Here is a 135,159-nt window from a genome sequence, read left to right as displayed (position 1 = left end):
AGATTGCTGTCATGGCCATGTCAGAAGATCTTCACTGACACCTGTATGCAAAAGGTTTATGTCATGATTATGTACAAAGAGTTAGACCGACACCAGCAAGCAAAAGATTTGTTGTGATTATGTACGAAGAGTTAGTGACACCAGCATGCAAAATATGTATGTCATAATTATGTACAAAGAGTTACACAAAAGATTTGTCATGATTATTTACGAAGAGTACACTGACACAACCATGCAAAGGATTTATTTCATGATGATGTATGAAGAGTTACATCTACACCAGCATGCAAAAGATTTATGTCATGATTATGTACGAAGAGTTACATTTACACCAGCATGCAAAGGATTCCTGACATGACTAGGTACGAAGAGTTACATCTACACCAGCATGCAAAGGATTTATTTCATGATTATGTACGAAGAGTTGCATCTGCACCAGCATGCAAAAGATTCCTGTCATGATTATGTACGAAGAGTTACATCTACACCAGCATGCAAAAGATTTATTTCATGATTATGTACGAAGAGTTACATCTACACCAGCATGCAAAGGATTCATGTCAGGATTATGTACAAAGAGTTACATCTACACCAGCATGCAAAGGATTCATTTCGTGATGATGTATGAAGAGTTACATCTACACCAGCATGCAAAAGATTCCTGTCATGATTATATACGAAGAGTTACATCTACACCAGCATGCAAAGGATTTATGTCATGATTTTTTTATGAAGAGTTACATCTACACCAGCATGCAAAAGATTTATGTCATGATTATGTACGAAGAGTTACACTGACACCAGCATGCACAAGTTTTGTCATGATTATGTACGAAGAGTGACACCAACACCAGCATACAAAACATTGCCGATCATATACATATTACAGACAGCAAACTGACATTTCTATTCAATGCTAAAGCTTCTCAACAGCCTCCATGGCAATCCGAAGCTTTTCTTTTGCATCTGAAATGAAAGAAAGAACAGGTTGCTCTCTTGGTGTAAACTCAGATTAGCTGCTAAATTATAATTTTGTTTAGCTGTTTGTTTCCAATGCACCGCATTAAAAAGAACAGCAATAAAAACCCATTTACATGAGCTTCCCACTTTCTCTCTATGCATGATTATCTCACATGAATTTCACTTGCAAATTTATTTAGCATTAAAATGGATTTGTAACAAAATGTCCAACCTCCTGTCTGAACAATATTGTTCCCCTCTATTATCTGACTTGCAAGCATCAGTATTAAAGTAAATGGGTTCTCGCTGAACACAATATCCAACCTGTGTTGTGATCAATGTTACATCTCCTGTTTATGTAACTTGCTAGTATCAATATAATGGGCTGTGTGGAACACAGTTTCCAACCTGTGACATGACCAAGCTATATTTTTCATATATGTGACTTGCAATAATTTCAAGCATAACAAATAATTCACTTGCCGAATTACAACTTAGCAATTTATGATGATGAATTTTCTTCTCTTTGTGGACACCAAGATGTTTTTCCCTTTTGCCTCTGAAGCATAATTTTACAAAGAGAATCGGTGAGCAAAATGCATATATAATTATAGCTGTTCCTTCCCAATCTCCCTTCTCCCATACAAAAACCAGTGAGCAAAATCCACATATAATTGTAGCTGTTTCCCCCATATCCATTTTCCTCACACAACGGACATGATAAAGTTAAATCCATCAATAAGTAGAAATGACTAGTTGGTGACAGCTGCAAGTTAGAATGGAAAACTTATTACACAAGTCATGGAAGCACAAGGATTGGTTCATATGCACATCCTTGAACATGACTGAAATCTGTCAATAACTGTGAAACAAGTTGCCATATCAGGGTTGTGTCATATACTGCATCTAGCTGCAAGCTAAAATCGGCCATAACTTTATAAAATCATGACACAGGGTGTGGTCAATATGTGCATTGACAATATGTGTTTTAACATGTTCCAAGATTAACAGAAAATTAATAAATACTAAGATCAGTTGTGTTTGCAACATTTTTTTATAGTATTGCATCAATCAACATGTCACAGCGGAGATAAGTAACACAAATCAGTGAAGTAGTTATAATACTGCATCAGTCAACATGCGAGATGGGGATATAACTTAACAACAATTACGGGAATAGTCATTAGTAAAGCTGTAATATTTAAGGTTAGGGTTAGAAGACAATTGTATACACTCATCTATAAATTGAGTCCAACTGCAAACTGCAGACCCACATCAGTTGTCCAATAATGCACCAGCAGATCTGGGTCTGTGCAGCTTGCTAGGAGTAATCAGTACAACAAACAACATAGGCCATGATCTGCAGGTGCATTCTGCCATGAAAGATTTGTGTCTTTATTGTTTGCAGTTTGGCTAAATATATACGACAATTGAGGCGATTTTTTTCTAAAATTAAAATCAGTCTGAATACTGAGTGTCTTCATGTTGACTTCTTCCATAAGTAGAACAATATTATGTTAAGAAAAAATAGAAAGAAAACATGCAAAAGTTTGTTATGCTTGCTCTAATTATTTTTAAAAGCCGTCACTGGCATACAAATCCATGACATATTGTTTACTCTCCATTATGATAAAAAAGGAGAATGGAAATGTACACCAAAATAATAACACAATTTTCATTTCAAATGTGCATGTATTGATTTGAAATATCAATAAAGATAATGATTATTGTAGCACTGGAACTTTAAAAATATTAACATTGATCTTGGTGACCCACTTAAAAACAGCATGGCAACCCAGTTTTGAGAACCAATGACTTATATAATTTTCATCAGGAACCATGGATATCAGATGAGTTGGTATTGGGTAAGGTAATACTTCCAGAAGCCATGGGTCGTCTTCTAACCAATTAGCAAAGAGAAATCACTGATATGCATAAAAATGCTGACTTCCCAGTCAAAAAGATGATGCTAGTACTTTCATGCTGCTAGATATGTAGATAGGCAAGTAGGTAACTAAATGTAGATAGGTAAGTAGGTAACTAAATGTAGATAGGTAAGTAGGTAACTAAATGTAGATAGGTAAGTAGGTAACTAAATGTAGATAGGTAAGTAGGTAACTAAATGTAGATAGGTAAGTAGGTAACTAAATGTAGCAGAAAATGGTACCTCAGAAATAGTTGCTAAAAATTTACCTTCTACTTGTTTTTTATACTCCTTGAATTGTCTCTGAAGCTGATGGGCTTCTTATGGGGTAATGGCCTGAGATTTACGTTTCTCCAACTGTACTCGGTCATTCCGGACTCCAATAGCACTTTCAATGTCATTAAGTACATTATCAATCTTCTGCCAGTAATCCTTGAACTCGGTGTCACTAATGTTGTCATCCACGGAATGACCACTAACTTCATTCCTAAATAATCGGATTCTTTCCACGCTGGCTCCTAGACTAGTGTCCCTTGTTGGTTGATCTACTGGAGGTTTCCCCCATCCTGAAGTTGGATTAGGAACTGAACTTACATTTCGTATCATTGTATATAGCAATGAAGTATCAAGCTGGTCCACAGTTCCTGTAAACCGACACTTGATATCTGGGAAAACAGCATCACGTCTGTTCTTGTTTAGCAATTTCTTGCTGGTCAAGTTGGCTTTATTGGCCAGGATCGCTTGATAGATGTTGGCATAGGTAACTGGTACCTGGCTGATAAGAATCTCCCTCAAAGCATCGGCACAACCAGTTGTCAGTGCATTACAAAGACGAGCATGGTTGATGTGCTCCTGGGTAATAGGTGCATCAGCATCATCTTGACCTTGACCTCCTTGGTCCTGTTCAGAGCCAGATGACTCCATCTGCCCCGCTTCCTGTTGTTGCTTAAGAAAAGAAGTAAATCCATTTCAATTGTAGACAAAGGCAACTGCATCACACCAGGAGTGCTTTTTCACACAGCACACACATTTCTCTGCTGATATAAGTTTAACTTAATGGAAACGTCCATATAAGAAAATCATGATCATGCTATATCCCATGCAAAACTGGACATGAAACTTCTTTACATTACTTTTGCTTTTCAGCTGGAGAATTATATTAAAATTAACTTTGCAGGAGAAACACATAATGGAGGTTATTCATATCTGGATTCGATGAAAGTATATTTGTATACATGCTTGAAGATGGTTACAAGCTATTATTGCCACAATGCACATGTGTTCACATTTCATCAGGAGAGAACATACATCTGCATCCTATTTATTTCTGGACTATACAATTCACTATCATCCTTTATTTCAACAAGCAGCAAGTGTTGTCCAGTAACATGTTACTGTATCAAATATTTATTGCAGAGCTTTATGCATTTTACTCATCTCAGTCAGAACTGAAATACTTGCTTCTGACCACAATTTAAATATATAGATATATACTCTTCAGTTGGTCTGAAACTTTAAAAGAAAGATACTTATTAGAATCTAAAAGACTTCCATTTAGGATAGATTTTTGTGAAGACTAGTTGCTAGTACTTGATGAAAAAAACTAATGATTACCTAGTAATTCACAAGAAACAGATTTAGCCTACTTTTATGCATCATTGACATTTCAACTTCTTCCAATCAGCAACGTACAAATGAGCACAGTGTCTCATACACATGCTTACTGTACAAATGAGCAGTGTCTGGTGAGCATGCTTACTGTGCAAATGAGCAGTGTTTAATGAAGATGCATACTGTACAAATGAGCACAGTGTCTGATGCAGATACTTACTGTACAAATGAGCAGTGTCTAATGCAGATGCATACTGTACAAATGAGCACATTGTCTGATACACATGCTTACTGTACAAATGAGCAGTGTCTAATACAGATGCATACTGTATAAATGAGCACAGTGTCTAATGCACATGCTTACTGTACAAATGAGCAGCGTCTGATGCAAGTGCATACTGTACAAATGAGCACAGTGTCTGATGCACATGCTTACTGTACAAATGAGCAGTGTCTGATGCACATGCTTACTGTACAAATGAGCAGTGCCTGGTGAGCAAATGAGCAGTCTGATGCACATGCTTACTGTACAAATGAGCACACTGTCTGATGCAAAAATGAGTACATCTTGTATGAAATGTATTATCGCAGAATGCCTATTGTACAGTTGTAAAACTTAACAAGACGTCATCTATACGTGTGTATTATTATCACCAATATGTTAAAATTTGTAATTTTCCTTTCAACAGCTGCAGATCAGCATCATCTGCATGGGATGCTTCCTGACAAATTTCTGTAGTCATTTCTGAAATGTCATTTGAAAACTTTTTTTGGTTTTAATATTGTTGACCATATGGTCACAAATAAGAACCATTTGAACCAGTCTGAAACTCCTTTATACTATGAGACTTTCTTTTAAAATTTAGTTAAATTCTGTTGAGAAGATTTTGATAAGAAGTGGTTTTAAGGTTTCTCTATTTTTATTAATATCAGCCATGTATGAAAGCGAATTGCCATCATTTTTACAAAAGTGAAAAACTTTTATGAAAAGGATGCATCAAAATTTTTGGGCAGTTTCTGACAAATTGAAAATAGCAGTTGTTAACTGATGTAATGCTATACCAAAAAAACAAAACTTGGCTTCATGACCAGGGGAGGTCACATGGTCTTATAGCCAGAGGAGGTCACATGACCTTATAGCCAGTGGAGGTCACTTGGCCTTATCGCAAGGGAAGGTCACTTGTGTTATTCATGCCAATAAATTATATTTTTCTCTATAACAAATGTTTGGCTTCATGCTTTTAGACAAAGTAACAAAAGTAGATATAGTAGTGACGAGGCAACAGAAGTCTGGCCCATGAAAACAACCCAAGAAGGCAACCATGGCTGATGCAATGGTATAAGCAAAGTGACTTGACACCTGGGCTGATGCAATGGTAGAAGCAAAGTGTCTTGACACCTGGGCTGATGCAATGGTAGAAGCAAAGTGTTTTGACACCTGGGCTGATGCAATGGTAGAAGCAAAGTGTTTTGACACCTGGGCTGATGCAATGGTATAAGCAAGTGTCTTGACACCTGAGCTGATGCAATGGTAGAAGCAAAGTGTCTCGACACCTGGGCTGATGCAATGATAGAAGCAAAGTGTCTCGACACCTGAGCTGATGCAATGGTATAAGCAAGTGTCTTGACACCTGGGCTGATGCAATGGTAGAAGCAACGTGTCTGGACACCTGGGCTGAATCTGATTATCTGATCATCCTGTATTTAGAGAGACAAAAGTATTTGCATATTATCCCTGTAATACCACTCTACTAAGTATATATATATATATATATATATATATATATATATATATATATATATATATATATATATATATATATATATATAACCTCAAACTGAAAAAGATAACTTTAACATTTTAACAAAATATACTGGTTGTACTTTATTTTTTGACTTACTCATTTCAATCTGAGCTAAACAGCTTCATAGCCCAAACAATTCCAATGCTCATTTCTATGTTAAAGGGCAAGGTATTTGCAACAATCTGATTTACTTCTGTTTTAGGCAGATCTCAAAAAGACATCTTGCTTATACTCAACTGACCTTCAAACCAAAACTTCAAAAACTTCTTTGACTCAATTATGTTGTCATGTAAGTCACAGCATACTTCTGAATTCTCTTTAAGCAGGGACACTGGGATAAGGCTGTTGACGCTTTCACCATTGTATTCAATGCACTGTATAAACTCCTCAAACTGCAGGCTATGACCCAGGTATCCAATGATTTTGTTGAGTACCTTGGCAATAAACTCTCTCACCTCAAAACACAGCTTGGAAGATGGAGTCTTGTCTGTGATCCCCTTTCATGTCACTCTCATGGATATGATGTAGTCAAAAACGTGCAGGGTCAGTTTGTGGTAAAGGTCAAATTGAAAAACACCGCAGCCGCAAAAGATCTGATTCTCAAGTGTTGTCTCTGTCTTCTTTGTTGCTAGTGGCCAGTGAGCAACACAGGCAGCAAGAAGTCGGTGGAAAATTGGTGCTGGAAGAAATTTTCCAGTGAAGACATAGCACATGACTGATGAGCTCTCCATCTGAGGATGAGGTTCTGGGCAGATAACTTCTCTGGGTGGTTCCACATAAAGCATGCATGGGGCGAAGAAGTAATTCACCTCCTGATAAATGAATGGATTAATTAACACTGAGGCTATCTGGCAGTGATATTAATGGAATCTATGTTGGGGTTTGCACCAAGACCAAACAATACAAGTCAAGGGGTTACATTATTTGTCTTCCACAAGGCTCTTCTGAGTGGGGAGTTAAATAATGCAACCCTGCAACGATGATTTTACCTTGTCTATATACAAACACCGACAGATTATTTTCCCACCCAATTTTGGTTAATTAAATTAAAATAATGCTTCATGTTTGCAAAATAGTTGGTAAATTTAAAATATATTAATTAGGTAAAATTATTACCACTCACTTTAACAGCCACCAGGACTCGTCCTCTTTTATCAAAATATGAGTAAATATCTCATTAGAATCTCGCTATATACAGAAAATAGTAAATAAAAAAACAATTATAATTGTTCTGTGTTGGAAGCATTGCACAACACAGTATTGTTTATAAATACCACACATTAATACAAATATGTTAATGAAGGCAATGGGTGACCTGTTGACTCTAAGTACACAAGTTCTACGCATGAGTGAGAAAGTAGAAACTTAAAAACATGTCATCTTATTACTGTATTATCACATTTAATCATTTATGGATATCAAAAGAAAATAACAATAAGTAAAACTATCTTTCATACTGCTGACATTGAAGTTTCATCAGTTCTAATTTGGAAATTGTTCTGTGGTAGGCAACATTATAATGCTGTGCAGTACAATACTGGGTACACAGTCCTAAATAAGTGTGTAATGACAGTGAGGAGATTAGACAGTCCTAAATAAGTGTGTGGTGACTGTGAGGAGATTAGACAGTCCTAAATAAGTGTGCAGTGACTGTGAGGAGATTACACAGTCCTAAATAAGTGTGTAGTGACTGTGAGGAGATTAGACAGTTCTAAATAAGTGTGTAGTGACTGTGAGGAGATTAGACAGTTCTAAATAAGTGTGTAATGACGGTGAGGAGATTAGACAGTCCTAAATAAATTTGTAGTGACAGCGAGGAGATTAGACAGTTCTAAATAAGTCTGTAGTGACTGTGAGGAGATTAGACAGTCCTAAATAAGTGTGTAGTGACTGTGAGGAGATTAGACAGTTCTAAATAAGTGTGTAGTGACTGTGAGGAGATTAGACAGTTCTAAATAAGTGTGTAATGACGGTGAGGAGATTAGACAGTCCTAAATAAGTGTGTAATGACAGCGAGGAGATTAGACAGTTCTAAATAAGTGTGTAATGACAGTGAGGAGATTAGACAGTCCTATAGAAGTGTGTATGACTGTGAGAAGATTTCTAATACAAGATTTTATTGGAAAATATTCGATTTTCTATCCTGGAAATATGACAAGTGTTACAATTACTACTGCAATGATTTGGTACATGGAAAAGTTCTTGTGGAATAGTGTGGACAGATGAATGAACAACTCAGGTTGATAAGTGTAGGAGTTTTTATTTGCAATCACAATGCTATCTGTGATTCAAGTGTGGCAGATTGGAATGTTTGACAAAGTATGAGGAAACTAGTTTGAAGTAAATACATGTCTGGTTGTAGCTGGCTTGGCAGTACACTATGCCTACTGGGTACAACACAGTGTGCAGTGATTGAGGAAGTTTCTAATTCATGACGTTCTTGCAAATTTATATTTTCTGTCCTGGAAATATGACAAGTGTTGCTGTCACTAGTGCAATGATTCATTACATGGAAATGTTCTTATGAAATAGCATGTGGATTGATCAATGAACTACTCTGGTTGCTAAGTACAGGAATTTATATTTGCAATAACATAATTAGGTTTGATTAAAATGGGGCAGATTGTGGTGTTTGAAAAAGTTAGAAGAAACCAGTCTGACATAAACAGTTCTGGTTTTTGCTGGATTTACAGAATCTCTAGAGAGTTTAGATTTTTGCCACCAGGGATGTGTATTACATGTGTCTGGAGCTCCATCAAATACTTTGACGTCGTGTGCATGTGTGTCTCTCTCCCAATGCTCTGTATGGTGAGTTAACAAATTTGCTTATGGGTAAAGTTCTTTATATTATAATAATAATAATAATAATAATAATAATAATAACAAAAATAATAATAATGACCTTATTTAAAGAGGGTAACACAATTAGCTAAAACCTAATCTACCTTGAGGCCCTCATACAAAGGAATTTATTTATTTTATCTACATAGATCATGGTTTCCATGCTTTTCTAAATATAAATTTCCAGGTCTTTTCCAGGATGAAATTAATTTTTTCAAGGTTAACATATGACCATTACTGAATGGAACTAAAGAACATTTTGGATTATAAAACATGCATTTTCCACATCTAAATATGTTTCTCTTTCAAGAATCTCCAAAACATGTCAGAAAAGATGATCATGTACAAAACCACAAAATGAGTCAAACAAAACAAATCTGATGATATTCCTTTAAATTGGCATTTAAAGCCATTTCAATGTACAGAATACAAATTCTAACTTTACTTTGCTGACCTGCATTATGTTTCCACGTGGAAACAAGATTAGCATAAATTATTTATTTCCTTTCAAACCTTTATTCCTAAAGAATTCTAGAGCAATATATGTACATGTTATACAAAGTAAATATTTCCTATCACAGTATGAAAAAACCCCAATAAATGCAAAGTATTAAAATCTTGTAACAACAAAAAGTTTAACCCTGAATTTGTGTGTGCCAATAAAATCTCAAACAAGATTTTTAAACCAACCTAAACTCCTTAGGATTTGGTAAACAAAAATTCCACAATTTAAAGATGTTTACAAAAGGGTTGATTTAAATTTTGAGAAAAGACCTTCAAAAATATATACTGTTGTCTAAACATGGGCTGAATTTTCTGTAAAATCAACTTGTCTTCTTGAAGTTCAATAAACCAGTCCCCAAACCTGTATTGATACATGGGATCTTATCATTTCTTAATATATAATACAAGGGACGACAATTTCCCATTTCTCCTGTGGTCCATTTAAGATCTGAAACCAATGCTTCAAGCTACATATCACTGTGTAATGATTTCGCAACAAAGATCAGCTCAGAGATTCGATATTTTTCTGATCCGGGTTTCCTCCGAATATTCCAACCCCATTTGTCACATTTGGAGATGTAGGATGGAGTGTGGGTTCAGAGTAATTACATGTAAAAAATTTGTAATCAGCCACCATCATAAGATAGCTTACCAGCAGGCATAGCAAATTTATATCGAGTTATATCTGCATGAAATCGATAGGAAAATTTTTTAAATTTATTTTCTCAAAAACGGCAAGTATTATAATCATTATGTCTTTAATCCGCTGATAGACTTCACGAAATTCAGCATAGATGAATCCTGACCCGGTACTCGCCATTTGTGTTAATAGTCACATGACTTCACAAATCTCAAACAACAACATCGGAAGTCCAATAGTCACATGATATCAACAACAAACTCCTTTTCAATGTTGTTGTACAAAATTTCAGTTATATTAAATGAAAGTCTAATACCTTTTTTTTCAAAACCAGAAAACACATGATTCTCAACACTTTTATTTCGAGAACAACTACACAAAACTTGGCCAGTCTGAGAGAGCACATGCTGTATTAGTCACGTGATACAGCAAAACTCCGAGAGTTGGTCTCGGAATAAATATAGAGAATTTTGTGCCCTTTCGTTTTTGTATTTTTATTTCAACGACTTTCATTTAAAAAATTCATTAAACAAATTCTACAATATTTGAAAATGACAGTTGTGAGATTGTGTGTTCTTATGTGACTAGCAATTAAAATCACTAATACCAGCTCAAATGTCATCAACGCATTAGTTTTATCGTCATTCAGCAGATTAAAGACATGACGATTTTAATACTCGCAAATTTCTGAGAAAAAAAATTCATATCGATTTCATGTAGGTATAAATCGAGTTAACAGCGTTTAAGTTTGCTAGCCATTTGCTAAGCGGCTATGATTTAATGCCACCATGCTGGCCTCTTGTGATGCTAGACTTGTTTCATACCTTCCTTAAAAATAAAAATACGGATACCGACGTGTGAAACAAAGTCTACTAGGTGAATCTAATTCACTGGGCATTTGGATTGTGTAAGCACCCAGATGATCCATACTGCAACCTTCTAATAATATGGTATGACTTGGATAAATTTAACTCATGATCAGTTCAGTTACGACTCAATTACGTAATTGTTTTGGGCGTCAAGTTGTGGAACAAAATTACCAGGTTTTTCCCGTCTTTCATCAATATTTGCAAAATTCAAGAACTTTTCACGATCGGGAAAAAGGTTATCGTTTCTCCTGACTTTTTCCTGATTTCCCCTGTAGCGAGGGAACCCTGATATATATGTATATATATATATATATATATATATATATATATATATATATATATATATATATATATATATATATATATATATATATATATATATATATATATATAGTTGTATTTATTTGATTTAATTTAATTGTTTTTTTAAAATTATTCCATTACATGCTGTCGTAATGTAACTTTATTTAATGGATTTGATATTGTCCAGAATAGAGTTCAGTTCTGACTGCTTTTTTGTTTTTGATGTACACAGCTAATAATAGAGACATTGTATCTAATGCTGACCTAGTTGCTGACCTTCATTCAGAAACAGCGGCAGTTCTAGTAAGCAACTTTAAAAAAATGTATTTTCTTTTCCCAGAGTAAGAATCATTGATTTCAGTTAAGGCCATATTGGGATTATATGATGTTAAGCAAGTAATACGCTTATATTTTGTTCTAGAAGAGTCACCATGTGACCCTCATATAGGAATCTATTTTTTGTCTTAAATTAGTGTATAATATTTCTGATTAGAATTTGGGCATTTGGGCTCTAAACCATTGAAACGTAAAGGTGTCTTTTTGTGACCAGTTTGAGCTGAAATTTTATTTTATGAAATACAAGTAATTCTTTTCTCTGGAAATGTATAAGTGCTGATACAGAATTCTTGGACAAAGACATTCATTGAAAACTGAATTTTCTTCTTCTGATTCAACAAGGAACTGTTGATACAACATCACTTTGAAGGCTGCAACAGACGTCATTACCTTCCATTTTGGATTTCATCGAGGTTTGAACTCAGGTTCATTTAGAACATTTCAATAACATGACTTCTATTTCTTTAATCTTTCAGTAATTTTGGATTTGATTCGGAAAGCTAATTTCTTTTTTTTATCTTACCTTGTTTTTCTAGGGAAATAAATTATTTGTTCAATTTTACAAAGCTTATTGTCTTTACTATTTTCTGACATATATATATATATATATATATATATATATATATATATATATATATATATATATATATATATATATATATATATATATATACATATATATATATATATATATATATATATATATATATATATATATATATATATATATATATATATATATATATATATATATATATATATATATTTGTTGTTGTTGTTGTTGTTGTTGTAATTGTTTGATTTTATAACAATTCCATCAGGCACAGCAGATTGTGATTGTTTGATTTTAAACAACTCCGTTAGGCACAGCAGAAGACAATGAGGGTTTTACTTTTAAAAGTAGTTCCTAGCATGTGGACACCATAACTGGGATGACTGGACTGAAACAATCAGATAGAGATAATACAAATATGCAAATCAGTTATATTACTCTGTCACATGGGTGAGAACATTTTTTCATGTCCCAAGACATAGACTAGTATAAGAATATACACATTTTCAATCAAATGATGTACCCTCAAGCAAATGATGCATCCCCAATCAAATGATGTACCCTCAAGCAAATGATATACACTCAAATAAATGATGCTCAACGAAACAAGACTTGCAAGTATAGGTTTTTTGTAATTTTGATGGCACTGATATATTAAATTTAATGGAAGGAAAGAAACTAATTAAATAGTACAGAATATTGATAACAAAGGGCGAGGTGGGGAGAGGAAAAGTACGTATTCATGTTGATCAGGTGTGGGATAATTTAAGCCTAGTTACTTTTGTCAGGTCATTATTAAGAGAAATAAGATAATATGATTAAATAAATAATGTATCGGTGGATGAATTGGATCACCACTCAGAATGAACATTATTTAAAGTATGAAGTCTATACCCAAAATGAACATTATTTAAAGGACAAAGTCCACACGTAAAGTAAACATTATTAAAAGGATGAGGTCCACATTCAAAATGAAAATTAAACAAAACTACGAAATCCACACTCAAAATGAACATTATTCAAAGCATGATATATACACTCAAACTGAACATTAAAGTATGAAGTCCACAAAGTGAACATTATTTAAAATATGAAGTCCACACTCAAAATGAATATTATTTAAAGTATGAAGTCCTCCCTCAAAATAAACATTATTTAAAGTATGAATTCCACACTCAAAGTGATCATTATTTAAAGGACGAAGTTCACACTCAAAATGAACATTATTTAAAGTATGAAGTCTACACTCAAAGCGATCATTATTTAAAGTATGAAGTCTACACTCAAAGTGATCATTATTTAAAGTATGAAGTCTACACTCAAAATAAACATTATCTAAGGTATGAAGTCTACACTAAAAATGATCATTATTTAAAGTATGAAGTCCACAATAAAATGATCATTATTTAAAATATGAAGTCTACACTCAAAATAAACATTATTTAAAGTATGAAGTCTTCACTCAAAATGAACATTATTTAAAGTAACAAGTCCTCACTCAAAATGAACATTATTTAAAGCATGAAGTCATCACTCAAATAAAAAATCATTCAAGTATCAAGTTCACACTCAAAATGAACATTTTTTAAAGTATGAAGTCATCACTCAAAATGAACGTTATTTAAAGTATGAAGTCATCACTCAAAATGAACATAATTTAAAGTATGAAGTCCACAATCAAAATGAACATTATTTAAAGTATGAAGTCCATACTCAAAATCAACATTATTTAAAGTGTGAAGTGAACACTAGAAACGAACATTATTTAGAGTATCAAGTCCACACTGAAAATGATCATTATTTAAAGTTTTGAAGTCCACACTCAAAATGAACATTATCTAAAGTATGAAGTCAACGCTCAAAGCGATCATTATTTAAAGTATGAAGTCATCACTCAAAGTGATCATTATTTAAAGTATGAAGTCCACAATAAAATGATCATTATTTAAAATATGAAGTCTACACTCAAAATGAACATTATTTAAAGTATGAAGTCAACACTCAAAGCGATCATTATTTAAAGTATGAAGTCATCACTCAAAGTGATCATTATTTAAAGTATGATGTCCACAATAAAATGATCATTATTTAAAATATGAAGACTACACTCAAAATGAACATTATTTAAAGTATGAAATCTACACTCAAATTGAACATTATTTAAAGAATCAAGTCCACATTCAAAATGAACATTATTTAAAGTATGAAGTCCATACTCATAATTAACATTATTTAAAGTGTGAAGTCCACACTAAAAATGAACATTATCTAGAGTATCAAGTCCACACTGAAAATGATCATTATTTAAAGTTTGAAGTCCACACTCAAAATGAACATTATTTAAAGTATGAAGTCTACACTCAAAGCGATCATTATTTAAAGTATGAAGTCATCACTCAAAGTGATCATTATTTAAAGTATGAAGTCCACAATAAAATGATCATTATTTAAAATATGAAGTCTAAACTCAAAATGAACATTATTTAAAGTATGAAGTCTACACTCAAAATGAACATTATTTAAAGTATCAAGTCCACACTCAAAATGAAAATTATTTAAAGTATGAAATCATCACTCAAATTAAAAATTATTTAAAGTATCAAAATGAACATTATTTAAAGTATGAAGTCATCACTCAAATGTAAAATTTTTTAAAGTATCAAATCCACACTCAAAATGAACATTATTTAAAGTATGAAGTCCACACTCAAAGTGATCATTATTTAAAGGACAATGTTCACACTCAAAATAAACATTATTTAAAGTAGGAAGTCTACAATCAAAGTGATCATTATTTAAAGCATGAAGTCCACACTCAAAATGAACATTATTTAAAGTATGAAGTCTACACTAAAATGATCATTATTTAAAGTATCAAGTCCACACTCAAAATGAACATTATTCAAAGTTTTGAAGTCTGCACTAAAAATGATCATCATTTAAAGTATGAAGAGCACACTCAAAATGAACATTATTTAAAGTATAAAGTCGACACTCAAAATGAGCATTATTAAAAGGATAAAGTTCACACTTAAATGAACATTATTTTAAGTATGAAGTTTACAAAGTGATCATTATTTAAATAATGAAGTCCACACCCAAAATGAACATTATTTAAAGTATGAAGTCTACAATAAAATGATAATTATTTATAGTATGAAGTCCACACTCAAAATGAACATTATTTAAATATTAAGTCCACACTTAAAATGAACATAATTAAAGGGACAAAGTTCACACTCAAAATGAACATTATATAAGGCATGAAGTCTCCACTTAAAATGAACATTATTTAATGTATGAAGTCTACACTAAAAATGATCATTATCTAAAGTATCAAGTCCAAACTCAAAATGAACATTACTTAAAGCATAAAGTCTTCACTCAGAATGAGTATTATTTAAAGTATGAAGTCTGCACTAAAAATAATCATTATTTAAAGTATCAAGTCCACACTCAAAATGAACATTATTTAAAGTATGAAGTCATCACTCAAAATGAACATTATTTAAAGCATGAAGTCATCACTCAAAATGAACATTATTTAAAGTATGAAGTCCACAATCAAAATGAACATTATTTAAAGTATGAAGTCCACAATCAAAACGAACATTATTTAAAGTATGAAGTCCACACTCAAAATGAACATTATTTAAAGTGTAAAGTCCACAACAAAAATGAACATTATTTAGAGTATCAAGCCCACACTGAAAATGATCATTATTTAAAGTTTGAAGTCCAAACTCAAAATGAACATTATTTAAAGTATGAAGTCTACACTCAAAACGATCATTATTTAAAGTGTGAAGTCATCACTCAAAGTGATCATTATTTAAAGTATGAAGTCCTCAATAAAATGATCATTATTTAAAATATGAAGCCTACACTCAAAATGAACATTATTTAAAGTATCAAGTCCACACTCAAAATGAACATTATTTAAAGTATGAAGACATCACTGAAATATAAAATTATTTAAAGTATGAAGTCATCACTGAAATATAAAATTATTTAGAGCATCAAATCCACACTCAAAATGAACATTATTTAAAGTATGAAGTCCCCACTTAAGGAGATCATTATTTAAAGGACAAAGTTCACACTCAAAATAAACATTATTTAAAGTATGAAGTCTACAATCAAAGTGATCATTATTTAAAACTTGAAGTCCACACTCAAAATGAACATTATTTAAAGTATGAAGTCTACACTAAAAATGATCATGATTTAAAGTATCAAGTCCACACTCAAAATGAATACTATTTAAAGTATGAAGTATACACTAAAAATGATCATTATTTAAAGTATGAAGAGTACACTCAAAATGACCATAATTTAAATTATTAAGTCCACACTCAAAATAAACATTATTTAAAGTATAAAGTCCACACTCAAAATGAACATTATTAAAAGGACAAAGTTCACACTCAAAATAAACATTATTTAAGGTATGAAGTCTACAATCAAAGTGATCATCATTTAAAGCATGAAGTCCACACTCAAAATGAACAGTATTTAAAGTATGAAGTCTACACTAAAATGATCATTATTTAAAGTATGAAGAGCACACTCAAAATGAACATTACTTAAAGTATTACGTCCACACTCAAAATGAACATTATTTAGAATATAAAGTCCACACTCAAAATAAACATTATTAGAAGGACAAAGTTCACACTCAAAATTAACATTATTTAAAGTCTGAAGTCTACAATCAAATTGATCATTATTTAAAGCATGAATTCCACACTCAAATTGAACATTATTTAAAGTATGAAGTCCACACTCAAAATGAACATTATTTAAAGTATTAAGTCCACACTCAAAACGAACATTGTTTAAAGTATAAAGTCCTCACTCCAAATGAACATTATTTAAAGGACAAAGTTCACACTCAAAATGAACAGTATTTAAAGTATCAAGTCCACACTCAAAATAATCATTATTTAAAGTATCAAGTCCACACTCAAAATGATCATTATTTAAAGTATGAAGTCATCACTCAAAATGAACATTATTTAAAGTGTGAAGTCCACACTCAAAATGAACATTATTTAAAGTGTGAAGTCTTGACTCAGAATGAACATTATTTAAAGTATTAAGTCCACAATCAAACTAATCATTATTTAAAGTATGAAGTCTTCACTCAAAATGAATATTATTTAAAGTATGAAGTCCACACTAAAAGTGAACATTATTTAAAGCATGAATTCCACACTGAAAATGAACATTATTTAAAGTATGAAGTCCACACTAAAATGATCATTATTTAAAGCTTGAAGTGCACACTCAAAAGGAAAATTATTTAAAGTATGAAGTCCACACTCAAAATGATCACTATTTAAAGTATCAAGTCCACACTCAAAATGAACATTATTTAAAGTATGAAGTCCACAATCAAAATGAACATTATTTAATGTATGAAATCCACACTCAAAGTGACAACTATTTAAAGTATGAAGTCCACACTCAAAATGAACATTATTTAAAGTATGAAGTCCACAATAAAATGATCATTATTCAATGTATGAAGTCCACACTCAAAGTGAAAATTATTCAAAGTATGATCTATAGTCCAAATTAATATTATTTAAAGTATGATGCATGCAGCTTTAGTCACATGCATGTGCTTTATATACAATGGAACTGCTGCAGTGAGGTTCCCTGCAGACCCGCACACATGTCTGATGGAAAATAGTTTGCATATATCATTCTTATCATGCCACAAACCTGTTTTTGATTTGTTTCATTTCAATATTTTTGCGTGGTGAACCATTCAAGAAGCTGCAATTCTTTCACATTAATAAGCAGTATGTTTTTTGTCTTTTAAATTTCTGTCATTACAAAGACTGTATTAAAATAGTTATGCGACCTTTAGATAGATAGGTTAATAGGTTAGTGCCATTCAAATTTGTCTCGCTTGCTGTTACTGCCACAATTTCACATGTTGATCCTACCGATTTAGTTGCATTGGGAAATAAACAGCAAATGTTCTGTCATAATGTCTGAATGAAATGTGCATTGACATCGCATGGTCTATTAAATGTGTATTGACATCACATGGTGTAGTAAATGTGTATTAACATTACATGGTCTATTAAATGTGTATTGACATCACATGGTCTAGTAAATGTGTATTAACATCACATGGTCTAGTAAATGTGTATTAACATCGCATGGTCTAGTAAATGTGTATTAACATCACATGGTCTAGTAAATGTGTATTAACATCACATGGTCTTGTAAATGTGCATTGACATCACATGGTCTATTAAATGTGTATTAACATCACATGATCTAGTAAATGTGTATTAACATCACATGGTCTAGTAAATGTGTATTGACATCACATTGTCTAGTAAATGTGTATTAACATCACATGGTCTAGTAAATGTGTATTAGCATCACATGATCTATTAAATGTGTATTAACATCATATGGTCTAGTAAATGTGTATTGACATCACATGGCCTAGTAAATGTGTATTAACATCACATGGTCTAGTAAATGTGTATTAACATCACATGGTCTAGTAAATGTGTATTAACATCATATGGTCTAGTAAATGTGTATTAACATCATATGGTCTAGTAAATGTGTATTGACATCACATGGCCTAGTAAATGTGTATTAACATCACATGGTCTAGTAAATGTGTATTAACATCACATGGTCTAGTAAATGTGTATTAACATCACATGGTAAAGTAAATGCACTACTCCATCGTATAATGTGTATTAACATCACATGATATAGTAAATGTGTATAGACATCAGATGGTCTGGTAATTGCACTTATCCATCTTATAATGTGTATTGACATCACATGGTCTAGTAGATGTGTGTGTATTAACATCACATGGTCTACTAAATGTGTATTGACATCACATAGTATAGTAAATGTGTATTGACATCACACGGTCTTGTAAATGCACTGCACCTATCCTATAATGTCACCAGACTAGTTGCCAGACCTATTTATAATGCAGAGATAGGTGTTAAACCATTATGTCTTATAGAAAATAACCCCCAAATAGACATGTATTTCTTGAATATGAATACATCTGCATTCAACATTGGCAAATTAAATATTGACATCCATAAATTTACAGTTGCAAAAGAGAGCAATAAGTGACTGGAAATTTGAATGAACACTATTAATTTCACAACTTTTAATAGGAAGTCATATACTTTGCAAAATATTCATTGTACAATTCTCAATAATTAATATATGATGAAATTTCATTCAATTAGGACATTAGCACCAGTGGAAACATTTAATAAAGATACTAAGCTATGTCAGAATTTAATTTTTGAAATTTGGTTTCAGTGTAATTATTTTAAACATGATATGCCATGTTGTACTTAAATGTTAGTCAACTCTCACAACAAATGACCATTTAAGTTTTGATCTTAAAGTTGCAGAATTGTTCGTTGAATTACTGCAATAATTTTATGTTAACCTGCATTATATTATAACCTTAATTAATATTTTATGTCAAATTAAATAATAGGATGACAATATAAAGGTTAACATGCATGTACGTCTTACATGCCTAAGAGCCAGCCATTCATATATGCGATCAGTGATAGCAAAGGAACCAACCAAATGGTGTATTGTTGTTGTTGTTGTTATTGTAGGGTTTAACGCCATTTTTCAGCACAAGATAGGTTATAAATGGCGGCCAGAATTAATGGTGGAGGAAGAACCCGGAAAACCCTTGAAAGAACCACCGACTCACGAGAAGCTCCAAAAGGTGTATAATAAACTAAGTCTCACAGGTAGTTTACACCATGATGAAGGGAATTTCAGAACCTATAATTCCTGAATAATTACTCATGGACATGCTCAAGGATCAGCTAAAATGATGCTATAACTTGCAATGAAATAAAAGCATGATTACTAATGAAACGAGTTTGTTTAAAAATCAAGTTTCAATCTTCGTATTTCTCTAAGAACTGAATATGTGAACCTTACTGCTAATTGGTAACCATATGGGCTACAACAATTGGCTAAAAATAATTGATGCCTTCACCGTGGTGAGCAAACAAGCGAACATAGAACCAGGAGAAGATCATGTGAGATTGCCATAATGTGACTTGTATCACATACTCAAGAGATGAATGAGTTAGATACGCCATGATGTAGCAACAAGTCAAACCTCATAAGCTTTTATTTCATGAACTAAATGTCCATCTCTGTAAGGAACTGTTAACATCTCTTGGTAGTTATGGTAATCCACCTCAAAATGTTGGAAGCCAAAATATTTGTCAAGCCTTTAAGGGGGTGGGAAAGATGATTCGTACATTTCTTCTCTCTTCAGAAGCAGCCTAACAAAATATTAAAGCCCTAACTGAGCATAATAAAAGTCTATCTTGATCATTCCTAGCACAGAAGTAACTTAGACTAGGGATCTCAAATGGGAATGATACAATATATAGCTGAGTAGCAGATTGCGAGGACTGATGAATCATTATTAATGGAGTCACATAAGGTCTACCAAAATGACCAGCGCTAAGAAGGTCCTTACTTTTCAAGCACTTTTCACATCATACTGAAAGGTGGGAAGGTGTATTTCAACAGATCACCCCCACTTCAGACTGAAAGTAGCCACTGCCCAAGCTCACTAAACGAGGACTTGGGAAATGTCAAACAGGAACTAGCTGTTTAGCCTTGTTCCCCACAAAAATGATTAATCAAATGTCTCCCTCCAAAGTATGAAAAAGAATTTGCTATAGACTATTGATGAGACCATCCCATGCAAACTATCATGCCCCTCCTACACACACTGTCCACCAAAAAACTTTTTTTGTCACGAATGTGGCAAACTCACTAGATAATTCCTTCCAAGGTGACCCATTAAAAGAGCTTCCAAACCTCCTCACACAGAGAAGGGTGTGTCTCCTTGTTTGTTGTATGTAACCACCCAAGTAACTTCCACAACTGCAAGGGGATGGGGGCCAGGCCCATTCAAGGTTACAAATACCCATCAAACATATTTTTATATTCATAGTGGGACTGATAATTAAATTTTGCAGTGCGGCCCAGAATTCCTTGCTATATAACTTGCACCCACTGGCAGGTTGTCTGAGGATACCATCATGTAGTGAATATGTTAACATATCCCTGGAATGACAACAACACTGCCCTCATTTCCAAATTGTTGTTGCGGATGGCAAATTCTTTCCTGGACCAAGAATGCTTAAAAATAAGTCCTAACAGTTCCACACGAAAACTTCAACATGGACTAACAGTTTGACAGGTCTAGTCTGAGGGACTCTAGCTGGGTGTTGTGGATCAACCGATCTTCAAAACATTGGAAGATAGGGATCCCCAGTGATTTTAAGTGATAGCAACTACATGTACCAGTGACCTCAAGACCTCGGTAAAAGCTTTGTCTGAGGAAGCTAGGCTGAACTGCATAAGAAGAAACTGAAAGCCCTCCCAAACCAAGCAAACCCAGAAGTACTCTCTGTGAGGAGAAAAGAATGGACGTGACAATATGCATCCTTAAAGTAATGGAGACCAACTTGTTTCCAGATCTTATGGCATTCCTGACTGAAGCGGTAGTCTCCATCCTGAGAGGTTCCTTCGGCATAAACGTATTCAAAGAGGAAAGGTCGATAATTAGCCAAAATGTCCCTCTTTTTGGTACCAGGAAAATCCAGGTGAATAAGTCCAGAGTCTGGTTACAGTACAACCTATCTACTGTGACATTCAGGAAAAGGGATCGTACCTTTTCGCTTATTTACACCAGATTCAACTGATGAAATCACATAGGAGACTTTCTACTGGAGGAACGTCTTGAAAAGGTGGGATTTAGTACAGATAAGGTTAACAAACCCATACTTCATTACTGTGTGCCCCCTTCGTCAGTCCAGCTATTGAAAAGGAACTCTGAATTTGGGTTGTTGCTTGGACTGGCACTGCATGACTTTGAAGAATGTCGCTGATGAACCATGTTGGTAGTCAGGATCACTGCACTTCTTTGCTGGTATCAGCATGCTGGAACTGGTTACGTTGGCTTGCCAAATCCTAGGAAGTAACAGAGGACATGATTCATTTGGCGAGAGTCTCTGCTTCCAGAAAGCAGCTACCAAAAGGTTCTTACTGTGCTCCAGAAAGGGCTTGGATTCATCTAAGGCAATGGACAAACTCCACAAATACTATGACTGGCCAATGTTTAGAAGAAACAATGCAAGGCATTTGATAACAGAGATTCCTCACTGAGCTGTTTGAAAGAGGAGAATAGGTGGGCATCAGAGACTATGCTAACACAATACCTAATTTTAGTTCTATGGCCTTCAATGGTTTAACTTTAAGGCTGCCTTAGGTCCCCATGGAATATACCAATGTGGGCCTCTCCAGCAAGTGGGCTTTTAAAGGGGACAGGAAAGGGTGTAAATACTGAACACTATAAACACCATTTAGAGCCATTTCAAAGGTCCAAATCTCTTGCAGGGGACCTGAAGGGAGGAGCTACAATCTTTTTGTTGTTGTAGGGTTTAATGCCATATTTCAGCACAAGATATACATGGTGGCCAATATAAATGGTGGAGGAAGAACCAGGTAAAAACCGGAAAGAACCACCGACCCACGAGAATCTATTGGCAAGCTTTTTCACATACCCACATTGGCCAAACCCAAGACTCGAACCCACACAGACAGACGTGAGATGACAATGATCTGTAATGGTGAGCGTTTTAGACCACTCGGCCACTAAGGGCCACCCAGCTGCAATCTTGACTTGTTCTATGTGGTACTTGTGATAATCAGTGAGGACTGGAAGGACATTCTCATCTGTTCTTGCTTCTGGGAGGCAGGGCATGATGACCCAATGTACCTCTGTTGCTAGGGAAACAGGGGAGTAAAGATGACCTCCATCCATGCTCCCTTCTGTAATATGCTAAGGGACTGTCCCTAGTGGCAGACTTGGCAGGTGGGTAAGATCAACTATCAATCATCCTGAGGTGTTGTATGAAAGTCTTTTCCCCTTCCTTTTGACCCCTCTTAATAAGATGGTGATGCCAGTTCACAGCTGCAACAAAGACCATCAACCAAGGGGCAAAGGCCCTGAAATCCATGTCTAGTTGCAAAGGATGGACTAATCACTTCCCTCTGGTGGCTGGTCCTTCATCCTAATGGGATTTAGTGGGATTCGTGATGCCAACTCAATCCTCTTTTCTAACCTGGCATATGTATGCTGATTCTAAATCCTAAGTAGAATTTAACAGAACCCCGGAGAGGTGGTGGAATTACCACAACACATATCCCTTAATCAAGGAGCTCCAATGACTGGTTACTTGTACTCATTCTCCAGTGATCAGTCAGTGACTGGTTACTTGTACTCATACTCCAGTGATCAATCAATGACTGGTTACTTGGAATCATACTCCAGTGATCAGTCAATGACTGGTTACTTGGACTTATACTCCAGTGATCAGTCTAATGACTGGTTACTTGTACTCATACTCCAGAGATCAATCAATGACTGGTTACTTGTACTCATACTCAAGTGAACAGTCAATGACTGGTTACTTGTACTCATACTCCAGTGATCAGTTAATGACTAGTCAGGCACAGGGTAACCACACTTTTCTAAATATAAATTTCCAGGTCTTTTCCGGGTTTTTTCCAGGATGAAATTAATTTTTCAAGGTTAACATATGACCATCACTGAATGAAATTAAAAAACATTGGATTATAAAACATGCATTTTCCAAATCTGAAGATGTTTCGCTTTCAAGATTGTCCAAAACATATATGTCAAAAAAGATTATCATGTACAAACCACAAAATGTGTCAAACGAAGCAAATCTGACTATATTTAAAAGCATTTCAATGTACAGCATACAAATTCTAACTTTACTTTGCTGACCTGTATTATGGTGCTACGTGGAAACAAAATAATGAGCATAAGTTTTTTGTTTAGCAGACGATTTTGTATGTTTGGGAAAACTTCTTGCAAAATTGGAAACTTGGATTGGTTACAGGTTCAAGGTCATGGACTGGGTGTACATGTTGACATTTAGGAATCACATTTTCATGTGCATTTCAAGTCTAAATGTGGGATATTGTTGTACACTTTATGAATATAACTTTCCTTGATTACAGTATGATCATTCTTTCTTGATACAAAATGAATTTTTGAACCAGAATAACAACGTTTACAGAAATGACGTATCGTTGCGCAGAATTACCCGACGAGCAGAATTACCCAACATGGTGGTACATATAACAAAATTGGAATCTGCCACCACCGTAAGATAGCTTACCAGAGGGCCTAGCAAATTTAAATTATGTTATATGAACTTACGCCTGTATGAAATCGATAGGAAAATTATTTATTTTCTCAAAAATGGCAAGCATTATAATTTTTATATCTTTAATCCGCTGACAGACTAGATGAAACTCAGCATAGATGAAACCTGACCCGGTACTCGCCATTTGCATTAATAGTCAAATGACTTCACAAATCTCAAACAACGACATTGGACGTCCAATAGTCAAGTGATATCAACAACAAACTCCTTTTCAATGTTGTTGTACAAAATTTCAATTATATTAAATGAAAGTCTGATACCTTTTGTAAAAAACAGAAGGAACATATCATTCTCAACATTTTTATTTCGAGAACAGCTACAAGAAACTTGGCCAGTCTGATTCATCAAGTAGAGTAGTCTGGTTCCCTGCTTTGTAAGCTCCCTGCATGAGAGAGCACATGTCAACATGGAAGTCACGTGATACAACAAAGCTCAGGAAGTTGTTCTCAGAAATAAATAGAGAATTTTGTGCTCTTTCGTTTTTGTAATTTTATTACAACCAGTATACAACTTTCATTTAATATTTTTTCTACAATATTTGAAAATGACGGTTGTGAGATTATGTGTGCTCGTATAACTAGCAATCGAAATCGCTAGCACCAGCTCAAATTTCATCAACGCATTAGTTTTATCGTCTTTCAGCAGATTAAAGACAAAAAGATTTTAATACTCGCAATTTCGGAGAAAATAAATAATTTCATGACGGTATAACTCGATTTAACAGCGTTTAAGTTTGCTAGCCCATTTGCTAAGTGGACATGCTTTTACGCCACCATGTTGGCCTCTTGTGATGCTAGACAAGATTGCATACCTTCCATACTAAAAAAAAAATACGGATATCGCGCTATCTGTGAAACAAAAAGTCTACTATGAACGAATCAAACCCACTGAGCGTTTGGATTGTCTCAACAAATATATTTATGGCAAGCACCAAAATGATCCATACTGCAACCTCCTAATATTCTGGTTAGAACTCGATACATTTAACTCGTGATCAGTTCACTTACTGCTCAATTATGTAATTGTTTCGGGCATTAAGTTGTGGAGGAATATTCCCGGGTTTTTCCCAACTTTCGTCAATATTTGCAAAAGTCAAGGCAGCATGGGAACCTTGCAGGCAAATCTGATCCATAGAAAGATCCTTACTTATGTCTTATTGACCTATATCATAACTCTCTACCCAAGTGACTCAATTCTCTTGCTGCTCCTTCCTTATGATTGATTATGACTACCTCATGGCGGGAGAGGGTCATGACTCACTCTAACCCAACACTGAGTTTTGGGTCAGTAGAGGGTGTTGTTCCTCTCTTACAGTGTGTGTATGTGAAACTCACTCTCTGCCCTTAAGGACTGAAGTGGTTGATGCTGCTCCCTAACAGGCTGTCTCAACTTGAGCTTTATACGGCTCTAAAATAGACTTTTCCAATCCTATCCCGAGAGCCAATGGTCACAGCAACAGAAAAAAAAAAATAAACATAGGTGTAATACAATTCATTCCAATTTCATAAACAGCTTTCAGAATATCAAGCAGGAATGCAGAAACATCTCTATATCCTCGACTTACTACAAAATGGTGGGAGGATAATTATATATATTCTATGTCTCTTTTCTAGTCATTCGTATGTAAATAAGAAGCATGGTCTGCCATGTTATTGTGTTTCTATTTCATTTGCATGGAAATATACCATGTACAAACAGACAATATTCTTTGCAACTCGGTTGAATTTGTCTCAACTTTACAATGTTTTATCTACCAAGTAAATTTCAAACCCTTTAATTTTCTCAAAGTAGGATAATTGTTTTCTTCCAATTTGAAAAGCTAGATAATGTCTTAGAAGAAGTAATGCAATAATCCATCTCTGAGATGGGCTTACTACTTGACTAAATTACAGACCCCAGATCCTATAATGGAGTGATGTGTATTTGCTAATTATTGGTGCTAGTATGGTCACTAGCACCTGAATATGTTTCCATGTATATTGTACAGTTTATAGAACCTGGTTAAGTTTCCATGTGTATTGTAAAGATCAACATATCTGGATACGTTTTAATCTGTATTGTACAGATCAACATACATGAATATGTTTTCATGTGTATTGCACAGATCAAAAAACCTGAATATGTTTTCATGTGTATTGTACAATAAATGTACCTGAATGTTTTCATGTGTATTGTACGGATAAAAGTACCGGAGTATGTTTTCATGTGTATTGTACAGATCAAAATACCTGAATACGTGTTCATGTGTATTGCACAGATCAAAGAACCTGAATATGTTTTCATGTGTATTGTACAATAAAAGTACTTGAATGTTTTCATGTGTATTGTACAGATCAACATACCTGAATACGTGTTCATGTGTATTGTACAGATAAAAGTACCTCAATATCTTTTCATGTGTATTGCACGGATCAAAGTACCTGAATATGTTTTCATCTGTATTGTACTGATCAAAGTACCCGAGTATGTTTTCCTGTGTATTGTTCAGATCAAAGTACCTGAGTATGTTTTCGTGTGTAATGTACAGATCAAAGTACCTGAATATGTTTTCATGTGTATTGTAAGGACCAAAGTACCTCAGTATGTTTTCATGTGTACTGTATGGATCAAAGTACCTGAATCTGTTTTCATGTATATTGTACAGATCAAAGTACTTGAATATGTTTTCATGTGTATTGTACGGATCAAAGTACCTGAGTATGTTTTCCTGTGTATTGTACAGATCAAAGTACCTGAGTATGTTTTCATGTGTATTGTACAGATAAAAGTACCTCAATATGTTTTTATGTGTATTGTACAGATAAAAGTACCTCAATATGTTTTCATATGCATTGTCAATACATATCGTTTAACGAAAGCTCGTCACAAGGATAACATCATATCATAACTGAGCATTCGATATCCAACTCAACTGGTGTCCTGCTGAAATGCGCTGACACTTGGGTCACTAATTACACAAGTAGAATCTGAGATAACGAGAGAAAAAAACCAATTGACTCTAGGCCCACACCTAAACAATAGTCTTAGAAGTTATGACACAATCTACATCAGGTCTCATAGGACTATCAATGACCTATTTTTCCTATGTCTAGAAGTGTATAAGACTTCTAAAACTAAACATTAACGACCTAACCAGTTAGAAAAGAAATATAGATTTTACAATTATATGATGTTCGATTCCTTTCATGTCTCATCACCCCCGAGGAAGCAGGGGTCTTGATAAAGGACCCTATTCAGGATTGTTCTCTTCATTTGGGCTATATTGTTCTGGCAGTCATTTCCTCGTCCTCGACAGACCTGTGCCAGTCTTAATTGGTTTATCTCTTGCCTTGGGAGTCCATTCTAGGACCTGCCTGGTAATATTGTGTGATGGCTTTCTCAGTATATACCTGATTCATCCCCATCTTATTTTGGAGATTAATTAGTGGATATTCAGCTGGTCCATGGTTTCCCATACATCAGTTTACAGATCCTCTCTGGTCATAGAATGTTGAATGTATAGCATTTAAAAATGGATCAAAATCAACGTCAATATTAGAATTAGTTTTCATTACAAGTCTCATAACGAAGACAATAAACAATGAAAACCGAACTCAGCATTCAACACGGCATTAATATCAAACTTCATACCAAAACTGGATGGCATGCAATAATAATTAAAGAAGTTGTTGTTAGTACCATTTTTAGGAGTCTTTGGTGTGACTCGGCCGGGGTTTTGAACCCATGACCACCTGCATCAGAGGTGGACTCTCTAAATAGGCCACCAGAGCAGTCTAATCCAGTAATGAAACAAGGTGGTTCAGACAATCAGAGGCAATAACTCTACTAAAGAATGTTATGAAACTATCAAGCTCAGATGAATTATAAAACAATTGTGTGAAAACAAAAGCAACAAATTCAATTGCTATATAAAAATGAAAGTTGATGGTTTGCACAATCAGGGACAATTTTAAATCCAATAGTAGGTTGTAATAACAGGGGCAATAGCTCAGCTAAAAGACGGCATGGAACAAACAAACTCAGAAACTAATTTTATATGCAATTACAGCAAGGAAATGAAAGTAGGAATTCCGACAACACCGAACAATACGTTTGCTAAAAAAGGACAGAGTAATCAAAATCAGATTTAAAAAAAAAAATCAAATTGTTATATGAAAATCAAGGTAGATCTGCCAATATGGATACATAGCTCAGCTTTAGGATCACATGAAAAAATCACATGTTTGTACCAAATTTAAAATCAGATTATTGTGCACAAGTGAACACAGGCTTTTTTCTGATAATCAGGGAAAATACCTCAGCTAAAAGATGACATGGAGCAATTAAGCTCATAAACAAAATTATAAATCTAATTACTATGTTGAAATAAATGTAAGTGGTTCTGTCAATCAGGGATAAATGCTAGTGAAATATGACATGATAGAAGAAAGTTCAGAAACAAATTTTAAATCCATTTGTGTGGAAATGAAAGTAGGTAGATCCTTGTGAAAATCTGGGACAATTATTCTGCTAAAGGCTGGCATGGGGCAATTAAGCTCAAAAGCAAATTTTAAATTCAATTATTATATTGAAATGAAAGTAGACGGTTCTGGCTATCAGGGGCAATGATGCAGCTAAAGCATGACATGGAGTAATGCCGCATGCGCCTGCTTAATATAAATATTCACCAAAAATAATACATGAATGAGGTCAAAAAGGTCAATAATTTTGGATAGGTATTATGTAGCACATCATCATATCACACACTTGACCTGACAAGTCTACTGAAATTCTTAGAATAAAATGGTTATGCCGCCAAGCCTCTATTTTATACATGCGTTTGTCACATTCAAAAGCCAATTTTGACAGCATGTGGTGTCATAGTGCAACACAAGCCCTTTCCATGGGTGATAACTTTGAAAAACATTGTCTACTACATAGCTTGATGCAATTCAGAATAGTTGTCATCCAAGCCATTTTTGAGATATTCTACTTGCCTTGAACCTACATGTCTACTGCTATGGGAGGTAGCTCTTCTTCCTAGCCGACTATTTGTATTTAACTATCAATATACTGCAGGCTAACTATGGAAGGTGTATATGCCTGACATCAATGTGAAGAACAACACAAGCCCAAAACACCTAGTTCACAAATATATCCATCTCTTTAATTATTACACAACTAAAGCTCAAAAACTCACATCATACCCTTAAGTTAAGAAATTCGCCAGGGGTCGATTAACCAAATTGGACCTGGCCACCGTTAACATTTTGCACAAAATAATTTCTGTCAAAAGTTTTGTACATATCACATATTTAAAAACTATCTAGCAAAATGGTATGAAGGAAATTATTTTGTATGCTAAAGTAAAAATGTTATTACTCTTTTAGAAAATTGACTGCATTACAGCAAAATGCATTGCATTGTGTATATTTTGTGCTAGGATTGCGTTCTAGAAAGGAATTAAATTTGTGTGCAATGGAATAGGTTTTCTGCCTGTTTTGCCATCATATAGTTAGGAAGATACCAGAATTACTTGATGATGTTCACTGAATGCCAAGAATTGGTTTTACTGTTGTAAATGGTGACTGAGTACGAGACACAATTGTTGTTATTAATGATAAAACTTCCTTATTCGGGAAGCATTTATTTGTTGAAATTTTTCTTTTAAAAAGTGTACCACTCAAGAAAAATGTTGCCAGACATTTACATTTATAATTTACTTTAATAATAATTTTAGCTTGAGACACGCACATCATCATTCCTGACCTTGAATTGTTCTAGTTAAGCTAACATAAACAGCATTGGGGCGGAATACACCAATGTCTAGCTAACTGGGAGAGATGTAAAAGAAACAAACATTATACCATGTTGTGACGTTGATACATTTATATGAATGATCCACTCTTTCGACAAATGACACTCTATGAGAAGAATCACCAATACAATGCGTTGAGGAAATCAAGATTTGTGTACAAACATAACCGGTATAGGAGTAAAAAAAAGAAATAACAGGAAACTGTATGCAAATTTATTTTACCTAAAGGCAGAACAAGTAAAGACCATGCATATGACATAAACTTGACAGTTTAATATATACCATATATGATACATTTTGCATAACCATGATGTCCAACACATTCTACAATTTTTTTACAGATCTTCCATTGATTATTAACTCTACAATTTTCAACAGACAGACGAGGAAAATGTATACATTTCTGATTGTGGCATAGGTATGATAAGTGAACCTTTGGTGTCAACTTTACAGCTGGTGCATGAAGGTGAAAAACAAATTGGTGTACTAAAACTTTCATTGTTTTTCCTCAAAACGTCCGCAAGATGCCACATCCATCACAATTTGCAACACCATTCCATTTATGACATTCACCATTTATAACAGCATGTCTACTTATGATTTATTTAAAGTGCATTTGCTACTCTGGAGTTAAATTACTAAGAAGAATTTGTGATGTCATGTGCTTTTGTGTGTCTACAATGAAATATGAAGAACGTTCATTAAAATAGCAGTACAGAACATGATATCTACATGAAAATCAAGTAAACACATTTTAAATCCCTATTTTCTCTGGTAGCATCTTAGTTAAATGCAAAGTATGCTAACTTGTCCTGATACAAATATGTATAATTTAGAGGTGCACAAAGAAGTTACCACCCTTGTATCATGAATCTCCTATAAAGCTGAGAGTTTTGATATAAAGAAACAAACTGAGGAACTATGATGAGGCTAATGTGTAATAATTAACTGCAAATGCATGAAGAAAAGGAAAATAACAAAAAATATTGTTCACCGCACCAAACATTGTTTAGCATTTTTCCTTAAGGGGGCAGGGACATCGTTTAGGTACAAATTTAGTGTCGCATGCACCTGCCTAATTGAACAATTCATAAAAAATAACACATGAGTGAGGTCAAAAAGGTCCATATTTTTGCATAGCTATTATGTAGTGCAACATCATCATAACACATGCTTGACCTGACAAATCTACATAAGTTCTAAGAATAAAATGGTTATGCACCCCAACCCCTATTTTATACATGCATTTTTCACATCCAAGGGCCATTTTTGAGAGCATGTGGTGCTCACAGTGCAAACGCAAGCCCTTTCCATGCATGCTAATTTTGAAAAACATTGTCTACTAAATAGCTTTATGCAATTCAGAATAGTTTTCATCCAAGCCGTTTTTGATATATTATACTTGCCTTGAACCTACACGTCTACTGCTATGTGAGGCTAGCTCTTCTTCCTAGCCGACTATTTGTATTTCACTATCAACATACTGCAGAGTAACTATGGAAGGTGTACATGCCTGCCATCAATTTCAAGAACAACACAAGCCCGAAACACCTAGTTCAAAAATATATTTGTCTCTTTAATTATTACACAATAATAGCTCAGAAACTCAGACCATACCCTTAAGTTAAGACATTTGCCAGGGACTAGTTTACGAAACTGGACCTGCCACCTGAGTGTCAATAATATTCCTACCCATCCAAAGTCTTGTCACAACCAAGTTGCATACCAAGTTGGGTCAAAATGCAAATATACTGTAATTAAAGGAGTAAATGTGGAAATGAATGCGATATAAATGAATTGATAGAAAGAGAGAAGGAATTAAGACATCAGGAAAGACAAGCCCAAGGTAAACTCCCGCTTGCTCCATGAAACGTTGGGATAACATGTACAAATTGTACATGTACACACAATGTTAGAATGATGATATCATATTACCTAATTTTCTTGCATGGAATGAATGAACAACCTGTTCCACAGAGGTCACTGATATACAGCATTTGTGGTAAAGAAGGGTGTCATTTCAAAATGTGTGCTAAATGCACATCTACTATCTTTACTAGCCATAGTTCTGATATGCTAACCTACGTATACCTTGGAAGATCGATCCAAAATTGTGTACTTCAGGACTGTAAATTTCATTGGATCCAGAACTATCTGCTGCATCCGTTAAAGATCGAGTTCAAATTTGAACACTGTTCAAACACGATCAAGATGACAGGAGCACACTTGTAGAATGGACTCGTACATAAACAATTTTACACTGTTAGTACATGATGGCATGAATACAAATGTATCTCTCAAATGCACATTCACACTAATGCAATGTCAAACTTTCAACTTTTAATGTACAAAGAATCATTTAAAGAAATGTTTCTCCAACAATTTTGGCCGATGTTCGATGTACTGCTATTATACACTATTGGTCAGTTGTCATTGCATACCAAGGGAAGCAACTCGTGAAAACAAACAGATATTGCTAGTACAAAGTACTGCAAAGTAAGTTAACATATCGGAACCTTGGCTAGCAAAGATGTACATCGACAATAATGTCATCAAATAAAAGCACGATTCAAATGTTCTACATTTATAAACATGTATTTTGCATTATAATAGATCCATATATTCAATATATCTGTTAGAGAGATAATTTTATTTTATCGTAATGAAGTGGTTATTTCAAGCTGGAATATTTACACCATACACAGTATCTAATTTCTCATAATGCTATTCGCTCCACACACAATGTTAGAATGATGATATCAATGCAGTCTCATGATCTACAGAGACCTGGATGCAACCTCCTTCAGTTGGATTTGTCTCCAGTGTTTCACGATGTCCAGGACCCTGAGTGAAACCTGCTTAGCTTGCTCATTGTTCAATGGTGTCATAATCCTAGACCTCTTAAAAAGTTGTCTCCTTATTTTGCCACAACGGCCTCACGATTTCCAAGGCCCTGAAAGCACCCTGCTTAGCTTGTTTTTCTCTCCATTGTCACATGATTTCCAGTCATTGATCTGACATATCTCATGGGTCTTTGTTGAATTTGCACAGGTATGGGTATACAGTCTCAACTTCAACATCAGGACGAACATATTCTTTCATGACCCACTTACTAAACTGATTCATGTGCCTGTCTTTTCTGGTTGATTGTCTACCACTAACTGTGGGTTTCAAGGCACTATCTACCCTGTAAACAGATCATTAAAATGAGATGAAAGATATATATATATATATATATATATATATATATATATATAAATATATGTGTGTGTGTATGTGTGTGTGTGTGTATATATATATATATATATATATATATATATATATATTGTAAATCCATCTTAGAATTTGCAGGTTGATCTTTGATTTTATCAGTATAATCTATTATGTAAACTAGTGGCACGAATTTTGGTTAATTCCATGTCGGCGCTGGAATCTCGAAAACCATTATGAACCCTATCTACGATGCACAGCTTTTCAGTCACTGAATACGCCTTTCACTTTATTCCTTTACTCTCCATGGTCACATTTACAGATGATTAAGATACATTACTGAATGATAATATATACTTTAATGATGCTAAGTACATAAAAATGTGACTCCATTTTCGATTGGTCAAATAAAATGAATTTTGATAACGGTAGTGACCACAAGAACGTATTTGTTTTGTACCTCCCTTGCTTGATATGATACAAAAACATTCAAAGTGATAAAACAACACGTCTCTTTTAATTGATTTTGTAATGCAATAAACCCTTCCCCAAGTTGTTGATCAAAACAGAGCCAGCATGTAATTAGGATCTCACAGAAGTACTCAAGGGTTTTGATGTGACGGTCGATTGACTCTTTTCATGTTTTCATAGAACAGAATATGTTGCGATTATAATGTTTACACTGAAACGAAATTAAAGGATCAGACCATGACTTTCACATAGCAAGACATTTAATTGGTGTTTATTTCATTCTGTGTTGACACCTTTTAGCATTTATCAGAAGTTTTCATTGATCAATATTTCACCAGACTGTTTATTTACAGTGCATTGATAGCTATTTATCATTAAAAAAAACTTACATAATATGTGATCTTATTTAGAACTTGCAAATTTTACAATATGGATTCAATCTTTACAGGCATCAATCACCATTTTCGAGGTTTAATTTACCAATTCTTATCGTAATTATTTTACATTCAGCATATTTTAAAGATATTTAAGAGTTATTTTCTTTGGAAAAATATCGGAAGCCACACTGGATACTATGTTATAAGCGGGATCATGAGTTATCCAGGCGTGAGTTATCGAGGGAGTGGTGAGCTTAGTTATTTGTAAATCGAGTGCTGGTGTTGCAAGAGTTCAATGTCGGTTTTGTTAACAGTCAGACTATATGTTTCCATGGGAATTCTTCACATTCGATTTTGCTGTGGGTCAAAATAAATGCATGGGCTTGTTACGTAAATAATTAACTCCTGTTTTATGATCAACCTGTGAAATATTTTAACAGTTGTGTTCAAATATTTATTTAAATTATTCAATTTAATTACTAAGTGTTCACTGACTTTGGTTGAACACATTGTTTTGGAATTATTCCGAACTCATTAAAAGACATTTTGGATTGTATCATTGTCCTGGTCATAATGCTGTTAGACACTGAGACGTAGTCCTGGTCATAATGATATCTGGTACCCTGACTTAGTGGTGGTCCTAATGCTATTGGAAACCATGACCAAGTCCATGTCATAATGCTATTACATATTTCTGACTTGGTCCTGGTTGTAACGATACTCAGCACTCACTGGCTATAATGTTTTTCGACACTTACTAGTAATAATGCTATTTGACACTACTTACTAGTAATAATGCTATTCGACACTACTTATTAGTAATAATGCTATTTGACATTCTCAACTGACATGATGATGGAGCATCCTAAGCTGACTCGTGTGTGGTCACAACATATCCTATTAAACTGTAAAAGACCCAATATATTTTAAATAATGGAGTATAATATAGAAATCATTCAATCCGTACCTAGTCCTCTACTGTATCAATAAGGATTTTATTTAATGTCTTGGAAAGATATACACTTTGAATGACACATACAACAAAAACATTTGTATTAGTAACATAAATGTTTCATCTATTAGAACAATTTCTTCCAGTAAGTTTTTAGATATAAATATTAAATTTCCACTTTAGTGCAGATAATGCAAATACAAGTATGAAACACAAATAAATTACCAATAAAACCATAACTGTATTTAAAAATATCCTAAACTTAATTGTCTGACATAATTTAAGTTTATTTTATGACAACGCAATCCGGAGAGAACTTACTTTAAGGATAAATAACTGCTATGCATCTATGACCACTTGGCATGTCTTTAATTTATATAAAACTATTAGGGGCCCCGAGTGGCCGAGTGGTCTAAAGCGCTCTCCGTTACGGATCACTGCCATCTCACCTTTGTCTGCGTGGGTTCGAGTCTCGGATTCGGCTAATGTGGGTATGTGAGAAAGCCTGCCAGTAGCTTCTCGTGGGTCGGTGGTTCTTTCCGGGGTTTTCCCGGGTTCTTCCTCCACCATTAATACTGGCCGCCATGTATAGCCAATCGCGTGCTGAAAAATGGCGTTAAGCCCTACAACAACAACAACAACAATAAAACTATTATCTATGGATGCATAAGTGGTCCTGTTCATATATTGATCAACTATAGCTTTATGAGAAGGAACCCCAATCATACATATAGTTATTATCTACGGGTTTAGCACAAGGGGCACTGTGCATATATTGAACTATTGGCTATTGTTACTTTGCAAAGGCTGTGCTCAGATCAATAAATTTAGCTATGGATGCATACAAGGAGCCTTACTCATATACTGAGATTGTACTATTAGTACATTCTGAATGGCATTACTCATATATAAAAAAACTACTAGCTATAGATGCATCACGACATTCCCTACTCTTATATAGAGTTATTTTGTATGGATTTATCACACAGGGAACATTCTCATCTAACTGACCATCGGCTATTGTTGCATTTGAAATAGACCAATTCGTATCTAAAGTTATTATCTAAGGCTGAATCACAAAGTGTCCTGCTTATATCTTAGACATTTGCTTAAGGACCATACTAGAAATGGTCCCGTGCATATCAAGAGCTAATAAATTTGGGAACGTCACAAATGGCCCAGTTCACATCCTGAGCTATTAATGATGGGTACATTACAAGGGTTCCAATTCACATCTACAACTGTTAGATACAGGTACATTGCAATGTTCCCTGCTCAATCATAGTGGCATTAGCTAAAAATCATTAAATGCAAGAGTATTTTGCACTGCTTTGTACGGATTTGATTTGTACATGGACTAAATGAGATGAGACGATGCTATGACTGCAATGCAAATGTATTGGACTTCATGAGATGTTCACAACTTAATAATAATTGTTTTGTAAAGTTTGAATCGCATCTTTATCGTTATACATAAGATACAGTAACATTATATTTCCAGTTTTTTTCAGACATATTCACCTGTTGTGTTAAATGATTGGAGAATAAGAACATTAATGCCAATACGCTGCCCTGTATCTTTCAGGTCTCTGAGTGTTGATGTGTCCCATCTTCACTGATTTTCTATCACCAAGATCATAAGATAGTGGCTTCATCTGGATAGAGTCCTTGTATTTTCTGGATACTGCCTCATTGTCTCTAGATAGTTTCTCATCTCTCTTATTAGGCAACAGGGAACAGAGGAAGAAACTGGAATATACAAAAGGAAAGATAGTGTTTGATTTAATGACGTAACTAAGACAACCTATTAGCAAAATGTTCTTGTACGTAAAAGGAAAACAGACATTTCACATTTTTTCTCTAAGATTCGAGATATATCATATTTGATAAAATACTAGTTTGTATTATGTAACTATTGGTCATTAATAAATCTAAGAATTTTTAGACCTGGTACGTTTCGTAAATTTATCTTTCTTGTTGGATCATCCATTTATCTAAGAGTAAAGAAGCGGAAACACCTATAAATAGTCTTACGGTGAATTTGACTTTTGAGATATTTTTTAACCGTTTACAAAGTGTTCTGTCCAACCGTCTTCAACTATCTTGCATAATGAGATTTCCCTTGCATGTAAACATTCAAAGTCGGCCACATGAACTCTGATTTATGCAATATCGAGACATTAAAAGGAAATGCATACAGATTTCAGCTACGGAAACGTTCTGTTGCATACCATTATCCACTTCATCTGTTTATTAGCTCTTCTAAAATATAGCAAGAATATCATTAGAAAAAATATCCTAAAATTCGTGTGCTTCAAGGCGTTACTGATTAAGGTGGGCTTTGTGAACATACATTACATAAAACATTGATTATAGTATGCTCTTCTCATTTCTGTATCATTTATTGAACACAATATGAAGATCTGATGTTAAAGGTGACACAAGATAATTTTCACAAGTATTACTAATAACGTGCAACTAGCAGACATAGAGAGAAGAAATTAATGCACAGCCTTTCATTTTAACGGCATGATATTAAAAGCAAGAGTCCCTGGCATGGAATTACACTCAAATGAGCAAAACGAATGTCAAGGAATTCAAGATATGAGCGGTTGTTCATTTTAATTGCTTTTCTGTTCTTGTTCTTTTTAACTGCTAAGTGTTAAATCATCTCTGATAATCTTCTGCTATAAAATAGTCATCAATTTGGTAGAATGTTGGCTATATTAAATATAAGACTGGCGCAACATACATTTAGGCCAACTCAACATTATTAGAGATCTTTTAGTGAAAAAAACATTTCATTATGATTGTCCATACTGGAGAGGAAGCAAACAAAATAGTTTCAAGCTTGTCATTTGAACTGTATTGCTTTCTAAAAGGAACTATATATCTGAAGATATTCTTTTTTCATCAAAGCCTTACGTTAATGTGGTCATCAATTCAGGAATGGTTGCGATGCAAGGAGTTTGAAGCATAATGAAATGTTAATCATATTGGTTGTTAAAATGGCACGAATTTTATTTGGGCCCCATCAGAAAACATACAAATTCTTTTCGGAAAGAATCCATATTGATAGGACTGTGTATCAAGAATGAGAATAACAAGTTTTAAGATGGCCTTCATGGCAGCAAAAATGGTCATAGGATCGACATCTTTTTCATTTAAGACCAGCAAGACTCCATGAGAATTTTGTCTGGTAGAAAATGCATGACAGTATGACCTTCCATTTAGGAAAAGTAGCATTAACGGGATTTGTAAGATGGCTGTGATGACACACATATTACAGGTCAAATAGGCAACATATTTTTAGAATGTCTTGGACATGAAAATGAGCTATTTGGTGAAAATATCAGGTCAATATGGTCATTCATCTGGGTGGAGAAGTGGTTTTCAAGATGGCTGCTGTGAAGACCATGTTTAATGACCGATTAGTGTCATTTTGATGCAGGGCCAAAACCACATCAAGAGCGTGTGCAAAAATAGTGCAATATTTTCTTACGTTACGTCTCCAGCTCATGCAAAAGCTTGGGCCACCAAATGAATCTCCTCTTTGGATCCCGGGCATCAATATAATTCAGAACTCTCAGATGTATTGGAACGTCACAGTCCTCCAGCAATACTGGGACAACACATTTTCTACTTTCAGTAAAACCTTGCACGATGGCCATTTCAATTTCATGTAATACAAAACCACTCTTAAAAGCTTCCCTGGTCATAACCACAACGGTTTTGTATGCATCCCTGATGCTATCACTAGCAAACCGCAACAATGGCGTTCCTGGTGTATTGTCTCTCTCATACTCACAGCAAACAAATCCATGGTCTTTTTCTAGTACCTCGATAGTTTCCTTTACCCACTGTATGTCTGAACTAGAGTAACTGAAAAACAGATGGTATTTTTTTCCTGGCGGCAAAGTTCGTCTCCGTAAATGCAACTGGCAATCCTTATCTGCAATCACATTTGATGCCCCAGACGGTATTTGTCTAATCAGATTCATGTTTTGCTACAAAGAAAATACAAGGAATATTAAAATCTGTTCATTTCTCCAAAACAATATCATTATTTAAACTGCTTCCTAAATATGAAATAGTGACAGCATAGCATTTCTGATCGCAGGAAAGGTTAGTCATTATGGGTGGGTAGTTTTAATCTCCACTGCATTTTGCTCTATGGAGAAGACAAATATTGGCCAGTTAGAGCAAAATTACAAGCAAAAAATTATTTTATCAAGTTGTCTGTGATCAATCAAAGTACAATGTAAGTATTTAACAATAGGTCCATTGTGGTTACATAGAATATAATGGTTTAAAATACAAATATAGTTATTCTACAGGTGCCTTGGATTGTGAGACATCTACCTGGCATTAATTGTTCTCAAATGGAAGGCTGATAATATGATGGTGCCTTGGATCAAAATGGGATTGAATGTTCTTTGAATCGCTTTTACCAATCTTCACTCAAAGTTTACTTGAACCTGCCTCAGCTGTTCTAAGGAACATACTGCAAATATTATAAGGTTGCAGTCGAAGTCAAGCAATCTCTAAAGTTGTCATTTTAGTAAAAATATCGAAATAAAAGTGATGTCAATCAAGTCTGATTTAAACTGGCTTGGCAGTTTTAGAAAAGAAATATGAAATAGGTTTTATGCTTCTAGAGACAATTTAAAAATAGATTTTCACTTTTTATAAGAAATATTCCTATCACATTTAATTTAAACGGACCATTCTATTCAAACGAAGAATTAAAGATGGGCTTTAATATAGTTGCTAAGAGATCCACGCTGCTTTAGTGTAAACACTCTAAACACAAACTGACAGAGCATTTCTAAAACAAATGTGCTTATGGAGTTTATATCATTTTCTTAGCGGCCCTATTGTTCTGAGAAACAATCGATGCAAATCTGATCAAAATCCAATCACCGATTGTAAAGTTAACAATTGGTTTCCTACATGGCTGCTATGGAAACCATGCCATTAATACCGGAGTCAGCCTGGACACAATTGAGATAAATCATGACCGTATCAAATATGGAGGACAACTAGTGCCAAGTTGCAGATAAAGAACTACTGCATTTCGTCAATTGTTGTTTTAATCAATTCGCAAATATCTTCCAGTTGATGCCACTAAAATACTTGTGTGTTCATTAGAACTTTCAAGACTGGACTTTTTTAACTCGATTCTGTCTGGTTCATCTCAATATCCGCTCCAGAATCTTCAAAAAGTTCAAAACACAGCCGCTCGGATGATACTTAGAGTACCACGATCAGAGCACACCTCCCCGCTGCTCTGTACCCTACACTGGTTATCCATTCGATCCGGAATCAAACACAAAATTTGTTCTCTGTGATATGTTTCACTGTCGGACTCTAGTCCAACATACCTATCCGACCTCACCCAAGTGTACACACCAGCAAGATACTTACGCTCCTCTTCTGACAATCGTATACTCATTATTCCCACTATAAAAACAAAGTCATATAGACAGCGTTCTTTTGCATACCAGGGCCCAGCAGCGTGGAATGAATTGCCCACTGAACTTACACACAAAGACACAGTGATCACATTCAAGAGGGCTCTCAAAACTCACTTATTTTGACTGCAAGAACAAACTTAATGATCTAATAATGTTTCCTACCTTAAAATTCTCAGCATGATTTTTTAATGTTTTCTAATTTCATGGCGGTTGTTTTTGTAATCATATCATTATATGTTTTTTCTATCTTATAGGTGTTGTCTAATGTTGTAAAGCGTTTAGAGCTTCTAAAGATTAGGCACTATACAAAGTCCTCATTATTATTATTACTATAATCACGTTTACTAGCTGCAACATTTAACTCAGAGTGCGTAAATAGAATTAAACATGCATCATCAATTCATATCACATGTGAATATGATTAGGTATACATCATCAATTCATATCACATACTTGAATAGCATTAAACATGTTTCATCAATACAAACCACATGCTTGAATAGTGTTAAGCATTCATCATCATTACCTATGTTACTATGGACTATGTATCATGATATGTTATTTTAGAAGTGAGTTACCAATGCGGAGTGTGAAATATTAGTCAGACATGGAGTACTTACTATTCCCTGTCCTAGCCTTGTGGATGTCTCATTGAAAAGCTGTGTGGATGTCTCAATGACAGGCTGTTGGATTTCATAACTCTCTTGCATGTTTAGATGATCTCCTAAGACATAAATAAAATCATTCCAGCATTAGCAATACAACATTGATACTGAACTTGAGAGAAGTGATGCCTGCACAAAATAGAGACTTCAGTAATACATCTGCGAAAGACAGTCTGTGATTAATACAATCTATGTTGGGGTTTGGAACAAGACAAGGAAATCCCAGTCAAGTGGTTATATTTATTTGTCTCTCCATGAAACGTTGCCCAGTGAAATGATACACTACATATAAATCATTATTGTGGAAGAGCATGCTGATTGATGAATAAACTACCCTGGTTTTTAAGTGCATGATTTTTCATTAGCAATCGCATTAGTTTATTTGATTCAACTGTTTCTAAATGAAACAAAACGTCTGCATACAGTCAACATATTTTATAGCATGCTTTGTCAAACCAACTGGTGGGACGAAAACTAAATACAGAAACAAACTAAGGTATACAAGTATATTGTCCTTTATCCCTACATTGTAGGGCCTAGAACCAAGAAAGAGATGGTGGCGGCCTGGAATAGCATTTATTTAGGAATCATTGGTGCATTGATAATTTGTGTGCTTTATTAACCACTTTCTCTTTTGACTCAAGTATGTGCATTTTAAGGTATGATATTATTTAGAGGAAAGGAGCTGTAACGTATTCTCATTGACTTTTGTTTCTAGCTTCTATCTTCCCCTGATAAAATGTTGTTTGCAAAGGTATAATGTTTAAGACAACACATATTTGGTATCTGCTGTTAACAACGTCATAGTGAACATTTAATCTGTTTTCATTATGTGTTTTAGCCCAACCAGTATCCGCTTTTCAAAAGACTACCAACAAACTTTATTGATATCTGTCATCACCTGTAGACGTCAAAGTCAACAAATCACTTGGCTCCCACAATTATTTTATTTTTACTACAAACTTTGATCATCTCGTATGAGTGGACCATGAGAGAGGTTGTGGTATATTATTTTTCTGAGTAAAGTGTCTGTTCTCTAATTTGTTTTTTTTTTCTTAAAAGTATTTAAAACAATTTCACTTTTTCTCTCCAAAACTAAAGCAATGACTTATACATAATGCTATTACATCCTTAATTACTTTAAAATGTGATTTATCATGAAAAGAGTAAGTAATTATGTGCATTAGAATTATTACTGGAATTGTGTAAATTAGAATGAATGTTTTTGGTACCATTTTCAGAGCTGGGATTTTATGCTTTTGATGAATGTATACACTACAGTTTCATTGTGAAATAATTGTTATTGTTTCCTGTTCATAAATGAAATAATAGTTAGAGCTTCCTGTTCATAAATGATTAACAGCTGATAGAAGAAAAGTGGTAGAAACAATATTGTTATTCACATTCTTCAATATTATGACTCTAGAAAGAATAAGATCAGAATTTATTTACCTTCTGTTTGTTTTTTGTACTCCTGAAATGTCTTTTGTAGCTCACGGGCTTCATGTGGTGTGATAGTCTGATTCTTACGTTTCTCTAAATCTTCCAAATAGCCATGTTTACCAATAACAGTTTCAATCTCACGAAGGACCTCATCTATCTTGGCCCAGTAATCTTCAAACTCTTGCTGGCTGATCTTTCCATCCACAGAATGACCACTGATGCTATTCCGGTATAAGAGAATCCTCTCCATGCTTGCACCAAGAGTTGTATCCCTTGGGTTATCAGCTGGAGGGTTTCCCCACCCGTTTGATGGAGCAGGAACTGAACTGACATTTCTTATGATTGTATCTAATAAGGAAATATCAAATTCTTCTACCTTTCCAGTGGAAAGACCCTGTGGATCTGGGAAGACAATTTGATATTGATCTTTGTTCAGTCTCTTTAAGTTGGCTTTGTTGGCCAGGATTGCCTGGTAGATGTCTGTGTGTGGCGTCGGGACATTAGTGAGGAGGATTTTTCTCAGAGCATTAGCACAAACCGTTGTCAGTGCATTACAAAGACGTGCATGGTTGATGTGCTCCTGGATAATAGGTGCATCAGCATCATCTTGACCTTGATCTTGGTTCCTGACCTGTAGGAAAGAGGCAGACATTAAAATATTGGAAGCTGGAAAACAATCCAAATATAAGTTACAATTCAAGGAGAAGTCACAGCACAAACACTTCTATTTTGTTACTAATGCTAGAATCTAAATGATGATTTGTTTGTCTCTAGATAATCGGGCTTGCAGAGAGAGATACTGTAGCTACAACTATCTGACGGTACCTTTTCTATTTGTATGGTATATTACATTCAGAGTGCCAAGTTTCTATAAATTATTATATAAGTATACATTCATGCATATTGGGTATAATTTACTACAGTTCTTCTATTATGCAAATATATAAGCCTGAAATGTTGAAATTGGCAAAATTACTCAGCAATATTTTACAAAAGCTTATTTACTTTAAATAAAGGAATTTCCACACTAAGGGCAGCAATACAGCAGTCTTTAGTGTAACATTCTCAATAGATGCTTCATTAAGAGCTTCATAGGGAAATTAAAGACCACAAGACAAAGGAGATTCCAGCCAGGCATCAGTAAATGAGATACTGCTTTTTGCAGCTCAAAATATCTGAAGAGGACAGCTATCTGAAAATCTGCACAAAATGGAAAGGCCTTTAACAAAATTTGCGTGTTTTTTATAGGCTACCCCACAGCCCTTATCAGAGAAACTGATCATTGTCTCTCTCGAGTGTGTTCTATAGGGCTGCCCCATAGCCCTAGAAACTGATCAGTCTCCCTCGAGTGTGTTCTATAGGCAGTGTATCCCCTAGGGGTGCAAAACTCAGAGTACAAAAATCTCCCTGGTATCAAGACTGGGGGTTAGACTGAGTAAAAAACAACCTTTGGTATCAAAACTGGGGGTCAAATAAAAAAATTGGGGGTCTCTGAAGCGCAGATGAGGGTAAAGGGAAACACTGTATAGGGCTGCCCCATAGCCCTAGAAACTGATCATTGTCTCCCTCGATTGTGTTCTATAAAGCGACCCCATAGTCCTTATCATAGAAATTGATCATAATCTGTTTAAATTTGTTCCTTTTGTTTCAACAACTGCAAATCACCATTATTTGCATAGAATACTTTCAGACAAATTTGATCAAATTATGTTTAGTCACTTGATAAGTCATTAAAATATTTTTCCTTTGTTTTTTAATATTGGTAACCAAATATGGTCGCAAATTAGAATCATCTGAACAATAAAACTCCATCATGGTGGGAGGTCACTTGGCTTCATTGCCAGGGGAGGTCACTTGGCTTTATTGCCAGGGGAGGTCACTTGGTCTTATTGCAAGGGGAGGTCACTTAGTATTACTGCAAGGGGAGAACAGTAAGCTGTTTTGATACAGCACTTGTGAGTCATGTATGTCTATAAAGTATATTTATCTCTATAACATATGTTTGGCTTAATGTTTTATGACAAAGTAACAAATGTATATGTAATAGTGACAAGGAAACTGAAGTAAAGTGTTTGGCCCTAGGAAACACCATGGTCGGCTACCCCGGCTGAAGCAGATTGTCGTTTTATGAACTCTAATTCAGATAGACAAAAATATCTGCATACTTTCCCTGTAATGCCACTCTACCAAGTTCTCATTTCAGTATATACAGAACACCAAATCAAAAGAGTTAGCTTTAACATTTTAACAGAATATATTTGTTCTACTTGGTCATGTGACTTACTCATCTCAGACTGAGATAAACTCCTTCAGAACCCAATTTGTCCCATCAATGATTACAGTTTCTATATGTTAAAGGGCATTGTAGGTATTTGCTGCAATCTAAGATGCTACTGTTTTAGGTAGATCTCAGAAAGACATCTTTTACTCACCTGATCTTCAAACCAAAACTTCAAAACCTTGTTTGACTCGATTATGTTGTCATGTAAGTCACAGCGTACTTCTGCATTCTCTTTCAGCAGGGACACCTGGATAAGGCTGTTGACACTTTCACCATTGTATTCAGGGCACTTTATAAACTCTTCAAACTGCAGGCTATGACACAGGTATCCAATTATCTTGTTGAGTACCTTGGCAATAAACTCTCTCACCTCAATACACAGCTTGGAAGATGGAGTCTTGTCTTTGATTCCCTGTCTTGTAACTCTCATGGATATGATGTAGTCCCAAAAGTGCAGGATCAGTTTGTGGTACTGGTCAAGTCGAAAAACACCACATCCACAGAAGATCTGATTCTCAAGTGTCGTCTCCGTCTTTTTTGTTGCTAGTGGCCAGTGAGCAACACAGGCAGCGAGAAGTCGGTGGAAAATTGGTGCTGGAAGAAATTTTCCAGTGAAGACGTAGCACATGACTGATGAGCTCTCCATCTGAGGATGAGGTTCGGGGCAGATAACTTCTCTGGGTGTTTCCTCACGAAGCATGCATGGGGCAAGGAAATAATTCACATCCTGACAAATGAATGGATTAATTAATAATGGGAATATTTGGCAGTGATATTAATAGAATCTATGTTGGGGTTTGTACCAAGACCAACAAATCCTAGTCAAGGGGTTACACTGTCTCCCCACAAAGCTGGAGCAAAATAATGTAGCCCCACAAGTTTGGTTTCATTGTCTTGGTACAAACACCAACATATTTTTTTCCACTCACACAAGTTTTTCCAATTAAAATAACCCTGTATTTCTGCAATATACATAGCAGATTCAACACATATTAATCAGGTATAATTATTGCCTCTCACTTTATACAAAGGTCATCAGATGTTATATTGGTTATGAGGTCTTGTAAAGGTCATCAGTTCTTGTACTCTTCTATGAAAATCTGAATAATTAACTGTGTAGGATCTAGCTATATATGTCGCTCTTAGAAAATGAAAAAATAAAATAAAAAAGTTATAACTGTTACAAGTTGAAGTATTGCACAATGTGCGTCGGGAACAATGTGATATTGCTTTTAAATACAGTGCATTAATACAAATATGGTAATGAAGGAAATGGGTGACCTGTCAATTGTAAGTACACAAGTTCTACACATGAGTGAAGTAGAAGTTAAAACATTTGATATTATTACTCGATTATCACATTTAATCTATGGATGTCATATGAAGAGTGAGAAAGTAGAAAGATGAAACATTCGATATTAGTACTGGAGTATCACATTTAATCTGTGGATGTCATATGAAGAGTGAGAAAGTAGAAAGATGAAAACATTCGATACTAATACTGGAATATCACATTTAATATATGGATGTCATATGAAGAGTGAGAAAGTAGAAAGATGAAAACATTCAATACTATTACTGGAGTATCACATTTAATCTATGGATGTCAGATATATATATATATATATATATATATATATATATATATATATATATATATATATATATATATATATATATATATATATATTACAGGGACACGTATTATGATTGTTTCAAATAAGATGTATCCACTCGGGAACATATAATTTTCATTAGTTCTATACATATTTTTATTAAGTTTACTTTAGGTACCAGTGTAAAAAGAAAGACAAAGTAAGCTTTCTTACACGTTTGAGACTGACAACATGAAGGCAAGTAGGCAAAACTAATGGATAATTAATGCACTCTACATTTGAAGCAATGCGGAACTTCAGCACATGTTTATGATTGAAAATGCATGCATATTCATTCTCAAGATGCAACTGCATCTACTTGGCCCAGTGACAAGTTACTAATAAAGTGTTACTGAACTCGGCCATTATTTAATTTTGTCAGGACGAGACGATGGTCACTGTCGTAGACTTGTGGAAAGGTTCTCTTTGATCTAATGAACACTGTAATTAAATTCCATGAGATAGAATACATAAAGCTGGCAGCAATGACAATATATGATATATCTTGGCTAGAAATTATCTCACATCTATGATTCCACCAGCTTTTTGTGATATTGCACGCTAAGTGTTATGACCGTATGGTCTTAAACTAAATAAAGAGAAAGAACCGAAATCAACAAGTGTTGTAAAACATAACAGATAATTTCATTCTCTAAGTTATAAAATGAAAATATATGAGAAACTTACAGTAAGGGCTGTTCCAGTAAAACATATATCCCCCCCGGGGACGGCGCTTCAAAAAAACTTCTGTAGGAGGTTGTGTTTCGAACTCTTTTAATTCTGACAGCGGAAGGTTGGTTAGGAAAATCACTTATGTTGTGGGTTGTGCTAACAAAATGAGAAATCGCTGTTGGGTTTGTCAGAAAGAAGAAAGAAAAAAAAACCGAATATATATTTAAAATCGCATCTACCCCCTCCTAGCGGTCTAACGTGAATAAAACATTGGGTCAGAAAATGATGCCAGTACACGTACTTTGTACGAATTCGCGTACTTTTAAAGCAGTGATACGCGTTCGGGAAATTACGTCAACGCCGCGGATATAAAAAAATTTCTTTGTGCAGTATGCAATTTTTATTAAACTTTTAACTTTAACTTAAAAAATGCATTTCGCGACGTAATTCTCGCTGCCGCAGCTGTCTCACAACGCTTGATGCGGCATCCAGATATCTGGATACTTCGGTTCGACACGAATGGCTGAGCAGCAGAGGGGCTTAACAGACCAAGGGAATTAGAGAAATGTGCGATCTCCCCAAAAAACACACAAAAATATCATCACGCAGACAAATTGCTTGGTTACATAATCTCAAAATCAATTAGATAAAGTAACTGAATCAAAACAAACTTCAAAAAAAAATGTGATTGGATAGAGCCCCCTGCAAGATGCGACATTAATTTTTTTCTCATAAATCGCGAATAAATGGTCACAGCCCCTCTGCTGCTGTACAAAAGTTAAAATATTTGGTCTAGCCCAATTCTGTATCGAGATCGAGGATCATGCAAATTTATAGTTATAAAACCATGTGGCGTCGATTGCGCACGACTAAATAAATCTTTGAATTTCACAAAATCCATGTCGCCGTTACACCAAGTTTGGTGAATATTTCGTAGCGTGTGAGTATCAACTCCGTTAAATACAGCCAAAATATTGCAATTATCTCTAATTACCTTTGGTATTTGCGTGTACCTTTGTGTTACATAAATAACATCTGTATTTTTATGCCGCCCACGAGAAAATATCCTAGATGGATTTGCTTGTTTGTCCAACATTATATCATCACAAACGACTAAATTATTAATTTCTCGATCAAGATCATCAACCGATGGCGCTTCATCGATATCTGTAATAAATTCAATGATATTATCACCAATTTCAGATGCATTATCACTAAATTCCTTCAAAACTTGATAACAACGCTGGTCATCAACAGACGGAGCAACTAAATATAATTTGTCCCACTTCAGCCAACGCATTATCAAATTTAGCAATAATTGTGTTTTACCAGACCCGGATGGACCAATTATTATCAACCTGATTGAATTTGGTAATGCCGCGTGATGTTTAACTTGCTCGCGTTTTCTTGTAGCTGAAAAATCAATTACATTCATGATATATTAATATTTCATGGATTTATATTGTGTTAAATGTCGCACACGAACTCCAACATTGGAATTAAACGAGGTTATTACAAAGAACAACAGATCTGCTATAACAGGCAGGTGTGAAATTTGTAAAACAAAAAAGTTTAAATTCACTGCGAAAAAAAAAGATACGGAGGTGATATTGCCGCAGGATTAGCATCATTACCAGGATTGCCCTGGGCAAAATACCCCGGAGAAAAACATATGCCAGGTTATAATTATTGCGGTCTCGGCACTCGTCTCGATATCAGATTAGACAAAAACAATAATCCGAAAATTGGTGAAGTTCCCGTAAATTCAGTTGATGGCGCGTGTTATGCTCATGATTTAGCTTATCGTAGCGGAGATTTGGCGCAACGACATATTGCTGACGTAAAATTAATTCACGCACTAAATGCAATTCCTGATAAAAATTTGAAAGAAAAAATTGCTTCGTGGTTAATAAAAACAGCGATGAAAGGTAAATTAATTTTCGGCGCGAGTAATTAATAATGGACCTAATATATTATTCTCCTCGTGGCTATTGGCGAGGAAAAGCAGCAATTGCCAAACTTGCCAAAGCTGCTAAAGTAAAATATCAAACAGCTGCAGACTGGTTAGCCAAACAGGCAATCTGGCAAATTTATCTTCCTCCACCTAAAAAATTCAATCACGCGCATTTTGATGTTAGTGTACCTAACGAAGTTCATCAGGCTGATATAATGTTTCTGCCTCACGATGTTGTTGACGGTAAAACCTACAAATATGTACTAACTGTTGTTGATATCGCTAGTAGATATAAAGAGGCTATGCCGTTAGCAACTAAAACAGCAACTGAGGTATCAGACGCATTTAACAGAATTTATCAACGAGGACCATTAACCTGGCCAAATTTACTTCAGGTTGATCCTGGCAGGGAATTTTTTGGTTCTGTTTTATCGTTAATAAAAAAAAATAACACAAATATACGACGAGGTGGTGTTGGAATTCACAAAAATCAAGCAATTGTCGAAAGATTTAACAAAACATTAGCTGAGCGGTTATTTGGATATCACAATGCTAAAGAATTTATCTCAGACAAACGATCAAGTGATTGGGTATCAAGGTTACCTGAAGTTATTAATGCGATCAATAATGAAAAAACTAGAACAATAGCGATGAAGTCAGCAATAGCGATTAAAAAGTTAAATATTCCGGTAATTAGACGAGATTTTTCAAAAGATCCTGTATTAGGTAGTATTATTGTTAGGTATTTATACAAGTAAGGTGAAGCTGAAGGAGGGAGAAGAAGAGCAACTGACCCAAATTGGAGCGTGACAACACATAAAATATCTGCCGTAACAAGATCATCAGGACGACCCGCAATTTATATTCTTGATTCGCTGGCACCTCAACGTGGCTTTACTCGTGAAGAACTTCAGGTAGTTCCCGCTGATACTCAATTGCCGCCAGAATCACTTAGATAATAACTTTTCTGTTACATTCCAGACAAGCCAGATTAACGTTACTTTTCAAGTGACCGATATCATTATTTTTCCTGTTGACGGTGAATTGTCTTGGATCATTTTTTTGATACTGCCAGATCATCACGCAATTACAAATGGCACAATGATTATTTTGTTCTCGTCGAAGCGTCAATATAGCGTCTACATCAAGGTCAGATTCATCATTATTTTTTCTGTCATATCGATTGTAACTAAATATTTTATTCTTCACGATATTTTCACATATTTCATCGTTAACTACCGCTGCATCTAGAACAATTCGTCTCAACTGAGATAATTTTCTAACTCGTGATACAGCTATATAAACCAAATTTGACCACATAATTCTGTCATCGACAATCCAAACGGTACCATCAATAGTTAGTCCTTGCGATGAATGTATCGTCATGGCGTATCCTAATTTCCACGGTGATTTTTCTGCAACAGTGACAGTATCATTCAAAACCAAATTTTTTATTTCTCCTCCTGGTAAAACAACATCAATATTTTGTCGTCGCGTATCAATTGGTCGATAACATAATGGCACAGGTAGTGTTGGAAATTTATCTCTGTGATGTTGTAAAAGTTTATGTTGAAGTTCATCGCGAACAATTTTTCTGCTAGCAACAACTAAATGATCGGGCTGCCATAAATTTAAAAAGTCCGTCATTGAAGTTTCATTAATTATTTTTCTCATCACATCACATTGAATTTTATCTGGTTGTAGTCGAATTAATTTCTTAAAGTTAGTTAGTGACTCATCTAGTGATCTAAAGTCTGTTTCAACTTCTTCATAATAATCTACAAAATTCTTCAACCAATCATGAGGCGACGTTCTATCAATAGGATTTGGTTGACCGTGATCCCCGCACATTAACACAGAGGTATTTTTTGTTGATAAAAGCTCAAGGAACAACTTCAATACCGTTAAATTTACCGTACAAACTTCATCAATAATTATATTTTTATTTATGTATTTCTCTCCCATGCGCGAGCAATTCCAATCTCCACCGCTATATTTGAAATAACTATGATACGTACAAGGAACAACACCACGTTGCTTCATTTCTTTTGCTAATCTATGCGTTGGTGTCAATACAATCAAATCAGTATTTTTCAATAATTCGATGGTTCGTGTTGTTTTTCCACTACCACCTGGTCCGTTTATATACACAAATTTATGTCGAGAAATAGGATCATAAATAGATGGTGCTACAGAGACATCCGGCATTGTATTTTGATGAAATTCATCAGCATCAGCAACATCAGCAGATTGACTATAAATCAAAATATCTTCGTTTTTAATTCTCCAAGTGCCCCAGCTACCATCACCAACTTCTAACAATGACGCATACCTTCCATCAATATAGAACGAATCTGTCGCTACCCTAACTGCGCCTTTAGGAAATTTATTTATCATCTAAAGCAAATTTATGCTAACATAAGCCAGCATCGAAGACCTTAAATGCGTGTATTGTGGTGATTCTCCCTCAATGTAGTTAATTACGGTACCAATCCTCGTATCGTCAATATAAATACTGTCGATTGCAAAATGTGCCTTTCGCTGTTGTATCGGCAATTACAAAATCTATTCAGCATCATCCATGATTAATCTAGCATGATGTCGCTTGTGATCGTACGCGCCACCTTGAGTGAATTTACCTATAATTTTTCTACCTAAATCTTTCGCGTTTTCGTCACATGTTGGTAGCCAAACATTTGTTTGTTTGTTATAAGAAATAATTGCCTCGCTGACCGTCAACAGCGTCAACATAGCTGAATCTAGCATATACTGCAGCAGCGTTATACTAACCCAACGTTGACACGAGAAATGTTTTCCAAACCAAATGTAGCAGATTTTATGTAAACTATCGGCAAATTTGAATGATACAACACGGGCGAATCCCGTTAAAGGAAAATTTGGTAACGGTCCGTTAATCGCAACACGGGTCATTTCGCTCGTTGGATGACCAAATTTAGCAAAATACTCGCCGCAATCTCCTAACCCTAGAAAACTTCCGGGATAATATGCGGTCATATCAACTGATATCATGTTTGTGTTATCGTATTTTGTGTTCCAGAGTCCGCCATGACCGTATTCAACACAACTCATTTGCACATCTGAAATAAATTCATTTCTAGTTGGCTTCCACGAGTTTTTCTCTCTAGCGGCGTGAGCTGCAACAGACGATTGAGTAAAACAACTGGTCAATAATTCTGAACTTGTCGAGTATTTATCAATTAATTCTGTCATTGAGTCATTAAAAGATTTTAATCTGTAAATTTCACCATTAGGCATCACGAATTGATCGTATTTATCTTCGCTACTGAATAGCCAAACTGAAACGGGATCAGATTTGCTTATGTCATGAATAAATTTAAACATATTTAGCGAATTATCCATGGTAGAATTTTCTAGTGGATAAAATTTAACAACACGATGTCGAGGAAATATCGTTACCGCATTTGTCCAAGCGTGTGAATTATGATCGATAATTTCTATAGAGGCGCCTCGTGATTTATATGCTGAATCAAACAAAATCTCACCAGTAATTGTCTTAACTGTTATAGGGAATTTTAATTTGCATGATAACGCAGCAACATCAGTTATTGACGCGCCATCAACAATTGATTCGGCCCAATTGTTAATTTTCGCTAACCTTAGTGAAGTTAAACCCGAGCCGCGATTCGAATTTTTCAAATGTTCAATCACTCGCTCGGCTACACAATTTATTACTGAAGAAATTTTCATTAAATTTAATTTACTAAGGTCAGGTTTGTCATTTAACTTATAGATTCCGTAGACGACTGCGCTAACGGGATACGATCTAGCATAATATGGTTTATCGATACCTGTTAATAATCCACGCCGGCTGCTTGCAGATAAAATTATATTTTTTTTTCTTTAACAATTGGGTCTCGCTTATCGCGAATTATCCACACGTCGTCATTCATCTGTACGATAAATTTTATCGAGAAAATAAACTGTACCTCGCCATGATTTTTTCTAATGTATTTGATTATCTCGCTGGCTCGCTCGTCCGTCATCGTGTTATCGATCGAGTTTGTTTTCCAGGTCGACCAAGTATGAACCGCACCATCGTCGTAAAATTCTTTCTTCGCTTGACTTGTTTCATCAATAACGTATTCAATCTCATCAATGTCGAATAATTCCATTATACTTTATTTTAAACATATGTTTAAATTATAAATGCAAATCAACTTTATTTTAAACATATGTTTAAATTATAAATGAGCAATAAATGCAAATGGATATTGGTTAGATCATTAAATTGTTGCGATAAATTGTGCAAAAATGAATATTGTTGCGAACATATGGTATTTATAAGAAAAAACAATTATGGGCCACAACGTTGTATGATTTGTAATATTGGATTGCGATAACGTCAGATTTTTTTTTCTCTTATTAATGACCTTCCAAAAATGTCAACCATTATATTTATCTGATGTATATTTAAGTACGATTTTGTGATACGGCAACGATGATTTTGATATCGCATCAAGAACATTAACTACTTCACTGCCGCAGATTGGTGGATCAGTTAAAGTTTGTGTTGGTAGTGTTGAATACCAAATTGGAGTTTTTAATTGTTTTGCGTAATTGATAAATTCATTTGGTGGAGCCAACCCGTATGAGTCAAAATATATAATTTCACGCGGATTAATTCCATATGCTACCCAATGTGTCCCTGGCCCAATACTGTCATCGAGATTTATAATTCCCGTCTCCAAAGAATTTGGTTTGGCTGGTAATTGATCTCGCATAAATATTCCTCTAAAAAATTTAATTTTCTTCTTTTTTACTTCATTAGATAGATCTAAATTTGACATCGCTACTGGTATGTTCCTGGCAACCTTAGGCCGCGACCGAGGTAAGTTCCTGGCAACCTCAAGCCGCGACCTTTTTTTACCATATCGTTCTCCTGTTACTTTTTCTGCTAATTTGCTACCTGCATATCCAACCGCACCTAATGCAGCAGCTTTTGCTATAGCCGGAGCAGCGGCAGCCATTAATCCAGGAATTAAAGCTAATAGCGGGAAAAATCCACCAACTTTAACCATATTTTTGATAGCTCCTGGACTGAGATTAACGCTAACTCCAGTGTTTGCCGATTTGGCCCTATTGAAACGTTTGTGTTGAGATTTAGTTAACGATAATTTATTTGGTCCACCATGAATTTGTGAGTTTTTTAACGTTAATTTTATCGAGTTAGCTTTTTTTGATTGAAGTTTTTTTTATCTGACCCGGAGTCAGAGTCACACTAACATGATCGTATGGCATTTATATTTATCAGCAGGAATTTAAATTAGTAATTACATATTTTCCACAGGTGCATCAACAACTCTCATTCTACCACTGATTCCTTCTAAAATCATTGTTTTGTCGCTGAGAATTACAGCAGCAGAGGGGGCGAATCCGACATTTTGTCCAATCGTCATTTGGCTTAATTAATACTTTCTGCAACTCAACGATCTAGCGTCGTCAGCGCCTGGTAAAAAAAAAAACGACGTCGTCGTCGGGGGATCGTCCAATCGTCATTTGGTTTAATTAACACCTTCTGCGCGCCGATCCCCAGCGTCGTCAGCGTCCGGTAAACACATCGACGACCGCGTCGATGTCATCGCCCCCTCTGCTGCTATGATTTTACAAACAGAGTGATCACTAACTCCTCCTCTTGTAGATCAATTAGGTTATTTGACTGATCGGTAATTCTAAAATTAATTCTCGTTAAAAACCGATTATGGCATCGCATATAGACCGGATTAATAGGACTCTCAACGATTAAAAATCCCGGAGGGGCTGTTGGTGAGAATGAATAAAGGATATACCCCTGTTGAGCCTGATTTGATTGCTTGGTATCCACCTGGTAACTCCCTTCGATAACATCACACACTAGATTGATCGCTATCACCGATGCAATATTTACGTTGTATGGAGCAATATGCCTACCATCATCTCCGTTATCGTGTCTGAGGATATAAGTTGATGGGGCGAGAAAATCATTAAAAGACTTTCTTAGTTCTGGCGCGTTGTATCCTGGAAACCTGAAATCGGGTAAATCGGCTTCTGTGATATTATACTCGGTTAGGAATTTTTGTTTATTATCATCGTTGCTATCGGATATTGTTTTAACGATTCGTTCATTGATATATTCCATGTCTGATATGAGTTGATTTAACACCTCAACGTGTTTTCGTGCTTTTGTTTTCCGTAGCTGTTCTAGTTGTGATTGGTAAATACGATTAATCTCGATAAAAAAATTATTGATATCATTTAAACTAACTGTGGCCGCGGCGGACAATTTAGGAGTTTCCTTATACGGAAAATACCATTGCATGGTATTCCTGTCTTGAAATATAAACCCGCTGGGTAATAACGCGCTTTTTATAATAGACAAATCAATTCGATAATTGGGATTAATCTCATGATACGATTGCTCATTCGTGTGCAAGTCCGCGGGGATTTCATGAGGTGAATTCTCAGGCCATCCTAGTATGGTTCTTATTGAACTGTTATAAATATCAACCATATACCCCGGTGTGCTTATTTCAATCGTCGACGATAACGTCGGTTCATGAACCGTAATAGCTATTTTTGATTCCTTTCCTGTGATTGATTTTATCCTGCGCTGAAATTCTTTACTGATTTGTTCTATTTGGTATGACCCAGTTGGTATTGGAACCTCCTTCCAGTCTGGGGTCCCATCGGGTTTATTTGTCCATGCAAAAACCAGCGAGTTATTAGGTTGTTGTCCGTTAAATGCATCCGCTCGGATATTAGGCCAACTGTGATATATTCGCAATTTTGCCAGCGCTATTTCCTTCACTGGAACCGGCGATGGGAAGTTCACACTGAATTCGGGTTTCGTTGACGTTATCGATATCATACTTGTTTGTACCGGAGTGGTGTTCTCCGCGATCCGCTGCAGTAATTGAAACCCTTCGGGGTTCAGCGACATTATTATTATTCGTTGTTTTTAGTGTCTAATTTTAACAACCAGAGCCCATTGAAGTGGTTCCGGCTTCCAGTTGAAAATCCTCGATTTTTGACATCGCGGAGCTATACAACTGGATCATCGTGGAGAATTCAACATCGGATATGAACAAATTATCAATCGACAACGAGATCAACCCGGATAATTTCGAGTACGCGTCGGATACTATTTGATGTTTTACTGTATACTCGTCGAGTTTTTTCTGAAAACACGATGATATCTTCCTAGTGATTGCGTTGGCAACTCCGGCAATTGTTGTCATCGCGGAGATAGCGATTGGAACAGCGATCCGGGCTATCGTGGTCACCGTGGATAAAATAACACCGGTACCGGCTACTATACCCGACACCGAGTACACGACCGCGTCGATGGCGGTTATTTTTCGGCGGTATTTTTTTATTTTTGCACGGTATTGTTCGGAAAGCGTTTTCAAATTCGCGGAGAATTCTTTTGCGGTATCAAATCGATATTGATGTGACGTCGGTGATACCTCTGATTCAATTACCCTGGTGGTCATTTTTATTTTAAAAGAGCTAGTGTTTTTAATTACTTAGACCCGCTACAAATTCCACATACCATGTGATGTTTGCCCCGGCTAGATTTCCATCAACGGCATAAATTGTAAACAGTTCAGTTGCGCCATTGTTTATAATTGTTGATATTATATTGTTAAACCCGGATGAACTCGACGATAATATATTAAACTGCATCATTGAAACCAGTGTCAATCGATAAATGCCCTTAACAGTTGCGGTAATATTTACTGTATTCTGTGTAGGAGTCCAAGCGAATGATCCATGCCGAATCGTGTATACTGTGTTGATGGTGTACTCATGAGGGATTTTTATTTTTTCGAATAGCTCTACTACTCTCGGTAGTCCGTCTTTAATCATTTCAACATCAGTTCTGATTATTTCTATTCTCCGCCAATTCTCGTCTATATTATTCTTGTTCGCTGCAACATTAGTTTTGATTGTTTCTATTTCCCGTGTATTCTCGGTCATACTTTTTTTGTTCGCTGCAACATCAAGTTTGATTGTTCCTATTTCATATGTATGCACGTCCATACCTTTTTTGTTCGCTGCAACATCAGTTTTGATTATTCCTATTCCCCGCCAATACGCGTCTATATTCCCTTTGTTCGCTTCAATATCAGTTTTGATTGTTCCTATTTCCTGTGTATGCGCGTCTACACCCTTTTTGTTCGCTTCAATATTAGTTTTGATTGTTATTATATCCTGTGTATGCGCGCTCATATTATTTATGATCGTTGTAACATCAGTTTTGATTGTTTCTATTTTCCGTCCATGCGAGTCTACATTATTTATGATCGTTGCAACATTAGCGCCGATTATTCCTATTTCCCGTTCATGCACGTCTATATTCCCTTTGTTCGCTGCAACATCAGTTTTGATTGTTCTTATTTCCTGTCCATACGCAGTGATATCATTTATAGTTATTGTAATCTCATCCGGTTTGACATTTTTTTTACCAAGGAATTTATCAACGGCGCTATCAACCCTGTTAAAATTTTTCCGTAACGAGGTAAATTGGCCCGACAGCGTCGTAAACTCCAAAATAGTATTCTTTATTGTTGCAAGATTTGGTTCGATTTCCATCGGGATCCCAAAAAAAACCAACAGCAGTAAGTTGTATATCGGCGACAGATTTTTTCACCTCGGTGGCAGATTTTTTCACCTCGGTGACAGATTTTTTCATCTCGGTGATAGATTCGGCCACAAATCCATTTAACCCTACAAAATGGTCTCGGACGAATGTTATCCTATTCATCACCTCCGACAGATGTTCACCCGGTTTGAGTCGTCCGTCGCCGGTATACAACGCGATAGCGCCCTCGGCGGCATCACGCTGTCGTATTAAAACGTCATCCAGCGACACATTACTGGATTTCAATTTACCCTGGCTGTCTTGAAATACAACTATTTCACCCGGGTCAACACTTGTTAGATTCAACGTATCAGCGATTTCATCCTCAATTAGTTTTTTTATGTCATCGGTGGCGGGCGTTTCCGTGGACTTTTTCAGCGCCGAAACCGGTCGTCCCCAAATATCAATCATCGTTATTGTAAAAAAAAACAGCGTTTCTAATTAACCCGCCGGGCCTCTACGACCCCACTAGTGTATTCGTTTACAACCACATGAGGTGGTTTCCGCGATGATGAAATCGCCGCGAGCACGTTCAATACCTCACGGCCACATATCGGTGGGTCGCTTAATTGCTGTGTTGGCAGCGTGGAATAAAAAACCCGGGCTGAACACGCCCGGGCTGAACACGCCCGGATATACCGCATGAACTCGTTCGACGGGGCTAACCCGTATGAATCAAAATAGACGATCGCACGCGGATCAATCGCGTATGCAACCCAATGAGTTCCCGCTCCGGAGGACCCATCGAGGTTAATTATGCCGGTTTCAATATTCCTTGGTGCCACCGGTAATTGATCCCTCATAAAAACACCTCTGAATTTTTTTATCGCTAGCGCGTTTGCGGCGTCTATTAAATCAAAATTAGACATGGGAGTCATTGACTCCTGAGTTAATAAACGGTTCCCGGTAGTCTTAGACCCTTTCCCGAGTACCATGAATACGGGGTTCCCGGTAGTCTTAGACCCTTTCCGGCTACGGGTCGTTTTTTTTTATAGCCTTTCCCGGTTGCCTTCTTCAATGCCATCCCCGCTGCGGTACCAACGGCCCCCAACGCCGCCGCCTTAGCCACTGCTGGTGCGGCCGCGGCAATCAACGCTGGAATCGCAGCTAACAGCGGAAATATCCCACCGGTCTTTTCCATGTTTTTAATCGCTGCGGCCGAAAAATCTATCTGGACACCCTTTTTATTCTTCATCGCATCATTGAAATGTTTTATTTGACGCGCCGTCAACGATATCTTATGATTACCACCTGCCATCTGTGACGGCTTCAGCGTTATTGTGGTCCCGCATTGTTTAGCCGACTTTGATCGTAATTTTTTGACTTGACCATCAGTCAACTCTACACTGACAACACTATACGACATTTTATTGTAAACGCGTTTGTGCTTTCAATTACATGTTTTCCACTGGCGCATCAACGACTCTCATTCGTCCACCAACACCTTCTAGCAGCATTGATTTATCGCTGAGAATGACAGCAACCGCTCTGTAATTAACATTACCCGGGGTTATACGAGCTCGGAAGTGTATATCAACGACGGATTGTCTCGTTAAATCAAGATGTTCCAACGAAAAATAATAAATCGGATATAGGTTTTTAAAATCAAGTTGTGATATTTGCAAACCAGTGTCGACGTTTTGATCACGACCCATGTATGACAGCAATCGATGATACACACGTGCGATATGGTTGTCGCCGTAATTAAGCTGTATATCCTCGGATGGTTCCTGTTGTCCGTTTATTCTCAGCGAAACATCCCTGACTCCTAATTGATCAAATATCATATGGCTGTGTTCTTGATTGCCCAATCGATCCCTATTCTGTAGCGCTATGAATATATGACGCGGGGCTGAAACACCCTGTTTTGATGCCAAGTGCCATGTAAACGTATCGGCGACGTTATCCTCTTTAGCATCAGTTGTTACCGCTAGCCAACTCAACAACGATTTCCCTCCCTGTTCCATAAATGATAACAGTCGTGCTTCCGTGGTAACTGATGTAGTCAACACCGGCATCCACAATGCTATTTTAGTTAAAACAACCTTACCGGCAGCGACGCCAGCAGCACGCCATATTGCATTGTTATCATCGCCCCTTCGCCTCAGCGCGATTGTGTGCTTAGCCCCATAGATAACTTTTCTGACATTTCTGCAGAATCCAAATATGTGATGGAGTGGAATCGCGCATGAAAACTGTCGGCGTGGTCTTTGCAACATTATTACTCGTGCTGCGAATCCCATATTGTAATCATTGTTGATACTCTTTATAATATTGAAATTAGCGCCTGGTCTTGCTCTGCGGTCTGGGTTATTTACTTCAGCCTGTGGGTCAGCTGCGGTATCTCTTTCCGCCAGCACGTTGATGTACTGAAGATGATCAGCGTTATTAGTGGTGTCCTTTGCGAACATCATAGATGGGCCCGCCGATCTTGTATAATCATCCGAGTATCTCGCTAACCCAATTATCGTCGTTGCAACATCAACCTCGCGTTCTATTGATTCAATTTCTCGCCCGTCAATAAGATATCTGGCGCTCTCAAATAACGCCATGATACCGTTGTTAACGAAGCCAACTCGAATACGATCGTCATCTGCGTACGGTGCATTATCGGCAGCATTTGTCACGAATTCTCCCTCGATTTCGATAAACGCTTCACACGGCAAAAAATATTTACTGGTATCTTGGACTTGAAGTTCAATTCGCGATCGTAGGTCAGGTTGCGCTGCATAATAAGAATAAAATTGATAATCGCGGACAGAATCATCCCTGCGCACTGGGGCGTCCATATCAAACGCGGGATCAGCGGTTCGCGCAAACATTTCTATTATTATTCATGTCGGTGTTTTCAATTGCGATTTTTTCGTCGTGAATTTTTTGAATTCTGTTTAAGACCACTTCCCGCTATCGCGTTAATGATCGCGTTGGTTGACGCATCGGCGGATGACTGAGCCGCCAACGACTCTAGTTTTTCTTCCACGGCGTTATTTATTACTTTACTGACATTTGCAGGCATCACTGTCGTTGATGGCATCTGTTTTCTTTTTGAAAATCCCCTGGATTTCACCAACGACATTAGTTTGTCCTGCGCGGCTGAAAGCGCCTTTCCGGCAACGTCTCCAATAGCGCTGATTCCCTTATCACGAATAACATCAATAGCCTTCATTCCTAATTGTTTGGCTAACGGCGCTACTTTTGGAGCCATTCTTGTAAATAACCCCGCAATGGTGCTACCGAGACCATCTCCATAGTACGCGCGGTAAACAGGCAATCGCGAGTTTACCACGTAGACGAGTACTGGTTTATCATGGTTATAGTGTATGATCATCTTTATTATAAAAACACCAGTTTTCCAATTAGTGATTGATTACCCCTCTTCCCACCGCCGAATCATAAATTTTGTCAAAAACATCGATTTTCTCTAAATGATTTCCTGGGGTTTTCACCCTCGATGAAAATCCGGGTTTTTTTCCGGTTTTTTGTCAATTTTTGTCGTTTTTTTGTCGGTTTTTGTCGTTTTTGGTTGGTTTTTGCCGGTTTTTGGCAAAAAACATCGATTTTCTCTAAATGATTTCCTGGGGTTTTCACCCGTAAAAAACGACCAAAAAACGACCAAAAACGACCAAAAACGACCAAAAATTGACCAAAAATTAACAAAAAACTGACAATTTTATAATTTTATAATTTTATAATTTTATAATTTTAATCATCCACGAGCTCGTCTATGAGCGTTCGATATGCATTAATGTCCATGATACCGCCTGCAAATAAACGCTTGCAAATATCAGCGGCCTCATTGATTATTTCCGGAGAGTTATTTCCGGCTCGTTTCCCCCCGATTAGTATTTCTAGCCGTGATATATCACTGAGAACACTACCAGGACAGGTAACGCCGTAGGATTCTTTACCAACAGAGTATCCTTTTCCTTTTTTTGGTTTTGCCTTTTTAACCCTATCGAGGAATGCTTTGTAATCGGGATCACCACGTGGTATCGCATTCTTATGTTTACTCGCTAAATACACCATTCTTGTCCATTTTTCCGTCGAATTTACACTTTCCTCGTAACCGCTATTGACATACATCTCTCGAGGGTTCTTATCAAGGTTTGCAACAGTAAAATTAAATGATTCTTCATCGCCGTCGAGGGCTCTAATTTCATCTATTGCGAACTTTGTAAATACGTTACGGGGTATATTCTCCTTTTTCTTTTTTTCTTCCGATGCTTCTTCCGGTATTTCTTCCGGTATTTCTTCTTCTGGTTCTTTCGCAGTAGCACCTGGTTCTTCTTCGTCGGCCATTGTAACATAAGGTTCTTGTGGTTCGGTTATAGCGAGTGGTGGTGGCCTCCGTGTTGTAGCAGCCTCTATTTGTGCAGGGAGTGTTTCTAAAGACCTTTTTGTTTGTTTTGTCTCTGCCGCTATCTTTTCAAGCGCATCGAGGACGGGCACAGTTGCCGCCGTAACATCTTTAGTTACCGGGGCAAAGAGTTGTTCGCTTCCAACAGCAAAATCAGTTTGCATTTGTTGCCGCGTTTGAAGTTGTTCTCGGACCCTGTCTCGTAACGGTATAAACTTTTTAAGCGCTGCTAGCCGCTCTCTGGATAGCCGAGTAGTAAGTGATTCGCCTACCATTATTGCAATTGCTCCGCAATTTCTAATTTCCCGCCCAGTGTGCCATCGGAGGCTCCGTCTATAATCCTTCTAATGTTTTTGATCTTACTAGAAATCTCCCGGCGTCGTTCATAAACGCGTCCGAGTTTTTTTCGTATTATTTCAACGGCGATGAATAGTCCAATGAATGCATTTGCGTCATTGTGGTACAAGTTTTCATTAATCGTATGTTGTAATCGTTTTATAAAAAAGTACTCGCGGACCAGGGTAAAACGCCCCCGTTTCGATTGTTCGTTAATAATCTCATAATCGGATAATATTTTTTCGCTGTCGAGACCATCAGATAATTCAATTCCTTGATTTATTAATTTTGAAATCTCGGCTAATATATTATTGATGTCTTCGATATTCATTATTCTTATAAAACATCTTGTTTTTAAATAAAAAAAAATGAACTCTGCGCAGTGTGTTAACATTCGTTTTCTTCCGGAATGGACAATTTATTGTCATGGCGACTTTGTCAGCGCCATAGGCGCCGGTGACTTCGTCACTCGCTGATATTTACATATGAAAATCGAATTCTATGCCCGGTCTTTTTTGAGATCGCTGAATTCTGTATTCCTTCTGCAACAAATCGTATCGAGGCTCCACAAATGTCAAAGCATCTACTGGCTTCATTCATCGACTGAAATATTTTTTCCTCGTGAGTTGTTGTATCAAATGACTTTACGGGTTTTGATTTCTTTGAGTATTTACCGGTTTGTCCTTTTTTGGTATTTTGACTCTGAGAGATAGCTTGCAAATTACACAGTCTGTTATCTTGATAATTATTATTAATACGATCAATAACGAGACCATCCTTGATCAATCCGTGGAAGCATTCATAGATAATTCTGTGACAGAGATGGTTTTTCCCTCCGACACTAAACATCAAATACCCCTGATTATTTACGGTACCAACCGGCTTCTTCAGTCTGCGGTTTCTAACAATGCCGTCGCGAGATGCCTCGTAATTGACAAGCAGGGGATGCGACTGAAATTCTTGGTCCATTTATATAATAATACTACTTGTCTAATTCATTATTTGGTTTAATTATAAATCTTTCAACGTAGTCCTGGGGGGTTTTGATAACGAAGTCTGCGGTGGGGTCAATGACGGCGTTTTTAATTCGTTTGTCATAATAGCGTTTTAGTTCCCTGTATCGCTTTCCGCCACAATTGATACACAACTGCGATTTTCTCCTACACCAACGTGGCAAACCAAGCACGGGAGGGGGCCAAGAGAACCATTACGAACGCTTTGTAAATGATACCCGCAAAATTCACCTCTACATGATTTATTGCACGGGGTTGTCGACCCAATCATCAACCATTTGCATTTATTCATTATACTATATTCTTTTATTTAAATACTTGTTTTAATTATATGGATGAGTTTGAGAGATTAGCAGCAATTAAGCCCTGGAAAAATATTAAATTCAATCTCGATAGAGTCCTCAAGGACGTACCAAAAGCGTTAATAAACGATAAAACCCTGTTGAATAAAATACGCGATTGTATCAATGAATTCAAGCGTGATGGTGCATCTCATAGTTGGTCAACATTTCGAATTGATGGCGTTGTTGATGCTACCATGAACGACGACCGCGCAGCAACGATAATATCACAACTTGGCTCCAGCAAGTATTTCTTTAGAGTAAAATTCATTGTCCGGGTGGAATCAGGTGATTGGATCATACGTGATAAATTTGAACCAGTTCTCAGCGACAAGAAAACAGTCATTGTCAGCCGCGACTCCAAGCCGGGGTTGTTAACCGGAATTGACAGACCATACTATGAACGAGCGTATCCTGAAACATCAGTTGTTTATGGAATATACCCGTTAAATAAGAAACCTGATATCCGAAAACTGAAACCAATGAGACAGTCAACGGGGATAAATTGTGTAGCAGAACGAATAATAGAGCATTTTACAAATGCATGTCGAGGAAACAAATCAACTGATTTACGACGTAGCAAAATCAACCAGTGGGAACTAACCGTAAAAGAGCGTGGAGCAACCATCAGCGACATAGCGAGATTAGAAACGTCGTTGAGATTTCCAATAACCGTTACAACGATAACCGGTGAAGTATTATACGAATCAAAGTACAAATCAAATGGGGCCCCAATCAAAATTATTGATCATAACGAACACGCATGGACGCCCGCGATCACAATGTTTCCACGGGATAGAACAGTAAAGTATATCCGGGGGGAATTTATACAGGACGGTTTTCTCGCGGAGAGGAAACTATTTGATGCTATTGCCTACTTGTGTAAAAACGACCCTGTATCAGTGTGGTTACTTCGCAGCGCTGAAAACGATGCGGATACCTTTGATCAGTTTGTAAGACCAAACGGTGAATTATATCGCACTGAAGCGTTTCACAACAGGATGAAAAAAACCGCCATAGAATTTGAGGAGCATGATGAACAACTGCTAACAAATTGCTTTACGATTCCATCGGTTGCGGCTCATGTTGCAGCAAGGAAAAATGCGTGGAGACCAGCGCGCAAGGAATTTCTACCGGATGTACAATCCAGTTGTTTGGAATACTATCACGGTGGACTATGGAACACTGAATACAACCGCGACCCTATGATCTCGGTTGATATGGTTGCCTGTTATCCAGCGAGTTTTCTCGGGTATGGATCCGCCGCTGAGTATTTCAAACGATTTGGACACCCCAGACATGAAATGACTCGTGTTGCTATTAATGGACCACTGCCTGATTTTGATTTAACCGGATTCGCTCGCATAGTATCATTTGAATTCGCGGCGGGACTTCATCGCTGTTGCTATATTTGGATTGGTAGACACATGTCTGAAAAGAAGTGGCTGCCAATAGCGCTGCTACGGTATATGATTGATTGTAAAATGCTAGTTTCGTTGATTGTCAGTGACGCGATTATATCATACCGGGCGCAAACTGAAGTCTGGTTACCAGAACCGGAGCGTCTAGATAGCATAATTGACGAGTCCAGAAAACACATTGATGCCGACGAGGAATATATCATCGAATGGTCCAAAAAGATATTTAACCAACGAAACAGAGAGGCAAAAGATCTCGGTAGAAGAATAATTGGTAAGTTCACACAAGGTGGAAAAAACTGCGACTACAAACGATATTGCTCACGGCTGATTATAGATGACGCAGAATATGATTTCGTAATCAAGGACGCAGTGGCGAAAAATAGATACGTGAACTGCGAAACAGCTTTCTTGTCCAATGGAACAAGGTTGGGTACAGTTGTTACCTACAGCGATGGAGACAGCCCGGCATACCCGCATTTGAGGGCGTCTATGCTGGGTTACGCCGCTATCAATTTATTCTCGATGATAAATAGATTTCCCGACACCGCGGTTAGAGTAGCCGTTGATTCATTTTATATAGACGTAAAGTATAAGGGAAACGTAGCCGAGTTTACTAGTCCGGACGAGAGTTGGGGTACATGGAGAATTAAAAATGAAATACGACGCGATTATTCCCCGTCAGCAGATGTCACCGTTGAGAACGACTACTTACGCGGTGATAAATTGTCAGAATGGTCTAATGCACCACCGTGTTCTGATCCAATTTGTAGGCATAAAACAGTTTATTTAAGCGGCTGTGGCGGGTCAGGAAAGACGACTCGGGCAATTGAATTATTTCGAACGCGGGCAAGTATAATCGTGCTTACACCGACCCATAGACTAGCGCGAGAAATAAAACAACGAATTGTTGACGCCGTTACTTATCACAGCTTTTTTCGATACAGCGGTGGTGAGTGGACTCCTGATCGAATGGGCGAAAAATTTATTCCTGAGGTTATCATCTGGGATGAGATATGTACTGTTTCGTTAGACGTTTTACAAATGTTTCTTGAGTGGTTGCTGCTCGCGAATACAGCGGTAATCATGTGTGGGGATCATGGCCAACCACCACCATTTGTCGGCGAGGGTCCACATGATTGGTTGAGCGGGTTTGTGGACTATTATGAAGAAACCGATACTGATTACCGGGCACTTGATGAACAACTGCGTGAGGTTAAAAAATTAATCAGATTACAGCCGGATAGAGTTCAATGTGAAATAATTCGCGAGGTGATTCCGGAAACGCCGTTAAATGAATTCTGGGAAACATGGAGACCAAACGATTTGATTGTAGCGAGCAGAAAGATAGTCAGAGACACACTTCAGCAGAAGTTGTTTACGTTGCATAAGGAAAAGTTTCCAACGCGTCCAGTGCCGTTATGTTATAGACCCGCGGATACACGGCGGCAAAACATTGAAGTTGAAATCCCGGGCCGGACAGAAAAACAAATTCTCGTGCTGAATGATATCGTGCTCGTTGATATCAGCGTCGTCGAGGACGCGCTACGTGCTGATAAATCCCCGTGGACGCTAGGATACGCAACAACAATACATTCCTCGCAGGGACTAACCATCACGGACACAATTGTTTGGATGGTTGATAATCGCATCGAATGGTCGAATCTAGTCTATCTTGCAGTGTCCCGAGTACGGAGGATAAATCAGCTTCGAAGAATTGTTATTGACGGAGTCAGTGACGGAGTCACCGACGGAGTCATCGATGCAAGCGTCATTGATAGAAAACTCTCGGGTTACCGCCAACAAGATAAAAAAAAACAGCGGCGTTTTGATATTGATGCCGAATTAATAATTGCGTTACGACAACAACAGAATAATCACTGCGCGAGTTGTAATTGTGTAATGCGGTGGCGTTATTCGGATAAAGACGCTCGCCAATTTACCGTGGACAGGATTGATAACAGTCTCGGTCATGTCAAAAACAATGTGAGGTTGACCTGTCTTGAGTGCAATAGACGCAACGGCGCTAGTTAAGACCACGCGGGGGTAATTGAGTATCGTCAGATATCACTTGTAGTTGCTCGCGTGTAAACCCTCGCTGTGGGGCAGTTGAATCCAGTCTATAGATCGGTGGTCTACCAGTTGATCGTGTTATCGTTGATATGTTATGTGTGGTAACACTCCAAATAGGATCAGTAGCCCTTTTTTTACCGCCTTCAAGCTCTCCTGGTTCATACAGATATCTCACGGTAACATCGCCGAGAATCGGCTTGGAAACGCTATCTATTTTTGATCTTCCGGGTATATACTCGTATTTAATCGCGTCGCTGGGCTTCATGTTGTTTGCTCGGGTAATCTCGTTATTTAACGCTGCAATTACGCCTGGCAACCTTTTGACCCATTCACGAGATCGTTTTTCTTGGATGAATTCCTTCGCGTATTGATACCCAAATAACCGTTCAGCAAGAGTCCGATTGAATCGTTCAACAATTGCCTGATCACGATGTAGCGCAGTATGACCTCGTCGTACCGCGACGCTATGATGTTTCAGCGTTGATAGAACAGCGCCGCGAAATTCACTACCAGGATCAACTTGTAATAGATTTGGCCAGCGCAGAGGACCTCTTCGATAAAGCCGCTCAAACGCATCGGCTACTTCAGTTGCTGACTTTGTTTTTAACGGCTCCGCTTGTTTGTATCGACTCGCAACATCAACTACGGTTAGCGCGTATTTGTAACCGTTGTCATGCGGCAGAAATAGTATATCAGCCTGATGAACTTCATTGGGTACGCTGACATCAAAGCGCGAGAAGTTGATTTGTTTAGGCGGTGGTAGATAAATTTGCCATATAGCCTGTTTGGATAACCAATTAGCCGCAGTGGCCTTTGTTACCTTTGCAGCGCTTGCAAGCTTACCAATTGCGGCCTTCCCCTTCCAGTATCCTCTCGGAGAATAATAGATGGATTCCATGTTGTTATTATAAACGCTAGCGTATTCAATTACCAGCGCGAGAAGCTCCGCTTCCAATCATTAATTTACCTTTCATAGCCGATTTTACCAACCATGAGGCCAATTTTTCTTTGACGGATTTATCAGGAATAGCATTTAACGCGTGAATTAATTTTACGTCCGCGATATGACGCTGTTGCAGATCGCTACTTTTGTAAGCAACATCATGAGCATGACACGCCTTATCGATAGCGTTTATTGGATACTCACCGGGTTTGGGCTGATTTTGATCATCGAGTCTGATATCTAATCGTGTTCCGGGGCCACAGTAGCTATATCCTGGGAGGTGCTTTTCTCCTGGATACTTTGCCCACGGGGTTCCGGGGAGTTTTGATAACTTGGCTGCAATATCACCTCCTCGCTTTTTTTTTAAAACATCCCCGGGTTTAATAGAAATAAATCTAAATTTCTTTGTACCGCATTGTACACACTTACCAGTAAGGGCCGATCTGTTATTTCTTGTTGTAGCGGTTGTCATATCATTTGTGCCAGTACGTACTCTACACTTCACACAATATAGATCCATAATTTATGTATAGAGATATGAATATAATTGATTTTTCGGCGACTAAAACAAGAGAACCAGTTAAGCATGTTGCAGCGTTACCAAACTCGATCCGGATGATTATCATCGGACCATCTGGATCCGGCAAGACGCAATTGTTACTCAATTTAATAATGAGATGGATGAAGTGGGATAAGTTGTATTTGGTTGCTCCTAGCGTAGATGATCAACGATGCTACGAGGTGTTGAAAGATTTCAACGAGAATGCATCAGCGATCGCTAAAAAAAATGTCATCGAGTTTATTACAGATATCAATGATGCACCAGGTATCGATGATATTGATGGCGACGTTAACAATCTAGTCGTGTACGATGATGTTATGTTAGACAATCAAAAGAACCCAGCTAGGATATTTTCCAGAGGCAGGCATAAAAACACCGACGTGATATATGTCACTCAACGATACACTCAGATTCCAAAAGTAATTAGAGACAACTGTAATATTCTTGCTGTATTCAACGGCGTTGATACACACACGCTACGAAATATTTGGCAGACATGGTGCGGCGGTGACATGGACTTTAATGGTTTTCGAAACTTTTTTAGTCATGCTCAGTCGACCCCACATGGATTTGTAACGATAAATTTACATGATCCTCGGACACGATATCGTATCGGACTTGACCAAATATTCGCTTAAATTGTAAGCAGCAGAGGGGGCGATGACATCGACGCGGTCGTCGATGTGTTTACCGGACGCTGACGACGCTGGGGATCGACGCGCAGAAGGTGTTAATTAAACCAAATGACGATTGGACGATCCCCCGACGACGACGTCGTTTTTTTTTTACCAGGCGCTGACGACGCTAGATCGTTGAGTTGCAGAAAGTATTAATTAAGCCAAATGACGATTGGAGAAAATGTCGGATTCGCCCCCTCTGCTGCTATTACAGCAATAACTTTAAAACCAGCAGCTGCCGTAATTCTTGCTTTAAAATGAATATCTACGACAGATTGTTTTATCAAATCAAGATGTTCTAGTGAAAAATAATAGCTTGGGTAGCGCGTATTAAAATTTAACTGCGATATTTGCAATCCCGTATGAATATTTTGATCTCGCCCCATATAACTTAATATTCGATAATATGCACGAGCTGTTGAATAAGTTGCAAAATTTACTGATATTTCTTCAGTTGGTTCCTGCTGCCCATTAATTCTCAACGAGACATTGGTAGCTGCAACGTTATCAAATGTCATATGAATATGAGTTTGATCGTATCTGTTATTGTTTTGAAAAGCAATGAAAATGTGTCGTGGTGCCGAAACGCCCTGCTGAGCTGCAATATGCCAGGTATAATCGCCATTAATATTTGTTTTTTTGGTATCGGTTGATGTTGTCAACCACGACATTATTGATTTACCACCGGAATCCATAAATGATATTAATTTTTCTTCCTCAATTATTGATGGAACAAGCGCTGGCATCCACAAGGTAAATTTAGTTAATAAAACCTTGCCCGCGTCAACAACAGTATTTAGATCTCGCCAGATGGCATTATTACTACCATTTCGAATTAGTGTTAAAGTGTGTTTCGCTCCAAAAATTACTTTTCTGAAATTTCTGCAAAATCCAAATATATGCGACAAAGGAATCGCGCATGAAAATCTTCTGTTGTTTCCTACCAAAATTAATCTTCGTGTGGCAAAACCTAAGTTAAAATTGGGATTAGTATTAATAATCATATTCTCGACATCGGCGTCGGCGGTATTAGCATTATTCCTTGGTCGTCCAACATTAAATTGCACATGTTCAGCTGCATCAGTATTATCCTTGGCAAACATCATGCTAGGGCCAGCCGATCTAGTAAAATCATCTGAATATCTCGCTAGACCTATAATTGTTGTAGCTAAATCAACATCATTAGTAATTGACTCAATTTCTCTTCCATCAATCATATATGTGGCGCTCTTGAATAATGCCATAATTCCGTTATTTACAAAACCAATTTTAGCATCTGCGGCATATTCAGTATTATCCTCCTTCAGAATTTCACCAACAACTTCGATAAATGCCTCAGATGGGAGAAAATATCTTGTCGTGTCCTGAATCTGAATTTCAACACGACTTTGACTATTTGGTGTTACCGCGTCATATGAATAATATTGATGATCACGTAATGATATGTCCTTACTGACTGGCTCATCCATGTCAAACTCTTCGTTTGATACTCTTGCAAACATTTTATTATAATTAATAATTATCTTCTAAAACGAAGACCACTTCCTGATATAAAGCTAGTATTTGTTGGTTGAATATCCGCCAGTTGGGTTCGTTCTATTTTATTTGTTAATTCAGCTAATTTCTGATTCGCTGCACCATTGATAATTTTACTGATATCGCTAGGCATCACAGCGGTGCTAGGTAATTTGTTTTTTTTTTTCTCACTAATTTTGTTATTTTATCTTTGATGGCACTAAATGCTTTACTAGCTAAATCACTAATAGCAGTAGTAGCTTTATCACCAATAAATCCAATTGCTTTCATCGCTAATTGTTTAGCAATCGGTCCGACTTTAGGTGCTATTCTTGTAACTAAGCTAGAAATTCCGCCACCGTGAACAAGTTTATACACGGGCAATCTGGAATTAACGACACGAACTTGCGCTGGCCTTCGGTTATGTCTGTGAACTATCATCTTTATTTATTATTTATCTAACAACTAATCGCTATACCCGTGAATAATTTCATCGATTAAATTTCTGTAAGTTTTAATATCTATGATTTTGCCGCTAAATAATCTTTTACAAATATCTGCTGCCTCGTTAGTTATTTCACGTGAGTTATTTCCTGCTCGTTTTCCTCCAATAAGTACCTCTAATCGAGACACATCGTTGACAACACTGTTATGGCAGATTGTATTGTAACCGCTACCGGTAGCGCTGGGTTGTTGTAATTTATCTATTTCTGAGTAAACTTTCCTCTCAAATTTTAAATAATTACGATCAGCAATATTAATTTTACTATTTTTGATACCAAAATATAATGCTGGAACCCACAATGAAAATGTCATCGCATTAACGTATTTTGGTTTTACATATTTATCTCTGTTATTATATTCAAAAATAGCTAATCTTCCTAAATCATTAAGGTCTTTAATTTCATTTCTAAATGTCTCAAGAAACACATCAGCGGGATTATCAGCGATTTTTCTAGTTAATGTTTGTTCATCTGAATCTGAAGTTTTTTCATGAGCAGGAGAAAATCTTCTTAATTCTGATGTATCAGGAGACGGAGATTTTAACTTAGAACCAAATCCCAAGTCGAATATCTCTGGTTCAGGTGAAGATTCCCTCCTAGATGAAAATGATATTTCTTGTGGATCTTCCTCGTATAGAGTTGGTTCATATAATGAAAGTCGAGATGTAGGTTGAGATATTGATTCAGATGGTTGTGGAGGTTCTGATTCAGATAAAAATTTCAACTGTTGTTGCATGACCCTCCTTTCTTCGTTAAATCCTTGCATAAACGCACTAAAATTGCTACCTGGGTTTTTTTTGTCTTTTATTCTACTGATATTTAATCTGGCCTTATATATCCATTCAGCAAATATTTCTCGTCCTTTAACATTAACATCAGGGTTTAAATATCTGTTTCTATCAGCAAAAGTTCTAAAAGCAAATTTACCAAATTCTTTAAAATCTTCCTGATCGTTAAGCTGATATTCATTTATTCTAGCTTGTCCATATAAATTAAATTTATCATCGTATTTTTGACCAGGTTCAGTGACTGCTGCAATTACAGGTGCAGGTGCTGGCACAAGTGCTGGCATTTGTGCAGTTTGTTCTTCAATCTTCTTCAATACAGGTAGAATTCCTGTTTTTCTCACTTCAGGATCTTTTACATCTCCTAACATGACTCGTTCGGTTGTTTAAGTTACTGGCTCGAATAATTCTGTTGTAAAATCCCTAAATCCAAGTTTTTCATCCTGATACGCTCGTATTTTTCTTTTAACAGACTCTCTAACAGGAATTAACTTTCTCAATGCTGCTAAATGATCTCTTGCTATTATTGCTGAATGTGGTTCTCCAACCATGATATATAAATTATTTTACTTTAACAATTAACTTTGACAATTGACCAAATATTTTAACTTTTGTACAGCAGCAGAGGGGCTGTGACCATTTATTCGCGATTTATGAGAAAACAAATTAATGTCGCATCTTCGCAGGGGGCTGTCTCTAACCACATTTTTTTTTTTAAGTTTGTTTTGATTCAGTTACTTTATCTAATTGATTTTGAGATTATGTAACCAAGCAATTTGTCTGCGTGATGATATTTTTTGTGTGTTTTTGGGGGAGATCGCACATTTCTCTAATTCCCTTGGTCTGTTAAGCCCCTCTGCTGCTATGGCTGTTAAACGAAATTTGATTCGTTCATTGGCCCTGGAACAGGCATATTATGGAGTTTTAGCCTTACTTTCATCGTGGAAGTTTTACAAATGCGTGTTTCCAATAAGGGCCACACAGGAAACCAAAATGGTTGAATCACAACACGGTTTGTCTTCAGACGACGTTTTTAAGTCGGCAAATACTGGCTGGTGATAGCTATGATGACAATGAATTTCATGTATATCTGTCTATTGGACATTGGAAAAATGTCACTGGAAATACCAGTGTGTGATTTTGAGCCCAAAATTGATGTTGAGTGAGAGTCCGATGTACGTGTTGGATGGACAATACGCCGGTTATATTTATTAAATATACCCATGTCTAAACAAGCAGACTATGGGAATGTTGGACTTAAAACACTAATACAGCATTATGGAAGAGAAAAATCTGGCATAAGAGGCAGCAAAACACTGATTCAAGGAAGTTAATCTTTGGCAGGGTTCATGTTAGTGGAAACTGACAGAGGTCTCGGAAACGCTTATAATCACGCGTATTTGGACGCCAATATTTTTTATTTAGGCGGGCGGTAAAATTCAAATACTTGCCAGTCCTGCTTCAGTCACCTGTATAGTGGGAAAATGTGTTGATCAGTTAGCTGTGATGATATTTACAATGACAGAATTTAGTGGTTGAAAGCTCCCCCCCCGTCGTCACCATTATAAGAGTACATCAAAAGAACATGCTGCAATAGCTAAGCGGCGAGATCAAAGGCTTTGACTGGCAGCTGGGTGGGAAAATCTACTGATATTTACAGTTCTTGAATTTAAAGGCAGAAATACTCAGAGATGTACATGTGGTCATTTATAACAGTACATCAAATAAACAACTTTAGCTTTCATTCTTTCATTCTTGTGTTCATTTCCAAGTGTAACGGAATAAGCAGTGCACGTGACCTCGGAATCGTGACATGTTGAGACATAGACTTGAATGAGTATTTTGGGGTTCAACGGCAAACTGACGAAGATTGTGAGATTCAGGAGAGGGCTAAAGTTGCTAGAACTGATAATTTGAAAGGGACATAAGCCAAGTGTATGAAAGTGTGTGATGCCTAGCTCAGTGCTTTGAATAAGACCTTCCTCGGATCGAAAAAATTCAGACTCACTCTGATGGACAAGCAAGAACTATGTCAGTGTTATAAAGAATGAAGAAATTAAACTCTATGACAATCAATAGTTACTATAATTGGCATAGTTTTCTGAGAGGGGACTGCAACTTTTCCTGATGGGACTCATATTTTTACCAAAATGGGAGCCATGACCTCTTAGTTTTAAAATCCTAACGAGACCTCTGGTTCAAAACTTTTCTTTCTGGGACAAAGATATCCAAGAGAGAATACCCATGGGGCCATACATGTGAGATGTTGAAAATTGCACAACAATAAAGAAAAGTAACTTGTTCAAGCTAGTTATGCATATGCGTTTCAGACAGCAGGCAATGAAAGGAGTTCACAGCACAGAATAATATTTGTACATCGATGAGGAGGATCATATTAAATTCAGAAACAATTAACAGATTAATGCTCATAAGGAACATCAGAGAATCCCCATACAACATAATTGTGTGTAGATCTCAAGTTGGCAGAACCACTGAGCAACAAAAGAATAAAAAGACAAACTTTTGTATCATATGCAGGTGTATGACCAAATGATGTACATGCTCTCTCTATGTGCAAAACTTAAATGACATTAAACATAAGAGACTGACTGATCTGTGTACACTCAAAGCAAGATGGATAAAATTTGACCTGTTTATGTTCGGTTCTTCCAGATATATAGATCGTGGTGGTATTTTCTGTAAACCTTTTGGCACTTAGTTCCAAGCCATCATTTGGTATTTGTATTGCAAAATGGATAACTAAAAAAGTATATTATCTAGTACAATACATTTTTAAGCAGTATCATTAACTGATGATGAAATTGATGAAAAAATACTTGATGTCATTCTGATATATGGATTCTTTACTACACTACTAATCTGTTCATCCTGATTCTTTTCTTTTTTTACCAAATCCTTTAGTCTTACTGGTACCAGTGCTTTTAATAAAATTGTAACTTCTATTTTCTTGCAATCTAAATATTTATAATGATGTTTTATTGTCAAAAGGTAAAATGTGCTTAGTGTTGTAAAATCTGAAGCTATTAATTAGCAATGGACTAAAGTAAAAAGTGGACAGAAATTATTGCCATATTACAGTGCTGTTAGAAACAACAGAATAGTTGTACAAGATGTATTTTGCACAAAGTTGTAGAACTAGCGCTTGTATTGTCATCAAATATTTTACTTCAATATTCTATCATAATTTCTGTATATTCCTATCAGTATTTTCCCAGTGGTAGTAATTTTCTGATCTGATGTTCATTTCTTGTCCAATTTTTACACATCAAGAATTCTCACAGTATCATTAAAAAACAATGTAATATGAACAAAATTGAGTTGTTTGAGAAGAAATTAATTTTTTGAACCCAAAAATCACTGAAGCTACGAGTTCTTGCATTAAAGTCTCACATTAAATAACATTTGAAGTAGCCATGATAGTAGTTTAGGATGCAACTGTACCAATTTCACCTTTAGTATACCCAAATCTTGAATGTGATGGAGGAACATAGCTCAAAAATAAACACATCAATGTTAGAACCTGTTCACTGACTGTGAATCAACTAAATTGCTAGAAATTTGTTAATTCTTTTGACAACATAATAATTAGCTGTCAAATATGGAGTAAGCCTATAGTCTTTATGACATCCCAACAGTGTTTCCCTTTATGCATAGTTATGCGTCATGGACGCAAGCTGGAGAAATTTGACGCACACATTTTGTTGCCGTGCATTTTTTTGACGCAAAGGATTTTCATAATACTATCAGGATTTATTTAATATCCAATGCATTGGACGATGTATGGCATCGTATATACTTCGAGTATAGGCATTGACTGGTTCCCCACCTTGTCTGCTCCCTGCCTTGCGCTCCTCTATTCGTATAGCAAAGTGCAACACAGGGAACATATAAAACAATGAACCAAACTACCATAGGCAATGTTATGACGGAGTAGCTTCCCCTAATCTCGCAAGCTTCTCGCGATTTCCATCGAGCTCAGCAAGCTGTCATCTAGATGTTTAATCTCAAGGCTTGTTGCACTAGAAAGTGATTACCAGATTAAAACGTCATGCACTAAAATGCATTAGCGAAGAAAGTGAAAGAAGCAGAACATAAAAGAGTAACCGTGGAACTAACTTTAAGGAAAAATGGAGAAAATAATTCCCTTGACTGGAATAATGCACATTCATTATGAATACCGGTGCGACTTCTGATTGCGTGTTTGCAAAGACTGCAAAAGTGAATAATCTTTTCGTGACAGGATTTTAGAATTTTCAAAAATCTGCCCTCGTTCGCCATAAGATATCTGGAGAACACATTATAACCAAAGACATTATTTCACAACAATGAAATCAGTAAACTTGCAGAGAAAAATGCGTTTTTTGGATTACAAAGTCAGTGGGTTATTGCAGATTTTGTTTGTTTTTATCTTTTGCTGCAATAAAAGAAATTTCTTAAAGTTCAAGTGTAACTTATTAGAAAGAAGATGAATCATTATCCTCCTGGATATTTGAATAAATGTGTTGTAGGACGAAGTACAATGAAACCTATGATAGTATACATTTTATGAAAGGCAGCATAGATGTTAAAAACATTAAAATTAAAATAAAAAACGTAACAAAAACGCATTTTTTTCTCAATAAATAAAAAACGAAAAAAAAAACGTTCCAGTAGTTTTTAGGCAACACAAAAAATCCATATTTTACTTATTTACACGCTGCATACCAGTTTTAAAGTTTCAATGATACAAATATGAAAAAATGTCAAACGTTTTAAACCGTAGTCCAGATAACATTGAATTTTTTTCACTCAGTGTCGTTATCACTATCTGACTGATCTGACCACTCTATGGTTTCCTCCATGTAATTTATATTGTCCAGCTTTTCCTTTAGGTGAAGATTTGCATGCACAAACACTACATCTCGCACTCTCTTGCACTGCATACGGTTTCGCTTTTTCGTGTGAATGAAGTCATATAAAAAACGCAAAAACATTAAAAACGTAAAAATACGCGTTTTTCGATGTAAAATAAAAAACGGAAAAAAACGTTTTTGTCATCTATGAAAGGCAGTAAATTAACTCCCATTTCATTAAAAAGATTTATTTGGCCTTCTGTATTGGCTTATATGTAATGTGTTGGGCTATAATATTGCTTGAAGAGACTGTTAAAAGTACGACTTTAAAAGAAAAATGAACTAATACAATTATTCTTTAAATGGACAATGCATTTCTTTGTTAATTGTACATGTTGGTATATTTGTATGTTTAGAGAGAGAGAGAGAGAGAGAGAGAGAGAGAGTATGTTGTGCAAGTTGCAATATCCTATTTCAAGCTGAAAAAGTACGAGTCGTATGATAATTTGTCAGCATTTTTTGGACCCCCACATTTTTTATTTGACCCCCAGTTTTGACACCAAGGTTTTTTTTGTACCCTCAATTTTACACCCCTGGGGGATACACTGCATCCCAACCATGACCCCACCCCAACCACATGACCATGCCCAATGACCTCACAGTAATAATCGCTATACAACTAGAAATGACATCTCTTCGAGAATTTTGATTTCAGTAGAGCCGTAACATAGTGGAACAGGAAGAAAGAGTGACAGATATTTATGTGTTAGGGAGATATTTGACAATGGCTATTCCCACCACCACCACTTCCTCATTGGAGATCACACACACACAAAACTTAGGGTACATCCTGAAATACTGGCAGCATCCCTGCAGAGGAGATAACTTGACTATTCAATTTTATTGGTCTCTGGTTATCCCATGGTATTTCTGTTACTTGATCATTATCTTGCAGTGTGTCCATTCAGCATGGTTGAAAAAGGCTTACAACCATTGAGTTGTTCAAGGACTCCCATTACTACAGATATGAAAGAACTAGAACCATGCTATAAATCAGTGAAGATAAAATAGAGTACATATGTGTTTGACTGTCCCTGATTGGTTGATAATGAAAGTAAGATTTTAGTAAAAAGAATCTTTTGAGAGCTTGTCCTACTTGTAACTGAAAAAAGTGAGGGACATTGTTTTATTAACATAATTTCCATCCCTTTACAGACCCGAGTTTGGACGACTCACTGCTGAAATCAGCAGCTGACTCTTTGGTGCAGTATTGAAAGCACACATTTCAAATTTGTATAGATCCAGAAAATGGTGTGGCTGTTATGGGTTTTTTCTTGACAAAAGCTGTCGTCATAGATGTGTCTATACTGATATAAATTTGATCATGAGCACTCAAAATTTTAAGTTACTAAATTTTAATATTGTCGTGTTTGCACAAATTTACAGTGGGAACTGAATTAGTGCAGAGTCCTGAACTCTTGAGTTTTGTGCAGAAATATGGAATCCAAGCAGAATATATCCAGAAATGTAGAGGTTTTTAATCTTGAATTTAGTCTCTCCATTGTGTTTCATACTGATATGCATATTCACAGAACATTTGTGTAGTAGAAGGAAAAGTAAGTTAGAAATTTAGATACATATCATAAACAAGACAAATTGTATGTGGGGGGAGAAGATCATTAGAACAGGCTGGAATGGAGAAGTATAATAAAAACAGTAATGAGTAGAAGTGTGCTTCCTTTTTTATGTGTGCAACATTATTTTCTTAGCTTCAGTAAGAAATTTCATCAAAAGGAAGAACATAAAGGGTGTACAGTTAACTAAACCAATATGAATTTAGCTACTTAAAAGCTGTATCAAATTGATTTTAACCTTCTGGTCTATTTCTGTCCAATCTGGTGATACGTCCACTGAATCAGTATGGTTAGAAAAAATATTTGGCAAATTAAAAAAATTAAAAATCTTTTGGCATATTATGATTATACCCTACTTCTCCCTGAGAGATGTGGATAATTTTATTTCTTGGTTTGTTGATTGTGGTTGCTGCTCAGTTCAAATGCATCATTGAAAACCATTGATGCATTCTCATACTTTGTTACAAATATTTATTACAGATGCATATCATGAGATATTGGTGAATATAGCTTGAATAAGTTATAACAGTTCTAGTTGGAACAATGAACATTGTTAAGAGAAAATTTAAGTGACCTAAAATGTAAACTTTTCGGCAGTGTGTGATGCAGGATTGCTCAAGACTTTTCCATCTCATATGCTTACCATGAAAAATCCATTTGCACCAACTGATGATGACTTTTAGGTAACTGTCAGAAAGACATAATTGACAATATTCTATAGTCTACAAAAATTACTTGAGTCAAAAGTTGTAAACTCGTACAGCTGTGGAAAAAATGATTGACTAGTACCTTTGCTGCTGTTGCTACAGTTGATTAGTTGGTTGATTCAGTGTGGTTTGGTTTTGGGTTTTTTGTGATTTTTTTTACAATATATTAGGTGGAGGAAGGACCCCAAAAGACCACCAACCTAAATTGGTTGATCTGTGACACAAACTCACTCTGTGAGATGTTTAAGTGATGTAAAAGCAAGCACCTTAGTACACTTGCGCATATGGAGCCTCTGTTGATTTGACGTTTATCTCCAACAGCTGAAGTCATTTAGACATGAGCTCTCGGGGTTTCAGTTGATCAGTATGGCCTTTACACCATTTTCAGATGAAGAGAATCTATATATGGCAGCCAGTTTTACTGCTGAAGAAAATCCAAGTCCTTTTGAGACACCAAACACCACTTATGTAGAACCACTGACCTTCCACAAGTAACTGGCAACATTCTCATTAGCACAATGGAGGCAAGTAATCACATGACAAGCATCTTGTACCACTTCCATGGAAGCCCCTCAGATCTGTATCACAAGACAAGCATCTTATACCACTCTGCCATGAAAGCTCCTCAGGCCATAGGTATAAGTCTCATATGAAAGACTAGAAGTGGGAGATAGAACCTGTGACAACTGGATTGAAAGTGCATAATGTTACTGCTAGGCCATCAGTGATGATGATACTGTTGATAATGCAGTTAACTGCAATGACATTGATTTTATAAGTGCTCTGGGAAAAATGATTCCTTGACTTTCATCCATTTTTTAAAATCTATGATATAAAAATGTTTGACTTGCTATATTTTGTTATAACTTTATATTAGTCTTGCAACAAGGCGTAAAAATAAGACATTGGTAACTGAAAAAGATGTTCTTACAAGAAATGATATAGTGTAAAAGTAGACAAATGATGCAACATCACTTCCACAGGCATCATTGTTTTTTTTTCTCTGACAAATCATAAAAGTTTACCAAAACATTTATTGGAAAAAAATAATAACAATGAATCATAGAATCTGACCACACATTTAAAGCAATACAAGATTTAACTATCATTCTAATCAAAAGCAGCATGCATGAGAACAAAGAAAAATAGCAAAACATATTGATCACTTAGGAAACACAGAGTTTAGTAAGGATACAAATTCATGATTTCTGTATTAGAATGGAAATATCTATTATAAAATCTGTATTCATGGATGTTAAATTAATAGGTATTAAGGGACTGATCAATGACATCTACAAATAATAAGTCACCATGAAAAGCTGTGATTTCACAGTATCAGAGACATACTTGGCTGACAGAAAAACAAACAAAAGGACAAAAGGCTGATTATAATGAATGAATATAAATAAAAATATGCAGTAGATTATATGATGTATATGAATTCAGTAGATTACCTCCAGCCAGCTGTCATTTAAATCGCTTCTGTCCCTAACCCAATATTAAAATCACTTCTTCCGCCGACTAACCCATAGCCAGAAATTATGTCAAAAAATATACTTCTGTAGGGGGCAGTGTTTCTCGATTAAAACACATTTGACGGCGGATCATAATTTTATTAAATTGCTTCTGTTGTGGGTTGGTTGAATTTGAAAGTGCCTTCCCCCCAGGGGGTATATGTTTTACTGGAGCAGCCCTAATTTGAATTAACTCTCAAAATAATTTTTAAAACATTCAAAAGAAGAAGTCCCCAAAAATTGAGTGCTCTGAATGAATTTCTGATTCTCGATTGTGCTGATGTGTCAACAGTTTTGTCATATTACAATGGCATTGTCCAGAAACCTTCTGAATAAATTCATAATAGTTCCAGAATAATATTTTAGTCCATACAGTGATATGGGCACTTTGTAAATCCAACGAATAATCCAAACAAATATTTCCTCTTAAATTATATCTAAGCACAACATTAAACACATCTGCAGACTGCTATTAAAACAATAACATAGCAAATGGGAATATAGGAATCTAATTCATCCTTACATACACACAATGGCTGTATTACAACTATTTAAGTTGCAGTACTTTCTGCATTATCTCTGTCACAATCCTCCAACAAAAATCACCTGACTGAATCATCCATTGTGAAATCACCCCAAGCTTGTACAAAGATTCAATACTATCATTACTTTTAGAACTTGTAAACATCTATTTGTAGCCCATATGTGATCTACAGAGATGTACCCGAAGTAAAAACACAATATATACATAACACTATTACTTATGTACTAAAGTTGTTGATTTTATATGTTTGACGCTATTTTTCAGCACATGATATGCTATTAGTGACAGCCAGTCAGTCTATTGGAGGAAGAACTAGGGAAAACCACTAGAAAAACCACCAACACATGGGAAGATACTTGGAAGCTTCCTTGCACCAGCACATTGGCTTAGCATGCGATTCAAACCCACGTGGACAGATGTGAGATGTCAGTGACCTGTAAAGGTGAAAACCTTAGACCAATCAACCAACAGGCAACCCACTTACATAGTGTAAACAGTTTAAAGTTAGTAAAGACTAGGACAAGTCTTTATTACAACTCATTTTGTCCTTCAACGAAATGATAAAGGAGTACATTATCTACTGAGATTCTTCTAATAGACTTCATTAATAACTTCAGAAGCACATTAAATACTCATGACACTTTATTGGGTTAGAATAAAATGTTTGTTTCTTCATGCCCTACTTAGAACAAACTGCAGTTCACTTAATATTTATTCACAAAAAAATAACTGGATCAATGCTCTGTGGATCTGTAGAAAGTGTACAAGACTATTTCTATCTCTGCTTTGTGAATCTCTAGAAAATATGCAAGACTATTTGTATCACTTATTTGTGGAATTATATAAAGTATACAATACTATTTCTTATCTTCCATGTGTTACCAGGAACAGTGCATCAGTTTATTTTAATCCTTCACGCCATATGGTAATTTAACAATAAATACTTTCGTATGTGGCAATATAATGTTTGGCATGAAGCGAATATTCATAATTTCAATGTTGTTCATAAATCTATTAAAAAGAACAAATTGATTTGCTTAAGCAGGCATGTTCCTATCACGCATGCACTTGCACTAAATATAAATTTTACGAATGATATGTCATCACCTCCAAAAAGATTCAATCTAGATAAGGCAGTGTTCACTTTTAATTTCATTATTTTGTTCCATTTCATTTATTTATTTATTTGTTGTCATTTCCCTTTCCTTTCCTCAACTTTCTACACATAGCTTGACATGTTTTAATTGACAATTTCCCATTTTAACTTCATTCCTTTCTTTATCCTCATCTTTCGCCTTCTCTCAAATTGTTCATTTACTTGCTTTATGTACCTTTGATAATACTAATGTTTAACCAAGAGACTCTTCATTTTGACTTTTTAGCAACTGAGCTTTTTATCATTAAAGCTTAACATCTTCCACCATATATTGATATATTTAAATTGTTTGTATCATATAAGGAGAAGAACATTATAAACCATTGACATTTGTTCTAAACCTTTACATTCTATATTGCACCTCTTGTAATCTCCAACAACAAATTTATGAAATTTAAACTAAGAAACTAATGTTCTTTATGACAAAATGTAAGGAAAACTCAAACCTCTGTAAGCTGTGTAACTAGAGTTATTGAAAGGAAAGGGTATTTTAAATACTGTTTGTGAAATAAAAATAATAATAATAATAATAATAATAAAATACATCATAATTTGTCTATCATTTCCTACATTTCATTTATTTGCAAAAGTTTATGTTTCTGGTTATCTATTTACAATTATATATAGCTCAATACTGATATGGACAGACTATAAGTAATTTTCCCTTTACGAAAGTCAGCATCAATTATGATTCTCAACAACTATGCACTTCTATTATAATATCTACAAAGTATTTTACAGCATTTTTGAAATGTATTATATGCATTCTCTTTTGTTCTCCACCTATCATGGTGAGGCTACCGAAGGGACTGAGCTGTTGCTTGGACACCGTGAAAAGAGTTTCATTTCTGTCTCAAATGCGTAAGAGTGAAAGTGCATAAAATGGAAGAAATGACCTTGAACAAATACCCTTGATTGTGGTATATGAGATGGCATCAAACGAATAACAAGTGTAGTAAAGTTCATTCCAGCATGTCAGATAAATAGTATGACCTGATGCAGCATTAAAACAACCTGAAATATTGACTCACGACCTTGAATTTTATGATAGGACTCAAAATACAGAATTCAATACATCTTTTTGAAACAAGAGATAAGTATAGCAATATGACCCATTTATCTTAAACAGGAGATAAGTATAGCAATGTGACCCATTTATCTTAAACAAGAAATAAGTATAGCAATGTGACCCATTTATCTTAAACAAGAAACAAGTATAGCAATGTGACCCATTTATCTTAAACAAGAGATAAGTATAGCAATGTGACCCATGTATTTTAAACAAGAAACAAGCATAGCAATGTGACCCATTTATCTTAAACAAGAGATAAGTATAGCAATGTGACCCATATATCTTAAACAATAATTAAGAGCAAACATGAATATATGGCTATGACCTAAGAAGATTGTGCCTCAACTAGTGCCCATCCAAACATTTCAAACAGCTCAAAAGTTTAATGACGAAAATAAAAACAGCCTGAAAGCTTAAAATGATGACTAGTAACCCTGACCACGATTAGAGGAATTCCTATTGTGCCAGGTGACATGTATTATGAGCTTATCTTGGTATGTAGTATGCTAATCCATAACAATGACCTTAAAGAAGGGACCTTACCTTGTAATGCAGTGTGCTAATCCATAACTTTGGCCTTAAAGATGGGACCTTACCTGTAATGCAGTGTGCTAATCCATAACTTTGGCCTTAAAGATGGGACCTTATCTTGTAATGCAGTGTGCTAATCCATAACTTTGGCCTTAAAAATGGGACCTTATCTTCATATGCTGCATAAAGACCCATAACAATGGCCTTAAAGATGGGACCTTACCTTGTAATGCAGTGTGCTAATCCATAACAATGACCTTAAAGATGGGACCTTATCTTGTAATGCAGTGTGCTAATCGATAACTATGGCCTTAAAGATGGGACCTTACCTTGTAATGCAGTGTGCTAATCCATAACAATGACCTTAAAGATGGGACCTTACCTTGTAATGCAGTGTGCTAATCCATAACAATGACCTTAAAGATGGGACCTTACCTTGTAATGCAGTGTGCTAATCCATAACTTTGGCCTTAAAAATGGGACTTTACCTTGTAATGCAGTGTGCTAATCCATAACTTTAACCTTAAAAATGGGACCTTACCTTGGTATGCAGCATGTGATAATAATGTGATATGTAATCTCGAAGTGAAACACCACCACCGTTTCTTAATGTAATCAGTGTGCTTGATTTGTGTAAAAGCCTGAATGGAGTGGACTGTTAAGTGTGATGATTTGTGTAAAAACCTGAGATCATTCAGTGTGGACTGTTCAGTGTAGTTGATTTGTGTAAACACTTGACATCATTCAGTGTAGACAGTTCAGTGTAGTTGTTTTTGTGTAAACACTTGACATCATTCAGTGTAGACAGTTCAGTGTAGTTGTTTTTGTGTAAAAACTTGACATCATTCAGTGTGGACTATTCAGTGTAGTTGATTTGTGTAAAAACTTGACATCATTCAGTGTAGACTGTTCAGTGTAGTTGATTTGTGTAAAAACTTGACATCATTCAGTGTGGACTATTCAGTGTAGTTGATTTGTGTAAAAACTTGACATCATTCAGTGTGGACCGTTCAGTGTAGTTGATTTGTGTAAACATTTGACACCAATCAGTGTAGACTGTTCAGTGTAGGTGATTTGTATAAACACCTGACAAATAGTTCATGGTGACACATATCACCACTGTTAAATACTTACAGACACCAGTAGTTTAACATGATACCCATGTGAGTCTAACCATTATTGTTTCTTTCTGTTACTTAGTTTATGACCATAGGGTCGTAACACTAGAACCTGCCGAAGTGGTAGTAGTAGCTGTAACATTGGTAAAAGAAGAGGTAATCCTAACAGAAGCAATAACTGTAGTGGGATTATTATTACTATTATTATTATTATTATTATTACCACACAGTCGTAATGACAGCGTCATATTCCTTCATTGGCAATTACTGTCAAACTATTTGCACCTTTTAGACAAAATACTCTGTTTACAAAGAAGGCAAGCCTGTCATATTATTCGTCATACTCCAGTACCCTTTGTAATATTATGTATTATATATGCCATTGCCTAGAAGGCTATCATACAATTTTAATTTAACCATCATGTTGACATGAACCGAATAATAATGTATTCTATGTGACACATGCCTAGAAGGCTATCATACGTATTTTACTTTGACCATCATGTTGACAAGAACCGAATAATAATGCATTCTATGTGACACATGCCTAGAAGGCTATCATACATATTTTAATTTAAACATCATGTTGATATGAACCGAATAATAATGTATTCTATGTGACACATGCCTAGAAGGCTATCATACATATTTCAATTAAACCCGACATCATGTTGACATGAACATATACTGTTTTTCAGCAGTTAACTTTCATCATCTAGAGAATTACAAGTATTTATAATAGTAATTATAGAAGTGACAAAGCCTAACAATTAAAGAACATAACGTAGTAAGGATACATCAGATTATGACCTTGACTCTTTGTATGCACTCAACTTGACCACTTTATGGACATGCTTGAACAAATGTAAATGTCAATTGAACATTTTGACCTTCGGAAAGGTACGATTTTCATCAGTACACCTAAATAATAATTTGCAAGTACCCAAAGTGCAAGGTATCCATATAAATTTGGGCAGAATCTGTTATTTGGAACTAATATTACAATGAAGCCAGTTTTCCTATTTCCTCTTTATTATGACCTTGATTTTTATTTTACCATTTGAATCCCAAATCATGTGCAAGCCATCTGCAAATTTTAGATGATGTATGTCCTGTACAATTAATTTTATTGTGCAGAAATCATTTATTTTTTTAATCATTGACCTTAACCTTTGACCTCTTGGATCCCAATATCAAAATGAGTATTCCTTACACCAAATGCAGACCATCCACAAAGGTTTGGACTCCATGTGGTGTAGAACTCAATTTGCTGTGCAGAAACCATTTTTAATTTTACTTGCAGTGACCCTGACCTTGAGCTAATTGACCCTGAACCTGACGGGGTTCTTCCTTATATCAAGTGCAATTCGTTCACTACGTTTGGTAACTGTAGATGATAGGCAACTAAAGTTACTGTTCAAAAATCCAATTGGCAATACATACATGATGGGCAACTAAAGTTACTGTTCAAAAGTCTAATCAGCAATAAATAGATGATGGGCAACTAAAATTACTGTTCAAAAACCCAATTGGCAATAAATAGATGATGGGCAACTAAAGTTACTGTTCAAATATCCAACTGGTAATAAATAGATCACGGGCAACTAAAGTTACTGTTCAAAAATCCAACTGGTAATAAATAGATGACGGGCAACTAAAGTTACTGTTCAAAAATCCAACTTGTAATAAATAGATGATAGGCAACTAAAGTTACTGTTCAAAAATCCAATTGGCAATAAATAGATGATGGGCAACTAAAGTTACTGTTCAAAAATCCAACTTGTAATAAATAGATGATGGGCAACTAAAGTTACTGTTCAAAAATCCAACTTGTAATAAATAGATGACGGACAACTAAAGTTACTGTTCAAAAATCCAATTGGCAATAAATACATGATGGGCAACTAAAGTCACTGTTCAAAAATCCAATTGGTAATAAACAGATGACGGGCAACTAAAGTTACTGTTCAAAAATCCAACTTGTAATAAATAGATGATAGGCAACTAAAGTTACTGTTCAAAAATCCAATTGGCAATAAATAGATGATGGGCAACTAAAGTTACTGTTCAAAAATCCAATTGGTAATAAACAGATGATGGGCAACTACAGCTATTGTTCAAAAATCCAACTTGTAATAAATAGATGATGGGCAACTAAAGTTACTGTTCAAAAATCCAACTTGTAATAAATAGATGACGGACAACTAAAGTTACTGTTCAAAAATCCAATTGGCAATAAATACATGATGGGCAACTAAAGTCACTGTTCAAAAATCCAATTGGTAATAAACAGATGATGGGCAACTAAAGTCACTGTTCAAAAATCCAATTGGTAATAAATAGATGGTCAGATACATGATGAGATAGGTAACATACTATGGAGCACCTTATGGTAGCCATATACAACTCATTTTAGGCAAGTACAATGTCCTATCAGTAGGGTAGAACAATGATGAAATAAATGTATTTTACGACCATTTTGCCTGAATACTGGAATTGCCACTCCCTTTCATTTTGAATTCGTCCAAGATCTTGATGATACAAGTGCATACACCTAGTCTGCTCAAAATCAGATCAGAAATAGCTCTCTAGAATTGTAACATACTCATCATATCACATACATGATCATCTCATTAACATGCATGCATCTCGCTCCTTAATGAATTGTAGGAGATTGAGGATTTAAACCTATATTACAAGTTTTATCCAAATATGATCAGAAATATAGTCTTCAATGTTGTAACACCCTCAGCAAATCAGATGCAAGATCACCTTACTAATATGTTCGGCTCTTGTTCTTTCAAAGGGCAGCAGTTGCCCTAGCCTGAATAGCCCAGGCAACTAAACATTATTGTTAGGCAATTAATATTTCATATCCGTAACCCAATTTCAACATAATGAACAAATATTTTCATTATATGACCATGCTCCTGATATAATTTTGCTGGATTATTACATGAATATTGGAAATGTCAGCCTATCATTTTGAAACTAATTCGAAATATTCAGGATAAAATTCCAGGTTCCAAGTTTGATCAAAATGATATCAGAAATCTGGTGGCAAGAAACGTGGCTAATAAGATACATCAACTCACTAATACATAGATTTCACTGATTACTGAGTTTTTCTATTATATTAATTCAAAGGCATTATCACTACAAGATACCCTTTGTCTCTGTTAATAAAGTCGATCTTTTATTTATCTTTAAAGTAATCAAAAATTATCACCAGGTTAAATCAAAAAAGTTTCAACAATGACCTTAACATAGGGTGTGGAAGGATGTAGCAATGGACATGTACATGAGTACCAAAGTGTCTCAGCAATTAAATTGCAAGAAAACCTTTGGTTAAATTTTAAGTTGCTGAAACCAAAGATAGGGAGGCGGAGAATTATGGATATCCTCTAAATAGTGAAAGTAGAATGCTGAAAATAAAATATGTCCATGCAGTATTACCCCCATAAATGCTAAAGGTGTAATGGTAAACAGGAGCTTGGTGATCTTAACGCCAGATTCCATTGTACCATGAATATGCATAAAAGTAAGTTTTCAGAAATGTCCAAAGTACACTGATCATAAGCACTGTGTGCTGATATCGGCATTCCTATGACAGAGGTTATAACCTTTGCTCCACTGACTACCAGTACTTTCCAAATATGTATTAATCTGAAAGAACTTTATGGCTAGTAGCAAATAATTTTAGAAAATTGAATGACCTCTATATAAACCTGCAGTTAGTCAAATTATGAGTTTTGAGTAGTTACTTTCATATTTCTTTGCAATTTTCTATTTTCATAACAGCAGCCATACCTAAAGGCAATCATCATCATTTGTATGACACTGTAAGACCTCTAATTCTGTTAAACATATTCTGCTAGTGGCCATATAATTGTTTATAAAGTTTTAGTAACAGTGGCCATATTTAAATTCAGACTGGCATCATTTGTTAAACTCTAAATGTCCTTCATGCCAGGATACATTCACCTCAGTTTGGTCAAAATTGCTTCGGTGGTTTGGTGGAAAACGTTAATTAGTGATGAACCATGCAGGACACTCAACACATGACCCACAACAAGCATGAGGTTATACTATACGTTCACCAGGCAAACTAAAGGTTACACAGTAAAACATTTCAGGTAGTTCAAGGTTTTAATTTCAATAACAAACCTCAGGGTCAGCACCTCATTTTCCAACAAACATTAAAAGATCAATGACCCTGTCTCTTAAATAAATTAATAAAATGATATTAATTTCTTTATTTTGTTACACATGTTTAAGAATTAGCATTGTTGTTAATAAATTAACATATCACTCTACTAGTATTATCTTATCTCCACGATTATTTCAAGAATTCACATACAGACTTCTGTGATGTGACTCTAAAACCTCGCAATAAAGCCATAAGATATTTGTATATTAGATAAATGAATGAATAAAATGCTTCAACAAGAAGGATAATAATCCTGCATGATGACTATCAGTAATGTACGTCAGTAGATCTATACAAGTTCCAGGGCATCACTGGCCTGAGGACTATCAGTAATGGATGTCAGTAGATTTATACAAGTTCCAGGACATCACCGGCCTGAGGACTATCTGTAATGGATGTCAGTAGATCTATACAAGTCCCACTACATCACTGGCCTGAGGACTATCAGTAATGGATGTCAGTAGATCTATGCAAGTTCCAGGACATCACTGGCCTGAGGACTATCAATAATGGATGTCAGTAGATCTAAACAAGTTCCAGGACATCACTGGCCTGAGGACTAAAAGTAATGGCTGTCAGTAGCTCTATATGAGTTCCAGGACATCACCGGCCTGAGGACTAAAAGTAATGAGTGTCAGAAGTGATATACACGGATTAGGACAGTACTGGTCTAATGACTATGAGTGATGATGTGGGTATATAGCTACAAGGATTAGGACAGCACTGGTCTGTTGACTATCACTGAGTGATAATGTGGGTATATAGCGACACGGATTAGGACAGCACTGGTCTAATGACTATCAGTGATAATGTGGGTATATAGCTACAAGGTTCAGGACAGCACTGCCTAATGACTATCTGTAATGATGTGGGTTTATAGCTACAAGTATTAGGACAGCACTGGTCTGATGACTATCAGTGATGATGTGGGTATATAGGTACAAGGATCATGACAGCACTGGCCTGAAGACAATCATACTACACTGCTCAGTGACTATTAGAGATGGATGTCACTAGTTATTCACAAGGATCAGGACAGCATTGCCTAATGATTATCAGTGATGGGTAGCACTAGAGCGCTAATAAGATCAGGACAGCACTGGCCCAGTGACCATTAGTGATGGCCGTCAGTAGATATGTACAAGGATCAGGAGTACTGGCTGATGACTGTCAGTAATACTAGTCGGTAGATATGTACACGGATCAGGACAGCAATGGCCAGATGACAATAAATAAAAGATGTCCGTACATATGTACACGGATCAGGACAGCAATTGCCTGATGACAATAAATAGATGTCGGTAGATATGTACACGGATCATGACAGCAATGGCCTGATAACAATAAATAGATGTTGGTAGATATGTATACAGATCAGGACAGTAATGGAATGATAACTTTAAATAATAGATGACAGTAGATATGTACAAGAATTATGAGAGCACGGACCCAATGACTATCAGTAATGGATGTCAACAAATACAGCCTCTAGCAAAGAAGTTGCCATGAAGTCTGGACTAGATGAATCCAGTCTGCTGAATATGGTCAAATGGTGCTGATTATTATATAGGCTATATCAGACAAACACACACACACAAATCCTGATGCCAAGAAGTCTGGATGAGATGAATACAATCTGTTGAATATGGTCAAATGGTGTTGATTAATTTATAGGCCATATCACACACACGTCCTGATGTCATTAAGTCTGGAATAGATGAATACTTTCTGTTGAATATATCCAATGGTGTTGAGCAGTACATAGGCCACATCACACCGCGATGCCATGAAATCTGGACTAGATGAATACTTTCTGTTGAATATGGTCCAATGGTGCTGATTAGTTTATAGGCCATATCAAACAAATACACACACCGTGATGCCATGAAAACTGGACTCGATGAATAATTTCTGCTGAAAATGGTCAAATGTTGTTGACTGGTTATATGCCTGTATACAACTTGGACAAATCTGAAAGGCCTTCATGCAAACATGTTTTATGTAAAACACAATCAGATCATGTTGAACATTCTGAATGAATTGTGATCATGATCATCTGCACAAATTTAAAGGCCTGTGTGCTTTCTGTTAAATTCAGTCTAATCTCTCTCTATATTCATCTCAATTATCTTTTCTTGCTAACTTCTCTGCATGCTTCTATGGTTGATAGTTTAATATGTTAAACCTAGGTGAAGCAGTAGCTTTTCAAACAACTAAAAACTATTTCACAGAGACATTCCTACATAAAATATAGCAAAGTCCTGTAACATTTTAAATTCTAAGATATTTATAATTAAAAAATGAGACAGCTGTAGCTGAGACAAGAAGCAGCAATTTCAGAAACTAACCTTGACTTCATCTCCATCGTTACTGAATGACAGTGGCCTGGCAATGATATTCAAATTTTCCATGAGACGTAAGATGAGATCATTGTTGTCATGGCAATCAGGATTATTTTCTTTTGTCCAGATGGCATCTGGAGATAGAAATGTCACTTGTGTTACTTAAAATTGCTGAACATTTCAAACTCATTTTAAAACACAGACACATGCTTTGTACACATGATGCAATATATTTGTTTATGTTTAGCATTTATTCCACCCATTTAGCTGTCTGCCACAGTCCCACTCACTTCAATATTATGTGTGCATGCAAGAGTTCTATAATATACTCCACTCTTACAGCTATATGTTACAGTCCCACTCAATGCAATATTATCAGTGCATGCAAGAGTTCTATAAATATTCTACTCTTACAGACGTCTGTCACAGTCCCACTCACTACAATATTATCAGTGTATGCAAGAGTTCTGTAAATATTCCACTCTGCGGCATGATGCCCCAGTGCTAGACATCACTATAAACTGCCACACTGCAGACATGGTAGGGATATGACTGAACAATTGTTAAAGCTACGTTAAAAATCCAAATCACACACATACACTTACTTGGCATTTCAAAGCGAGTTAACCTGTACAGTCACTATTGGTTCAAGGGTTTTTGGTGCTGATCCCTCCTTATGGAGGGCATGACTCACTACCTCTCAAGGGTGTATCTCCTCCTAAATGGGAGGTAGAGACACTACAAGAATGGTGCATCTCCTTCATCAGAGGCAGCAACACATCACGATAGGAGTGGTGCATCTCCTTCATCGGAGGCAGCAACACCTCATGATAGGAGTGGTGCATTTTCTAAATATGAGGCAGCAACAACTCATGATAGAGTGGTGCATTTTCTAAATATGAAGCAGCAACACGTCATGCTACCAGTGGTGCATTTTCTAAATATGGGGCAGCAACACCTCATGATAGGAGTGGTACATTTTCTAAATATGAGGCAGCAACACGTCACGATAGGAGTGGTGCATTTTCTAAATATGAGGCAGCAACACGCTACAAGCTGAGCAGTGCATCTCCTTCACAATAGGTGGCAGCATCATATATATATATATATATATATATATATATATATATATATATATATATATGCACCATTGTTTCTGTAACATCATTTGTTGATGATGTGTATATGGTCGACATGTTAAATGGATCAGAGCTTACAGGCAAGGCAATGTGCGCCATTTACCTGCAGACCCAAGTCTGAAACTTTGTAGAGTATGAATTAAAATTCTCTTACCTGTATGATTATGCTATTTATTCGTATATATAGAAAATCATTTTCAATTATCAAAGATTCTCCTGTGGAATCCATGGATAACATTTTCCATTCTGTTTGGTGTATATTTGTAATATGTAACTCGCTTTGTTTGTATGTAGCATATATAAAGTGGATCCTGTGTTCTCTATGTATGCTGTAAAGTGTTAAATGTTTACCTGTCTATTTCCGTATAAGAAGAGGATTTCTCGCAGTTCTTGAAAACTTTTTTGATTAAAGGAAGCAGACATACATTCAACAGAAATGTACTGGCCAGACATTAGGAATGCTTTGAATAAAATAACTCAAGAAGAAAATTACTAGAGATATCGTATTCTATGTCAGTAACGACAGAAGAGAAGCATAGCCTTTATTTTAGCATGCTGTCATTATTCCCGCACAATGTTACCGGAACCTATATATAATGTGATAAATGTGGGGTGGGGGGATGTACCCAGCCCTTACGCATGTGTTACATCAAGCAACCTACATCCATGAATGACAAACTTTATAACATATGACTTAAACAATGAACAGATACTGTAACATTACTAGAGCAAAATAATGGAGAGGTCAGGTCTCAAATGCGGTTCAAAAATGCTGTTAGATGTAAATTTTATCAGATGAATCATGGAAAATGTCTGAACAATAGAACGTCCTTGAAAAGATGAACTAGCTGCACTCTGCGTATAACATTATCAAGGACCAAGCAAGTTGCACAAGTGGATAGCATCATACTAGCGATTTTTCACGCTAGAGAAGGATGTATTCACATAAAACAGATGATGGGTTTTTTGGCGCCAAAAGGAAAGCTAAACAATAGCTATGGGCAATCTATTGCTGCTATTAAAAGCAATATTTTCAAGAGGGCTACTGTGTGGCCATGTGAGGCATACAGTCATCATGTGATACAGTATCATTTAGTGAAAATCTCATGTAGATATAAATCTCCATTCAGGAGGAGTAGCAATAAACCACTCCCTCGATAACTCGTGCAATGATAACTGCTTATAACGCGGGATCAGGCATGGATCCCATTTTTGAAACCAAAAAATACCAAAAAAATTATTCCTATTTGCTGAACTTGACGAAAATCACAATCACAATCGGTAACAGAAACTGATATATCACTCGTTTTATCATCAAAAAAGATAGATAGGACCTGAACATTTTAATCAACATTATATATCAACTTTAAAAAGAAGTCATACAATTTGTTACATTTTCTTTAAAAATGACATTCTTAGTACACCATAATTAACGATACTCGAGGAAATTTCGATAAATGAAAATGTCATGCCTAGTGGAGGCAGTACTTCGATAAATAAATACCAATTAAATATTCTTTTTGTAAAAATTGAAATTGTGTTCTACTTCTAGCTTTTAGTTACTTTTAAGTGTAATCGTCATAAATGGAATAAATGAAATGTGTCCTGCTGTAATTAAACGTAAAATGTGTCAGTATATTGTAACAGCTATGTCTGCAAGCGTTTCTCCGAGAACCTAATTAAGTGCCGACCATGTTTTGATATTGGACTAGCGGAAACATTTGTTGTATTGTTGCACTAAATAAAAAGTAGGCCTCCTTTTCTATTAGCACGTTAATTACGGCTTTTGAATCAAATAAAGTAGGTGGAATAAACAAAAAAGTTAAAAAGGCATGCAATTCCTACATGCTTAAGAACTAGCAATCCTTTCTTCTGTACAAAGTAATTTGTCTGGCATAAACCTTCACCATTTTGATTCTATAAATCGATAACAATATGCATTGTCTCTCTGCTTATGTTATATTTTTTAATGAAAACTTTTCTTTACTGAAATGCAATGCTTTGTTAAAGTCTATTTATCTGAAACATACCAAAATATTTAATTTGATGTTGTAATTGTTACAGGAAATGTATTTTGCAATGAAATTGTTCTGAAAGTTTATGGTGATTCACAAACCTATTAATTCCTGAGTGAGCTTTCCAGTTTTCTTGAACTCACGCCACTTTTGAATGACAGCTGGTGTTTTTATTTTCTTCAGGATGAAATTATCAGCTGTAATGATGGTCCTCAAGGAATAAATCAACCACTGTGGGTCCAGCATGATCTGTTCCTTCAATCCTTCAGTCCTTTAATTTACATTAACAAGTGTGTGCATTGCTGTATATACTATCTACAAAACATTTTACTCATTTTTTTTACAATAAAAATATTTTCCCCCAAAACAGAATCCTCCAAAACTTAATAACATGATATTATACTAATACAAATGATCAACTTAGACATAAAATAGCATTAGCCCCTAAAGCTTCATATTGATACAAATTTACCTTTCCTGAATTACAATAAAGGGATATACCTAAAGACAATTCCTTACAGAAAGTCTTGCAAATGTTAATGGATTTGTCAACAGTGAACTTCCAGAACAGTTATAATTACCTGTACTACACAGTCTTTAACTCATCTTACCCACCTTAACGTTACCTTCACTTCTGAAGTAGCGCTCTTTGCACCCCTTTAATTTTGAAAAGCCTTTTGGTTGCATTTTCCTTTTAAGAATAATATAAGCCAGACACTGAAGGATGTAAGATGCTAGTCTCTCCTGAATTTAATGTGTGTTCATTATGACACCTGAACCATTTACAACATACACTAGTATCTCCAGTACACCTCAGCAAATTGAACAGAATTATCAAGAATGGGAATAATGTATGATTCTAGTCACCACATAAGACATGACTGTGATTGAAAAATATAATTAAAACATTTCAGATTCTCATTTATTCTTCCACCATTAAGTGACAGAAAGCTGTGATGATAATTTCACTTCAAAGAAATTTCCAATAAATTGCATCCTCAAAATAGTTATCACTGTGATTCCCACTCGATCATTAAATTGAGGTGTTTGTTCTCGACGTTCGACTGGTTAAAACTCTCACAAGTGTGACCCAGAATGCTTATTTCAAAACATCCTTCAGTTAAGTATCATGTTGTTGGTGTTTGTTGTAGTCATTAGATTGGTTCATAGCTGTCACAATAGTGAATGTTTGCCAAACTGAAGAAAGCTTCATGTAAGTGCAAGGCTCTTTGCCATTGTTCTAGATATTAGATTGGTTATACAGTGGTCCCCCTCTTGAACAGCCCCCCTGACCAGCGGCCATCCGCTCCTTACGGCCAGAATCCGTTGGCACCGACGAGTTTGTGTTCAAAAGTACCCCTCGTGAAAGGCCACCCGGGTAACGCGACCAACGGCCAGCATATTAGTGCAGTAATATAAAATGTACCTCTAACCAGCAGCCGCATTTTATTTGAATATGTATCCAGAACCAGTATTTTATTCATAACTTGTGTTCAGTAATCCGATTTCTGTTTTCCTATGTCAGGTTTTCGTTACTGAAAGAAGTGTTGAGCAAAGTACATGTACCACTAAGGTTAATATTATATCATTTACGCCTCACGAGAAGACAAATTTATTCCATAAAAACAGAGAGGCTCAAATTTTAATCCATACAAACGGGTAAGTACATGTAATCCAATTAGCCTTACTGCTGTGTTATCATAAGATGTCCGGTTTAGTCACTCTGATAATTGTTAAGATTATAATTATTGAACAGTAGTAACAGCTGAGAAGTGGCAGTATCGATGTACAATACCCAAGTCAGCAGGAAAATGGTTTGATAGCCTTAATGGTTTCCCTTAGTAAGATGTTGAGCTTGTACACTTCGATAATTAGTGGCTATTCCTACTGACAATAGTTGTCAAAATTATGAATCCTAACGGCCGCAAGGTCAAATCTGCGTGATGTTAATGGTACATATCAAAGCCGTTTTGGCTTTTCTCACTTAGTGTAAAGAAATGTATAAAAATAATAGGGTACCAGACTGCGACTGACGAATCACGTGACAACATCACTTCATTTAAAAACACACGGCAATTTGTTTAGATGCATACACAATTGTTTTATCCGTATTGTAGTTGGCAACATGAATAACTTACTGCAAAAAGATCAACATGTCATCGAGGAAAAGAAAAATTCTCAGTTTAGAAGAGAAAGTGAAACTAATTCACCTGACTGAAAAGGGGGGGGGGGGTCGACGATCCTTGCAGAAAACTGATGTCGGAAAGACTCAGATGAACAATATCGTGAAAGATAATGAAGCAATAATGTAGAAGTGGGAAGGTGAAATGGACGGAGAAAGGAAGAGTGTTTGAACCAGGAGACGTTTGTATCCTGATTTGGATGACAAGAAAAAGCAACAATTTTGTCAGTTGAATTGGGATATGACGACTTTACCGCAAGTAACGGATGGTTGCACAGATTTCAAGTGCGACACAATATTAAGTGTTCTGTCCTTAGTGGAGAATCAGCTGGTGTTAATTATGAAGTTGGTGAAGATTGGAGCAAAAGACTAAACGATATATGCAGGGGATATGACAGCAAGGATATTTTTAATTGTGACTAGACTGGTTTGTGTTTTAGGCTGTTACCAACAAAGTGACAAATGATGTGATCTGTAACATAATTATAAAGACAGTTTTAAAACTATATCAATGGTTATTCATAGCATTTTTTTTGAAAATGATGACACAGTTTGTTCACATTTATTTCACAATATGCCTGTGATTTTTTGATGAAAATATTAAATGCTTTAGAATTAAATGTATTTGTGACTTTCTTCATATGTATTTACTATTCACATTTGTCATCCCCCTGTAGAAAAGCCACTTCACTGCTGCATTAGGGGTGGCCTTATAAGAGGGGGACTACTGTAACTGTCACAAGGATGACCTTGTTACCTATTTTGAAACCTCTTAAATTTAAAACAACATTTTATGATAAAACTTTTGTACAGTTATGTGACACTACCTTCCATTACAATATTTACAAGTGACACTTCCTTCCATTTCAAGAATTACATGTGACACTACATTCCATTTGGTGGGTATGTGAGAAAGCTTACCAGTAGCTTCTCGTGGGTCAGTGGGGTTTTCCGGGGTTTTCCCAGGTTATTCATCCACCATTAATACTGGCCACCATGTATAGCCTATCTTGTGCTGAAAATGGCGTTAAACCCTGCAACAACATTCCATTTGAACAATTACATGTGACACTACATTCCATTTCAACAAGAGTGCTATGAACAGCATATAATATGCCAGCTCCCTGTTTAATAAATGTGTACATGGGCACTAGGAGGTCAGTACAATATAAGGCTGCCCAAGTTTAATAAATCTGTACAAGGGCACTAGAAGGTCCGTACACAATATGGCTGCCCCAAGTTTAATAAATGTGTACATGGGCACTAGGAGGTCAGTACACAATAAGGCTGCCCCAAGTTTAATAAATCTATACATGGGCACTAGATCAGTACACAATAAGGCTACCCCAAGTTTAATAAATCTGTACAAGGGCACTAGGAGGTCAGTACACAATAAGGCTGCCCCAAGTTTAATAAATCTGTACATGGGCACTAGGAGGTCAGTACACAATAAGGCTGCCCCAAGCTTAATAAATCTGTACATGGGCACTAGGAGGTCAGTACACAATAAGGCTGCCCCAAGTTTTATAAATATGTACATCGACACTAGGAGGTCAGTACACAATAAGTCTGCCCCAAGTTTAATAAATCTGTACATGGGCATTAGAAGGGCACTTGTAGGGCAGTATATAATATGTTTGCCCCAAGTTTTATAAATCTGTGCATGGGCACTAACAGGGCATAGCTAATTATGGACACTAATGACCAAAACAATCGCTGCCTTTATTTACTTTATTGACATGATCAGAATAAAATGTTAATGGCACTGCCTGTAGCTTTCTTCATGTATATGTCTGCAATACATCCGTAATGCATGCAGCTGTTATAAGGTATATGATTAATTTAAAGATATGTTCTCCATTTTGGTATCAAAGTAACCATAACCGTTTAGGTTTGACATCTACACTCTCAATAAAATATTGTTTCTTTCATTTCCCCATATGCAATCTAAGACACATTGTCAAGGCATGTTGTAAAGTTATAAGCTTGCTTTGTGTAAGTTACTTTATTTTTTCCTTATTTAGCGCAATGTAACCTTGTTTATCAGGCCTAAAAATACCTATTGTTCCCAGAAAAATGTTTCTTCGAGAATACTTACCCAATCATAATACCTCACAATACCTTAGGGGAACTAGTACTACCTCGCAAATCTAGTCCTACCAGACACAATATTTAGCTAAAGGGAGCCAAATAGTTGTCTTCCGACCTATGTGGTAGTCAGCAGCAGGGAAGTTGTACAGACCAGTGTTCCAGACCAAAATAAACCTTCCTACGAGAACTTTCTCCGTAGAAGCCTCAGAAAGCCGAAATAAACCTTCCTACGAAAATTAATTTGCGTAAAATCCCCGCCGAGTGCAATTTTTGTGTTCATTCAGGCAAATAAAAAAGGAAGATTTTCAGGGGGGGGGGTCTGGGGATATTTTTATTGTGTTAATGCGATTTTGCATCGGAGGGCTGCAATTTCATGAATAAATTTGATCGAGACCGATTCGATACCTACTACGCGGATCATGAAGATTTATCGTGATAAAACCGTGCGGCGTTGCCTGAGCTCGGCTGAATAAATTTTTAAATTTGTTTATATCCATGTCGCCGTTACACCAAGTCTGATGAATATTTCTCAACGTGTGTGTGTCTACGCCGTTGAATACCGATAAAATATTACAATTGTCTCTAATCACCTTGGGAATCTGCGTGTATCGCTGTGTCACGTAAATCACATCGGTGTTTTTGTGTCTGCCACGCGAGAATATTCTAGCCGGATTGGTTTGCTTGTCTAGCATAACATCATCGAAAACAACAAGATTATTAACATCGCCGTCTAAATTTTCCACGGTTGGAGCTTCATTGATGTATGTGATAAATTCGATTGTGCCCTCATCGGTATTGTCGCTAAATTCCTTTAGCACTTGATAACAAAGCTGATCATCAACTGACGGTGCAACCAAATACAACTTGTCCCATTTTAGCCATCGCATAATCAAATTTAACAACAACTGCGTCTTTCCAGATCCAGACGGGCCAATAATTATCATTCTTATCGAATTTGGTAATACCGCGTTGTGTTTTATTTGCTCGCGTCGCTTCGTGGCGGAAAAATCAATTACATTCATGTTAATAAAATACATGGATCTATATTGTGTTAAGTGTCGCACTCACACAGCTACGTTAAATCCAATCGAAATCGTCACACGCAACAACAGAAACGCAATCAAGGGAGAATGCGAAGTTTGCAAGACACGCAAGTTTAAATTTGTAAAAAAAAAAAATAGAACCGGAGGAGACATTGCCGCCTCCTTGAAAAATCTACCAGGGCTGCCCTGGGCGAAATATCCCGGAGAGAAGCATCTGCCAGGATACAATTACTGCGGACCCGGAACAAGACTCGATATCAGACTCGACGATAATAACCAACCAAAACAAGGCGAAGATCCAGTAAACGCCATCGATAACGCATGTTACTACCACGATCTTGCGTATCGCAGCGGAGATTTACAACAAAGACATCTCGCTGATATCAGGCTAATTCACGCAATAGACGCGATTCCTGACAAAGGTTTCAAAGAGAAATTGGCAACTTGGTTGATAAAAGGCGCGATGAAAGGTAAATTAGTATTCGGTGCTGGTAAATAATAATGGAACAAATATATTATTCTCCGCGAGGATTTTGGCGAGGAAAATCAGCAATAGCCAAACTCGCCAAGGCCGCGAAAGTAAAACAATCCGTTGCTGAATCGTGGCTATCGAAACAGGCAGTTTGGCAAATATATCTCCCTCCGCCTAAGAAAATACCATATGCGAGTTTCACTGTCAGCGTACCCAATGAAGTCCATCAGGCTGATTTAATGTTTCTTCCTCACGATACCGTTGACGGAGTCACATACAAATACGTGTTAACGGTTGTTGATATCGCTAGCAGATATAAAGAAGCCGAGCCGTTATCGAATAAAACAGCAACAGAAATTGCTAAGGCGTTTAACGAAATTTACTCACGATCCCCATTGACATGGCCGAAGCTTCTCCAGATTGATCCTGGCCGAGAATTCCTCGGTGCGGTTACTTCATTGATGAAGAAGAACAACGTGAAAATCCGACGCGGTATTGTAGGTGTTCATCGCAATCAAGCTATCGTCGAGAGATTCAACAAAACACTCGCGGAAAGATTATTCGGATACCAATACGCGCGTGAATTTATTCAAGATAATCGATCTCACGATTGGGTATCGAGATTGCCTCATGTGATTAACGCACTGAATAACGAGACAACTCGAACAATAGCAATGAAACCCGCAATTGCAATCACAAAATCGAATATACCCCTAAAGCGAAATTCCACAATTCAACCTGTACTAGGTAGCGTCACGGTCAGGTATTTATATAAGCAAGGTGAGGCTGAAGGAGGCAGAAAAAGAGCAACTGATCCAAACTGGAGCGTAACAACACATAAAATATCAGCCGTAACAAGATCATCGGGAGGACCAGCGATTTATATCCTAGATTCGTTAGCGCCTCAACGCGGATTTACCAAGGAAGAATTACAGATAATCCCCGAAGATACTCAACTACCGCCATCATCACTAATGTGATTTACTCGAATTCTACCTAGCTGAGATAATTTTCTTACTCTCGACACGGCTAAATACACTAAATTTGACCAAGAAATTCTATCATCGACGATCCAAACCTGGCCATGCACGGTTAATCCCTGCGACGAGTGTATCGTTGTTGCGTATCCTAGTTTCCATGGCGATTTTTCTGCGTTTATCGCGTCATTGACAAGATTAATATCAACGAGGATAATATCATTCAGGACCAATATTTTTTCCTCTCCGCAGGGCAAAGTAACACTGATATTTTGTTTCCTAGTATCAGTGGGCCTGTAACATAACGGCACCTGTAGCGTTGGAAATTTCTCACAGTGCAGCTTGAATAACATTTCCTGAATAATATCACGAATAATTTTTCTACTAGCGACGATCAAATGATCGGGACGCCACAAATTTAGAAAATCGCTCATCGGAGTCTCGTCGATTATTCTTCTCATCACATCACATTGAATCTTATTCGGTTGTAGTCGAATCAATTTCTTAAATTCGGTCAGTAAAATATCTGTTGATCTATAATCGGCGTCGATTTCCTCATAATAATCAACGAAGTTTCTGAGCCATTTGTGAGGCGATTCACCATCAATCGGATCAGGCTGACCGTGATCTCCGCACATTACCACGGCGGTATTTTTCCCCTCCAGCCAGGTCAGGATTAATTTTAGCGTGACTAAATTTACCGTGCAAATTTCATCAAATATAATGATCTTGTTGATATATTTGTTTCCCATGCGAGCCGAATCCCATAATCCACCGCTGTACTTGAAATAACTATGATACGTGCAAGAACCAACCCCGCGCTGTTTTATTTCTCGCGCTAATCTGTGAGTCGGAGTCAACACAATCATATCGGAGTTTGCAAATAAATTTATCGCTCTAGTTGTTTTACCGCTTCCACCAGGACCATTCATGTAGACGAATTTACTGCGTGAAATTGGGTCAAATGCAGATGCAGCCGTCGAAAAATCTTCAAAGTTATCTCGATGAAATTTATCGCAATCTTCGACATCGGCGTCTTCACAATAATCTAGGATATCCTCGTTTTTTATCCTCCTTGTCCCCCAAGAGCTACCATCGGTGATTAAATTTTCCAGCTTGTATTGGTATTTTTTATCGATATAAAATGAATCCGTCGCAACTCTTACCGCGATATCAGAAAATTTGTTTATCATCGACAGCAAATTTATACTCACATAAGCGAGCATCGACGACCGCAAATGTGTATATTGCGCTGATTCTCCATCAAGGTAGCTAATCACGGTACCTAACTTTGCTCCATCAATGATAATATTCTCTCTGTTACAGAATATTCCTCGTGATACCGTATCGGCGATTATAAAATCCATCTCGGCATCGTTGATAAACAACCTAGCGTGTCGATGTTTATGATCAACGGATCCACCTTGAGTAAATTTACCGATTATTTTTCTTCCTATATCTTTCGCGTTATCACAATCCGTTGGCAGCCACACCTTAGTTTGTTTCCTATACGATATAATCGCCTCGCTCACCGTCAACGACACTAACATCGATGAATCTAGCATATATCTCAACAATACCGTAGGGACCCAACGGCGCTGAGATAAATGCCTACCAAACCAAATATAACAAATCTTATGTAAATTTTCAGCAAACTCGAACGAAGTAACACAAGCGAATCCGGTCATGACAAAATCAGGCAACGGTCCGTTAATCGCTACTCTCGTCATCTCGCTGGTAGGATGACCAAATTTAGCAAAATAATCCGCACAATCGCCATATCCGAGGAAACTTCCAGGATAACACGCGCTCATGTCAACGGAGATCATATCTTCGAAATTGTACTTGGTATTCCACAATCCGCCATGGCCGTACTCGATACAGCTAAGTTGAATATCAGCGAGATATTCGTTTCTCGTAGGTTTCCACGAGTTTCTTTCTCTGGCAACGTGAGCAGCAACAGACGGAACTGTAAAGCAATTCGTTAATAACTGATCGGGATTCGACGAATATTTCACCGCGAGATTTTTCATCGACTCGTGTAATATTTCATCACGGTAAATATCTCCGCGTGGCAAGATAAACTGATCGTATTTTTCCTCGCTCGAGAACAACCAAATTGATATCGGATCAGACGCGGCTAATTTTTTGATATATCTGAACATGGCATCGGAATTGTCCTTCGCAGAAAATTCCGCAGATTTATTATCTGTGGGATAAAATTTAACAACACGATCCCGCGGAAATATCATCACCGATTGCGACCACGCATGTGAATTATGATCGACAATCTCGATTGGTGCTCCTCGAGATTTATACGGCGACGAATATAATATTTCTCCCGATAGTGTTTTCACCGTGATAGGAAATTTAAGTTTCTTGCTCAACGCAGCCACATCATCCACTGATGCACCATTAGCGACAGTCCTCGCCCACGTGTTAATTTTATCCAACCTCAACTGGGTCAGACCAGATCCGCGCCGAGCGTTTTTCATGTGCTCGATTACGCGCTCAGCCACGCAGTTTATCATCGGCGATTCTTTCATCGCGGGTAGATTTTTCGCGTCAGGATTATTATTTAACCGATAAATTCCATAAACAACAGCGCTGGACGGATATGCCCTGGCATAATAGGGGCCATCGATCCCCAGTAACAATCCGTGCTTAGAGTTTTTATCGAGGGTAACATTTTTCTTACCGCCACGCACGGGATCTCGTTTATCGCGAATAATCCAAGTATCGTCCGGCATTTGTGCAATAAATTTTATTCCGAAGATAAATCGCTCTTCGGAGTGTTTGGTTTTTTTGTGCTCGATTATTTTCTTGGCTCGCTCCAGATTCATCGTAGCATCAACAGAGTTCGTTTTCCATGTCGACCAAACATGAACAGCTCCATCATCGAAAAATTCTTTCTTCGCCAGATCAACCTCAGGAATAATATATTCTGCCTCATCAAGATCAAATGCATCCATGATTATATTTTAGACAAATGTTTAAATTATAATGAATCAATGCGCGTGGATACCAATCGGCTCAACAAAATTCTGTGACAAATCCTGCAGAGGTGATTATTGCGGCGCTCATATATATGCGATTCGACGTGGCAGTAAAGGACCACAGCGGTGTTTAGTTTGCCAAGTTGGCACTCGAGGAAAGACTCGATTGTGTTTGTCCTGTGGAGGGAAAAATTATCGAGAATTACGGAGATATTACGAAAAAAGATCCTCGTCGGTGATAACATGTGAAGAAGATTATATTAATCGATTTCAAGCTAATAACGATTTAGACAGATAATTATTGTATATGGATCTGAAATCAACGATTCCTCCAACAACAATCACATACGGATTTAAATCTCACCCAATCATCGAGGGATACGAAGCATCATCGGATGGTATCATCAGAAATACCAAAACAAAGAATCGTGTTGGCAGGATATGTAATTCGGGTTATTTGATATTTACTGTCAACAAAAACAAAAAACGAGGAAAATCAAGTTATTTATGTCACAGATTCGTATACGAGTGTTATCACGGACTTATCAAGGGCGATCTTGTTATTGACCATATCGACAGAAATAAACTTAATAACAAGATATCCAACCTCCGAGAAGTGTCTCAGAAGGAAAATTGTGAATCTGGTAATAATACCGGTGGCGGGCGGCGACCACCTAAGGCGGTTAAATCGATAAATCGAGAAACAGGAAAGAAGCTTATATTTGAGTCGATGAGTGTTGCTGCAAAATATTTTGATATTAATCCAATCTCAGTGTGGCGAGCGGCAGAAAAAATAATCAACGCGACGTTTTCATATAATCTCGGTGTGTGGATCGAGTTTTCCTATATTCCGATAATATTCGATTCGGAAAATGAGGACGAAGATTTCTAAAAATTAATTGAATATTACAAATTTGTATAATGGACGAAGAAAATATTAATAACATCATCGAAGCTATCGATGACCTGAGAAAAAAAAATATAAATCTTCCATCGGATTTGGACGCTGGTAAAATCCGGTCCGAGTTTGAGACGATTATTCAGGGAAAGCTCGAATACAGATACACGCTACCGTCAGAATACAAGTTTATAAAAATGATCCAAATTGCCATGTACCAATCACTTGCGACAGTCAGCGATGATCAAATCGAGGATTTTGTTAAATTATCGACGCTGGTAGAAAAAGTTAGATCGAGTTTATCAGACGAGTATGAGTCAAGAAAAATTACCAGCTCGCGTGTCAGGCAGTTGAAAAAGCTGGTCGATGAAAGTAGAGTCAGAATCGAAGATTCTTGAAGATTCTTAAGATTCTTGCCACAAAAATTTTTTTTTTATTATTTTACTGAAATTGTGCAATATTCTTAATTTTGACGGGTATTTACCCCATCAAAAACATAAAAATATATAAATTGCACAATTTGACGGGTATTTACCCCAGCAGATTCACGAAATTATATAAATTACTCGATTTGACGGGTATTTACCCCATCAAAATTAAGAAATTTACTAATTTTGAAAAATTTCCTGGTTTTTATTTATTTTTTTGGCCTGTTTTTTTCCGTGGAGAGATTTACGATCTCACCAGCAAATTGATACTTAGCGTTTCTCCGCGTATATCAAGCAAATGTCCATTTTGATCTGTTAGTTTGAAATTTATCCTCGATAATAATCGATTATGACATCGCAGGTAAAACGGATTTACTGGCTCTTTTATTATCAAATAACCCGGAGATGCGCGAGGTGAAAACGAGTATAAGATAAATCCCTGTTGTGCCTGCTCTGACACAGACGAATCCACGTTGTAGCTGTTTTCAACGACATCCGCGTGAAGATAAATCGCGATAACTTCCGTTATGTTAACGATACCTGGCGAGATATGCCGCCCATCCCCGGCAGGATCATTATTATGTTTGAGAATCGATTCTGATTGTATTTTTTTAGTCCACGCGGCATGTAACTTCGGAAATAAATCATCGATGGTATCAGTGACGGATTTTCTCATTTCATCAACATCATAATTGGGAAATTTGAAATTTGGTAGCTTTTCCTCGGTTAATTCAAATACTCTCATGAATTTTTGTTTTTCTCCTGAATTTTTGATCAACTCGAATTTGCTAATAGGAAGAACATAATCGGCAATTGATATATCGTCGATTATCGCCCGAATGAACATGTCGTGATAATATTCAACATCATTCACGAGTTGATTTAAAATCTTCACGCGTTTGATAATTTCGCTACATGAGCCTGATTTATTTAAGATGCATTCATGAAAGGATTCCCGCAATAAATTTAAATGTATTTTATGTTCTTGAATAAATTCGTCGAGGGTTCTTCTTACCAAGATACCGTCTATGGGGGCTATTATCCTGCTAATATTGGTAGCGTCGAAGATTTTCACACCGGGGGGAATTTTAGGAAGAGGCAACCACGAGAGAATTCTTTCGTTAATAAAAGTAAAAGCGAACATTACCAGGTTAAATTTGTGGTTATTCATGAGGTTGATGGCACTGCTGATTAGAGGCTTGTGTTTGATATCTCCGTACCATCCTTCGTCGGTGGTAAAATCTGATTTTTTGGCTCCGGTAGTTCTGGAGGAACTTCTTCGTGCCAACCTGGAATAATAAAATCTGGTTTTTCTGGTTTTTCCAGAGGTGCGATTTCGGGCCAACCTAGAACTGTCCTAATCGATGACTGGTAAATATCAACGATATATGGCGATTTTACTTCGATTATCGACGACAACGTTGGATCATGTGCAGATATCTTTATTCCCGGAGTAGCATCGCCGGTTATATTTGATATTCTACTGGTAAATTCCTTACCTAGTTGCTCAATTTCGTAACTGCCTGTTCGTATGCCAACGACGATCCAATCGGGAGTTTCATCGGGGCGGTTTTTATTGGCAAAAACAAGCGAATTGTTCGATGATAATCTACCAAATGATTTCGATCTAACATTGGGCCAGCTGTTATAGACGCGTAACTGTGACAGCGCAATTTCCTTGACGCTAATTGGTATTGGAAAATCGATACTAAATTCTGGCCTGGTTGAGCCTGCCGATATCAGCGTTGTTATCGGCGGTGTCGTGTTTGTCACGATTTGAGTTAGTTCGGACATTACTATTAATATTCATTTGTTCAATCTCCGAGTAAATACTTATCATCGAAGAAAATTCTAGATCGGATATAACGCCATCGTTGAGACTCTCAGAAAGCAACGATGATAATTTTGAATACGCATTGTTGACCTGGGATAGTTTACTCGTGTATAGAGACAATTTCTCATTCGTGCACCAGGATATTTTTTTCGCGATGATATTAAGAACACCAGCGATTGTTGTTGTCGACGAGATTATTATCGTTGCTACGATTGGCGCGATTGTTGTTACCGCGGATAAGATTATTCCCGCACCGGCGATTATTGCACTTACCGCGTACACAGCAACATCGATGGCAATTTCTTTATTTTTATCTGATAATCATCGAGAAGTTTTTTTAGCGAATCCTGCCATAAACGCGCCTGATTGTAACGGTAATCCGATGCGGTCATTTATTAGTTAGGTTATCTAACCAATTGCGCGTATTCCGGATAAATATTCGAAAATTACAAGAAAGGGCATTGGTTCTGTGTAGGTTCTATCTGGTGGTTCTAGATAGAATATTTCCGTGTATTTTTCGTATGTTGGAAGAATTAAAAATCCGGGATGAAATTCATAGAAGTCACGAATTCTGGTTTTTACGTTGAATCTTATCCCGGAGATAAAATATATTCGATATACACCAATAATCGGAAACAAAAAGCTAAATGTGTTATTCTCAGGTGTCCAAGTAAATTCCTGTATTTTTATCACAAATGGTACATGACAAGGAATATTTTCTGTTTCTACTTTCGCTGGTATCGAAATACGCGCTAATATTCCAAGATTCGCTGACGATATTTTTGTGTCAATATCGTTAACTTTTGTAGTTGCGTCGAGAAGTTTCGCGTTTAAATCTCGAATTTCTCCGTCGTACAACGATACATCGATCTTTTGACGCGCCAATTCACGTACCACGTTAATTTCATCGTTGATTTTAGTAATATCCTCGTTGATTTTTTTCGTTTTCTCGCTGAGATCATCGTATGATGTTTTATCGCTTTTCTGACCCATCGCGGTATTTATCTCGGTGATACCGGCGAGAATATTAGTAATATCCTCGTTGATTTTTCTTACTCTCTCGTTGAGATCGTCATGCGATGCTTGATCGGCTTTTTTCTTTGCTAGTTCGTTTGCGGCGGAGGAAGTATCGCTGGATGTTTTTATGTCCTCGTCAAATTTTTTGCTAAATTTAGCTAAATTATCGTCGAGTTTTTTAAGGTCGTTATTTAGCCTGTTAAGTCTTTTTGTCAATCTGTCCTGAAGATCGTCGTATAATGTTTTATCGGCCTTCAGAAGCAACGTTGCTGATAGCTCGTTGTCCTTTTTTTCCACATCCGCGATATTAGCCTTCAGGGGTAACTTCGCTATAATATCGGCGATATCAGCGATGGATTTTGATACCAAATCTGACAGGCTAGTAAATTGATTAATGCGATCGTTATATTCGTCCCGCTTGATTATATCAGTTATTTTCACGTTGCTTGTTTGTAATCTTCCTTCGCGGCTCTGAAAAATAGCAACTTCGCCAGGATCCACTTCTGACAGCGATAGAAGATTATTAATATCATCCCTGGTTGCGAACTTTGATAGATCGACGTCAGTCACTTCTGCTTCCTTCTTCCTGTAGATAAATCTACCGTAAATATCAACCATGATATTTATCTATGGCATATTCAAATACGATTCTATGATACGGACCGGATGATTTTGAAATTGCGTCAAGAACATTAATTGACTCTGGGCCGCATATCGGTGGATCCATTAACGTCTGCGTCGGAAGTGTCGAATACCAAATTGGAATATTCAACGAAGACACGTAATTGATAAATTCTTTCGGTGGAGCTAATCCGTACGAGTCAAAATAAACAACTTCACGAGGATTAATCGCGTAGGCAACCCAGTGTGTGCCAGGACCGGTATTTAAGTCGAGATTTATTATTCCTGTCTCGGTAGGGTTCGGTTTTTCTGGTAGTTGATCCCGCATAAATACGCCTCTGAAAAATTTTATTTTTTTATTTTTTGCTTCGTTAAGTAAATCTAAATTCGAATATGGCGTGCTAATCTTAGGCCGGATCCGTACGGGGGTCGTCCTAGATAAAGACCGTTTCCCTTTTTTTTACCGTATCTTCCTCCCATCACTTTTTGTGCTAATTTGGAACCTACACCTCCAAGCGCGCCTAATCCTACCGCTTTTGCAATTGCCGGAAGAGCCCCAGCTAGCAGCCCTGGAAGAGCGGCAAATAGAGGGAAAATGCCGCCTGTTTTAACCATGTCTCTGATGGCTCCTATGCTAAGGCTCACAAGAACACCAGTACTCGCTGATTTGGCCCTGGTAAAGCGTTCATGTTGACTCTTAGTTAGCGATAGTTTGTTAGGCCCACCCTGAATTTGATCGTTTTTCAGGGTTAATTTCAAACCGCATCGCTTTGCTGTTGCTGTTTGGAGCTTTTTTATCTGACCCGGGGTCAGAGTTACACTGACGTGTTCGTATGGCATATTAATAATCGCTTAATCTAAATTTAGAAATATTCGATTTTGTCACATTTTCTCGACAGGAGCGTCTATAATTCTCATTCTCCCGCTGATTCCCTCCAAGATCATTGTTCTATCGCTGAGAATCACCGCAACTGCTTTATATAAATTATTTCCCGTGCGAATTCTGGCTTTGAAATGGATATCAACGACAGATTGCTTTACCAAATCGAGATGCTCCAGGGAAAAGTAATAGATAGGATAAAATTTATTAAAATCCAGCTGCGATATTTGCAATCCGGTATCGATATTTTGATCGCGACCCATAAAACTTAGCAAGCGATGATACGCGCGAGCTGTCGAATAATTTTCAAAATTAATTGATATTTCCTCGGATGGTTCTTGTTGGCCGTTTACTCTCAGTGATATGTTTGTTGCGTGGATACTATCAAATATCATGTGGCTGTACATTTGATGATACCTTCGCGTGTGCAAAAAAGCAATAAAGATATGCCTAGGTGCAGAGGTACCTTGCTGCGATGCAATACGCCAGGTAAAATCACCATCAATATCGGTATTTGTGGAATCTGTTGTTGTTGTCAGCCATGACATGACTGATTTACCGCCTTGGTTCATGAATGATAATAATTTTTCTTCCTCGATTATTGACGGGGTTATCGCTGGCATCCACAAGGTAAATTTGAGTAATTTTACCTGGCCGCCATTATTCGCGGCATCATTGGCATGTGGCAAATTAGTAGCGGCATCAATAGTACCTTCTCGCCAGATAGCATCATCGCTATTTCCTTTTCTGACAAATGTTACGGTATGTTTCGCTCCGTAGATAATTTTCCTGAAATGCCTACAAAATCCGAATATATGGGATAAAGGAATAGCACAAGAGAATCTTCTGCGACCTCCTTCTAGCATAGATTTTCGCGTGGCAAATCCGAGATTATAATTAGGATTAGTATTAATAATCATATCTTCGATACCAGCGGGAGCAGCAGGAGCGGCGCGATCAACCGGTCTCCTGACGGTATACTGGTTATGATCAGCGTTATTAGAATTATCTTTGGCGAACATCATACTAGGGCCAGCCGATCTAGTAAAATCATCCGAGTATCTAGCTAGGCCTATTATCGTTGTTGCTAAGTCAACATCATTAGTAATTGACTCAATCTCTCTTCCGTCGATCATGTAAGTGGCGCTCTTGAATAATGCCATAATACCGTTATTGACGAATCCGACTTTAAAATCTGCTCCATAGGCGGTATTATCTGTTTTAATAACTTCCCCGGTAACTTCGATATATGCCTCAGATGGAAGAAAATATCTTGTTGTGTCGTGGACTTGAATTTCCAAGCGATTAGGTGTATTTGGTTCAACTGCGTCATACGAGAAATACTGAAAATCTCGCACGGATGTGTCTCTGCCTACAGGCTCGTCCATGTCGAACACTTCATTTGACACTTGTGCGAACATTTATTAATAAGATTCTTATCTAAAACGAAGACCGCTGCCTGAAATGAAGCTTGTATTTGCTACTTCCTGCGCTAGATTTGTCTTAGCAACTTCCTGTACTAGGTCGTTTATTTTTTTATTTGCTGCGTCGTTTATGGCTTTGCCGATTTCGGGTGGCATTTCGCTGGTGCTAGGTAATTTGACGGGCTGTTTTTTACGCGTTAAATTTAATATTTTACTTTTGACAGCATCGAAGCCTTTAGTGGCCAAATTACCAATACCAGAAATGACAGTCTCGCCAATTTTTCCTATTGCTTTTGATGCGATTTGCTTGGCTGCGGGTCCGATTTTAGGTATTACTCGCGTAACGAAACTTTTGACAATATCGCCGAATCCGTTGCCGTGGATATATTTATATACAGGCAATCGAGAGTTAACTATGCGGACCGGTTTAGGTCTGCGCTGATGCTTGTGAATAATCATGTTATTTCAATTGTGTTGTTTTAATCGATGAGTTCATCAACGAACTCCTTATAAATATGAGAGCTGATGATGCCACCACGAAATAATCGCTGACAAATATCTGAGGCCTCGTTGATTATTTCACGAGAGTTATTTCCGGCTCGTTTTCCTCCGATTAATACTTCGAGGCGAGACACGTCGTTGACAACGCTGTCAGGGCAAATGGTATATCCGCTTCCTGTCTTTGGTTCTTGTGGAGGTGGCGATGGCGATGACGATGGCGGTGTCGATGACGATGTCAATGGTGAATATATTTGTAGTGGTGAGGAGGGGGACCCAAGTGGCCAAGCCTCATCTTTCACGATACCCCATCTTGGCTCAGGTGAAAGTACGGGACCTTTCCAGTTCGTCGGGTGGCGCGATAATAAAGAGGGGTGGAATGTGAAACCCTTCTTCTCAGGTGATGGGCTTTCTGCCGCCTTTGATTTTTTGTATTCATCAATATTCTTTAAAAATTTTAAATATTCATTATCGTTATAATCTATCGGTTTTCCCAAACTACCAAAATAAATTATCGCCGGCCATTCCCTCTTACTGACTGTATTAACAAATTGTTCTTGCAAAAATAATAGTCTCTTTTCCTGAGAATCATCCGAAGCGACTATTAATCTTGCAGTATCATTATTGATTATTTTCATGTTATCTTTATTCAAATAAATATCAGCGGATAAATTAGGATTAATTGATACTGAGGAAGTCGTAAATTTTTCCTCCACCCCCATCACAGGTGGTTTATATTCGCTTGGTTGAATTATTGATTCCTGGTCGCTCTGATCTTTTTTCTTTTTTGATTTTCTCTCCCTTTTCTGAGGTGGAATTATTTCTTTTGGTCTGGCTCCTAATTCCTGTGGTTGAAAAACTTCTTCCAATTCCTGTGGTTGAATATCTTCTCTTAATTTTGCTTTTCCCTTCCGTGTTTTAGCTTTTTCTTCCTTCTCCTGTTGTCTTCTTTCTTTCGCTTGTTGCTTTTCTTCCTTTGCTCGTTGCTTTTCTTCTTTCGCTTGTTGCACATTAAAATTATGAGTATCCTTTGCGGCTGCTAAAAATCTTCTGTAATATGGATCCGTTTCTCTCACCTGTGGTTTTCCCGTGTAAACTTTATATAACATATTATACCAATTTTTACGGTTTGTGTATCTTCCTTTTCCTTCATCAGTCAGATATTTTCCTCGACCATCAAAATAATTTTCCGCAAATTGACCAAATTCTTCTATATTACTATACAGCGTAGAGAGCGGTCGTGATATCATTTCCCATCCCTCATCGGTGAAATTTTCTCTTAAATCCTCGATATTAAGCTTCCTTTTTCCTGCTCCGGGTTTTCCTACTCCGGGCTTTCCCACTCCGGGTTTTCCTTTACTTATTTTATAAGCAATTGCAGGTTGTTGCTTGCGTTGTTGTGCTAGTATTGCTAATCGCTCCGGTAATATTCGTGATTGTTCCTCGATACCTTTCAACATAGGAAAAATTCCGCGTTTTCTGGTCTCCGGGTCTTTTATGTCACCAAATACAACTCGCTCGGTTGTTTCGGTAACTGGCTTTAGCCATTTCGACGATACCTCAGCAATTCCGAATTCTGTATCTTCATGTGCTCGGACATTTCTCTTATATAATTGTTTTGCCGGGATAAGTTTCTTTACTGCAGCTAATTGCTCTCGCGCTAATCTAGCAGAATGAGGCTCTCCAACAGTACTAGTTTTCCGACTCATATTATTTTCAAGTATATTATTTTAATGTGACGTAAAATTGGCCAAAGCAGCCCTCCGATGCAAAATCGCATTAACACAATAAAAATATCCCCAGACCCCCCCCCCCCCCTGAAAATCTTCCTTTTTTATTTGCCTGAATGAACACAAAAATTGCACTCGGCGGGGATTTTACGCAAATTAATTTTCGTAGGAAGGTTTATTTCGGCTTTCTGAGGCTTCTACGGAGAAAGTTCTCGTAGGAAGGTTTATTTTGGTCTGGAACACTGGTCTGTACAACTTCCCTGTGGTAGTCAGGTAGAGTGATCTTCCCTTAGCTATAAGACTTGGTGGCCAAGTCTAAGAACGTGTCAGTTACTAATGGAGCAGAAGGCATGCTCATTAATGAGGTAACTGGGGAGGCTGGATGTGTATTATATAGGTTCTATCACGTGGAATTGGGCCCTCTGGATGACAGATCTTGGAGATAAAAGCTAGAGAATGTGGACCCAGATCTTCATCCCTGAGCCTGAATAATGTTGGTTAGCGAACAATCCAGTCAAATGCTAGGATGGTGGCAACTGATATAACCTTGTGAGCTGAAATACGTAATACGTTCATTTGAGCTGGTGTTATTTCAATATATGCTGAGTGAATAAGAGACTTTTTCCAAGACAAGATAGTTTGTGTTGCTATATCCTCCTGTCCTGTCTTGAGAAGTAGAAAGAGGCGTTATATCCCTCGAGTCAATGGCTCTGCTATATTAAGGTACCATGTAATACCCTGAACTGGGTCTTGTAGGTGGTTTTCAGCTGATGTCTAGACGAGAGCGAGGTTTCATGTTGAAAGTCTGAGTACACATGGACTGAAGACGGTGGTTGGTGATAAAAGAAGACACTGTTTCAAGTAAGACTGACTCATCATGTCGGAACTGCATGTAATTGGGTCTGCTGATAGGGCACGCATTTCGCTAATTCAGCCTTCATTCGCTACCGCCATGAAGAAGTAAGTCTTGTAGAAAGGTTTGCCTGAGATGCCCTTGAAAGTGGTTCAGATGTCTTGTGCAGCCAGTTGATACCCAAGATAGGTTCCGCATTGGGCACAAGGCGAACGTTTTCGGCCGTGTACAATCAAAGTTGGAGAGTAGGTCGGATAAGTCCTTGTTTTTTCCAATATAATCTCTTTCATGATAACGAATGTTGTCAACTATCATATTCAGTGTGAACTTTCTCTCTAAGAAGAACCAGAGAAAGTTAGCTATTTGCAATATAGATGACTAGAGAGGTGTGATGTGTTCATTTGTGCACCACTGGATGCAAACGTGCCATTTGCCTTCATATGCTTTCAGAGTGGAGAGCCTTCTTGCTAAAACAATTCTCTCTACTACTGGTTCTGAGAATTGCTTATTTCTTAGGACGTGTTTCATATGACCAAAACCTGCATGTTCCGTACCTCTGAGTATGGCATTGTCATCCCCAAAGAGGTGATATCACTGTCAACTGCTGAGGTTTGAAAATGAAAGACTTGTGAGTGGCAAAAGCAGAACTGCCAACGAACTGATGATGAAGGTTGATCAGAATATCTCTACCTCTTCAAGTTTGCAGACGTAATTGAAGGCAGACTCTTCCGACCTATCGTAATATCAACAGATGCTGACGCTGTGGTCCAGCAAGTTGATAGAATGGGTGGACAAAGTCAAACCTCTGGGGGTTAAAGGTGAGAAACGTGCTCAATGGATGCTCAGAAGGCTGAATCTTCCCATGCCATCAGATAGTGTAGAATAGGTGACAACACTGGAGAACAAACAACATTATTTTGGTTGCATTAGGTGAGACTAAGGATCCCTGTAATGCTTGTGACATAGCTGGCAAAGAGTGATGGGGACTGTCACTAATTAAACCCATAGAATGCCATGAATTAGAAACTTTGACATTGAGAGAGTAGCTGAGTAAAGTGTATCTTCTCGTGGGCTAGCATAGACAAATTGTGAAGCGACATCTGTTTAGGCCTGAGGTACTATTCGTGCCGAATGAGTGTCTTGAGAGATTCTTCCCTGCACATGTCTGCAAAAGTCGATATACTGGAAGCCAGGCTGTTAGTGACTGAGCCTGTAATATTTAACGTTTGGTCCCTAGTATATTGCCTAGGCCATTCAGAACATAAATATGCCATCTGTGTCACGAGGATATCATTATGATCACCAGAATGGGATGTGTAATGGATGTTTGATCCATGCAACCTACCCGAGTGACTGCAAGAGAGAAAGAACTAGGTTGTTTGTTAGCTGTGTCCCTCATCCTTCGGTAATAGGAATCAAGTTGAACCCTGTGGAGGCAAGGCAGAGATAGTTACCAAAAATGTTCTGTGGTGGTGACTTGGGTGCCGGAGCTGTTTCAGAACGTGCAATGCCCGGCACTTCGTGGCTGGAAGATAAATTGATTTCTCTCCCTTTTCTGCCAGAACACCGTGAAAATGTCAGCATGGAGACTGATGACATATTTGTCTTGAGCTGTAATTTTTTTTTTGAGCTTTGCCTGTCATTCTACTCTATAAGACAAGTAGAGCAATATGGATAAAACTGTAGCCATATTTCATAACGGAATGTTGGTGCAGAGCTTAATCTGAAGATATTGCCCAGAAACTGATAAGAGATATCTAATAAAACAATGAAACATACAGGTGAAATATAAAATGAGAATGCCACCTCTAAGAAGGAGATGCAAAAACTTGTGGGATTGCACATGTGATGTGAGAATACAGTGTGGATGCAGAGCTATATCAGATGATGGTTAACTGGGAAAAAAATTGCCAGCAGAGGATCTCAATTATAATTGTACCTGTAGGAAAGGTCAAGGATGCATGTACAGGTAGAACCATTAAAGCATGGCATTTCAAAACAAAATATGCCTTGGTAAAGGAATCTCACCTCTATGTACCAGAAATGAGAGAATCAGACATAAATTATGAGTTTCTTAAGGACATGAAAACATGCACACAAGTAAACTGTGTAGCGCAAACCTATCTTGTGAAGTCAAATAGGCTACCCATATAAGTGACTTAGTGCACATTAAATATGATGGATTATTTATGCAGATAAAAATGATTCAACCATGAGTAGACCGTGCATAGAAATGCAACCTGTACTTGTCTGATCAGAGCAGAAGCAATACAGAAATGTACACAAGTGTCTACATTTCCACAAATTATGTGCAACAATATCCATTAAGAGGCAATTACCTGTATGGAAAAAGGCCCACAGACCAGACTGACTGTACAATCAAAACACACTGAAGTTAGCACCTAGGATCTATGAATACCTTGCAATAGAAGCTCATCAATATGTACACGTTCGTAATGGAATAATACGTATATTAATTTTTATAAGCGTTAGAGACTTACATGTACAAAATAATTATAGCCCAAACTGGATGTTAAGTTGCTTAGGCTCCCCATGCAAGTACCTAAATGTGTGACGACAAAGTGTTAGCAATTTGTAAAGGTAGACCTTTTTGGGGATAGAAAGGAAAAAAGTAGGACATATAGATGGAGTATGCTTTCCTAAGAAGCAAAACAATCTTCCAACTTGTAATACTATATCTTCCCGTAGATTCTGGCTTTTGTGACGTCTCTCATGATGAGAGTTTGCTTCTTGGCGCAAGCGGAAGTAGTAACTGATACATTCTGAGACTTTGCCGCCAAGTTTTATACCTTAGGGGAGATCACTTTGTCCAATCTCACATAGGTTGGCAGAGAACATTTAGCTCCCTTTAGCTAAAAGTAGTACCTAAAAGGGCTGGATTTGCGTGTTAGTAGTACTTCTCCTAAGGTATTAAGAGGTATAGACCTGTTCAATAAGTTAATTACTTTCATCAGCTAAGGGGCGATGTCATCACTTCCAGGGGCTACCTTTATCGACATTTGTTATATAATGTTACAATCAACTATTTAAACAATATTGCTTTAGAAAGGTGTAAAATCCTGAAAGTTAAATCTTACCTGGAATCAGTTCACAATTAGAACTTCCAATTCAGTACCAAGAATGTAGTTCTAGTCTAATTTTATAACATTTTTTCCTCTCTCATTTTGGTGGTGACAGAAGAGTTTTATTTATGCTTTTTTGGTGGGGATGTAAAGGTAATTATTTATTTCTGATTATATGTGCTCAAGGTGTTGTTGTCTGTGTGTATTTCGACGACAGTGCAAAGTGAGTAATAAGGCCTTAGTGATGATCCGGAAGTGAAATCTGTGCTCTGTTTACATGTTGCTCTGTTGACAGTGCAGCATCTCAAAAAAGAGCAGGTCAACCTTTGACAAGAACTTCACCGTGAAGTCATCTTTGAAGGTATTTTAGACTAACATATGATTTGCATTGACTCTCACACAGTGGAAAGGTCAGTATTGAGAAACAAATGTAGAGAACATACAGTAAAATTAATTGTGTTCTATGTCCACCTGAGACAACATGGGCAGAATGTAAGCGGGAAAAAGGAATAACTATTCAAACTAGTGAAGGGGATTACAGTGTTGGGCTTACAAGATATGAAATTTGTTTTGTCAGGTTATTAGAAAATGCTATTATGCGCCATTGTCATCGAATACATGGACCAGATATCTTTGTAAAATTTCAAATTTTACAGAAAATGATGCTTGCAGTTATTTAGATTTGACAATCAAGGCAAAGCGACAGTTGAAGAAAAATACATTAATATTCCTATCTCCTCAAATTGAGTTAAAATACAAATCTGCATATCCTGTACTTGTTTGCTGCGGTATTTAAATATCTAATTTCCAATGAATAAATAAAAAAAGAAATTGTTAAATAATAATTCAAAAAGTTTTATTCTCCGTCATTAATTTAACTTCCAAATATATTAAAAAGAGAAGAAATGCGTGGCTTTACCTTCACAATACACCCCACCCGACCTCCTAACAAATTCCATATCTTATTACATCATATAATTAATTATGCACATATATTATGGGGGCTTATACATGGGTTGGGTGAAGCCTGCAATTATATTTAGTTTGTACATTAGACCTCCATGGTAATGTAATCTTGAAAATGAAGCATGATTATTTTTTTCAAGTGCAAGGACCTTCATATATTGCGAGCAAGAATTGGTGTGATTTCGTGGTTTGGACCTTGAAGCAAGCACCATGTATTCAACACACTCCATTCAATTGAGAATTGTGGAATATTGTCGCAGAAAAACTAAATTCTTTCTATTTGAAAAGAAATGGTCCTGAATCGTGCACAAGTCGTGTGGTTAGAGGTGTTCCTTTTGTATGGTCAGTCAGCGATGATAAGAAAGAGATATAAAGTGATTGTCAAATTAATGACATAAGGTGATATTTCAGGTCATTTATGGACTCAATGATACTTGACTAAAGGGTTACATAACATTATACAATGAAAAATTTATTTTTGTTATTAAGATTGCAATTATTATTGTTGTTGTTGTGGGGTTTAATGCCATTTTCCAGCACACAATAGGCTATACATAGTGGGTAGTATTAATGGTGGAGGAAGAACCTGGAAAAACCACGGAAAGGACCACCGACCTACGAGAAGCTACTGGCAAGCGTTATCACATACCCACTTTGGCCGAATCCGAGATTCGAACCCACGCAGACAGTTGAGATGGCAGTGATCCGTAACGGAGAGCACTTTAGACCACTCGGGGCCCCAGATTGCAATTAACATGAACATATATTGTTTACTAAATTAGCTGTAAATCTGAGTTGTTACATAGGCAGGTGTTTTTAAAAGTCCAAATTATTGTAAATCTGTGTTGTTACATATGCAGGTGATTTCAAAATTGAAAATTATTGGCTTATTACCAGAGAAATTTCGAAAGTAATGCCATAATGCATATGTTCCTAGCAGACTGCTGAAACACATAGCCTGAGGATGTAGAAGTGGCAGTTAACACATGTGCAAAAGATGCAGAAGAGTTCCTGGCAGTGGAAGACAACAACACTTGTTGCAATGGCCTTGGGAAATGTATTTAAAGAACAAAGTTTGTTTCCTGAATAAGTTGGATTGGTTGGTTACTGAGGCAACATAATGCAATGTGATACATAAATACAACATATATTTCCAAAGGTTAATATAGCAATACAGTTTCGAAAGGTTTGAAAATATTGTTGGGTAGTTGTTGTTGTTGTGGGGTTTAACGCCTTTTTTCAGCACATGATAGGCTATGCATGGCGGCCAGAATTAATGGTGGAGGAAGAACCCGGGAAGAACCACCGACCCACGAGAAGCTACTGGCAAGCTTTCTCACATATTGTTGGGTAAAGTAATGAGGTCATTGGAGAGCACCATAAATGAACACAAGTTAATTATCATCTCAATAGTATGCAGCCATCTTGTTCATTATTATTCCATCTAAGATCTTGATGATACAAGTGATAGACTGACATATGGACAAAGATGATCAGAATTGTTCAGATGCTTTTTAAAAAGGTACTATTGAAGAACTGTCCATTATCATTACACATGACTTGTGAAGCAATCATAATTGTGCAATTTTAAATACAAAGACCTTGCAGTTTGATTTATCAATCATAGACTGTCCATAGACACTATACACCTGAAGTAAGCATGAATTTACAATGACAAATCCAAAGACCTTGCAGTTTGGTCTATCATTCAAAGACTGTCCATATACACTATACACATGAAGTAAGCATGATTATGCAGTGACAAATCCAAAGACCTTATAGTTTGGTCTATCATTCAAAGACTGTCCATAGACAGTATGCACCTTAAGTAAGCATGATTATACAATGACAAATCCAAAGACCTTGCAGTTTGGTCTATCAATCAAAAATGGAATAGAAATAAGCTTTTTCTCACATGTAATGGAATTATAATGCTTACAAAAATTGGCATGGGTAACTGAATTAAAGAAGACGTATCATACCGAATCTAAAATTAACTTTTTTGCTCTTTGACAATTGATCTCTAGTGCTGAGAATCAATGGGGCTGGGCCTCTTCAATAAGGTAAAGTACATTGACAATTTATCCTGCAAACGTGACTTATTGCATGGAAACCAACAAATGCAATGTTGGTTCCAGTAATCTTGCCTTTCAGAATGTTACCTGTTTGATATTAACTGTCAAGTTACTGTCAGCTACATGACAGACTTGACACTAATGAGAATGGAAAAATTGTTGCATGGGATGAATTACATTGATAATTTGTACTATTGTTAATGGGAGATTTACAGCATAGATTAGATTACATACATTTGGTCACTAGCAGAAGCAGACATGCCTGCTAGTAACTTCCATTGAAAGTACTGGAACATAGAATATAATACACATTGCAAGAGATTATTTTACATGCTAGATCGAAGAAAGAGTTACTAATCTGCAGCCATCTACCCTTTTTACACTGCCAAAACAGATTTGTTTTAATAAAATGTCCACTTTCCACTATGCAGCCTACCCAATTATGTCATGTGTGTCCCAGGTGTCAGGGTTTGGGATGCTAAACAAATTTCCAGGAAAAATAATTTAAACCAACAAAAATAGAAAAATAATTTCTTGCAAATTTGAGTATGCATTATCTTTGCTTCCCAGAACATCTTAGCAAACAAAGAGGCTTCTGTGATCGTGAAATAAAAGTTTGGCTACACTAGTTTAAAAACGGCATATCTGACTATGAAAAGACTGGCTAATTTAGTTTAAATATGGAAATGAACATGAAAGAAAAGACTGGCTGGATTTGTTTAAAAATGGCATCTCTGATCATGAGAGAAATGATTGGCTATATTATCTTGTCAAAAAAAGATTCAAGCACAACCTGTTGCATATGGCCCTTAATAATATCCTATGAAAACTTTCATTACAGAAAATGACCATGAACAGAACTTTATAAAATCCTGATTCGAATGCAATGCAATGCAATTCAAAAAGTATCAACTGAATGAAAGCAATCCCATGTTAACATGGCAACTATATATTTTATCCAGACAAATAACTTATAGACATCTTCAAAGGTTCATTAAGTAATGAGAGAAATCCATGTTAATTTGGCAACCTTAGCTTTAACCCAGAGGGATAACTTTCAGACTTGTTCCAACTTCTATTACATTTTTACACATACAGAATTCAATATCTATATACTAATCATTTTTTGGGAAGCAATCAGTCTCTGAATACTTTGTTTCTATTTTTATAAAAGTTAATGATTCCAAATGTTGAAAGTCTACACACACACACACACACACACACACACACACACACACATATATATATATATATATATATATATAGTGACACTTGCACAAGAAAGAAATGCTTTCTAAAAATCTTTTCCTGATGGAAATGGAGAATAATGATGTTTGTTACCTAAAGTAGAGTTCTAAAGATGTCTTCCTAAAGGAAAGGAAGAGCAAAAAGTTTCTTCCCCAAAGTAGAGTTCTAAAAATCTATTCCTAATGGAAATGGAGAATAAACAAGTTTCTTACCCAAAGTAAAATTGTAAATAATGAAAATAATGAATAATGAAGTTTCTTACCCAAAGTAGAGGATGTTGCCAATATCATGCTGAAACTTGAGAAACAGATCTAGTTCCTCTCTGGACTCAATCTTAACAACTTCTTTTCGGTTCATGTCCTCTAGCAGACTGTATGGGATGACCTGTAGATTATTAGGCAAATAGCATATTGAATTACTATTGCATGGGATGACCTGTAGATTATTAGGCAAATAACACATTTAATTACTACTGTATGGGATGACCTGCAGATTAGAAGTCAAATAACACATTTAATTACTACTGTATGGGATGACCTGTAGATTAGAAGTCAAATAACACATTTAATTACTACTGTATCGGATGACCTGCAGATTATAAGTCAAAAAACACCTTTAATTACTACTGTATGGGATGACCTGTAGTATAGAAGTCAAATAACACATTTAATTACTACTGTATGGGATGACCTGTAGATTAGAAGTCACATATCACCTTTAATTACTACTGCATGGGGATGACCTGTAGATTAGAAGTCACATATCACCTTTAATTACTACTGTATGGGATGACCTGTAGATTAGAAGTCACATATCACCTTTAATTACTACTGTATAGGATGACCTGTAGGAAGGCAATTAGGAAGGCAAATAAGGAATTAGGAAGGCAGATAACACATTTAAGTACTACTGTATGGGATGACCTGTAGATTAGAAGTCACATATCACCTTTAATTACTACTGCATGGGGATGACCTGTAGATTAGAAGACAAATATCACCTTTAATTACTACTGTATGGGATGACCTGTAGATTAGAAGTCAAATAACACATTTAATTACTACTGTATGGGATCACCTGTAGGTGAGAAGACAAATAAAATATTTAATTACTACTTACAGATTTATTGGAGGCTGAACACTGAGTATACACTGTAATTTGTTAACGATTACTATTGACTGATAAACAAAACACATAGGAGTAACTGCTTTATAATAAGTTATCTTAATTTCAGTAAAAAGAATCAAAATGTGATGTTTTGGTCTCCCACCAATCATGGTGAGGTCACAACAAAGTATACACAAATGAAATGTAACTAAAATCCTTTTCAGATCTGGAAAGTATAATACATCTCCCATTATAAGCCCCTCTCAAACTTCCACAACATTTTAGCAAATTTTAGGAGTGCTTTATAATAAACCCTCTACCCGTTTATCGGTACATTAACCAGGTATGACCCATGTGTTTAGCACAAGATAAATACATTAACTACTTACTACACACATATTCTTATGTATATCTATATTTTCTGGCATGATATATTATTTAATTTTCGTAACTTTTATTCATGCTTGTAAATTGTATAGAATATTTATTTTGTTATAAATTGTCTGCATAATTTGGCTCTGTTAAAATTACTTAGGATCTGTAAATAGGGGTTTACAAATATGCTGACAGTTAGTAATAATAATGTAATAATATATTTAAAATGTTGCCTATGATGAAGTTTCTCAGTGGCTGATGGGATATAGATGTTTCAAAAAGAATTGTGTGGATTCTCATTGGTTGCATGAGGTCAAGTGAATATACTTAGTTTTTGACGTAATACAACGGTGTATGTGGACCACCAATCTGATAAGTGTATGCACTGATCACTAGTATGATGTGGGTACATATGGGCCACTATTCTGATTTGCGTAAATCTGGATTACTAGATTATTACATATCAAGTTTTATGGTGACATAATCAACAGTTTAGGGAGTAATTTATTACTTTCGTTTTGTTAGTCTTGAATTGGATGATTACATGAAAATCACAAGCAATAAGAAAGTCACATGTACCTTGACACCTGCAGCCTTAAGCCTCATCAGGTGCTCTTCCAAAGTGAGCCACCTAACTGGAATGGCCTGACCCCAATATGGCTGCTCAGATGCAAGCTGTATAATTTTTTGTTTTAACTCATCCAACTTCTGGTCAATCACTGTGTTGTCAAGGGCAAAGTCCTCATCAGCCAGGTGAACTATGGTTGGCTTGTTACCAAGATATTCATACCGAATCTGCCGAAAGTAACGTTGACACACATCTTCTCTGGAATCCTAAAATCAAAATTAAATTACTGAAGGACAGGACCTTCAAATGTTTATCTCTGGATAGGTTTGGTATGATGCAGACTTTACATACAAACCCGTGACAATTGATTTTTATTGTGTTACCAACTGTTTTAAGGTATAGATATGTAAGATTACAACAACCGAGTCGTACTTTTTGATGCCCCACACACAAGACAGTGACCTCTTTACTTTATCAATTTCATCATGTGATTTCTAGACACATTTTACATCTTATTGCACACAAGATGAGAATGATCACCATGCTATGTATGTTATATTGCCATCTTTTTCCTGGCATGGAATATTTCCAAGCCACAAGTTCATATGGGAAGTATACATTTTGGCATTAGCTGGGTTTGCAGAATGTAGGTAAAACAGAGATGTGTACCTCATTATGTTGTATAATGTACTTCCTTAGGGGGATTTATCGATATTTGGCTTGAAAAGTACATCTATACAAGTTACAAATGTCTATGAAGGTAAATCATCAGATGACACTAAAATTAATACCATTCCTTGTAAATACTTGATTAGCTTTATGATTCAGTGTAAAACTAAAATTGTTGTTGTTGTTGTTATAGGGTTTAATGCCATGTTTCAGCATAAAATATGCTATACATGGCAGTCAGTATTAATGTGGGGGAAGAACCCGGGAAACCATCGACCCACGAGAAGCTACCGGCGAGCTTTCTCACATACCCATGTTGGCTGAGCCGGAGACTCGAACCCACGCAGACAGAAGTGAGATGGCAATGATCCGTAACGGTGAGTGCTGTAGACCACTTGGCCACTCGGGGCCCCTTAACTAAAATTGTAAATACTTCATTAGCTTTATTATTAATTATCAAGATGTTACTTGATATAGAGATGATGCATCCGTATGTAAATTTATTGCCCTTATCTGGTAATCAACTTACTTTTCCCTTTTAGATCTAGGAACAATGACAGGAAGCATACACAACATCAAAGAATAAACAGCCATATCGCATTCTGAGTCAATAAGCGAAAGAAAAGAAAAAATTATCATTGGTATTTACCAGTGATAATAGATCGGCACCAATTCCATTATCACTGATATTTAACAGTGTAATAGATCGGTACCATTTCCATTATCACTGGTATTTAACAGTGATAAAATATTGGTACCATTTTCATTATCATTGGTATTTAACAGTGATAATAGATCGGTACCGTTTCCATTATCACTGGTATTAAAAGTGATAATAGATCGGTACCATTTCCAATAACACTGGTATTTAACAGTGTAATAGATCGGTACCGTTTCAATTATCATTGGTATTTAACAGTGATAAGAGATTGGTACCATTTCCATTATCTCTGGTATTTAATAGTGTAATAGATCGGTACCATTTCCATTATCATTGGTATTTAACAGTGAAAATTGATCGGTATTGTTTCCATTATCATTGGTATTTAACAGTGATGATAGTTAGGTACCATTTCCATTTAGGACCAACTAGATGGAATTAGACATCTTTTGGTGAATGTATGAATGTAAATTACAAATTTTACCAGCCATCAATGGGACGTAGCCATAACAACAATTACAAGATGGCCATTGTGGATGGTCATGTATATTACCAACTTTACCAGCCGTCAATGGGAAGTAGCCATAACAAGAATTACAAGATGGTCATTGTGGATGGTCATGGTCATGTATATTATCAACCTGATATCAAATATTTTCATTTAAGACCAACCATATTTTCTAAGAAGTGTAAGGATGAAAATATTCCATCAAAATAACATCCTTTTCAAGAGGAGAAGTGATGACAGGATTTGTAAGATGGCTACTGTGGTAGACAAACTAGGTATTAGATTGGCACCATTGTCATTTAGGACTAACTAGACATCATTAGATGTCTTTTAGTGAAGAGCCATTGTTTAAATGACCATCCATTCAGGAGGTGCAGCAATATCAAGGGTGTCAAGATTGTCACCATGATAGCATTAAAGGATGTCCGAGCAGCACCATCTTCATTTAAGATCAACAGAACCATGGGATGAATGCGTGTCTCAAGTTTCATCCTCCAAATAGTTATGGCTGGCGTAATCATAATGAACGTGTACTATGGAATGGATGGACCGCCCCATAAGCTCTTCTGATCTATGGGAGGTACAGCTAGAAATCTACATCTATTATTATAATTATAATTAATTGAAATAATAATGCACATATTACCATCTTGTACTACCTAACTCATTCACACCTTGATGACTATATGGTCTTACTTACAACTATACCTACCTGTTGAATCTGATCCACATGTGTTCCCACCAGAATTACAGGAGGGGTATTTGCTTCTGGGAATGGTGCACAAGAATGTATGGAGTTTAGCCAAACTTCCACAAGCTCTAAACAAAAAAAGTAAAACAAAAACGTCATAACTATAGGAATGAAGAACTGTCATCACATATAGCAATGATATCAAATGTTCACAAAGTACTGATAAAAAGCTGTTACACAAATTATGGCAAACTAATGGAAATGTATTTTGTACCATTTAATTGTTAGCAATTCATCTAACCAAACAGTACATCTATCATATTTTTGGTGATAATGGAACCAAGGCTCTGCTGACGAGAATGAATTTCTAGGAATCCAAGAAAAGACCATTTCCTTTTTAAGTGCTAAGTGTTGAACGTCATGTTGGCACTATTGAATGTCAGATGGGCAAAATTTTCTTCCAAGACCCAATCTTAATGATACAAAATCTCGGCAATACTTTCAAGTCACTTTAAACTTATGCTTTTATACATACACTCACCATAGACTTTGCATAATTTAATTCCCTCCATATCGAAATAGCAATCATCTTCCACTGGATCTGTAACTTGTTTACTGATATCTGAAACAAGGAGATATATTGCCCGATCCGTTAGAAAAGTCTGATGTGTCGTGTAAAAAGCATACTGACCAGCAAAGTCTACCATTGTTAGAGGTATATCTGTTCCTTGCTTTAGTTTATCAGCTTTATCATGCAACAATTTCAAGATTTCCATTGCTGGGTCATCACAGATGTTGCCAGCAGCTGACTCCATTTGTTTCACACCTTGTTCATCGTTTTGACTTGATGGGAATTTACCTGGTTCTGAGCTAGACTGAATGTCCTGACTAACAAAATGGAAGGCATGGTCACCTGCACGATCCTTTTTCTCCGTTTGAGATATAATCTCAGCTTGCTCCACTCTCTTGTCAGACACATTCATCTTCCGTACTTGATCATTCAGGACTTTAGCTAGACGCTGTAGTCGCAAATTCTGTTCTGAATCTGAAATAGATAAAGCACTGAACTGAATCGGTAGGTACTTACTTCAACACCCATAAGCACAACGATGTTTGTGGAATACATACATTAAAATACTGTACTGAAAAACAAATGTAAACAATATACAGCAAAATAACTGGCAAATGTGACATGATTCCTGTCAGTAGCATATCCTTCAAAGTTTAAATTGGTATTAAAAGTTTATTATTAATGATTAACACATGAAATTTTAATTTGTTGTTTATATTGACCTTATATAAAGAATGAAGTTAAAAATTAAGAAATGATTGTTTCTTTAAAAACTTAAATGAATTTTAAAACATTAAATTTATTTGTTTCCACAAAAATATTGATATATAATATTTATTGGAATGATATTAATGATTATCAGTATGTGTGTATTCTACACCGTATACAGTCTGCAATAATGGATATTTGTAAGATTTCTATTTGACATTGTGGTTTTAGGTTATTCAAACTATTTATTAAGAGTCAAAGCAATTAGTTGATGTGTCTAGCATGAGGTGAATACCTGCGTAACACATATCAGCTTGTATAGCTATCAGTAATTGTTTATAAACATAGTCACATGGTACTCAACACATTAACCCATGTTAAAAAAAAAAGCTTTTACCTTTCTGCTCATGCACGGGCCAAATAGCCAATGAAAAACGATGTTTCTAATACAAGTAGGCATCAGGTTATTGGAAAATCACCTGGAAGTTGATGTATTAGGATATATTCAGAAATAGCTTTCAAAATGTGTTTCCTACTCCAATTTCAGGCGAAAAGGACAAAAACCTCCAAGGGTTAATGTGTTAATGGGTGCATTTTGATGACGTCACCAAATTTGAATATTCCGTGCGTATTTAATCACTTTTGCGTCGACATTGCACATAAATTACAAATTTAGCCATTCCCTGACGATTTGTAAAAAATTCAAAAATTGTTTTTAATGAGAGGAAAACTTTTCAGTACAACCTACTCCGGTTGTCTAATAAATTATTCTAAAACAAGAGAATGATAAATGCTAAAAAAAATATAGTTCAAAGGGATTAAGTATCTGTACCACTGGATGTAATACAACAATAAAATGAAATAAGTTGAACACAAAATGTGTTCCATTATATTGTACAGTTCTGTTAAGACATTGATTGACATAGTGCGGTATTTTGGCCTAAGCTGATATGGGAATTGTAATGAACTATTCTACTTTATACATTATTGTTTAATAATAATAACTGCTAACTGACATTCTAAGATTATGCAAGAAGCATTCAAACATATTATTTGAATTTAACTTTGTTCAACTGATCTGTCATATCCCACAAGCAAATATCCATGTATTTTTGAATGTTTTGGATCAGATGTTCACATTCCATATATCATATATGAACTCACTGTACCTATAGTTGATCTGTAAGGTACATATCTGGCTGTATGCACTTGCAATATCCCAAACTATTATTTTCATTATGAATATGACTATATATGGTAACATAGCTTAATTTAATACTTTGACAGAGTGTGGTATTGTAGCATCAGCATATACCACATTCCAATGAATTATTCAACTTAATAATTGTTAATCAACACTAAAATACACTAAAAATGTTCAAACGGATCATTTAAATTATGTTTCACACATGTTATCTTAACAAGCACATGGTACATGTTCCACATATACAAATTTCCATCCTTGTTTACAAGTTTTGGGAATCAGGATTTCACATTTAGTTGATGATACAAGATATATTGGTACCTATAGTATCCAAAATTGTTATTTCCATCCCAAATACAATTACTTATAATAATATCTTTTAACATATACATTGCCACTGAACTTACCTGTATACTTGTATGTGCTAATTTTTTGTACCAATGATCAAACCTCACCATCCCCACATTGCCTTCAACTTTACGATACCTAGTATACCTAATTAGTTATTTAGCTTGCACATGGATGAATTCTGGAAACCTCATGTCTTTGGATGAATTCATCACTTCAATACATGTTCAATGCTTCAGATTTCGCAGTGTCACTATGACAAGTTTAATATTTTTCCCATGTTTGCACCCTTAATGTCAGTTTGACCTCTCCATAGCTAGCACATTTTAAGTTCATTAAGCCAAATCTTAATGCTCTCTAAGATTATGCGCACCGCTCCGGTTGCCTAGTGGTTAGAGTGTCCACTTCGGTCATGGGTTTGATCCCCGGCCGAGTCATACCAAAGACTTAAACAAATGGTACTAACAACTGCCGTGCTTGGCGTTCAGCATTAAGAGGTTAGTGTTAGGTCTGTCGGTCTGGTGCCAGGATAATGTGACTGGGTGGGACATCATGCTACATGTCTGAGACATGATGCCCCAGTGCTAGGCATCATTATAAACTGCCACACTGCAGACATCATAGCGATGTGACTGAAAAATTGTTAAATATTCGTTAAAAATCCAAATCACACACACACACACACACACTAAGATTATTTCAAACAAGTTACATCTTTTCAGGTCTAGCCCGAAATTTGTAATAAGTTGGAAGAGTTGGATATGTCTCAAAGCTCTCAAGAAGTCAAATGGTATTGCAAGTTTTCATAAGGACAGATGCAAAGTACGTACCATTAAGTGCCCAAGATTAGTTCATTTTACCATATTGATATATAGCACCTCAAAGACATGGCTCAGGTCTTCAAAAGAAATGTCAGCACCATTTTTCAGTATGGTATAGCCTTACTGGAACTGTATTACGATGTCACCTTTATGTTATGAACATTGAATTGCAATGCATTTTCGCTATAAACCATTCTACTGGTCCCATCAATTTTTTTATCTTGAGTGCGTTATCAATGTTTATATTTCAAATACATTTTCAGACAGCACTCATCGTGTATTATATTGCAGTTTTTACTGCATTGAAAAATTCCTATAATTAGGTTAGATATGGCAAATTTAATTTTGGTTTCTCAAGAGTACTCGAGTCAAATCTGCACCCTGTGGAACACCAGCGCTAAACACTTTCTGATAGCTATCACACACCTTGTTTACTATGAAATTCAAAAACACTTCATGTATAAAGCTGAAGTAGATATGGTATGCAAATATAAATATTTGACTAAAGTAGGCCATACATAAGTTGGCGTAATAATCTATGACCCAATGTATGGTGCCTTGTTTACAGTCCAGCCTCCCAAATATACTTTGTTGTTGTTGTTGTTGTTGTGGGGTTTAACGCCATTTTTCAGCACACAATAGGCTATGCATGGCGGCCAGTATTAATGGTGGAGGAAGAACCCGGGAAAACCCCGAGGAGAACCACCGACCCACGAGAAACTACTGACAAGCTTTCTCACATGCCCACATTGACCGAATCCTAGACTCGAACCCACGCAGACAGAGGTGAGATGGCAGTGATCCGTAACGGAGAGCGCTTTAGACCACTCGGCCACTCAGGGCCCCCAAAAAATGTTTTGATAACCAATGACAAGAACTTCAGTCTGTCCATCTTGGAGGGTACATTAGAATAAGATATGGTGTATTATGATTTGGACACAATGGAATGTTCAGTTCTGAGAAACAAATGTAAAGAATATATATTACAACTGTGATCTGATTCCCTATGACTGGATTCTTTCTTCTTTGCATGTTATGAATTACTTGTACCTACATGTCGTGAAATACTTTTTCCTACATGTTGTGTTAGCAAGATACTTGCATGCAAACTTAAAAAGGATGACTAGATAAATTTGTGTTTTAACTGACTACCCTTGTTAAATAAATAATTGTCATTATTATTCTTAATATTACTATTATTACAACCAGCAGTGATATTCCTATTAGCAGATGGGCAAGATACATATGAAGTTTTATAACACTGGTTAGAAGCAGATATGAATTAATAGACCCAGTGACAGGCAGAAATTATTACAAATCTCCATACTTGACGCTAAAGTGTTGGAATAAATGATATTGTCCTACCTCCTTCATTTAAAGTCCATTTCAATGCATCATGTGACACTTTGCAACAATAAACATGTACAATAATGCCTTCTGTACTTTGTCGTTCGTTGATGTTGACCTCCTTCTCCAGTAAACGTTTGATGAGTGTCGTCTTACCTACACCCAAATGACCCACAACCATTACACGAATGTTATAGACTCTTGCTTCCCCATCTTTCATTGCCTCTTTGAACAGTTGAATGGATCGATTATTCATTCTCAAGATTTCTATCGGGATGGCTGCAGTGTCTAAAATAAAAGAATTGTTTGAATTGTTAAGGTCATCAGCACATACATGACTGTAGCAAACATTTAATAGTTTAGCATACAGCCTTGACTCTGTTGGATTCAAATGATGGAAACTATGCTGCAGAGATTAAGAACAATATACCATCAAAGGGATTTATGTTCAACTGGGTGAAGAGAATTTCCATGAATTGAAAGATAAAATCATTTTCTTATTTGAACCACATACTTCTTCGAAAGTCGACCTTTGATCAACTAGAAAGCAAACATTATGTCTTTATTTTCTAAATTTCAGTAGTTTCAGTGATATCAATCGATCACAGAAAAATATCAGTTATTACTTTTTTAATGGCAGGTGCTGTTTTAGATAGATTATTACATGGTAAAAGATTAATAACACGGAAATATTAAATAGAGCATACAAGAAATGGTAATGAAAATATTTTAAAACCCTTGTGACATAGATTTGAACAAGTCTTCCTGATGAAGGGGGCTTGCCTTATCATGTTTCACAAATTGTCACTTCCAGATGTAACCACATGCGCTCGACGCAACCTTGATGTTGAAAAGGAGCAATAATCTGAAGGGGCGATGGGGAATCATATCGAGTGACAGTTATCTCGGTTTGCCCCCATGACCCATTGAATAGGACTCTATTACACTAGTCAATAGACTAGATATGGTCCCCAGACCGAGACATAAGGCAACCTAAACCTAAAAACCGTGCATACACTTTTTTCCTCAATAAATATTCCCTCCAAAGAATAACGTCATTTGAACTTCATTATGTGTTATATAGACACAAAAGTCTATATCGATACTACATTAACATGCACAAACAAATGATGCAATAAAGGGTTCCAATATCAGGGTTCCTGCCACAAAGTTAGAAAAATAATTAAGAGCTTTTCCAGACTCTTTCCAGACCTAACCATGTGATAAGTTCATTGACCTAATGATAGCAACAGGGGATGAAATGTTCAGAATTTTAGAATGAATTAAAATGGAATGATTCCTGCATAATTCAAGTGTGCTGAATCTAAAAGTGGACTCATCTTCATGATATCTTTTCAGGTAAATTCTCAGGAAGCTTTGAAACACATGCACCGTAAAACATTTTTCATATTCTATTTGGTCATTTGCAAAATCTTTACGACATGTTATTTCAAGCTGACATTTGCATATTTCTTACATACAGGTATATAGAAACGTTGGGTGAATATTCAGCTATAAGAGTAAACAGACATGTCCTGTGTTCCAGGTACTTTGGAAGTATTTCTGTGCATTTTTGTCAAGTGGCTCCCCATCATGCTTGTATGTGATACAATAATCTTTAGTCATACACATGTTGCAAGTATATGTTGCTCATGAAATTTAATGTTTAGAACATCCGCCTCTGAGATCGTGGGTTCGAACCCCGGCCGAGTCATACCAAAGACTTACAAAAATGGTACTAACAGCTGCCTCGCTTGGCGCTCAGCATTAATAGGTTAGTGTTAGGACTGGTTGGCCTGGTGTCAGGATAATGTGACTGTGTGGGACATCATGCTACATGTCTGCGTCATGATGCCCCAGTGCTAGACATCACTATAAACTGCTACACTGCAGACATCGTCGCGATATGACTGAACATTTTTTAAAGCTACTTTAAAAATTCTAATCACACACACACATAATTTGTGTGTACATAAATCTTAACTCACTTTTTATGATATTGCTTCAAATAAATTCACACCATCCATCCAAACACAAGCACCATCCACCATTTTAAAATTGGTCTTTGGTCGCTTTTTGCAAAATCGTAACCTCGTGTTTATTACAAGGTGATATTTGCACATGTATAATAACTCTGTCAGTGTGGGTTTGAATCTCAGGGTTGGCCAGTGTGGGTATGTGAGACTGCTGCCAGTAGCTTCCAGTGGGGCAGTGGCTCTCACAGGGGTTACCCCATGTTCTACCTCCACCAATTATACTGGCTACTAAATAAAGCCTAACATCTGCTGAGAAATGGTGTTATATCCAAAAAGAACATCAACATACAATTTGCAGTAATCTTCAGCAGTTGTGAATAATTATCATTTGCCTTTCCACCTTTTAAATCACTTTTACTCATCAGTGGGATGGTGATTCTTCCAAGGGGTTGTCCATAAAGGACTGTCAATGTCTTACTCCACTTTAACAAACGCAGACTGTAGCCAGTCAAATAAGTTGCGAACAACTGGCAGACCATCTTCACTACTTTCAGCTGCGGACGTTGATGATGCAGTTGACAGAATAGCGCCAATATATTCAGACTCCACAGCGCCTACGTCTGCCACTTCAGCTTGTGTGCTCACT

General features: G+C 36.5%; 1 protein-coding gene across 1 annotated transcript; it reads right to left on the bottom strand.

Annotated features, from left to right (window-relative positions):
• Positions 1-30,680: 30,680 nt before the first annotated feature.
• Positions 30,681-132,816, bottom strand: LOC149774788 (uncharacterized). Its single transcript, XM_089944791.1, has 13 exons — positions 132,556-132,816; positions 128,080-128,583; positions 127,560-127,666; positions 125,021-125,275; positions 123,222-123,343; positions 95,745-95,914; positions 92,496-92,623; positions 45,494-46,069; positions 43,071-43,692; positions 41,574-41,677; positions 38,979-39,483; positions 36,998-37,225; positions 30,681-33,653 (listed from the first exon to the last, which is right to left on the bottom strand). The coding sequence occupies exons 1-11, from the start codon at positions 132,791-132,793 to the stop codon at positions 38,980-38,982; spliced, it is 3,330 nt and encodes a 1,109-aa protein (XP_089800917.1). The 5' UTR covers positions 132,794-132,816; the 3' UTR covers positions 30,681-33,653; positions 36,998-37,225; position 38,979.
• Positions 132,817-135,159: the final 2,343 nt, after the last annotated feature.

This window comes from Sinohyriopsis cumingii, unplaced genomic scaffold (assembly GCF_028554795.1).
Source record: "Sinohyriopsis cumingii isolate HCF-2022 unplaced genomic scaffold, ASM2855479v2 utg000160l, whole genome shotgun sequence".
NCBI classification, from domain to species: domain Eukaryota; kingdom Metazoa; phylum Mollusca; class Bivalvia; order Unionida; family Unionidae; genus Sinohyriopsis; species Sinohyriopsis cumingii.
This window is presented reverse-complemented; position numbering and strand designations above follow the sequence as displayed.

Excerpts from the sequence above, each read along its gene's own strand:
- LOC149774788 (XM_089944791.1), bottom strand. The coding sequence starts at position 132,793 with ATGAATAATCGATCCATTCAACTGTTCAAAGAGGCAATGAAAGATGGG. Across the intron at positions 128,584-132,555 it reads ATGGACTTTAAATGAAGGAG|ATTCAGAACAGAATTTGCGA; the intron begins GTAGGACAATAT and ends TATCTATTTCAG. Across the intron at positions 41,678-43,070 it reads GTACAAAAAACAAACAGAAG|GAGATCATCTAAACATGCAA; the intron begins GTAAATAAATTC and ends TTTATGTCTTAG.